Raw genomic sequence first — 140,300 nt, forward strand, 5'->3', positions numbered from 1 at the left:
CAGCCAACTGGTGCTACAAGGCCTGTGGGAGACTTTGAAGTCAACTGGAAGAAGGTTCTTTAGTTTGATGAGACCAAAACTGAGCTTTCTGACCATAAGACTAGACACTATATTTGGTGGACACAAAACACATCATCACAAATACACCATTCCCATCTTGAAGCATGGTGGTGGCAGCATCATGACTGATGTTGCTCAGCAGCAAGCCCCAGAAGGCCTTTAAAGACAGAGGGTAAAATGAATGCAGCAGAATATAGGAAAATAATTGACAGCCATGTAGTCTGTAGAAGATTGTTTTCTACTAAGACAATGACTCGAAGCTTACAGCCAAAGCTACACAGAAATGGTTCAAAGACAGCAAGGTGAATGTTGTAGAGCGGAGATTGTGGTGGTCACACAGTCTCCACTCCTTTCAGTGTGGCTGACTGCCAGGGCCAGGGTGAAAAGGTGATCTGCTGGAGCCCTGCTGTACTTATAATTATCAATCCCCTCTGGTTGTGTTTGAGCCGTATCCTCGTGGCTCACATACTCCGTCGTTGGGTATGTATTTGGTTCTCCCCACCCGATTAGGCTGGCCTTATTTAATTAATTCATTTAACTTTAGGTTTATTTCTTTTGTATTGGCAGCCTGGCGTAACAACCCACTACCACCACTCCAAGCCGCACTGCTGTTTTGGTTTTCCTTGTTTTTCTGTATTGCTTTGTTCTTTTTGTTTGCTTGCTGCTGGTTCGGCACAAACTCGTCTTGGCCCAGCATGGCTGAGTGCCGCCTGGGCCACGCTCTGCAGAGGCCGATCGTGTCACTGGTTGTTTTGGAACCTGGATGGTCTAGGCCCAGTCACGCGGATGTCATGGACAGCGGTGCTTCCCCCCCACCCGGGCAGGCTCATCGGCTTCTGTCTCTCTCCCTCTGCGTGGCTGGTGATCAGCGCACCCACCTGAGACACATCATCATCACCAGCTCGTTAAAAGAGAGCCCCACACAGGTTTGAGGTGTGGGATCGTACTGTTGGCACCAGCAGTTCAAGAGCAGCACCGCTGGCGTGGAGCAAGGGGACTGTGAGCTTGAATGACTGAGATCTATTTTGAGTCTGCCTACGGGACTGAATGCCAGAGCTGCCAGCCTCCTCTTGTGGAACCTCCCGACAGAGGTATTTGACCCGCATTGTCAACAGTAGCAGTGCCAGTATTAGCAGTAGTAGTTAGTGTACTACCACTACTACTAGTAGTAGTCACATTGCTATTACTACCGCCAATACTACCAATAGTAGTTATAAAGCCTAACTCATGTATATCCAGATTACCATCTATATTCTTCCTCCAAACCCATTTTATGATTGGGATTACAGGCAGTTCTTTAGGTCTGCTCTCAAATAATTGAAATGTTACTAAACAAGGTTATACTTAACAAATTAAATAGCTCTGGTCTCCAGTATATTGGCGAATTCGGTTCTTTGTACTTAATTTAATAGCATGATTTCTTTTTAATATGTTGTGTACAGACTTAATTACTTCTCTGTCTACTTTTCTTACTCCATGTAGTTTTCCCAGAGACTATGGGTTGAGGAGGAATTGGAAGTTTGTCGGCTTAGACCTGGTGTCATTCCATCAGTGTTAAACTTCCCGGCTCATCTTGGAAGAGTACGTGCCAGAAAGACCACGACCAAGCAGCCTTGAGATCTTAGGCAGCATCTCCCTCAGGTGGGTGTTGACGGTGTTCACAGTCAGGTCTGTGGTAATCCCGTCAAAAAACAAAACAGAAAAAAATCTAGATTATAAATCAACATGTAACCAAAGCACTCTGTGTATAACGCCATAGTATAGGATGTAGTTCAGAAAACGTCAAAGTATAGTATGCTTTACTTAAGAATAACATAGTACAGCATGTTGGCAAGAAAAAAAAACAAAACATAGATTATTATGTGGTTCAAACTGTTCGAATTCTTATATGTTGCTAAAACAAAAAAAACTAAAACAAAAAAAACGTCACAGTAAGCTCATTCTCAAGTCTTATCTGAACTGTCCTCTTTTGTTTGAACTTTCCCTAAACTTAGGAGTTAATGACAGAGCAGCACATCCAGACTCAGTCTCATTTATGTAGAGATTAAACTTCAATGTCATTCATTGATGTTAAAGTGCAGTTTTTCAAATGTTTGTTGCACATGCTCCCAACCAAACCAGTCCAGGTGGAAGACGATGTGAAGAGAAAGCTCCAGAGGATGAATATCACACATTTACGTTGGAAATAAATGTCCTTCAATTAGACATTGTCATGCAAAAGTTGGATTTCCCTTTGATGATGTTCAAATCTTTGTTGAGTGTTTTGTTGATGCTGGTTTCTAAATGTTTTCTGACACTCGGCCCCAAAGATTAAAACCTTCTACGGCTCACAAGCTGCAACAATTCACACATTATCAACTATCTTTCTGACTAAACTAAGATAAAAAGTGAAAAACTGCCTGATTCCTGCATCATGAATGTAAGTCTTTTTGGTTTTTATGACAGTAAACTGAATATATTGGGTTTGACATTTTATAAACCAAAACAAGAAATGAATTACTGCAGAAAACAATCAACAGATTAATAGACAAAGAAAATGTGTTTTCCAACATATATGGCTGAATTACTCCAACATTACAAGATACATACAATTTGAATTCAATTTTATGTATATAACGCCAAATACAGGTCAAATTGTCTCAAGACACTTTATTTTTATATTTTTTGTCATATTTAAAATTTGACAAAGTAAGAAATTTAAACCTATTGACTAATCCATTTTATTATATGGTTTTTAAGAGACTAATCGACAACTAAAATAACTTTCTCCACTAAAAGGGGGCAGTGGTGGCGCAACGGTTAAGTCTCTGGACTACTGATCAGAAGGTCAGAGGTTCAAGCCGTGATGTGGCCACTGTTGGGCCCTTGAGCAAGGCCCGTAACCCTTCCTGCTCCAGGGGCATTATACTGCGGCTGACCCGTCGCTCTGACTCCCCCAATTGGGGAGAGATGCGAAAATCAGAATTTCCCCTCGTGGGATTAATAAGGGATAATAAATAAATAAATAAATAAAACTAATAAACATGAGGTCAAATAGAAGGAACAGTTTTAAATACTGCAGTCCCACGACGACAAAAACTAAATCTGCTGGTGGATTCCATTAAAGTCCTAATAAATGATAATAAAGTGTGATACTAAAGGTTTGTGGTGCTAAAAATCTCCAAGTAAAGATATCAAGTTGAACATCTGGATGGAGGTTGATAAAATTTGACCTCCCTTCATTTCTCTGGAGCCGACTCCATGGATTTTATGGATGGTGGTTAAAGAGCTGCTCTTCTAGTGGTCTTCCTTCTCGTCGCTGTGAAAAGTCAGTCCATCCTGACTGACTTCAACACCTCTTCATGACAGCTTGTTCTGCTTCCGACCTCGTGGCAACTCCAGAAACTCGGGAAAACCCATGGAGACTCGAAGAACTCATGGAGACTCAAAGAACTCGTCGGGCGGGGGAAGGTGTGGTGGGGGGAGGTGGGGGAGTAGAGGGGGGAGGCCGCCACCCACTTCCCCGCCTACTCTCTGCCCTGACTCCACCCAGACTCCGCCTTGGCTCCACCCATGTGGTCACTTTATTAACTACGATGCCAAAGGGATGTCGCATTTACTTCTTTTCATCTGATCTGTAGCTCAGTGAGTTAAGGACTTACTTGTAGAGCTGCAGGTCGCTGGTTCAAGACCAGACCTTCCTTAAATTTTATCAAAATCCTGACAAAGACAAACCAAGAAAAATGCCAGTTGTGGGTCTTGAACCTACTACCTTCCACTTGGTAGTCTCTCTTCTTATCCCCTGAGCTATTCGCGCAGATACTAACTCTGCTTTTTTTTGCGCATTTATCATCTATTTTTTTGCCATTTTCGATTTTTTTTTAACTTGAGTCTCGACTCGACCGTTTTTCTCAGGAGGTTGGACTTCAGCCTTTGTGCTGGAGGGTTGAACCCTCAGTTCCAAGACTTTCAAAGCCTCCAGACCTCCCGAGTCCTCAGGACCTGAGCTTTCACACCTTCTGAGGGCTGAAATTTTCTAAGTCCCACAGTAGTTCTCTGTTAGACTGAACTTCCAGACAGTCCAAGGTCTGATATCTTCTAAGTTCCTGAGTACTTCTCTGTTAGTTTGAACCTTCAGACAGTCTGAGGACTGAAATTTTAAAAGTTTCTCAGTACTTCTCTGTTAGTTGGAACTTTCTGGTTAACAGAAGCCTTAAAACTTGTGACCATGAGTCTTCATTTCACATTTAGACCATCCATCTGAGTTCTTCTCAGACCTTCACCTGTGGGTTTTTTAGAAATCCTCAACAAACTTTGATTCTCTTCACTGAACAGTAAAGTTTGTGGAGATCAGAAGGTAACATTAGTTTGATAAATACCTTCAACTACTAGTAGACTTTTTCTGGAAAGCAGTTTTCTGAAATGAGTTCTTAGTAAATCTATCCACAATCAAACCAAGAACATAGAAAGAGGAAATGTTTGAAGAAACAACTTGATGTTTTCGTTTCAGACTAGAAAACACTTTAATACTTTTATCTGTTTTTGCTCTTTTTGATCGTTTTATTGTCTCTTCTGTTTAATTTGATCTTCTAAAATCTAACTGGTGTCTTTTGAAATGTTTCGTCTTTAGTTTGATTCTTCTTAAACGTTTAGTTTTGCTCTTTTCTCACCTTTTATTCTTTTCTAATGTCTGATTTGATTTCCAAATATTTTGTCTTTTTAATGTTTAATTGCTTTTTCAAATGTTTTATTGGCTTGTTTGAGTTTCTTTTTCTTTCCCAATATTTAATGTTTCGATTAAATCTTTGTTTTTCTTTTTAAATGTTTTACCACCTTTTAATGTTTAATTTTCTTTTTAAATGCTTCATTGTATTTTCTATTTAATTCCTATTTGAAGTTTTATTGTCTTTAAGATGTAATTTTCTAATTAAACATTTAATTTTTTAATTAAATGTTTAGTTTGTTTTTTTGGCCTTTTTATTGGATAGACATAGTGAGAGAGAGTCAGGGGGAAGACATGCAGCAAAGGGCCGCACGCGGGAATCGAACCCAGGCCGCTGCGTCGGGGACCCTGTACATGGGTCACCCGCTTAGCCTGTTGAGCTATACGGGTACCTATGTTTTGTCTTTTTAAAGGTTTAATAATCCAATTAAATGTTTTGCGTTTTTTAAAATGTTTGACATTCTTCTTGTTGAATTGTATTCTTTAAGTGTTTAATTCTGGGAAATATTGTATCTGTAATTTTGAATATTTGTATTTTAAAAATATTGTTTCATTTCATAACGACACGTATTGTATCTTGTTGAATGATCTCATTCAATATTTTGTCTGTTTAATATAATTTAATGTAATTTAATGTTTAACTCTATTAAACAGACAAAAATATTGAATGAGATCATTCAACAAGATACAATACATGTCATAATGAAATTAAACAAAACTTTTAAAATACAAATATTAAAAATTACAGATAAAATATTTTCCATAATTAAACATTTAAAAAATACAATTCAACAAGAAGAATATTAAACATTTTTAAAAATGCAAAACATTTAATTAGATTATTAAACCTTTAAAAAGACAAAACATTTAATAAAAAATTAAATGTTTAATTAGAAAATTACATCTTAAAGACTATAAAACTTCAAATAGGAATTAAACAGAAAATACAATGAAGCATTTAAAAAGAGAACTAAACATTAAGAGGTGGTATATGTATATATAATTTAATTGTATTTAATGTTTAACTCTATTAAACAGACAAAATATTGAATTAGATAATTCAACAAGATACAATACATGTCATAATGAAATTAAACAAAACTTTTAAAATACAAATATTAAAAATTACAGATAAAATATTTTCCATAATTAAACATTTAAAAAATACAATTCAACAAGAAGAATATTAAACATTTTTAAAAATGCAAAACATTTAATTAGATTATTAAACCTTTAAAAAGACAAAACATTTAATAAAAAATTAAATGTTTAATTAGAAAATTACATCTTAAATTTCTTAAATCTTTTTAATAATAAAACTTTTAAAAAGTTTTATTGTATTAATTTTTTTCCTTTGATTTAATTGCTTTTTGTTATGTAGTTTATTTCTTTAATCTTCTTTTTCTGTCAAGATTTTAAGCCCAACCTTAAAAATGAAATAAACCCTTAAATCACAGTGAAAATACTTCTGTTGTCACAATCATGAGTTAGTCATTTATTCAGTTTATCAATTCAACTTTATTTGTTTAGCACCTTTTACACAGATGACAAAACTAAACAAGCAAAGAGAAAAAACTATGCTAAAACTATGATTAAAACTCAACATTAAAAAAACAAACAAAAAAAAAGATTTAACATGGTAATAAAATATGTTGTGTCCAGGGGATGGAGGGAGTTTATTGAAGTCTTCTTGGGCTCACATGGTAAATCATTTAAAATATAAACTTGATATTCAGTCTAAGGAAACTGCAGAGCAACAGAAGAACCAACAATATCTCCTGTTTTCTCCTTTAATGAGTCGACTCTTCTTGTGCTTTCAGACCAAAGAACTACAGACTCTTCACAACCTGCTCAAACTCTTGGTACAGGACCTCACCACACGGGTCAAGAAGGTTTCCATCTCATTTCTCCTCAGAAGCTCACCTTCTCCTGCTCAAACTGCTGACAAATGTTTCTGCTGCTCTAAAGTCTGGTCTCCAGAACTTCCTAAAAACTCTCAAAGTCTCTTCTGCTGCAGGTTGCTTTGTAGAACTGTTGCAGAAAACCTCACTAAACCACATGGAGGGGCCTCAAGATAGTCGTCCAAATGAAATCGTACAAAAAACAAACTAGCACAACCCAAACGCTAAAGTCTCCTGCAGCCTACCAGAGAACCTCTGAGAACAGAGAATCAGGACAGGAACTCTTACCTTCTGGACAACCAACATTGGTTCTCAAACAAGAATACAGAATGTGTCTGACCAAAAACCTCTAAAGACTCACTACAGCCAAGATAAAGACACAACTCAGCTGCACCAAATCCACTAATCATTGCACACATTAGCACCATGTGCTAACTGTGGCTAAAGAACCTCATTTACCAAGACAACTATCCAATACAAAGCCCTAAAGCACACCAAGAAACACATTAAAGACAATTTTACTGCTGGAAGCTGTAAGCCAACGCCTAAAGAACAAGCTAAAGCAACGGAGCCAAACCCGGTTCAGTGGTCAAGAGAAGCAGAGGAAATGTTTGTCTGCAGCTAAATAAAGCAGGAAGACACTGAGCTGCTCAGGTGTTCCTGATAACACTGAGCAGCTGCTCAGGTGTTCCTGATAACACCAAGCAGCCACCTGGACAGCCAATAGGAACACAGCTTACTGGAAGTCCAGAGGGCTGGGTTAGTGAAGGAAATTTAATTTAAAGTTGAAGCAGAAAGTTAATAAAGAAAGTTGAAAACCAGCTTCTGATACCTGAAATCTCTGAGTTTTCACACAAAGAACACCTGAACATGTCAAACTGGTTCCATAGTAGAACACTCATTGTAAAAACGTCATAGTATGGTGTGTTGCTCAAAAAACATTACGACCCGGCTGTCAGGGGACAAACATGTAAGAAACATGAGAACAGAGAGAACCCAACCAGTAGGTCACAGTTTATCATCCCCCAATCATCTCCTGAAGTCCATATGGTGAGAGACATCAGTATCTGGTTGTTAATTTACCAGAGGATGCTTATAATCATGCTGATGTGGTCTGTACTCTACAGTATTTTAGTGACTCAATAAATGCCTAAGTCAACCCGCCCGGCCAGCAGGCAGATGGGTCCCCCCACATTAGAGCCGGGTTCTGCTCGAGGTTTTTTTTCCCTGTTAAAAGGGTGTTTTCCTTGCCCCTGTCGCCTTTTGGCTTGCTCTGGGGGTCAGGCATATGGGTTCTGTAAAGCGTCTCGAGACAATTTGACTGTAATTGGCGCTATATAAATAAAATTGAATTGAATTGAATTGTTTTTTTTAAAAATGCTTTTTAGTTTTTAATAAACATTTAATAGCCTTTATGTAATCAATAAATGGCCTTTGCCTATCTTAAGAAAAATTCACTCAGAACTCTGATATGTTAACAGTACTAAATAAATCAATAAATCAGGTCCCCCAGGAAGAGCTGGAAAGTGTTGTTAGAGGGAGGAACGTCTGGAGTGACCCGCTTCGCCTGCTGCTTCCGCGACCCGGCCCCGGATAAGCGGAAGCCAACGGATGGATGGATGGATTTAATGATGTTGATGTAAGGCAGTAACTGAAACACGCCGCTAGGTGGTGCTGTAGCACTGCATGTTGTTTGGCTGAGCCAAGGATTTCTAGCGATTTGTCCTTTCCAGGGCACCGTAGTTTACACTTGCTCTGCAGAGGGCGCCATGTTTCGTTAACTGTTCTTTTTCGCCTACTGTTGTTGAAGGTAAGCAGTGCTCCTGGCAGCCCACAATTTGTACAAATTCATAAGTTAAACTGCAGTTAAACCATTAATGTCTTTAAAATGCGTTCCTGTGACGTTATAAGCACTGTTCAGTCTGATTTTAAAGACTGTGTTGAAGATTATAGCCTGAATGCTAATGTCCGTGCTATAGGCAGGTAACTCTGTGCGCGTGCAGCCGAACATGCTAGTATTTCCTAAGGGTTAGCAGCTGCACGTGTAGCTTATTGGTTATTTTTGCACAATGAATAGAAGGGTAATGGTATTATTTTGAGTACTACAGTATGTGTGGTGTGTAGTTTTTGTTAATCTCAGCCAGTTTATTAACAGTTAACAGATACTGTTCACAGTGAATGTCAACACATACAAACAAGAGTATTCTTTTTCGTCTACTGTTGTTGAAGGTTGTATGTGCAGGAACGGTTGGCAGCAATTAAAGTCTCCATCACAACTTCGACCCCTGCTGTCTGATCCTCTTCTCTCTGCATGACACCCTGCATGCAGACACATCAAGGAACACAACGCAGAGCTACGCAGGGTTTGCGGAGAGGCGCTCCACTTGTAGCAGACACGCAAAACCTGTGGGTTATATTTAATGTTATTTTTGTACAATCATCTTCAGTTAGTGACTAATGTAGCTGTGATAAATTGAGTAATTGGAGATGGTTAGTAACTATAGACCACTGAATACTTGAATGCTTATAAGTAGCACTTTGAATGTATTTCTAGTTTCACTACTGAAAATGAACACGAACTTTATATATATTGTTGTACAACTAAACCTCAACATGATTTGAACTGAATAATACAGAATAGAGTGGTATTAATTGGTATTAATTCATGAGAATTAGAAAATGAACATGATTTATGTAGACAGTATATTAATGTAATGCACCATTTGAATCTCATCTGGCTTATCTATAGGTCAGATTTTTTGTTACCCTCTTTGATTGATGACACCATCAACATGGATTGAAGTCACATCCCACCAGAAGCTGGAGTGTTTCCTGCTGAGCTCGAGTGAGGTTTCAGATTCCACAATTCAGAGGTTTCCGGTGTGGACTGAGTGGCGAGCCAGACCCTGATTCTTCCCCCTCACGGACTGTGTGGTAGGACCAAATGAACACTGGTGCACTGACACTGATTAATAGAAGGGCCCAGACGAAATAAAGACTAGATTGGGAAAAGTTTTTTTCTGCCGGCTTTATTTTGTTTTTTTTCCCATTCATTGTTTCAGCAGATTGTCATGTTAAATTGTTATTCATTTGCTGTTACAAGTGGCCACACAAACAAGCTATTGTTGTCTGTGTCATTACTGATGTTCAAAAGACTGGCTCTTAACAACTTAGTGTCTTCTGATACTGGTCCAATTGCTCTTATAGATCAGTACTCACCTGTGCTCTATCATTACACCGTCATGAGGGCTACTCTGAGCTCAAGTCAACAAGCAGCATCCTGATGTATGTGTTCAGTCTTCTCAGATGACTGAGGGCTTTGGAGATGGCTTCATCTGTAGCCCTGATGGACCTGTAGGTGAACTGGTGTTGGTCAAGGCCAGGTGGGATGTGAGTCTTGATATGCTGCAGAACAAATCTCTCCAAGCATTTCATGATCACCAGAGTCAGGGCCATGGGTCGGTAAATCTTCAACCTTGTAATGGCAGAAGTTTTGTCCACGGGGATTATGGTGGCAGCTTTCAGGCAGGTTGTCACTGTGGCTCGCTGCAGCAAACAGTTCAAGATGTTAGTGAAAACTGCTGTGAGCTGATGAGTGCATGACTTCAGCACCCTCCCTGATATTCCATCTGGTCCTGGTGAAATGGTACTCAGTCCATCCTAGTAAGATCACTGGAGTGAGTTTTATGGAAAAGTTACTAAGCTGCTCATTCAGACATGAAGCCGACACATTCAAATTAACAGAACAGGTTTCAAATCTAAACCAACTCACTCCAAGCTGAACAAAATCCTCCAAGCAGCCACTTCCTGCAGCCAGAAAACATTCTCCTTCGTCTCTTCTTTTTGTGTCTTTTCTTTTCTTCTGTTTCTCTCTTTTCCCCTTTCCTCTACTCTTTTCTCTTTTTATCTGCTCCTTCTGGTCCTTCTTGTTGTCTTTTTCCCACTTTGGCCTCTTCCACTTCTGTTGATCTGATGTGCCTTGCAGCATTTCTTCTCCTGCAGCTTCTTAGGTTTACCCCCCAGCTTGGCCGTTTCCTGCTGCAGTTCAGTCATTCTTTCCTCCATCTTCTTCAACAGTTCATCTGCCTGTTCTTCGTCCTCTTTCATTAGCTGGACTTCAATGTCTTCCCCTCTTTGGAGTTTGAGGATGTCGTTGACGTTCTTCAGTCTTTCATCCTCAGAGCTTCGTCCAGCAGTCCATATTCTTCCTGTTAATACATCACCTGCTCGACCAGGGAGGAAATTCATAGCTTTAAGCAGCTGCAGAGGTCTTCAGCCTTCTCCTTTTCTTCCTTCAGAGTTTCAGTCCTGATGTCCAAGCTGTGGACTAACTTCTGCAGGTCTGAATTCTGCAACAGCCGTTCCTGTTGCACCAGCAGGTCCTTGTTCTCCTGCTGCTGCAGATCCTCCCTCACCTTGTGGAGTTTTTTGTTTTCAGCCTGGAGCTTTTCTGTCATGTTTCTCAGCTCTGCAGAGAGACTTTCCATCAGGCTCTTCAGTCTGAGGATTTCTTGCTCCTTGCCCTGGTTGGACTGGTCGTATTTAAGTTTCTCTGTCTTCATGGCCTCCTCCAGCTCTTCATGTTCTCTCGTACCTGCCACTGTTCTCCGATCAGGGTCAAGATTTTAGCCTTATAGGAACAGCAGAGCCTATCGACCTTTTCCTTTTCTGCAGCACCAGCTCCTGTTGCACCAGCAGGTCCTTGTCCTCCTGCTGCTGCAGATAAAAACATTGTAGAAGAAGAGTGTTTTCTAGTAAGACCATGACTCAAAGCTTACAGCCGAAGCTACACAGAAATGGTTCAAAGACAGCAAGGTGAATGTTGTAGAGTGCCCGAGTCAGAATTCAGACCTCAATCCAATTGAGAATTTGAGGCTGGACTTAAAAAGATCTGTTCACTCATAGTCCCTGTGTAACCTAACAGAGCTTGAGCAGTTTTGCAAAGAAGACTGTTGTAAAACTGCAGTGTCCAGATATGCAAGGCTGATTGAGACATATCCACATAGGCTCAATGCTCTAATTGTGGCCAAAGGCGCATCTCTTAATTAATAACTTTAAGAGGTAAAAATTCAGCTATTTTCTATCTCTATTTTAATTTATATTATTTTGTAGAAATTGGTTTTCACCTCGACATGAAAGTCTTTTTTTAATTCATTCTTTTCATAAGAGCCTAATTACATTGACCGTTATTCAGTGTGGGAAATCCTTAAAAGGGGAAACTTTCAAGAGGGGTGAATATTTTCATTCATTCTCTGCAATGTTGTCAGTCTAGAAGGATACTAGCTGACTTTATGTTAGGTTTAGTTGTTAACAACTCATGCTTAGGTCACTTTAAATTGGGAAATTCGGACGCTCTTTGCAAATTAGAAATGCTTCAGTCATACTGTTTTCATGGTGTGAGCTGAGAGTGGCTATTCACCACTACAGTCAGTGAAGACTCTACCTCACAGAAAAACATTGTTTGTTTAATTGTTAAAGCTAATTGAAAGCTATACTGTGGGAATGTAATTAAAGAGTTTTTACAGCCAACCTATGTGAAAAGGCTGTTGGTACAACACCTCTGCATGTAACTATGCCCTACAATAAAGACTTCAGAGTTTCCACCAGGTTGTAAGTGCAACACTGCAGAGGTGTTGGGTTGAGTGGTGGAAAAAATACCAACATGTGACCAAGCTTAAATGCCAATAGACTGCAAAAGTACTGATACCCAGCAAAGTCTTTGATGCAAATTAAACTTCTCACAAAAGTGTGTAATGCATAGTGACAGCATTTTAACAGGACAGCAATATAAACTTTTTGTTTGTTTAACAATAAGAACAATATGAATATTTATCAATCAGAATTTCCTTTGATTTGTATTTTGCTGTTGGAATCATTGTTTACTTTGGGGAAAAAAAATGGATTAAGTGTAGATATAAAGCAGCACCCACGTTGAAGCTTTCATCTTGAAGATGATCTTGTGGTTTGATGCTGTGTGTTGTCACAAAGAGTTTGCTGTTGACTAAGATATGAGACACAGTGAATGTGGGCAGGTTGCCAAGGAAAGCTTAGATTGTATGGTAAATTTATACCCTGGTTTAAATTGTGCTACTTTTGCTGTAGTCAGTTTGGCTGATAGTCAACTTGAACATTAACTTTTCTCAGTTTCACTGCAAGGCCCTTTGCTCCGGAAACATCACCAACAACAAGCCTCAGCAGGAAGTGGTGGGGAACAGACAGTCATTTCAGACCATTTATACCTGTAATCTACATGCTCGGTGTGTGATAATATTAATATCCAAATTTAATAAAATATTTAATAATTCAAATTTAACCTTTGGCATGATCACTGTTCAAAAAGAAAACAGTTGGTGTTCTGTTTATGTGAACGACATTTAGTGTCCCTTTAAATAACTCAGACCACACTGATGGTCTTGTGGTTTTGTCCCTTGTCAACTAAAGAAGTTAATACAGCATCACCATGTCCACTGCTGTTCACACTGTATCAGACGCTGACAATGAGTGCTGACAAGTGGATATTCCTTTTAGCCTTTTGCTTCATGCACGCGTCTTCAAATGGTAAGTCCCTTTTGAGAAATTAAATTGTAAAAATATCAATTTTTGAAATAATAGGACACCTGTTTGGCTGAATTAATGTTTTTAATGTTCCTGTGCATTATTTGATCGCTATAGGTTATCTTTGAACTCTATTGGTTGGATGTTTGAATTCAAATACTGAAAATTTCAAATCTGTTAATAATGAGTTTCTGCAAAGTATTTGGACACTTCTTTTATCTGCAAACTTCCATTAAATTCACAAGGTTATTTCCTAAATTGTCAGATACATTCATACAAACTAATTTAGCGCCAGTCTAACCGAAACATTTTCTTCTTAAACAAAAAGATGAAAATTCTCAATTCACAAGACAGAAAGCATGTTTGGACAAGTTGTGATTGTTCAACTTAGTGAAGTGTATCAGCCGTTAATGCCATGAACACTGTGCACCTGTGTGAAACTCAGGGACATAAAATGTATACATGCGCTATAACTGGAACAGAATAGTCAAAGATGATTGCAAGTCTGGCAAAGACATGCGATACGAGCTCCGTGAAAAGATTAGGAACTGTCCAAATCACAAAAAGACCAGGAAACCCAGCAACTGACTGGATAAAACAGCTACGACTAAATCAAATAAAGAACATGCACAGACTAAAAGCAGCTTTTGGAGATGTGTTATTTTGGAATTAATCCAGCTTTAACATGCATGGATTCGATAGTATGTGTAGAAAACCAGCAACACAAGTCCGGTGAAGGTGGCAAGTGTGGAGCTGTGTTTTCTTTGGTGTGGGAGAACTTGTTTTTGTTATATTTATCGGATGTTATCGTGACCTCTGAAGTGAATAGTGCATCTACGAGAGGCCAGTTTTGCCAGTTGAAACACTGAACCACTAGTTTAACAATTTCTCAGAAAGTAGTTGATTCTTTGTTCTACCAAGGATGATGGACTAAATACCAAGCAAATATATCTGGGATAATTAAGCCAAACAAATATTTTTTTTCTGTGAAATATTGTGCTTTGCAAGTGTGCTTGTGCTATTTTCTTTCAAAATAAATAATAATAGAGTCATTCCATGTCAACTCAGAGAGATTAGGGGAGGTCTGGACTATCTCAAAATCTGTCGAAGCTTTGTAGGACCAATCTTTGGCATCTGGAACTGACATCTGCCATTTTTTAAGCAGAAATTCCAATATTTTCATAATTGTTCACCCAGTGGAAATTTTAAATATATCATGCGCGACATGGAAATTTAACGAGATGCCGCTTTCAGATGTTCATATCTCCTGAAGAATTGTTCCAATGCTGAGAAAGCTTTCATATGTTAGTAGAAATGGGAATTATGGCCAGCCAAAGCTGACACAGGTAAAACAGTTTTTAATTTACAAATGGCCAGATGGAGATCTTGAATCATGGGTAGGCTGATGAAATTTGGGATAGTAAGAGATGAAAGTATCATCTACGTGTGTGCAAAGTTTCAAAATCCTTCCATGTTGTCTTCATGCTAAAATTTTTCATCTATTGAACCAAGTAATTCAATTTTGTGTATGTATGTGTGTGTGTGTGTGTGTGTGTGTGTGTGTGTGTGTGTGTGTGCGTGTGTGTGTGTGTGTGTGTGTGTGTGCAGTTCCAAGAAGTGACAGGAGCAGGGTGACTGTTTACCTTTCACATTAAAAGTTCTGCTTACGTCACACATTGAATGAATGAATCTGTGGCTCTCTCTGTTGTATCTGCATCGCCATAGACTTGAAAGACTTTTAAAAAAAGAGACTTTATTGTCATTGTTCAGAAGTACAATGAAATTTGTCTGAAGAACACGACAATTAGCAGCAGTGCAAATAATAAAAATAGTTTAAAAATACTCTCAAATAATAAAAAGAAGAATCAAAGTACTATATACAAACAAAGTTAGAGTTAAGATCCAAACATCAGAAATGACAAGACTGTGTCAAACACTAAAAAAATTCTCTTTTTTAAATCTCTGGTATTTTCATTTTTCTCCTTTAAGGTGAGCACTTATACGAAGATTATCACGAGGATAATCAGTGTGAAACACAGAAACTCAAGGCTTCTCTTGGCTCGTCTGTGTTCCTACCGTGCAGCTTATCAACAAGTAGCCAAAACTGGGTGACATGGACCCACAATAGTGAGGCAGAGCTGGCAAAGCTCTTCTTTGAAGGGCGCGTCAAGTTCCTGGACCCCAGACATGGCAGAGTGAAAGCTTTTCCAAACCAGGTCTCAGAGGGAAATTTCTCCATCCGCATCGATGAGCTGAACAACTCTGACCTGGGCAGCTATCGCTGTATACAGGGAGATTACTGTCAAAAAGTGGAGTTGCTTGCTGACAGTAAGTGGATTTCTTTTTGTATGTGTTCAGGTAAAGTTTTGTTAAAGTTCAGCTGCATCCTGTGTGTCCTTCCCATGAGCCAAACACGAGAAATTGCAAGTAAATATGCAACTGTTTCCTGTGACAAACCACATTCACTTATCATGCAGGTACACTGAGCGAAGAGATGAGGCTACTGATTGTCATCAGCGTTGCTGCTCTCAGTTTGCTGAGTGTTGGTGGATACTACTTCTGCAAGGGACGCATAGGTAAGGACCTGTTCTGTCTGCTAGTCTCAGGCCAGAGAGATGATAGATGTAACTGTGGTTTATTTGTCATTTGACGGTTTCAGTGCTCCGTCACAACAACACACAGGACAATGCAAACAATCCTGGAGGTGCAGGTATTGAGGGTTAACAATAATGTTACGCCAGTTACATTAAGATTGTTCTTTTTAATGAATGTTGGTCTTGATATGCATTTATTTTTTGTGTGCAACAGATCTATACAGTAAAATTTTCATAACAAAGCCTTGTACCTTAGTTAGCCTGTTTTAATTGTAATGCTTTTGCCAAGTATCTCTTGTCCCTAGGCTAACATATAAAGTGAATTAAAAAATAAATAACCAAACCTCAGTCTGAACTAAATGAGAAAACTCCTGCACCGTGCCTAGACGTGTCAACAAACCATTGACAAAATTACTGCAACATCTCCATTTACATCTCATGATCTATACGTTGCTGCATTTCTCTCTGTGATTAAAAAAAATTGAAAGGTCTTAAACCTCTATGTGACGTGTACAGATGTGACTTATCTTGTGAATTGGTGCTTTAAAAATACAACTAAAATGAGTTGAACTGAATTTTTAACTTGCCTACAAGCAGCTCCTGCAAAACCTGCTAATTTAGATAATGTTACTGATAGTACAAAAAGGTGTCAATGGGATAACAATGCATTTGTGCAAAAATCCACCAGAACCTCTAAAGCTAAATAAGACTAACTAGCTTCTTCTGTGTCTGCTTATTAAATCATACAAAATGTGAAATGTAACAAATCATGTCACGTATTTAACATGCTAAGCTAAGCTAGCTGCTGGCTTCATGTTTAGCAGACAAACGTGACCAGAATTAGTGCATTTCCGAATACATAAAATACAAAAAATACAAGCTTTTTTAATGTTTCCCAGCAGGTGCCAGAGCTCCACCTGAGGGAACAGGCAGGGCAGTAGTACATGAACAGCAGACAGGTAATCCATCGTATTAACAGCGCAAATGCTTCCTCGTTGTGAGCAGTATTTTTGTTTTATGTTATGCACTGCCTGGCCAAAAAATGTTGCCACCTGGATTTAACAAAGCAAATAGCTAAGAGCCTTCTATTGGATAATCACTGCAGTGATGAACATGTTTCAGCTGCAACAACTTAATTAGCTGTAGCTGATGCAGTGAGGAGCTTCTCATTTCTTAAACAACCATGTCAGAAGACATATCCTGTGGTCATTGAAAGGATGTTAATCTGTCTCAAAAGGGTCAAATTGTTGACCTGCATCAAGCAAAGAAAACAACTAAGGAGATTTCTGAAACTACTAAAATCAGGTTAAGAACTGTCCAACGCATTATTAAAACCTGGAAGGATAGTGGTGAACACTCATCTTCGAGGAACAAATATGATGTGATGAGTCCAGATTTACCCTGTTCCAAAGTGATGGGGGCATCAGGGTAAGAAGAGAGGTGGATAAAGTGATGAACTCATCATGGCTAGTTCCTGCAAGCCTGTGGGGGTTAGGGTTATGATTTCGGGTTGGTCAGGTTCAGCAACGTTATGTTCCCAAAGAATGAGGTCAGCGGACTACCTGATAATACTGAATGACCAGGTCTTTCCATCAGTGGAGTTTTTCTTCCCTGATGGCATGGTCATGTTCCAAGATGACGATGCCAGGATTCATGGGGCTCACATTGTGAATGAGTGGTTCAGGGAGCATGAGACGTCATTTTCACGCATAGATGGGCCTCCAGTGTCCAGACCTCAGCCCCATTGAGAATCTTTGGGACGTTCTGGAGAAGACTTTGCGCAGCAGTCCAACTCTCCCATCATCAATATAAGATCTTGGTGAAAAATTAATGCAACTCTGGACAGAAATAAATGCTGTGACATTGCAGAAGCTTATCAAAATGATGCCACAGCAAATGAGTGCCACACTCAAAGCTAAAGGCAGTCCAACAAAATATTAGAGCATGAGACTTTTTTTGGCCAGGCAGTGTATTTGACAAGTGATTGTGGTACTTCTTCAGTGTGTTTACCAAACAATGATAATCTTGTTTATGGTGCATTTATACTGTAGTATCAACCATCTATGCCTGACTTAAGACAAAAAAGCAGCAGATTTCCCTCCCTCTGCCCTGGGTCTGGAATTCACACATTTGTGGACCATCAAGCTGGTTCCAGGGTTTCCTTTTAATCAACAGACATCCTCCGAGGCTGACAGACTAATCAACCTGCGACACCTCTATCCAAACAGTGGGATTCATGTTTTAAAGAGGCCTAAAACTTACATTTTCAACCAATGAACAAAGAATATATATTAAAATAAGATATTCTGGAATAAAAAATACATTGAAGGAATACTATCAAAAAAAGTTTTAAAAACTACTAATATCTGTAAAGGTTTGTTTTTAGTAGGTTTATATACAGTAAAACAATGTAATTTCTCACATTACATGAGAACATATTTTCATTTGTAATAAAAAATTTTTGATGAAGCTAATGTGTAAAGTTTTGGCCAGTTTTCTGTCTGATTGGATGCTTGTTTTACAGTCAGAAATTGAACTGATTTCTTTTTCCTTCCTGTGATTTTACTGGATATTATCTGCAATTTAACAACACAAGGAAATTCTGTAAAATACAGTTCTAAAAAAAGTATTTTAGACCCTACTGTACAGCAAACATCTGTAAAATTATTACATATTTTGTTGATTTAGATACAGCAAAAATGGTGTAATTTTACAGTCAAATGTAAAAGAACAAATTACCTCATACAAAAATAAAACTTTTGATGCGGAGGTTTTTGAGTTTGGGCTTATTTTTTTTCCTTTTCACAAATAAAACATTTTTATATGTGATTTTACTAGTTGTTTTCTGTAATTTAACAAAACAGGGAAAATAACTGTTACAAACAGTCTAAAAAAATTTATTTTTTGTTTTTGTGTTTTTTTTGTTTTTTTTAACAGTTTACCTCCCTGAAACCCACAGACTCTGCAGAAATCTTCATAGCCACATTAAAAGAACTCAACTATTGCAAACTGAACCACACTGGGACAAACACACAAACAGTTTGAAACAATTACCATATTTCTCTTCGACCCAACGTTTCTTTACTTAGCTCAAGTCAATAAGTCGACCTGTGAAAGTAGGTCAGACTAACGGTATACAAGAGGGGAACTTCTCCATCTGCATCGATGAGCTTAAAACCTCTGAGATGAGGAACTGTCACTGTATACAGGGAGATTACTGGCTTCAAGTAATAATATTATTTATATAGCACCCTTAAGAACAGCGCTAACAATGTGCTTTGACAGTCAAAACATTCAACACAGACAATCAAGCAAGATATAGGAGACAAGTCAGAACAGTCAATTAAAATACAGTAAAAGTGATAATAAATGAATAATTAGCTAGATTAGCACTCATATCAAACAAGGGAAAGTGGAGCTGTTTGCCAACAGTAAGTGGGTTTCTCTCTATGTGTTCAGGTAAAGTCTTGTTAAAGCTCAGCAGCTTCCTGTGCAGCAACTTGCAGCCTTTTCCTTTCCATGGTCACAAACCTCATCAGCCAAACGTCAGAAAAGACAAGAAAATGAGCAACTGTTTCCAGTGACAAACCACATCTACTTATCGTGAAGGTACAATGGATCCAACGCTGAGGCTAATTAAGATCATTGTTGGTCTTGTGATTTTGGTGCTTAGTCTTGGATTATACTGCTGCAAGAAATTAACAGGTGAGTACCTGTTCTGTCTGCTACTCTCTGTCTATAGAGATGATAGATGTAATTGGGTGGTTTATGGGTTATTTAAGTTTAGTGCTCTGTCACAGCAACACACAGGACAGTGCAAATAATCCTGTTGGCTCAGGTATTTAGGATAAGCAATAATTTCAACGCGATGTTGCACCAGTTACATTAAGACTGTTGCTTGATAGACTTTGAAGCTCCAAATCTCCACTATTCTGGTTAAAGAATGTTTGTCTTGATATGTATTTTTTTTTAATGTGTGCAACAGATTTATATAATGGAGTTTCCATAACAACAATAGATCTTTCATATATAAGGGCTGTATATACCATATACACTAGCAGTCAGAAGTTTGAACACACCTTCTCATTCAATGCTTTTAATTTATTTGCATAATTAATACTGAAGATTAACACTTTTTTGTTTACAAGATAATTCCATATATATTCTTTTATAGTTTTGATGTCTTCAGTATTAATCTACAATGTAGAAAATAATTAAAAACCATTGAATGAGACATATCTATCTATACATATATGTATATATCTATGTATCTATCTCTCTCTCTCTCTCTCTCTATATATATATATATATATATACACACATATATACATATATATATATGTATATATATATATATGTGTGTGTCTGTATGTTTCTGTAATGCTAAATAATAATACTAATAATGATACATTTTATTTATAAGCGCTTTTCAAAACACCCAAGAACACAGTACAAAGTAAACAAGGTTAAAACAATAATATGAAACTTAAAAGTTAATCTGCTAGTATGTGGGAGTTCTTTAATCAAAATGATATTTTAATACTAAAACAATTGTTGTTATCCATGAATTTTCAAATGTACAGTTTTACAAAAAAATGAAAAAAATAGTAAAGCACAGTATTATTTTTTGATTCAGATGCCAAATTGTAGTTATTTGCTTGCATTCCGGAAGAGAAAAAATAGTTTTAATGGTTGTATTTTATTCTTGATTAATTTCTGACTTCTTCACCAGAACCTCTAAAACTAGTTAAGACTAATTAACATGTTCTGTGTCTGCTTATTAAATCGTACAAATGTGAAAATGTAACAAGTCATGTCACGTGTTTCACATGCTAAGCTAATATACCTGCTAGCTTCATGTGTAGCAGACAAATATGACCAGAATTAGTGCATTTCCAAAAAACGAGTCCTTTAGGTTGCCTTGTGTTATGTTTCATAGAAGATGAAAGTGATCCACCTGAGGGAGAAGATGGAGCACCGTTACAAAGACAGCAGATAGGTAATCCATCACATTAACAACACAAATGCTTCTTTGTGCCATTTCACTACAGTATTTGTAGATTGGGTGAGCAGTATTTTTGTTATACTTGACAAGTGACTGTTTCTTTCTCAGTCTGCTTCTTTCACCTGCAGGAGCAAACGGTAATAATTAAAAGATTTGTGATGCATTTACAGTGTAGCGGCTCTTCCTCCCTCTGCTCTGGATGTGCTGTTCACACATTTGAGGACCATCAAGCTGGTACCAGCATTTCCCTTTAATCAGCAGATGTCGACACAGCAACCAGCACTCCTCTCAAAATGCCGCCCAAACAATGGGATGTATTTTACTTCATATTATCTGCAATTTAACAAGAAAATCTGTAAAACAACAAAACTGTTATAAAAATTATGTAGCGTTTTTCTGTGCTTAATAAACAGCAATCATCTGTAAAATAAATACATCATTTCTGGATTCAGATACTGTAAAAATGGTGCTATTTTACAGTCAAATGTCAAAAAACAAATTACCGCTTGTAAAAATAAAGATTTTTGATGTGGACATCATGTTTGTGACAGTTTGGGCCTCTTATTTCTCATTATGCAGTAATAAAAACATTTTTGTTTGAGATTTTACTAGTTCCCAAATTACAAATTAGTCTACTGACCAAATTAGCAGTTGTTTTCAGTTGAAGCAATTTCATTTATTATTCTTGAAACACAATATTACACCAGTAATATTGTGCGTTTTTTTTCATCAACCCCCATCACAGTCTTGTGTTATTGCATTTTACTGTGTGTTATTGTAGTTGCTGCCTTTCTGTAGCAGTAAATGTCCATATTCTCCCATCAAGCTGACCCAGTGAGGTATGGACACAGGACCTCTGGGGACGTCCTGTAGCACCAGGATGGTGGCAGTGAATTCTGTGGATCCTGTGAGTTGCATGCTGGGACTTACCTAGATCAGTCTTATCCTGGCACAGATGCCTCTTTAAAATCTGCTCTGAATCACTGTTTGACTGTGAATCAAGAGGAGCTTCACCTCCAGTGTTTATGTAGTTGTATGTCACAAGCTGACATGTCAGTTAGGTTACATTATAATACTATACAGGCATTTTTCAGTCGATCTGAACATATATTTTCAAAACATATCTGGCAGACAACTATGTCTTACATTTAAACTGAATTGTGAACAGTACAGTTGTTATTTACTGTGCACTGTGCTGTTTTTAAGTTTCCAGTTCTGTCAAAGCAGGCAGTTTTACTCACAGAAGATCCAAAGATGTTTGACTCTCTTATGGACGTGCAAAGCAATACACAGCTTTAAGCAAAATATTTAGTAATAAAATGGCTGTAGAGAGTTTCTCGGCTCCAGTACAACTGAGGACAGATCTGAGTGATGCTCCTAGTTCTTTAAGTCCCAGAGATCTCAGTATGAAGCCAGCTTGATTGTTTCTATGACTTTCTGAACTTAGTCTCACTTTACCAGGCCAGTCTGTAGAACATAAAGGACTGCACCACATCATCATTCTGCTATAGAGGAGAACAACAGTCTGGCTTGTTTGTGTCTCTGTAAACCGATAACAGTCATTGTGGGTGGAGCGAAGCAAAGCTATGTCTCTGGGAGGTTTTTATGTCCGCGATTATAAAACAAAAGCATTGGTGGCTATTTAAATAAGGATAATAAACTGAGTAACTGTCTCAGGTGTACTTGCATAAACTGGTTTTGATTAGACAACATAACAAGGTCTTAGATGCAAATCATAATTTTTACAAAAGTATCCAATGTGACAGTCTTTAGTGACAGCATTTTCACATTGCAGGTGGTCACAGTAAATTTCAGCAGTTCAACAATATTATAAAGGCGAGAAAATAAAAGATGAAACCATATGAACATTTAATCTGAATCATCCTTAATATACATTTTGTTAAAATTGATTACTTGGAGTGAATGTATGCAGTCTAGATTGAAAGCAGTATCTGCCTTGAAGCCTTTTAAACTGATTTTGTGGTTTGGTTTTGTGTGATTGCTGTTGATCAAGTTATCACAATATAGAAACACAAAGAATGTGGGCTGTGCACAAAAAGTTTAGGTTTTATGTTAGTTAAAAATAAAATCTTGGTTTAAAATGTCCTTCTTTTGTTTTAGTGCAGCTGATAATCAGCTTTGACATTTACATTTCTCAGTTTCACTGCATGGCCCCTCGCACCGGAAACAACAGCAACAGCAAACATGAGCAGGAAGTGGTCTGCAGCACATAGTCATGTCAGGTCCTTTCAGGTCCGTTGCACCTTTCATCTACATGCTCAATGTGTAGAGTGAAGGTGTAAAGCAAGAGAATTATTTGAATGTAATCTTTGGCATGATCACCATTAGAAGAAAATAGTATTGGTAAAAGTTTGGCTGTTTTTCATATGGAAGTGAAAGACACTAAAGGATTTCCTGAATTAACTAAGCAGATTCTGGTGGTCTTGTGATTTTGTCCTGTGACACTCTGAGAAGTTGCCACATTATCACCATACAGCTGTTCACACTGTGCCAGATGCTGACGATGAGTGCTGACAGGTGGATTCTCCTCTTAGCCCTGTGCTTCACACGTGCGGATTCAAATGGTAAGTCCCTTTGTGAAGTTAAAGTATAAATATATATTACATGTATATACAGATGTTTGATTAAAGTTATCTGGGATTGTTTTTGATTTTATATAAATATAATAATATAAAAGAACTATTATTTTTCTGCACAAAATGCAACATTTCGACATTCTGATTTAAAATGTAGTGAAACACGTTAATTGTTGGTGCAGTTATGCTGTCAGGTGCAACTGTGTGAAATTCAGCAACATAAACTTTGTTTTTCCACTATGATATAGTTTGGAACAGGTTAATTAAAGACAAAACATTTACAAAGATGAGCGACACCATAGCTCAGTGAAAAGGTCAAGCATGGCTTAGAGGTAAATGTCATAGTGTGCGACAGCTTTACTGGCTGAAACACGTAGGAAACTTTGAAACTTTTACAGGAACTTGTTGATTCCATGGCCAGACATTGCTAAAGGATGGCAAACTAAATACACGGTGTCTTCTTTCCTTCATTTTTAACTGTATATCTGTTGTTCTATCTTTTAAAAACCCAACAAACTTCTTATTTTGTGAAATATGCTTGTGCCATGTTCGTTTAAAATAAATACAATCTATTTTTGATATTTTGTTATTAAATGCAATTAAACTTGTACATTTCAATTGTAGCTGAAGTGCCAAAATAATTTTTGGTGCCACTGTATTTCAGTCTATGATATTTTCAGTGTAATGATAAGATTTATTTTATGCTACATATTTATCCTTCACACATACCATCTATGAACCAATATTGTAATACAGAAAATAGTTGAAGAGCGGGGATGGGAATAAATGTGGAAAAGGCAAAAAGGGGGCTAAAGATCAGGGTGACGGCAAGGAGGCCCTCCAACCTGAAAGAGTTGGAGTTCATTACAAAAGATGAATGGGCAAAAATACCAGTGGAGACATGCACAAAGTTGGCCAGCAATTATAGGAAGTGCTTGATTGATGTAATTGCCAAGGGAGGCTTTTCTGCTGATTAGTGAGAAGGGTATGAATAATTTTGGACATGACACTTTTTGTTTAAATGTAAATTAAAGCTGAAAAATTTATTTTTCCAGGGAGACAACTGTGTCATTTACAATCAAAAAAAAAAACTTGCTGGTTGAATAAAAGTAACTTTAAGTAATCAACAATACTGTTAATTTAGTGGCAAACACCTTACACTGGGTGGTGGTGTAATAAATCTGTTAAGCTATGTGTGTGTGTATATATATATATATATATATATATATATATATGATTACCAAAAAAATTTTTTGTGTTTCTGTAATGGTCTTTCCACCAGTATGTGCAAACTCTTTCATCAAAATTATATCTTTAACGCTAAAATACAATTATTTTGGCCGTCCGTGAATTTTCGAATTTACTGTTTTACAAAAAAGCATAAAACAACAGTAAAACACATAATTTTTTTTTGATTTGAGAAGCCAAATTATAGTTATTTGCTTTCATTCCTGAACAAAAAAAAAAATAGAAGAAAACTTTCAGTGGTTGTCCAGTATTCTTGATTAACTTCTTACTTCTCAGAGAATTCCAGTGTGCTGGCTCACATCTGGGCATAAAAACGTTAATTAAATTTGAAATTCGTGAAACCTGTTCAAAATGGTGGAGCGTAGGGAACTCACTGAGAAAGAGTCTGAATTAAAGCACTTCATGATGCTGGTTGGTCTTTGAGATAAATAGGGCAAGACGTAAATCATTCTCACAGTATGGCCAAGTATTCCTTGGACTTGATTGCAGAGACTTATACTTACAAAATGCACCAAGTAAGAGGTCAAAAACGAAAACTAACTGAAGCAGATGTCAGACACCTCAATATCTGTAGTACTGTGGACAGAAGGAAGACCACTGCTGATCTTCATGCAGATTAATGCTTCTAGATCAGAATCTGAGAAAGTCTCCAGAATGACTATAAGCAGAAGACTGAAGGAACAAGGTTTAAAGGGAAGAATCGCTGCTAAGAAGTCATTATTGAGGTTTGCAAATGTACAAACACACCTAAAATTTGCTAGGGAGCGCAAACACTGGATGGTAGATGACTGGAGGAAGGTACTCTGGATGGATGAGTCCAAGTTTGAACTCTTCGGTCAGCATCATTCTGTTTATGTCTGCAGAAAAGCTGGAGAACGTTTTGATGCTAGATGGATTGCACCCATAGTGAAACACAGTGGAGATTACATTATAGTATGATGTTCTATTTGTGGAAACAGCATGGGCAAACTAGTTCAAATTGATGGTATTATGAACAAGAAGGTCTACCACAACATCTCGGTGCATTGTGGAATCCTTTCTGGATTGAACCTGATTGGTCATGGGTTCATACCAAGAAGACAGTGACCCCAAGCATACTTCAAAGCTGTGCAGAGACTATCTGACCAAGAAAAATGAATCTGGAATACTGGAACTGATGGACTGGCCAAGTCAAAGTCCAGACTTGAATCCTACTGAGCAGATCTAGGATTGATTGAATTCAAAAATAGATCGCACCAAAGTTTCATCCAAAGCAAGTCTCTGGGAACAGCTAGAAACTATTTCGAGTGCAATAACAAAAGAGATATATCTGGGATAATTAAGCCAGACAAATATTTTTTTCTGTCAAATATTGTGCTTTGCTTGTGCTATTTTCTTTCAAAATAAATAATAGTCATTCCATGTCAACTCAGAGAGATTAGGGGAGGTCTGGACTATCTCAAAATCTGTCGAAGCTTTGTAGGACCAATCTTTGGCATCTGGAACTGACATCTGCCATTTTTTAAGCAGAAATTCCAACATTTTCATAATTGTTCACCCAGTGGAAATTTTAAATATATCATGCGCGAGATGGAAATTTAACGAGATGCCGCTTTCAGATGTTCATATCTCCTGAAGAATTGTTCCAATGCTGAGAAAGCTTTCATATGTTAGTAGAAATGGGAATTATGGCCAGCCAAAGCTGACACAGGTAAAACAGTTTTTAATTTACAAATGGCCAGATGGAGATCTTGAATCATGGGTAGGCTGATGAAATTTGGGATAGTAAGAGATGAAAGTATCATCTACATGTGTGCAAAGTTTCAAAATCCTTCCATGTCTTTATGCTAAAATTTTTCATCTATTGAACCAAGTAATTCAATTGTGTGTGTGTGTGTGTGTGTGTGTGTGTGTGTGTGTGTGTGTGTGTGTGTGTGTGTGTGTGTGTGTGTGTGTGTGTGTGTGTGTGTGTGTGTGTGTGTGTGTGTGTGTGCAGTTCCAAGAAGTGACAGGAGCAGGGTGACTGTTTACCTTTCACATTAAAAGTTCTGCTTACGTCACACAATGAATGAATGAATCTTTGGCTCTCTCTGTTGTATCTGCATCACCATAGAGTTAAGATCCAAACATCAGAAATGACAAGACTGTGTCAAACACTAAAAAAATTCTCTTTTTTTAATCTCTAGTATTTTCATTTTTCTCCTTTAAGATGAGCACTTATACGAAGATTATCATGAGGATAATCAGTGTGAAACACAGAAACTCAAGGCTCCTCTTGGCTCGTCTGTGTTCCTACCGTGCAGCTTATCAACAAGTAGCCAAAACTGGGTGACATGGACCCAGGGTGGCAAGGCAGAGCTGGCAAAGCTCTCCTTTGAAGGGCGCGTCAAGTTCCTGGACCCCAGACATGGCAGAGTGAAAGCTTTTCCAAACCAGGTCTCAGAGGGAAATTTCTCCATCCGCATCGATGAGCTGAACAACTCTGACCTGGGCAGCTATCGCTGTATACAGGGAGATTACTGTCAAAAAGTGGAGTTGCTTGCTGACAGTAAGTGGATTTCTTTTTGTATGTGTTCAGGTAAAGTTTTGTTAAAGTTCAGCAGCAGCAGGTGCAGCGACATGCTGTCTTTTCCTTTCAATGGTCACAAACCTCATCGGCCAAACACATGAGAAAGGACAAGTAACTGAGCAACTGTTTCCTGTGACAAACCACATTCACTTATCTTGCAGGTACCCTGAGCACAGAGATGTTGCTACTGATTTCCATTAGTGCTGGGGTGGCTGCGCTCATCCTGCTAAGTGTTGCTGGATATTTCTGCTGCAAGAAATGTGTCGGTGAGGACCTGCTCTGTCTGTTAGTCTCAGCCCATAGAGATGTAACTGGGAGATTCATTTAACAATTTGCTTCTGTTTCAGTGCCCTGCCACAACAAAACCCAAGACAATGCAAACAATCCTGTCAATGCAGGTATTGAGGGTAAGCAATAATTTCAACATCATGTCCATTTAGGGTAGCAGTTGATGTTGCATGACACACACTGGAGCACAGGAACATACAGTATTAGGTTACTGGGGTTTTTTTTAGTACACATTCACAGAAACTAACCTCGATTGTTAAATTATTTATCCTCATTTCTCATGCTTTAAATTCTGTGATCTTGTTAATGGATGATGTCTGGATACATTTTTATTACATTAATTAGCCTAAAATAAATTGTAAATTAACTAAATTCAGAGATCATTTGTCCCTACCCTGGTATAAAAACTTATTCAATGTAAATGTAAAATGATACACAGATGACAAATAAACAAACCACAGTCTGAATCTGGCATTGGGGAAAACTTTTGCAAGCTGACCAGATTATCACTGACAAAATCCCAGCAAAATCTCCATTTACGACTTGGGACCTATATATTGCTGTTAAGGTGATTTACAGTATGCTGTGAATTGGTGTTATATAAATCAATTTGAACTGAAGGGAACAGGTACATACAGTGCTACAGCTGTTAATTTAGCAAATGCCATTGGTGCGACTCTGTGATCATGAATCTGTTTAAGTGTGTGAAAAAACACCAGATGGAAAACTAATTAATACTAATTAACATATTCTGTCTTTTTTGTTTAATCTGTACAAAATGTGAAAAATAATTAGAAAATAAGATATTTTAAAACTGTAAAGTTCTTGTCCTCTGTGTCCATTCTGTAACATGCTAAGCTAAGGCTATATTTTTTATTAGTAGTATATTTTTGTATCATTAGTATATTTTTATTCTAAGCTAAGGCTATATTTTTTATTATTAGTATATTTTTATATCAATAGTATATTTTTATTCTGAAATGTGTCCCTTCTGTTACATTAATATCTAGTGTCCATGCTATTCTGGATGATTAAGACTTCTAAAACAGACACTTTTGTTTTCTGATGGGGTCTTGATTCGTCCCACTACCAGCACATGACTTTTTTTCTGAAAGAAAACAAAGTCAAAGTCAAAAACAAAGTCTTGAATACCACTGGTTAATTCAACTTAGGACAACACTTTGGCTACAGTTGACATGTTATCTCTGCTAAGAGTTGTTGTACAGTTAAGGAATTCTCTGATTTTGTCTTTGGCCATTGCTGCTCTTGTTCTGAAGTGTTTTCTGCATCTAACTAACCACCCCCCCTGCCTCAGTGGATGTGAATTGTTATGTGATGTACCATTTCAGGAGTGTCAGTATGCACAGAGAATGAAAATAATGAAGAGTAAGTGAATTTCCAATGATGCCAAGCGTGCCATTTAGGTTGTTTTATGCCATGTTCTCCAGCAGGTGCCAGTGCTCCCCCTGCTCCTCCAGCAGCAGTACATGGACAGCAGATTGGTAATCATTCACAATAACAACACAAACACATGCTCACCTGTGTCATTTCTATACAGTGTGTGTAAACTGTTTGTTTTGTTAGATAATGTTTTGCATTTTCTCACTGTTTCCTTTACCCGCAGGACCAGACAATAACAGTCTTGTTTATGGTGGGTTCACTCCTCTTGCTTCAATCCACTCTTTCCACATTACCTATTAAATGATCTTGTTAAACGGTGTCTTGTATCCCACCTAAAACATAACAAATGGACAACACGTTTTTTTCTTTTTCAAACAACAGAAAACGATGATCAGTACTTTGCCAGCGCTGCCCCCGCCAGACACCACGGTGGTCACCCTGGAGCTATGCAGAATCAGCCCAGTCAAGCACCCAGTGGGATTTACCCAAACCTGAGCGAGTTTAAGATGGAAAGAGTGGAAAGTCAGAGAACAAGAATGAGATTTCACATAGGTGCTTAACTGTAATCACTATGAATACAGCAGCTTGTATTTAAAGTTGTAACAATACAAAGTAACTCAGTCGTCTCTCGTCTCCTTAGAACTCATCAACAGATTACGGCATGCAAGTCTTAGTCGACATTATTACGGTATATACGGTATATGAGCATCTTTGATTATTTTGTGTCATTTCAATTCTGTCACGCATTTTACTCATTCCCTTTAATATACAGTTAATCAAGGTGAACTCAGGAAGCAACAAGCCATGTCGACACAGGCCGAGAATCATCACAGAGGTAGTTTGATTTCATTGAATTTGTCTCAGATTTTTCATGGGTACTACAATCATTTAACTCTGTAGGAGAATACATTGATTCTATTATTCAAGTGTTTTCCTTTACAGCAGGTGTCGGGAAGAAGAAAGCCAAAGAAGGTGAGTGCTGACTGCATCTGTCGATGATGTTATGAAGATATTATTATGTGCTCTGGACTGCTGTCTCACTTTCCCTCTGTTCCCTTGTAGACGGTGAATACAAAAACCCGATTTACAACAGGAGCACTGACCAGCTCAACCATCTGTAGAGAATCAAGGACAAAGAACATCCTCTGACAAAGACCGCTATTGACTATTCATTTTCTATTTCTATTACTTTTGCTTCTGTATTTTTAAAAAAGTGATATGTGTTTTATTGTAGTTGTAGTATGAATTCACTGTACCTCACTGCTTTTGCTGCACATCCATGACTGCTGTTTCATAAAGTACATTAAATCAATATCTCACTTACAAATTGGCTTCATCCTAGTGGTTATTTCACAATCCAAAATGGCTTTTTCGAAGCAAACATTTTTGTCCTAGTGTCAGTAATGTAGACAGGTGTGCTGCATAAATTCATGAAAGACTGTTGACCTCCTCAATTGAGAAACTTTACAATATAACATAACGGGACATCAAAGTTTTTACATCTTGGGTTCCTTAGAAGACTTGACTTTTCATTGCAAAGGGTTTTGACTGTCTGTTCCATGCATTAGATAAATTAGGACAGTAAAGTTAATATTCTATCTTGTGCCATACTTTTACATTGCAAGCATTGTTAGTACTGTTGCCTCTTAAAAAAATATTAAAGATGATACAGTGAGGACATGTCATCCACAATATTCCAGAATTAGCTTCTACTACAGACACAAATATGGCAGAAAAGTTGAAAGAGAGTATAACCAGTAGAAGGGGGAAAGAATGGGTGCAATAGATCAATAGACGAAGTTGCTGGGGACAAGACAAAAGTGAGAATTTAGATTTTTGCAAGGGCTTTGTTATGTGCCAAAGTCAACATTTGAGAGGCAAGTGAAAGGGAAATGAGTTGATAACTGAGCAGATAAACAGATTTAACCACTTAAAAGCATAAAATGCAATAGTTCTTCAGTTAAGTTTGTTTGCTTGGTGTCCTTTTAAACCATCAGTGCTTGTTCCATTTTACTTGAACATGTCTTTAGAGGGAAGGTGGGGTTCTTGATGTGTTTGCGGGTCCAGTATACAGTGGGAACACTTTTTCTTTATAGAAATAAAACAGACACACAACAAATTCTAAAAAGTAATACTTGGAGTAATCTTTAGTATTTTAGGTGGTTTGATTGGTAATCTATCAAAAAAATGACCTTCACCACATGAAAGAACGTCAGCATTTAAAAAAAAATATTCAGAGTTTAATTCAAATTCAAGACATTTGTGTGGGTTTTTTCACATTTTTATTTTTTTGCACCTACATACTGTAGGCTCGTGGGAAAAATACCCGACTAGATACATGAAGATACAAGCAAACTCAAGAGAGGACCCAGATACGGGTTGATTTGACCACAGGATGTTCATGCTGTGAGGCGGCAGACACCACATTGAGCGTTGAGTTGCTGGGTTACTTTCACACTCCTGGTTGCCGATTAAAGTAAATGAGAAGCAGCTGCTCCACGTGTCACGATGAGTCTCAGCAACCAAAAATGAGGACGTGTGTTCCAGACCTTATTTTGGTGACATTTACTTCTCTGTCACTGCTTTTCCTGACATGTAAAGTCCAGTCTGCTTCAAAACAACCTAAAGTGACATTTTATAACACTTTCAGCAATGATATGTTGGTCTGCCATGAAGAGTTCATGTCTGTTTACATACCAAAAGTGGAATTTCCCGATCTTCCTTTCTCCATTTATGTCCAAGGTAAGTCAAACACTGTAAAAATATTCATAAATTTGAGCTTTGAGGTGTGTGTCTTTTATTATGCTCTTGTTTGTGTCCACATTTACATGCAGATGAAAGCAGCAGATATTACCAAGCCATTGCTATAGCAAAAATGTGCCATTACTACCTTGGAGAGACTGACACCTATGCTGTCTTAACAGTGTCTTTCCATGGATGTTTCGTGAGAAGAAAAGTGAGCTGAGAAGCTTCTTTATTATGTCTGCTATTTTATTTGTAATACAGACTTGTCTAAATTCTAATCTTTCTTTAACATTTCATTCAATAGAGATATACGACGAGTCTGACTGTGGTCATTGCGGCGCTTGCAGACGGGAGCAAACTTGAAATTGTCAAGTCAATACCTCTAATCTGTGAAAGGAAAATGAAAGGTTGTAATTTCACGTGTAAAGGCAAATCCTGACGTTATATTTAACAGTTCTGCTTATTAACATTTCCACATGTATTTTCCACAGAGGCAAACCAAATTTTTCTTCCACGGTTACCTGGGCAATATTTCTGCAGCAAAGATGGGTTCAACATTACAATCCCCAGGAGCACCACAATCCCACCTCTGAACCTGGATGCGGTCTGGATCCCTTCTGGCCACAACCACAACTGCAAACCTCAAAAAAGATCCAATGATACTGTCACGTTCAGCTTTCCATTCACTGACTGTGGCACCCAGGCCATGGTAAATGTAAATAAATCACATGCCAGCCTTTAGATAGGTCGGGTGGTATTTTTGTGATTAAATGGAACAGGTTTGGCTTGCAGATTTCAGATGGGAATATTACGTACCAGATCAAGATTGAGGTGAAACGAAATCCCCGGAGATCTTCCATACGTCGTGACACTCCTTTCCAGTAAGATTTAAAAAATAGACATGGATGTCTCGCCTTTTGCAGACACGGATTTCAATTTTCTTACTGATCATCTTGTGTTTTAGTCTTACTGTGCAGTGTAGCTTTGTACTGACTCGAATGACTCAACTGGGCTTCACGGTTCAACAAAAACAGTTGGAGTACCCGTCGACACTGAGGAGCAAAGGAACACTGAGGACTGAAATGAGGTTTGCCAAAGGTCAAAGCTGTCCATCATTTCAAATTTTGGCATTTATTTTCCATTCATCAGTCTATAAATGCATCAACATTTATAAATTTAATATATTAAACAGGATACCTTTAAAATCATTGACAGCACTGTTAAAACTGAATATGCATAAAGATCAATCACTTTTACACTGAAGGACAAACCCAAAAACTTCAAGTATGATGGTTCTTACTCTGTTCATGTTTTTCTTTTTTATTTCTTTGCAGATTCCTCTTACAGGTCCTTCCATTCCTCAGGTGACACTCCAACAGTAGTGGAACTTGGCCAGCCTGTATATGTGGAGGTGTTTGTGGTCAAACATGAGGACAGGGACTTGGTGCTGCAGCTGGAGGACTGCTGGGCGACGCCGACTGAGGACCCGCATGACCCGCAAAGATGGAAGCTGCTTGTTAAAGGGTAAAAACTCTTGAAATTCAATGGAAGATTGCGCCAAATGTTATATAATTCCTTAAAGAAGAAAAAAAAAAGATCTAAAGTCAATTTTTGCATCCAATCAAGGTGCCCTTACACTGGTGATAGCCAAAGAACTGTTGTGCTGCCAGTCTCCAGTAATGAGCTGCCATATCCCTCCCTTCACAAATGGTTTGAGGTGAAGATGTTCGTATTTGTGTCGCCACGGACATTTAAAAACCTGGTATGTAACAGAAATATAAATTAACAGACAGTAGTTTCATTAGTATGTTGTTTTTTAAAGTCTTGTTATCTCTCCTGTTGTACTCCAGGTGTATTTCCACTGTGATGTAGAGATCTGTAAAAGACCAGATTGCTTACATCCCTGCAGCAATCGTAAGTGAACCTTCAACCTATTTATCTTTTATGGAGTTGGTGAATCTATTGGTGATTATTTATTTCTCCTTATTCTAATTTATGGTCTATCAATGGAGTCATATGCAGCACAAACTGAGAAGCAGTGACTTTGGTCTACTGTAAAACTACCTGACATGTTTGCATGTCACACTGTCAACAATAGGTTTTGTTTTTCGGTGTCTTGCAGGAAAGCGTGCCTTAAGAGTCACACCAGGGCCAGGACGGAGGACTTTTAACAGAGTAGTTTCTGGTGGACCTCTTTGTTTTCTACTATAAATGATCACAAAAGAAAATTAAATTAATTTTAAGCACTGAAATTAGAAACAGTTCAACCAAGAACTGTACATGATATTGGAAGAGATAATAAAACTATACTTTCACCCCAAGTAGTCATCTTTTATATGATTTTTCTGCTGTAAACTTAGCTAATTCCTTGTGTTTATGACATTAACCTTGACAATGTAAGTTGTGAGTGTCCTCTTTTAAATGCATGGTCCCTTAGTTTTAATTAATTTAATTTACACTAAATTTTAATATATGAAGCAGGTTCAAAAGGGCATTGTGAGGGGGAAAAAAAGAACTGTCATTGTAGACTCTTTACGGTATTGGCAGTTTTAAAAAGCGAACATCTATTTTTTTTTTTAATATGAAATTGTATTTTAGAGTGGGAAAAGGCTTTCCATATTTACCATACAGACTGTGTTGCTAAGTGAAGATTGATGATGGAATCTATAATAGCAGCTCAGTGCAGAGATTTTTTTTTATCACCAACATATCCACAGATGAAGTCAGTCCTCAGTTTTTGACTTTTTCCTCGAGAAACCTCCCAAAAACTACAGTCGACTGTTATTTCCAATATAGTATGTGTTTAGTTATTTTAAGATGTCCAGTCTGTTGATTATTTGAATTTAGTAAAATATGACTTGTTGAAAATATAGCTTTGTTTAATCCTTGAACATTAAAGAACTGTCTAATTGACAATGTCGTGAATAGCAATAAATGTACTTGAATTTTTGTGTTCCGTTTATGTTTGGTGTTTGAAATTTTCTGTGTAAACCTTATTTTAAAAAAACAAATATATCCCGCCAGACTTTTATTGTGGTGGGGGATGCTGAGTCATGTGCCCATAATGTGACCAATAGGAATGGAGGATGAGTTAGTTTGCGGAAGTCAGCCTGCGTACCGTTTTCGTAAATGAGGGGAAATGTTAAAGAAGTTGATATTTTGTATAGTTTAACGCTGTCTGGGGGGCACAAACGCGAAGTAAACCGAGTCAGTAATTGTTTCATCTGTTCAGCTTCTCTCACTGGTATGTGCGGGTAAAGCTGAACACAAATTGTCAGTTATGTCCAAATCAGCGAGACGGAGCCCAAAAGAAAACGAGTCCAAACAGCTGCCTATCTATCAGCACAAAACCAAACTGATCCAGGCTGTCAGAGAGAGCTCTTTCCTGGTTGTCACCGGTGAAACTGGCAGCGGGAAAACCACACAACTTCCACAGTATCTGCATGAAGCAGGTAAGCAGATATCTACTGTTAGTACCGAAGTACCAAAACATATATTACACACATTTCTACATTTAAAGCCAACAATTAAACACAATATATGAATACCTTTCGTTAGTTTAAGTAACTCCTCAGCTCTGAACCATTTTGGGTTTTATCAAATTATGATACAAATGTGTGGCCTGTAACTTAAAATACGACCCATTTCTTCTATTTTTTGTAGGTTTTTGTAAAGATGGCAAAATTGGCATCACCCAGCCCCGCCGGGTGGCTGCCATCACAGTGGCCCAGAGGGTGGCCCAGGAGATGCAGTGCACTCTGGGAAGGGAAGTCGGCTACCAAGTACGCTTTGATGACTGCACATCATCGGTGAGGCACAAAAGATGATTCGCTCCTTGCAGAACATGCGACATATTTATTGTAAATATTCTATGACGTGATTGTGTTTCAACCAGGACACGATGGTGAAGTACATGACAGATGGCTGTTTGCTCAGAGAGATCCTGGCAGACCCTGGACTTTCTCAATACAGTGTTGTAATCTTGGATGAAGTTCATGAGCGCAGCCTCAACACAGTGAGTCAATATGCTTGCCCAATGTCATTAACACACTTTCTGCATTCGGGTCAGTCTGTGTCAACTGACACGGAATATGTCGCTGCGCTGTCTCAGATTTTGTGTTGTCCTCACAAATGTGTCCATTCCAGGCAAAGGCAAAAAAATAGTAATGTGGCAGAATTTTGAGAATTTCAGTTATGTGGTAAGGCACAACAAGCCTCATAAGTTGCTACATTTCAGTATGAAGGGAACATGGAAGTAACTTTTAACTTTGTATTTATAATGATAATATAGATCCCTATTCACACCAGAATTGTGGTCTTATGAAGTAGTCCACATTACAATTTTGTCAAGTCAAAATAGCAAAAAAAATGGAAGCCTTGGCTTGTCATGCAACACATTAAATTCTTCTGCTGTTAAAAACCCCAAACAGTTGGTGAAATGTTGGCCAAAAATAATACTTTTAGTTGTAAATGTGGATACATCCACATATATACGCTTAGAGGAGTTTTCTAGTGCCTTCTGGATACTTAGTTCCATTTTCAAGGGCCAATATTTAAACATTTGGTCTCTGCTGGAAGCATTTTTTTAAATGTCCTCACCTATTATAATGGGAAGTGGGAGTTACGGCTCTGGAAACATTGTATTAAAATGGCTGTCCGGATATGATGCTTTTTGAGGGTTAAAGTACAAATTTCCAAATCTGAAAAGTTCTCATAGTTCAACCAAAATAGTTTACAGAACTTAATTTTGGGGTCCAACATAAAAGAAATAAGTAAACGCTGAATAAAATTTGAAACAGTGCAGCAACACAGCTATCTGAAATGACACAATCTGATCTGTCATACTTCACATGCATAAAGCATATCAGCATCCCAAAAGCAGAAACCATTCTTTTTCCCCCACCTCCACCTCAGACATTAAGTATGTGCTTGTGCTTTTTACAGGACATTCTCTTGGGTTTGATAAAGAAAATGTTCTCCAACCCAGCTAACGCCCCCAAGAGCCGATCCATCCCTCTGAAGGTGGTGGTGATGTCCGCCACCTTGGAAACTGACAAACTTTCAGCATTTTTCAGCAACTGTGCCGTCTTTGCCATTCCTGGGAGGACGTTTCCTGTAACCTGCATGTTTGGCTCAGCTGTAGGACCGAAAGATGTGGAAAGCACCGGCTATGTGAAAGAGGTACCGGCTTTCATTTGTGAGCTAGGTGCTGTTTTCTATGTATTGCTGTATTTTCTGTAAAGTCATTTAATTTGGTTTCACAGCCTTATGATTATTACCATATGTTTGTGCTAATAATGTAATGAGTAGTGTAGCAAGTTACTTTTTACAGGGAGTATATAGGTAGTGTAATTGATGACTTTAAAAAAAAAAATCTGTGTTTGATGCCACTGTGATGTCATTTTTTTGAGTTTGATTATGAAATAAACTGATGTTGTTGCTGCTGCAGATTGATGCACTTGATTGAATTTACACCTCTGTTAACAGGTTGTTAAAGTTGCCCTGGATGTTCACACCAGTGAAATGGCTGGAGATATTCTAGTGTTTTTGACAGGCAAGCATTTATATTTTTCATTGATTACTGAGGCCTTACTGGGGAAAAAATATGACATTGATTCTTTTCGTGTTTGACAGGTCAGTCAGAGATTGAACGTGCCTGTGACTTGTTGTACGAAAAAGCTGAGTGTATAGATTATCGCTATGATGTACAGGACCAGACAGTGGAGGGTCTTCTCATTTTGCCCCTGTATGGATCCATGCCTACTGGTAAAAGCATACAACAGCTGTCAACACCTGATTTTCCACATTAAAATCAGTGTTAGCTTTATTTGCAATGTCATCTTTTTTGGTCTCGTCATAGATCAACAAAGGCAGATCTTTCAGCCGCCACCTCCAGGAATAAGAAAATGTGTAGTGGCCACTAACATTGCAGCAACATCTCTCACCATCAATGGAATAAAGTGAGCGAGGCCAATGCTGCCCACAGGTGACCGTAAAATTGTGACCCGACACTTCTGCAAAACACACCATCCTGCTGTTCTTTCCCCTGTAGGTACATCGTTGACAGCGGGTTTGTGAAGCAGCTAAACCACAACTCCAGGGTGGGCATGGATATCTTGGAGGTGGTGCCTATTTCAAAGTGAGTCTGTAAGCAATAAAATGTCATTTCATTTGAGTAATTTTCCCACTAATGCTCATGCCATGAAGAAAGCTTGCCAACAGAGATTTGGACTGGATTTCGGGGGGGGGTTTCTGTCATTAGGAGCGAGGCTCAGCAGAGAGCAGGCCGAGCTGGAAGGACCTCAGCTGGGAAATGTTTTCGAATCTATACCAAGGAGTTCTGGGAGAAGTGCATGCCTGAATATACAGTCCCAGAGATCCAGAGGACAAGTCTGACTGCAGTAGTACTCACCCTCAAGTGCCTGGGCGTTCATGATGTGATTAGGTACACAACTCTGTGTCTGTTTGTTACTCAGTGTCGTTTACCTCAGCGCACTTTCTTCTAGTTCATTCATTGTGAAGAGTTGATTTCTCTTAAGGTTTCCTTATCTGGACTGTCCGGAGGAGAGGTTTATTCTAGAAGCACTAAAACAGCTCTACCAATTTGATGCCATTGACCGGTGAGTATTTGTGTACACAGATCCTCTGGTTTCGAGGGGCAGCAGTAGCACGTTAAGTGGGTCTTGCAGAGATTTCATGAGCTCTTATCTGTCTGATGTTTTTGGCTGCAGAAGAGGAAAAGTGACCCAGCTGGGGGAGCTGATGGTGGAGTTCCCCCTGCATCCAGGCCTCACCAGGGCTTTGCTCAAAGCCGCTTCGCTTGACTGCCAGGAGCTGCTGCTCCCTGTGGCTGCCATGCTGTCTGTGGAGAACATCTTCATCAGGCCAGGTTAGCAACTTAATTTTTTATTGTTTATTTATTTATTTGGTAGGGACAGTGTGCATTAACAGATGCCTATTTATACAGCAATGGGTGTAAATATGCCGGATTATAGCAACAATGCTAATTTACATCTGCAGCCCCTGAGTAAAAAAGAAAAGACATAAGTGATGCATTAAACAATAAGTGACAATAAAAGCACGTTGCAAAAAGTACACAAAGAAAACATAACAGTGAAACATACAATAAAACGTAAGACAATAGGTCACAATAAAAGGACATTACAAAGTACACAAAGAAGTTATAGGTCAGTGGTCACAAGAGTGGTTCACCTTCAGCCACTTTGCTTTTTGACATTGAAGAACCTCAAACAGGATAAAAACAAACATGGTCTTAATTAATAAGGGAGAAAAAAACATGCATTTAAACATTCAACATTGTGAAATGTCTAATAACAAAGACACTAAGTGCATCCATCGAGTAGGTAACTGAGATACAGGACATTTATTTTTCTTTGCTTATGTGTAAAATGTGAATTTAAAAATATGAACTTTGAGTTCAGAGCTTTCCTTGTTCCCTGCAGGTCAACCTGAGGAACAGAAAGAGGCAGATGAGAAGCACAGAAAACTGGCTGCAAAGACCGGCGGTATGAATGACTTTGCCACACTCCTCAGTGTGTTTCAGTCGTGCAAATCCAGGTGAAGACAGTAATTAAGTTAGCACTGCAAGATGCATTTATATTTTTTTCCTTGCTTGTACAAAGAAGTGTCAACATTGGTTTATGACTTTATACTGCATGATGATAATATGATGACTGTTTTAATTGACAGCCTTCCTTGTGCTCTCTGTAGTGACAGACCTTCAGTGTGGTGTAAGGAGAACTGGATCCACTGGAGGGCGCTAAAGTCGGCCTTTAGTGTGGAGACTCAGCTGAGAGAGATTCTCCTCCGCCTCCAGCAGGTACAGCCTTTACATATTGCTGACCGAAGCATGCTGTGTGTTTAGTCTGCTAAACGTTTCATATTGCTGTAAAGACAGCAGTCACAATGCACAATTCCTCCTCAGTGTGGTTCTTAATTTTTGTGGATGTGCTGACTTGAATTTCAGAAAAGAGATTTCCCTGTAGAAACATTTGATGGTAATAGGAGTGAGCTCCTCAGACGGTGCCTGTGCACAGGATACTTCACCAACGTTGCCAGAAGGTACCATGAATATTATTTAAAATGATGATATTCAGTCTCCTTTAGCCTACTTCAAATACACCACAGTGTATCATTGTTATTCCATCACATATAGGTCTGTCGGAAAGGTGTTTTGCACAATGGATGGACATGGATCTATGGTTCACATTCATCCATCATCATCGGTAACTGTGTTTACGTACATATATATTTTTCAAAAATAATTCAGACTGCAACAAACGCTAACAGGCTTTTTCTATAATTTCTTCTTTGATCTCAATTTGTTGTGGCTCCAAGCTATTTGACCAGGAGGCAGAGCTGAACTGGGTCATCTTCCACGATGTGTTGGTGACATCACGGGTCTACATCAGGACTGTGTGTCCTATTCGATATGAGTGGGTGAAGGATTTGTTACCTAAACTCCATGAAGTGGACGTCTATGAACTGAGCAGTGTGGCAAGAGAAGAAGTTACTGACGAGGAAATGATCAAATGGGAGACCAGGGAGGCAGCCAAAAGACAACCAGGTTCTTGGAATAATTCATTAGATATTTAACTGGAAAGTGATGCTTTATGTTTTGTGTGTTCTGATCCCTATTCCAAGATGCAAATGGGTATTATGATTTAAAAAAAGATTCTGCCTAAATCAGATCATAGATTAAAATGCCATCTAAGTATTTCGTAATAGCTTTATAGAGTGAATGAAGTATCACTGTCTGGTGTAAATCTAATTTTATACCTTGTTAACTTGTCTAAATGTTGTGTTTTTTCATGCATACGAGCGAAATAAGCAGTTAGCACCGAGGTACTCTGAATTACCAAATGTAGATTACAGGGATAAGCCTGCCATTGGCCATGCTTTTTTTGTGGCTTTCTCCTCCTGTTCCATTGTCTACATGCTGCTGTTTTTTAAAACCCTCTTCATTACCAGAAACACCCTCCATGCTCGCAATGTACCGCACTAAAAATTTCAAGTGTTTTCGAGGATTTGGATCGCGCAGAAAGGCAACCTTCCTACATTTTAAATACATTTTTACCTCCCTGTGTGCAAATGTCCGCCAAATAAGTTCCATCATTACTTTCCTCTACAGCAGAATGATAGTGAGGTGGTAATAGAGGCTGGGAATTCTGCACATCTACACTGATATCTAAATCACTTTAAAGCAAGAAGGGATGCTTTTTTCTGGAAAAAATAAGAAATATGCAACTTTGATATGCAGAAATTATTTTTTAGGGGTAAAATCACTGACCAGAATGAGACTGTCAAATAATTAGAGCTTGCATTGTTCTCTGTGCTAAGGTAATGGATAACTTTGTTCTTTTTTCAGAGGTTTCTACAGAGGAGGTCATGAAGAAGTTGGAGAAGCGAAGCAACGAAACCACCGTCAGCGACGCTCGTGCTCGCTACCTGCAGCGAAAGCAACAGAGACAGCAAAGCAAAGCTCTATGACAGAAAGGCATTTTATTCTGATGATTTGATTTATATGCTGCATTTACAAGAGAACAGTTTTGGCAATGATATCTGAACAATAAACATACATTTATAACACTGCCTCTCATTTCTTTTGTCCCTACACTTTACACACCATGCTGCAGCAGTGCTTGGGTTTTGTGGGTTTGGGATTAAGTTCACATTTACATAAAAATAAGCAAAAGACACATTGGATACTGGATGCATATTTGAATGGTTTTGCACTGCCTATCAGTGAGACAGAGTGTGCTGCAGCTCTGTACAGTTGGGATGAGGTTAAGGTTACAGTATAGTACTTGGTGTACTTTCACACCGACCGTTCAGGTGCAGTGGACCCTCTCTGCTCTTGTTCGTCACTTCCCCTTGTGTGCGTCTGCGGGGCTGCTGTACTGTCTGGCTGGGACGGAGGGCTTCCATGCTAAGCAGGCGACTAACCACATTAAACCCACTAAACAGGCGTTTTTTCTCCCTCCTGGATACGGGAATCGCTCGTGGTCGTACTTAACGCTCGTGTCCACCGCTGTGCACCTCGGTGGACTTTATTCCGTGGTCTGCTTGCTTCAGTAAACCACTGCAGCAGCAACGGACCGAGCACGCCGCCGCCGCCGCTGTTGTTGTGAGAGAAGAAAACAAGCTCGGCGAGCAGTCCGCTAAAGCTGTGTGATCATTGACAGAGTTCAGTACACACAAGCTTCGAGTGATAACTGGTGGGAGCTTTGTACAGCGAATCTCTGAGCCTTTTCAAGAAGCGGCGGCTGGGGATATTTTTTTTTTTTAGTCTCACAAGTCGAGGTAAGAATAGACGGAGTAACGAGAACTAGCGCGAGTGGCTAACTGACATGCTAACTAGCCGTTAGCTTGAGAGGTATTTTGGCTAGCTGCCTTGTTTGGTCGTAATGCGGTCATGGTCAGTGTCCTTACTGCTGTCTGACGCGCGGCTTGGCCCAGCTGCCCATCAGCTATAATGTTAGTTCAAGTGTCGTAACCGCTTGACTGCTCTTGAGCTACGATAGAAAGGCTAGCGACCTGCGTTGGACTTGGAAGGTAACGTTTGTTGACTTTGTCTTAGCTAGCTGCCACACTGCAAAGATGTGTTATCGTTACGGTGGTGTTTACGTTAGGCAGCTTGTGGTCGTGCTTCGTACAGTACATAGTTTTTTTTCAGACAATGATCAAATATGATTAGCAAACATTGTATTCGTGTATGGATAGTTTTGGGATCTATTGCCTTTGTTGTTTCGTCAGGAGCTGCTACACGCAAGCCAAAAAACAAACCTTAACGTATGTAACTGACATTATTGCGTTTTGTTTTTAAAGACAAACTGGTGTACAATTTACAATAGTCGGCGCACTTATCTCAAAGAGCAATTAGCTATTACTCTGGCAGTTCTAGCTGTGAATAACCGTGGGTGGCCATAAAAGAGTCTGAAGTCGAGGGAAGCCTTATCTGTTTTTATCTTTGTAAACAAAGCCGTTCAAACAGTCTTTGTGACTGTATGCACTGTAATATTCCACCCCATCATTTTCACCGAAATATTGTGAGATTCTGGTAAACCTATTATCTAACATAAGCTGTTGATTCAGCACTGACCCTGGATCACCAAGGCCTCTCCACAAACATTCAACAAAGAGCTGCAGGAGGCTGTTGCGTTTGACAGTACAGAGCTTTGCAGGCATTTTTGCTAATTGTTAGATCAGTGGCATTGATCCCCCGATTATGTTTGCTTGGTATCACTAGAATAGCATGATCTACCATTTTTTAGATGGAACATGTCAGTGAAAACACCACGGGTATGTCAGAGAGATTTGCATGAGATGATGAAAGTACCCAGATTGGTCATGATAATGATGTGCAAATTTCAGCAGTTTTCTTTGTTGTGGAGTTGTGTTTCAAGGCAACAGAGTCCCTCAGACAGTGAAGAATTTATTCAAGCGCAATGCTGTGGTGACAAAACTCAGATAGGCATCAAGAGTAAGACTTTCTTGTGAAAAATCAGTTTCACATTATGTCTTCACCTCTCTCATTGACTGTAGTGTTACTTCCTTTAGGCCTTTTGTCTTTTTACATTTGTTTTCATTGTTACTCTATATATGAGTGAGTGTTAAAAAAAAAAAAAAAACATTACCCGAGGTCTAAATGTTTTTACTGAATGTGAGGAACTGAATTGTCAATAGTCAGAAGTCACATAGCTCTTTTGCTACCGCTTCTAAATGTCAGTTTTTAATTTTTGGTAATGACTAGCATTGTACTCATATGAAATGTTTATTCACCAGTATGTATTTCAGTGATATTTTCCTCATATTAATGGTTTATGTCCTTTTTTTTTGTTAAAGCTACATCAGGATACAGTAAGAAATGTTTTTTTGTACTGATTTTGACTATGTATTTGTTGTTTTCCTTCCAGGTATTACATTATATATATATATATATATATATCTTTTTTTTTATACCTGAGCCACCGTCAGGCACTTGACCAGTAAGAACAGTTTGCACAATTTCCACCAGCTTGTCTGCGGCCCCCTCCCTACCCAGACAGTCTTCTGCCCCAGCATGAATGAAGTCAGTGTTGTGAGAGAAGGATGGCTTCACAAGAGAGGTAAGTGACCCTTTGTGTTCGCCGTCGATCATCTGAGTCTATACTAAAAGTAATAGTCCATGGCAAAATCTATATTTTGAATGTAAATGCTCCTTCAAAGGCGTCTAAGGTTTGTAGTTTCCTCACTGACAAAGAACAGCTACAGCAGCTTAATTCATTCAATTACAGTCGATTTCCAATGTAAAAATATTGCAGGACAGAGTAGCATCTTTATCTATATAAAAGCCAAACACAAGCAGGAAGTCAGAAATAATAACCTGTCTGTTTCCAGGTGAATACATTAAAACATGGCGTCCTCGTTACTTCATCTTAAAGAGCGACGGCTCTTTCATCGGCTACAAAGAGAAGCCTGAGGTGTCCAGTGACCACAGCCTCCCACCGCTCAACAACTTCTCTGTCGCAGGTCAGCTTTCCCTTCTGCTGGTCAAATCTCAAATAAGTGTCATGTTTAACTCTTGAGCACAATTTGTTTTGTTGTTAGTGCCTTCACTTCTCCAGCGTTAGCTTATATGTCTATGCTATGCAGAATGCCAGCTGATGAAGACGGAGCGCCCCAAGCCCAATACATTTGTCATTCGGTGTCTGCAGTGGACCTCTGTTATCGAGCGGACCTTCCACGTAGATAGCAATGAGGAGAGGTTTGTATTTTCTGTCTGTGGTAGAAGTGGCTGTAGTAAGACAGAAAAAAACATGTGCGAGGGCAGCTTGTAGTGCATGTGAAAACAGCGTTTTACCGTACTTGAGGAAAAAGTTGTCTGTCTACATTGAAGAAATCTGTAAAACACATATACAAAAACATAGTTTTTGTCAGAAAACTGCCAGATTGAAAGTAGTGACTTGATCACAGCGTTAACACTATAGAAAGAATGTACAGGCTGACTTAGTTTGAAGGCCAACTTGGAAAAGAAAAAACATTTTTAGATTTAGCCAGCGATATGTGTTAGAATATATATGACACAAATGTTGATAGTGTCTTGGGGAAGAGTGTTTAAGACATTGTTTTACTAGAAACATTTCTGGAATAAGTTCAGTTTTAGTGTGTTGTTAGCTGAAGCGAGTTTAAATGATAATGTGCTGGACTTGCTTTAAAGAAAGGAGGGAGAGAAAGACATGAGCAGCAAACTTGAACACAGGAGGGCAAAATGAGTCATTGTTTTTTACATTCAGTGGAAGCCATTTAGTTTTTAAGAGTAGTAACAACCATCATGCCCCAGTTAGAATTCAGCCAGATTAGGCGTGATTATTCACCTCTAACCCAAGCAGTCGCCACTGAGTTTTGTTTACATCGGCTCTGCCAAGTACCAAATCCTAGCATCCTCCAGCTGAATAGTACGCAGATTATCTCTACCAGCTAAATTTAGCTTACTAAAGCACTGTCTTTCCTTCAAGATATATTTTTGGTGCAATATCTACAAATCAAAAGCAAACAAAACAGTGCAGCTGTATGTCATTGCTAACTACAATTGAAATCTTGAGGCAAAACTTATTCTATTTCATATTCTTAGAAAATATATTCAGAGTAATTTGGACATGCCTTTGGCTAAATTTGATAAAGGCAACGTGTGTTCTCTTCTGGTTCAGGGAGGAATGGATGCGATCGATCCAGGCAGTAGCAAATAGCCTGAAGAGTCAGCAGCAGGATGAGGAACCCATGGAGATCAAATTTGGCTCACCCAGTGACAGCAGCGGCACAGAGGAGATGGAGATTGCTGTGTCCAAATCCCGCACAAAAGTGGTCAGTATTTGCACAAGCAGGGCCTGGCAGCTGAGTGTTTGTCCAGCCAGACTCATCTTCACTGAACAACTTGTTTAAACTTTAAGCTTCTTTCTCAAAGCTTTTTTTTTGGCAAAGCAATCTCTAAATGAGTAAAGGGCAACAGTTGTATATGCATTTTTTTCTTGTGCACAAATGCTTAAAGTGATTTTGAAGGTTTTAGATTTTACAGTCATTCTTTGTCTACTGATGTGATGTTTTCAGTGTAAAAATCATGTTGAAATGTATCATGTGTGGCTGTTATTGGTTACTGATCAAGTAGAAGTTTATAGTTCTTCAAAGTATTTTGATTTTAATTTGTTATTCTGTGAAAAAAAAAAGTCCCCATGCTTGTCCACGACACTATTCTAATAGAGATCATCGTCTCCCAGCAAAAGTACTTTTTTGTTGAATATTAAAAACTTGACTCCTCTTGCTTGCTGTAATGTCTGAAGCGCTAATTTAAATGCTCCCTAATTTGAAATAGTTGAAATATTTATAACGACAATATGTCAGGCAATTACCTGTCATGTCTTACATGCATGAGAGATAAATATATGTTGGGATAAATTAGCTGTAGTCCACAAACATTAGCAGTAGGAACAGTAGAGTGGGGAGTCATCTAAATGCTGTACGTTTCAGAGAGGCTGTTATGATGTGTTTACGTTACATAAGAGCACATTTTTTGAAGCAGATCAAAACTCGTAGAGAAAACACTCATGATGCCTTTATGAAAAACAAGGAGTGACTTCAGTTTGGTGTGAGAGCACTAATCTATACTATATTTGTCATAGCTAATTTTTGAGTACTGTTTCAGCAGACCATGAGTGATTTCGACTACCTGAAGCTGCTGGGCAAAGGGACATTTGGCAAGGTGATCCTGGTGAAGGAAAAGGCCACAGGGATGTACTATGCCATGAAAATCCTCCGCAAAGAAGTCATCATTGCTAAAGTTAGTGTCGTCACATCACAGTAAACCTTTAAACTGTGTTGGTCTTCCTCGCATTGAATGGACTGAATGTATGTGTGTTTACTTTTAGGATGAGGTGGCACACACAGTTACAGAAAGCAGAGTTCTCCAAAATACACGGCATCCCTTTCTAACGGTGGGTTACCAGCCACAGTTTGTGCTTTTCAAAATTAAGACCATTTTTTCAGTACAGTGCAGCCACTAACTTTTGTTTTCACTCCTCTACAGACACTAAAATATGCATTTCAAACACATGACCGGCTATGCTTTGTAATGGAGTACGCAAATGGAGGAGAAGTAAGTATTCTTCTCTCTCAGCAAGCCTACGGTTGTGTTTTAACAAGCGTGGAAGAAATAAAAAACTAAAAAATCCAGATCATTGCACTTAGAGTGGGTTTGAAAAACAAAAGGTGTTCATTTCAGTAGGCTAGAGACACAAAAAAAAGTACGCCAGCGCGTGTCGGCATGTTCCCTTCTTGACAGTATTTAGACACAAAGAAACAGACCAAGTAATTATAGTTACAGTCATCACAGGTGCACAGAGTTCTGTCATCATTTTCTTTCTCTTTGGCCTCTAGGGGCATCACATAAAAAATATAAACACTATACTCAAGCAATATCAATATATAATGTCTTCACATGAAAGATCTTTTAAAGGGGAAAAATCTTTTAAGAATACAATTTTGCCTTCTGTTTTATTCTAAACCCATCTGCCAAAGTAACCCTTTGGACAATGGCTTATTGCCGTAGGGTTGAAACATTTCAATTTATAATCAGTGTATGATTTGATCTCTGTTTATGAAAGCAACCAAATCAGAACACGTTGTGGGCTGGGTTTGATGATGTGTTAAAGTGATGTTTAAAGAACGGGGCCAAATCATTCTTCATTCTTTCACTAGAATTGTAAGGACTGCTTTGGTTGCTGCATACACACGGCTGGTTGTTGACTCAGACTTTTAGAATAAAAAGCATTTTTTTCTAAAGTTGTAGATGTGCATGCAGAAAAGTTTGCATTAAGAAAAATCAAACGTAAACCTTCTGAAATGAAGTATTCCAAGGAACTTGAGGAATTGTTCTGTCTCTCATTCGTGTTTACTTTTTTAATTCCCTTGCAGCTCTTCTTTCATTTATCCCGGGACAGAGTATTCACAGAAGACAGGGCACGATTCTATGGTGCAGAAATAGTGTCAGCACTGGAGTATCTACACTCACGCAATGTAGTTTACAGGGATTTAAAGGTGAGATATTTTCTTGCTTTGACAGCATAGCAGCAATTCATTCTAAATAGGCTGGAGGGGTATTTTACCATGTAGAAAAGAATTTGATTAGGAAGTAACTACCTACAATGATAGATCGAATTTGCATGCAGTGACTCTGCTAAGAGTTTTAAGAATGATTGTATTGTAAATAAAAATGAAAAACAACTTTTTAAACCAATTTTCAGCCCTACTCTTCAAGTTTCAATTATATACTGCACCCGTGGATACATTCTATTAGATTCCTTCTTTATGTTCTTTATCCATCATAGCTGTCTGACTCTATTTTCATGCTTTCCCTCCACAGCTGGAGAACCTCATGTTAGACAAGGATGGCCACATAAAGATAACAGACTTTGGACTGTGTAAAGAGGGGATTACGGACGGTGCCACTATGAAAACCTTCTGTGGGACCCCAGAGTACTTGGCACCAGAGGTAACTCCACATCAGCTGTGGATATTAATATGTTTTCTGAGCAGGATTATGTAAATGACCACATATGTCACAGGGCTGCATGAGGCTAGTGTTGGTAGGCTGCGGGGTTCATATTTGAACATTTTGGTGCAACTTTCTTGACTTCCTTGTGGGGTACAGTGTGAAAGCCATTTAGGACAGCAGCTCTGCTGGGAGAGCTAGTTGTCAAATCAGAGTTTTGGTGTTTTTACATAAGAATAGAAATATATCAGAAAAAGTCAAATGATTTTATGCATTTTAAATGTCCTATACTAATAGATGTGTTTATATAGTAGGGACATTTTCTCCTTTAAACTGATCTGTGAAACTGTGTTTGCTTCCAGTTTAAACAAAAATAATGAAATAAGTAGCGTTTGATTGATGGATTTTTGATTAAGTCTTACTTTACATAATTCTGTATGTGTAAACAGCATTCTGAAATATGTTTTGTGATTGCAAGTTTTGGGATTTTTGTCTTATTCTTGGGAGTACGCAGTAATATAGCATTCTTTAACTTACAGGCTGCCAGGGCACCCACACCTTGAAATTTGTTCTTGATCCTGTAATTCCATGAAAAATGGCAGTATTTTACCCCTTGACCCTGATTGTTGCGAATTCGCAACATACCACTTTCATTCAGACTGCAGCTGAGATAGCATATCCATTCCCCAATGCCGGTTTGTGCAAATTCAATATGTACCTCAGAACCTTTTGCAAGCACTGGTTTCTGGTAGGACCGATTAGAGTGGGACTTAATTATTATATATCTGTTCTATGTGTAATAGATAAATTAACAATCTCCACTTATTTTAGCATCAGCTGGAAAGCAAAAACACACAAAATTTTTATTTTATTTTATTGTAAATAAATTCAGGCTTCAAGGGCTTAATGTGTCACAGAACAAAATATTTGAAGATTTCATGGCTGCTGACAGTAGTGTTTTATTCTTTTGAGACTGAAGAGACATTCATGGATATTCTTGCACTGTTATTCCTATTGTTTTGTTTCTCTCTCAACTCATTTCATTTCTACACTGTCAGGTGCTGGAGGACAATGACTATGGGCGAGCAGTGGACTGGTGGGGATTGGGCGTGGTGATGTATGAGATGATGTGTGGTCGGTTGCCCTTCTACAACCAGGACCACGAGCGTCTGTTTGAACTTATCCTCATGGAGGAGATCCGCTTCCCCAAGAACCTGGCTCCTGAGGCCAAGGCCCTGCTGGCAGGCCTGCTTAAAAAGGATCCCAAACAAAGGCAAGTGGTGTGCGGCTCATGTTTGTTTGTCTATAATAATAACCACTAATGATTAGTGAATATAATCCTTGATTGGAACAAAAGCACAAGATTATGTAATATAGGTGTCCTTAATAGTGTTTGTATTGGTAAACAGACTTATTTTTAATCAATTTTAGAAAGCTAAAACTATAAAATGTATTTTTGTTTTAAAGATAATTTCCCAAAAACAAAACATAACTTTGATTAAAACTTGAAGTATCCAACCCATTGCTTTAAATCTAATTTTCTAAACACCTGTTTACTGGAGCCATTTTGAAACAGTATTTCACTTTATAAAGCACGGTTTCAAAATCTGAATGTATTGTAAAGCTTCTGTGTTGTGTCAATGTAGTGCAAGAAGTAGTTGTTTTTTAAGACTGATATTTACCTGTGACTTATGGGAGAGAACACATAAGTGGATGTTTATTATTTTAGTGTGTGTCCATAGTATAAATAAATCTTTAAGCAGTGCAGCTTAGGACAACATGTCCCTCCTTGCACCATTACACTTAGTTTTGTGAATCTTCCACTGTGCTTAAGGGCACCACGTAGTCACCTATGAAATAAGTAACCATGTTATTGAAGCCCATGTTCCTTCTTGATTAGTTTTGGTTCAGGGTAATGGCCATAAACAGGGACATAATTGATTGTTGTTGTGGTCAAGCGCCTGTGGTTCTGGTAATAGTCGAAGAACTGCTAATATTAGCACATTGAGCCCTGCCTGCAGGCCTACTAACACATCCACCTTTAAGTAGTAAGGAAATGAAGAAGAAATGTGTCAAGAAAGTGGTAAATACAAGTCAGAGGAGAACAACACAACACAACAGTTTGTTGTATATTTCTAACGAGTATTTCCACAATTATTTGTAGCTGGTACATGAGTAGGGATGATAGTGTTTCTGTGGCGTTTACAGGCTTGGAGGTGGACCAGACGATGCCAAAGAAGTGATGACCCACAAGTTCTTCACCTCCATCAACTGGCAGGATGTTACTGACAAAAAGGTGAGGAAATGAATTAAAGACAAATGATGTGATATTTAAAACAAGATGTTCTGAACATAAAATGACTCGTTTTGTTCTTCTCCTTAGCTTATTCCTCCCTTCAAGCCCCAAGTAACATCGGAGACAGACACGCGTTACTTTGATGATGAGTTCACAGCACAAACTATTACAATAACTCCTCCAGACAAGTGTAAGTACACATGTGCAGCTTTCATTTATGCTTCGTTTGTGTTTTTAAAGGAGGTTTGAGCTTTTATATCCGTTCTCATCCTATATGTGTTTTTGTTCTCTCCCTTTGTGTTTACTGCAGATGACAGTTTAGATGCAGAGGATTCCGATCAGCGTACACACTTCCCTCAGTTCTCCTACTCTGCGAGCATACGGGAATGATCACTCAGAATCTTGAACAAGCAGGCAGGCTGACACACGATCACAATCCCACATACACACTCGCACTGCTGGGGAATTTGAACGACACAAACAAAAAAGTGGCACAAGACACATTTTCATTCTGTCTTTAACGCACACGCACACATATACTGGCAAATCAGACAAGACACGGATCATAGAGTAGGAAGTGAACACACAGACCATGAATGACTGACCTCAGCAGGTTTGTGTGGATAGACTGGCAGCTTTGTCTCTGTACGTCCTCTCAGGGTTGGCATTAGGCTTCCCTGCAGGACCTTTGCTGCACTACACTGGGCACCACATCAAAGCCTTGACACGTTGAAAACCAGGTTATGCCAGCAAGTACCACCTCTTTACCAGCTGTACCCATGCTTCAGACACGCTAACACACACACACACACACACACACACACACACACACACCCACCCACCAACCAACCCACGCATAGACTGCATAATTATACATAAACATACTTGATAGATTTTTAAAAAGTATAATCAAAATTAGGAAACAGGAAATGATTTGGAAAAGAAACAACAAATTTTGATTTCATCAGTTATTACGGTTTTAAATGTAAAGCCATATTTCTGCATTTTTTTGTGATTTTTTTTTTTTTTTTTTTAACAAGTGCTCTTTCTGGAACTTGCTGTTACAAATCAAGTGTGGGGTTTTTCCTACAGTAGGGGGAAATGAGGACGAGGGGGGAGGGCGAGGAGGGTTGCCAATACTGTGTTTGCACTGCACGGGTGTATATGCGAATGGGTGAGCGGATGTGTGAATGTGCGCGTGTGCATAGAGTGCAGGAGAATGTCTGAACAACCATTTTGATTCTCAGCCATCCATTTGTGTCCGTTTTTATGCATGTTTTCAAACCCTGAACATTTGCTGGAATATCGACATGAGAGGACACTACACAGCGCACTCAGTGGGCTTTTTCTTAAAGGGAACAGGCATTTAATTTATGATTGCTGTGACCAGCTTGCCGTAAAGTCGACTTCGTCAGGATTAGAAACTGGGATCTCATGCATGGCTAACCTTTGCTTTAAAAGCCGCATTAATTCAACTTGATGTGATGCAGCGGTCAGGCTCGTCGAGTCCAGGTTGCTGTGTCCAAGTTGACTGACCAACTAGTAGCTGGTTGGAAGTGTAAGTAAGTTTTCATCAAGGCCAGTCGCACCATGTGTTGCAGACAGTAAGAACAGAAGGAAAGAGAAGAATAGAGACTAGGCATATGACCACAGTTTTTCCCCAACCTGTCTAGAGACCAACTAAGACGCCCACAGCTACACGCGGTCCTCAGCCCAAAAACTCTTACTCCCTAGCTGAAGAGTTGGGCACCAATCTTTTGTTCATTTTCTATTTGTAATATGAGTTTAAGTTGTTGAAACATTTCTAAAATATCCTTTTGAATGTCCCCATATTTAAAGATTGAGTTCAATCGTTGGTAGGAGGCCAAAAATTGACTGACTTGTTGGACGTTTAACACTTGATATGATTCCACATTTCATGTTTTGAGTCTTTGGTTTGTGTGTTCTTTAATGCTGTGTCGAAGCATTTAAATCTATGTAGTTATATGTCTGGAGCAACAGTCTGCAGGTTTACAATCCAACTAAATGCTGCAAGAGCTGTTTGACCAACCGTCAGCCTGCAGAAAGGAGGAATCAATCAAAACATCGCCTGTATCATTAAGTTGAAATGAAAACCTGCATACTTTGAGTCATGATGGCACATGATTGAGAGAAGCCCTGGACAGCATATTGAGAAGTGCTCATATTGACACAAGCATATTATATTCCATAATGCTGGAAGAGATGCTGGTTTGCTCTTTGAGCTTCACTAAAGGAACATCAAAACCATCTTGTATGTCATTGTTTTGTTTTTGTTTGTTGATTTTTCTCCTTTTTTTGTCCATCTATTTCACAAATTTTGGAAGACACATTGTCTTGATTAAGTATACATTATATAAAATATATATATTAAAAGTTTTTTTAAACTGCTTTCTTTTAATTTCTTCATTTCAAGGGGATTCCATTAGAGGATTTCTTATTTAGCCGAGATTGCAACTAATGTGACTTTGAATAGGCCGTAAATTTCCGCTCTGCATTATCACAATATCTGTTATGCATTGAAATACTGTTATTAAAGAAAACAATCAACTATATTTGTCGCAAAACCGCATGCTTAAAATTAATTTTTAAAAACAGATTGAAGCTGAGATTATGTAAAAGTGGTTTGGCTGCTATTTTCCAGGTAATATTTCACTGAAGTGGATTAAGAGCTATTCTTAATATGTTCTGTACTGTTGAGAAAAATCAAACGGCAGTTTAATACTTTTTCCCACCATTCCCTGCAGAGCACAGATGAGTGGCATTTAAAGGGTTTTGCCATGACATTCATCAGCATTCTCTGGGGTATCCCTCATTTAACACCCTAATTTGCTTTTATTCTAAGTTTGTGTGCTTGACAGAGTGCCTGTGAGATGTTTGAGTGTGATACAGACACAGAAAAGCAGCAGGTTTTTGACTTTCAGCACTGAGAACGTGACAGCCCCACTTCCTGCAGATGATGATGTGATCAAATGGCTTTGATTTACAGTTCACAACTCCAGCACCTCTTCTCACTGGCTCAGGCACAGCCATCATACTCTAGCCTAGTGTCCTGCTTTGGAAACGGCAGGGCCGGATATCAGAACCATTGCACTGATGGACTCCACTGTGGATTTGCCTTCATTGCTATCATGGCCATAAGGGGGTGCTGCTGGACTTTTTTGATATTGGTTGTGAAGCCATACACTGAACCTTGCTGCTGGCCACGCTTTAAGCAATGCTTCACAGCTGAACATGCAAGTTAATACCCCTGACCTCTCCTGTAGGCATACATAGGCACAACAAGTGCCTCTTCATTATTGTGTAAATACCAAAAAAAAAGCTTGGTGAATGCAGCATTAGTAGAAGGGGAGGCCTGCAGCTTCGTAGTATTTGATTTGCAGCTTTACTATGGTTACCTTGCTTCTCTGTATATTTGAATGTGAACAACAGTCAGGAATGTCACACCTGAGGCTGGTGTAACAAATTTTTTTTTTGCTTGTTGCTGTTAGTTGAGGCTCAGAGGGCAATGAAAAAAGCAATCTTTAAGGGGAGGACATTGTCCTGGTAGACATTTCCAGCCCCCCTTTGCAAGACTTTACAATGTAACGGGTGATACCTGCTACAGTATGGTAGCTTATAACATTTGCAACTATAATGTGCCAGTAAACATTTTTACTGAATAAATCTCTGTGTCTTTTTTTGATGCGTTATTTACACATGTATCTGCATGCAATCCGTGTCTTTGATAAAGTTTGAGAAAGTTAGGAAATTTCACCTGAATGACAGTGAATTTAGATTCTGCAATTTCACATGCATTTTAAGTGACCTGTGTAAAAAAAAAAATTAAAGCAGAAAGCTTATATTTTTGTGTAAAATCCCGAAAGTGGACAGTTTCAGGTCAAAAATGTACATTTAAATAATATCATTTGATTCTGCAGCAAAAATATATTCTAGGATCTGTCTGAATGGCTTTGAAACAGCATTTAGGCAATTACTTAGGGAGATAATGTTTCTCAGAGATTCATGTTAGCAGTTTAATTAACATTTTTTGACTCTTGATCACAGTATTGGTACACCTTGTCGGAAAGCTGATGACTTATCTCTTATTTGAGGTTCCAGTGAGTGTTATTTACCATCATTATCTCTCATTCAAACCAAAATGGAAGTTGACAAAAGTCCACCCTTTTAAACTGGAAATCAGTTTATAATTTATTACTTTAAATTAACCGTATGAACGTTCGGAAGCCATTTATAGCCAGTCCACAGCAGCAGATAACATTTTTTGTTAGTCATTACAGTTTACAGTATCAAGTTTACTAAGTTACAGAGCAAACTGCTTCCCCCATGAGACTGAATTTCAGTGTAAAAGATCGTTTAAATACTGACCGCGTTTCTCACATTGTGCACAACTCGGTTCCTTTCTGTGTTTTTGGGTGTTCACCGGTAGTTCCACCTTGACACCGGTGTCCCCGCCCCAATCGGTGTGGCCCCAGCTGTCTTTATCAGCGGCCCTCCGGGCAGCATGGCGCCTCTCTGCTCCAGGCCTCCGCCGACCACCGTGATAAGTAGCTGCAGCGGCCCGGCACAGGAACTCTGTCTCCGGCTGTGACCATGGCCAGGACTGGGTTCTGCGACTCCAAGCCTCTGCTGGACTTACACAAGAAGGTGGGCGTTAGCTCGGTGTGTGAAACTCAATCAATTATAATAATAAAAACCCGTAAAGCAAGCGCCGCTAAAGAACACACACTATTTCTACCTTAACCCTTGATATGTTGGAGTTATTTCTAAATGATGGTGAAAGAGGGTGTTAATTGAGCTATCTGATGGGGAAATAAAGAGAAAAAGTAACCTTCTCAGCAGTCACATAGTTCTTGAGGTAGTGCTTTGATTTTTTTTCTTTCCCTCAATCCAAGTCTTGCTGGTGTTGCTTGCTGCAACATTTTTTTAGTGTTTTTTTCCTTATTTAATCACTCCACATACAGGGCTGCACCATTTTCTTAGGTATTGTCAGAACAATAATTGCATTCACCTGCCATGATCCCAGGTGTTAACTGCTTGATTGCTGTCTTTGGGGCAGGACCTTGGTCACCACCAGCACAACTACTGAAGCAAATTCATTCACGGGACTCACTGTCCACTGATTGTCATACAGATAATCACAAGTCGCCACTTGCAACACTAATGAAGGGCATTGGGTTTTTTACCTCAGCTGTGTTTGGAAATGGGGAGGCCTTTTTTCCAGCATCACGTAAGTGCAAAGATGGTCTGTTGTCCCTCCAGGCGGATGAGAGACGAGCCCCATTAAGAGCCTGGGCGAATGCCTGCGGGCCTGTAGATCGCTGGCAGGCTGTGGAAGTAGAGGAGCCCAGGATGGACCAGGTCAAAATGGAACCAGAATGCAGATGGGTATGGCTTCTGTCCTGCTTCTCAACTTCACCCGAAACCTGCCTCAGTGTGTCTCTGATCTCGGCTCTTGTATGAATTCTGTTTCCAGGCGATGACAAATTGGTTAGAGGAAGACTGTCAGAATTTGAATTACCTTACTTTTGTAGAAACGGAAACTTAATTTGGGACACCTGCCATATTTTTTTTTATGTCATTATAACAATCTTCCAAGTACATTTCACTCTGATGTTTGAGGTGTTGTCTATTTACAGGAAAGGAGACTTACAACCAGTGAAAGCATCATCATGGGGTTCCACGAAGACAGTGGGACATGCTCAGCAGGTAGTGGAATCAAAAAAAGATTTTAAATCTTTTCACATCAGTGAGTGAGTCTCAAATAAATGCAATGTAATATCACATTTGCGGTTAAGTGGCTAGCATATGGAAAATCTTGTAATTAAACCCATATTTTGATTTCAGAAGTTGAGATTTCTTCAGTGTAGAATTAAGGGTTAATGACAAATATGTTTTCAATGCTCATGTAAATCTGCGATAACTTTAGAATTTTGCTAGTGAACAGTGAAAACCAGTCTGATTTCGTGTTTTTGGAGGGTTTTTTCCATCTTGTCCTCTTTTCCTGCCCTGTGTGGCAGATGGGTGTGTGGAAGAGCCTGTGCTGCTTTACCCTCATGGGCTGCAGGGTCTTCACAGCTTACAGGCGCTAGTTCCCAGCTTGCTGCGACATGAAGTGGAGATGGCACTGGAGAAACTGGGGCTCACATTGGACCGGACATACGCCTGGGAAATGTTCTTAGACATGATGGTGAGACATCATCAACAACTAAACTGTCATTGTCCCGAAAATACACTGTATGAGAACTTCATATATCCTATATGAGAGTCGACCTAGCAAACGTATTAATTGTATAATTGCACTGTAGCTCCTGGATTATTTAGTGTGCCTGCTGTTTTCTGTGTTTTGCTCTGTAGAGAAGTCAAACTCGGAACTCTTTTCCCAACGCTGACCTCCCCCGGCATTTCACTGATGCCACTCGAGCTATCCTGGTAGACTGGATCATTCAAGTTCATGTGAGTCTCCAATTAAATAAAATGTTTCTCTTTCCTCGAAGGCATAATATGCAAGATTTGGAGCATAAATATAGCATTAAGGTGTCGACAGACAACTACCTGTGATGTAAAGCTATAGTGGAGTAATGGTATCCTCATTAGACATTGAAGTAACATTCTTTCTGTGCGTGTTGTACTCTAAGTTTCTCTGTTTTCTGGCCATGTGCATGTTGATCCCTCCCTTTGAAACACTGGCCTTTCCCACCTTCATAAACTGACCTAATTTAAGTGCACTAGTTTCATTTCAACTGAGTGTAAGAAGATATATTGCCATCTAAGGTAACATCAGGTTGTTCTCTTCTGCACAGCTATGGATCTATACATCCAAAGGTAGTGTAGGGCACTGATTAACCCTCGTAAAACTTACTAAATAACATGTAACCTGTTGTAGTTACAAAACTAACTTTGTAACTATGTAACTTTTCAAGTCTTTTGGAAGGGTTATGTACCATACTATGTTTTTGGCCAGCTGCTGTGACTGCCTAACCTGTCCAAAAAATAAGCTAAACTAACTCACTTTAACTTGCGTGTATCATACTTTTGGTAGTGTCGACCATCTTAACTAACTCTCAGGTGAATTAGCATTTTTACCAAAATTAAAAACTATTCCTTTAGATTTAATCTAAGGGTGGTGTTCTTTCCCCTCAGTCTCCGCCAGCTTTGAATATCCCATTTATTTCCTGCCAGGAGATGATGAATTTCCAAGAAGAGACTCTCTACCTGGCCGTACACCTCCTCAACTGCTCCCTGCGACAGATCAAAGTGACCACAGCCAACCTCCAGCTCATCGGCATGGTTTGCCTCTTCCTTGCAGCGAAGAAGGAAGAGACTCTCCTCCCTGAGGTACACTGGCTCAGCCCTCACATACTATATAGTTACAGTGTGCTAACATTCTTTAGTATTGCATTTTTTTTAGTCATTTTTATGGCTAGCGCTCCACAAGCAACACCAAAGCTTGTACCAGGAATAGCTGGTATCTTTAAAAAAAAAAAAAAAAAGTCAGATTTTCTACATTGTTCTTCCCTTGTGGTTCTTCTCCCAGGTGTCTGGACTCTGCTACTTGATGGACCACACCTACACTAAGCATCAGCTACTGCGGATGGAGCGAAAAGTCCTCTGTGGGCTCAAGTTTGATCTGTCCTACTGTCCTCCACTGCATTTTCTCCTTCTCTTTGCCTCCATCGCTCGTTGTAGCGCTATGGTAGATCTACACTGTTTTTATCCACTTTTTTTTTTGTTCCATCTACGTCAGTGAGGTATAGTGTGTCATCCAACCTGTTGATTGTCTCACCAGGTGGTGTGGATGGCTCGTTATCTGCTGGAGCTGTCTCTTCTGGAGGGCCAGTGTGTGGTGTTTGTGCCTGCACAGCTGGCTGGAGCTGCCCTCTGCTTGGCTCGCCAGGTCCTGCAGGAACCTCCGACACCAGAGGGGGAGGCTGCCTGGTGTCTGGCCTCCAGCATCCATGCCGGCAGGTAGGCAACAGGACCTTTTCAGAGATTTTCTGTGGCGGTATTAGCACTGTAGTGACAGAACGCTGGCTGCTCTTGGCTTATAGCTTCACAAATACAACGCTTTGCTGTTTAACCCTCGTGAGTACACATGTCAAAACCTACTTCATCCGTATACTTGGGGTCCAACTGGACCCCAGTAGTATTTCATCTGTTTCACATTTATGTACCTGTCCATATCCTCTTAATGTATATTTTCCTAAAACGTGTGTTGTCTATAAATATATTGATTACAGTATTAGTGTAAGAACTCCTGAATTGAAATGAAATGCAAAGCAGCTGAAGCAGTCATCACAAGAGCAACATGACACAAACATACATAAATAAAAGACGCACAGTTCGACTGGGGTCCCCATGGACCCCAAATGACTTTTCTATCTATACACCGCAATCCTGGTTGGAATCAAGTAAGCCTTGGTGTTTGTGTGACGGCAACTATGTAGGTGACAACTACGTAAAGGGACTGAAAAATCTTGTAAATAAAAAATATGACAACTTGTATACCCCTGGGGTCCACATGGACCCCAGGTGTACTGATGGGGGTTAAATGTTTTTTTTTTTTTTTTTTTTTAATAGATCAGCATTTGTCTTGCCTGTCAATTTGACATGTATATGCATTGTTTTTTTTTTTGTTTGTTTGTTTTTTTCCAGTGAAACCATTCTACTGAGGGTGATGCATGTTCTAGCTAGTGCTGCAGCCAAAGCCCACACTCGGGAGACCTGTGCTACTTTCATTAAATTCTCCTCCCCAGAGACCTTGCATGTCAGTAGACATCCGGGTCTGAAGAACGCCCCTGGTCTGTTGGGTGTATGCACTTTACCAAGTTGACTTGAAATTAACCTAATTATGTATCTGTGTTTTGAGATGCACACATCCTCAAACAAGACCTTAACTCCTCTAAAATCAAACTCTCTGGCCAAGGCATTGTGTTCTTGGTTGTGGATCCTGAGGCACTATAGTGTAAAAGTTTGAGGAAGAAGTATGAAAGATTTGATGCCAGGCATGAATGGCATGCACTTTGCATGCATGTGATTTAGCCAACACCTGTTTTATGATCTTATCTTGCAGCCAGTTTAGAAAATATTTGAATTATGTCCTTGTTTTGTCATTTGTCGAGAGGATGTGGGCTGTCTATCAAATGATTTGAGGAAGTTTTAATGTAAAAATAAAGTGTCTGCTGCAGAATCTTGAGATTTGGTTGTTTATTTTACACAAACATGTACAACTTCTGCTTGAAGTCCAGCAGGCTGTGAGTGCACATTATATTATTAGGGCAGAACCACCTCCTGACTACATATCTGTATCACTGGCTGTTCCTTTTCACCAGCAGAGGCATACCAACTGATTGACTCACAGGAGTCACTTTGGGACGGCATAACTTCACATCAGGCATTGCTCAAGAAATGCAGAGAAACTAATGCACACGTGCAAACAGTCATTTTTGTACATTGTGTCTCTTGTCCTACATCCGCCCCAATTAATTGAAATCTTGATTGTTTATTCAAGCTTTCATTACATTGATTGCACAACTGCTTTCTTGCACAGGGTGCACCAGCCAGCCGCTGTCCAGATCAAGTTCTTGTGCATGTCTCAGCCCCGGCTGTCATGTTTGCTAAAACCGTCGTTGGTGGAGCCTATATGAAATGTAAATCCTGAACGTGTTTTGCCTAAAACATTGTGTTCTGGACTTCTTTGTTTTCTCCACTCCACGGTGTCCCCGTATCACCGCTGTCTCGCTGCAACACGTGCACTGATATCTGATTGGCTGTCGTGGCTGCGTCATGGACCAATGGGCGCTGAGTTGTCGTTTTTATTGTGTCTGCTCGTTGTTCCAACAGGCGGCTGCGCTGGGTTCAGATAAGGTTACGGGGACAGATACTGGTGAAGCATAATCTTAATGGTGCCGCCGGTGTACTCCTCGGTTTCTGCGTCCTTCCTGCACACAGATTCGAGTACATCGGTGTGGATACCGATTATGTTTCCTCACTTTATTTAATCGACAAATCAATCGGCGGCGTCAAGCTAGCCAGAATCAGCTATCTGGGTTTCAAAACAAAAGCGTGGCAGCCGGCACTCCTTAATGTACATACAGGTAAGTACGGATCGAAGAATAGAAAATCAATGCAGTGAGTCTAAATCGCGCTACGTGTTGCTGTAACATACGTCGCTGTTTGTGAAATCGTATTTTTAAATCTATTTTCTTAGTGGCGCGTCTTATTTTGAAATCAACTGGCTTTGTTAGCTAGCTTGACGGACGCAGCCGAATCTCAACCCGTTTTCTCTGGGGTCTTATCACTCGGTGTATTTGACAAAGACACGAAATTAAATCAATTTGTGCCGAAGCTCTGACAGAAAACAATTGCGGCATGTTGCTGCTGGTTAATTTCAGCGTTTCTCGGCGGGCTAAAGCAGAGCAGCAGGAGAAAACAGCCGTCCACTGAGAATATTTAAAGGTAACTTTCCCCATTTTAGGCAGGAGCGCTGATAAATCTGCTGGCTTTAAAACAGACGTGATAAAACCAGAACTCTGTGTTTTTTTACTCTTCTCGCTGTCACTCCTTTATAACTTTTATTCACATGTTCGTCCGGCTATTAACGAGTTAAAATGCGGTGCAGATGTCGACCATTATGAACACTGTGTTGTCTTTGTGTGTGTGTTTTACTAGCAGTGTGAGAGGAAGTGTGTGTAAGAGAGGGCCCGGACTGTACTCAAAGTTGAGTGTTACATAACAGAGGGAGGAAGGGTGCTGCTGATCAGATCATAGTGAGATGTGCTGCCTTTACGGAACCTCTGGACCCGAAAGTATCACCAGCAGCTCCTCAGCTGAGCTCACTCGAGTTAGCAAAATAGTGGGTTTTAAATGCGCCCAGGATAGTATACAGATTCTCTTCAAACGATAAAAAGTCGACAACTAATGCATTTCTTCCTCACAGGCTGCTACAATGTAGATTGTTAATCTGAAGAGCAAGGCTGCTTTGTTAATTCCTGTGTTCTTATCTGCATAACTCCTCTTCTTTTATAGCAGGTTTGAGAACTCACAGAGGAGTAGGTAATGTCATTCATGGTCAACTGTATGAGTTAGTCCAGCCAATAATTTCCCCCCACGTATTAAGCCCAGCGGCTATGTGTTTTTGGATTTGTACTTTGACCAGCAGGTAAAGCAATGACCCCCATCTCTTCATAGAGGACACAAGACAGCCGTTGGATTATCAAATTTCAGCTACAGTTTGTGGAACTGGAAGTAGCGAAAGTAGAGGCCGATTATCGGATCTGATATTTAGCTTTTTCCTAATATCAGCCTCCCTTTTTTTTCTGATTGGTTCCATATCATGAGGAAGAACAAATGTTGAAAAGTTCTCTCTTTATTAAAGAGAAATATAGATGCAGCATGCAAATAGTTTTCTGCTTTGACTTGGAGAAAGTCAATTGTTTAGAAAACCCCTTAGTATTATTAGTAAGGGGTTAAATTTAGCCAATTGTGCACCAGAAGTTTTTGAGCTGTTCAACTGGTGGCAAATTCACAACCACTGAGTCAATTCACACCCTTGTCGGGTGTGGATTGAAGGACCATGATCAGATAGCGTGACCAGGACACAGTTACTCCTTTGACTACTGACAATAAAAGGCAATTTTAAAGTACAACTTTATTCAAATGACACGAGAAAGACGAGAACTTGCATATCAGGCAGGACCGCAGCCTGGCACTAGAATGTGCACAACTCCACCATTTGTCCTCTGAGAAATTCTTTCAAACAGCGTGGTACCACAGGCGATCTGCTACATGATGCGCTGGATGGATGCATGTATAAATGTGTCGTTTTATGATCCTGTTCCCCAAAATGTCCACAGAATCCCTCAGGAAGCGTGAGACAATACTCCACAAGCTAGCAGGGACTTTGTAGACCTTAAAGAAGCAATGGTGTAGAGTTACACCTTATTGTTTTAGGGTGGAAAGAGATTTTTTTTCCATGGAACAACTCTGATATGTTAAAATGAGTCTTTAGGAGTTTAATCATTGACTGGAGTGGGCGTTTAATTTGCCACTTGTCAGGACGTGGAGAGCTACTTTTGTTGCAAGACTGATTGCATGTTAAAGAGAAAATAGGAATAGATTGATGTTTAACTCCACAAGCTGTGGCAATCTCGTAAAAAAAGTTGAACATATTTCCCTGCCTGTTACCTGGAATGACAGCATTGTACTGGTGTAAACAGATTAGTAGGTTAGATATCTCTGTGGACCCAAAACAACCCATGCAGAATGACTGTTTACTTGGCTCTGTTTAAATACAGTGTGGGCACACATGCATACATGTAAACAGTAAGAAAGGTGCCTGTTGTCTTAGTTAAGGTTTTTGCTACATATTTTGCAAGACTTTCAACAAAATGTATGTGTAATAGTAGATCTTGGCGCTGTCTTAGGTTGCCCTTTGCTTTCCAAATATATAAATATGTGCAGTTCTCAAAGTATGCACACACATTTTGCTCACTACATTGTATACGTACCCCCCTAAAGTGAAGAATTAATTTCTAAAAATGTGAACCTGAACGTACTGTTGTGGAGTATGAATTGATACTATGCAAATTATGTCATAATGCATGAGTTGCCACGTTTACAACCCCAAAGGCAACTGTGGGCTTTAGTGGATTCACTGGCAATACTGCTAAAATGGTAGAAAGCTGTTGTGCAGTCAAATGCACAAAGCAGTGAGGATTGAGGCAAATGTAATTATAGACTGCTCACTATCAAGAGGAACCCTGCCCAAGAGTCATTAGGAACTGTTTCCTATCCTGGCAGGTAAAGGATGATATACGATCAAGTCATCCGTCTGTCACAGGCCTTTTCTTTTAGCTGGCATTTTTTGACATTTGGAGGCAGTCTAAATATCACGAATCTTCTTATTAGGGTCCAGTATGCCGAAGGAAGAACCTCGCTTGAGCGAGCACAGTCCTTGTGCTACGTCCAGCAAGAATGCTAAAGATAAGAGCAACAGCACAACTCTTCTGGCGCTTCGTGGGACTAAAGATGCAGACGATTCCATCAGAAGGGGCTTCCGCTGCACCTCAGAGAAAGACTCTGGTTATTCTGGTGAGTTGCGTTGATGCGGTAAACAGTCATTCCCAAGTTTCCCATACACTCCCATATTTTCTGTGCAAGTTAGTGCAGGCACTGACAATTGTGAAGTCTGAACGGGACAAAGAGTGCATACTTAGGTAATTCATTTTCTTGGATTTTAAATCTAAAATAGAGATGTAAAAAGGACATTGTGCTAACATTCAGATCTAGTTTTATTAAGTTTACATCCACCGGAGATTAAGGTTGTTGGAAGTGTAACCACTTTTGTTTGAAGCTCTCCAGCATTAGAGGCAGAAGTTATTTGAAGAAAGACAAGATAAACTCACTAATGTTAACATATTTATTATTTAGTGTCAGATTCTCTGCTGCTTTCTTAAAGGGATATTTCTGTTTGTAGAGCTGTATGTGGTACTTTTTGACAGTCAGTGTATTACCTACAATAGATGGCAACATTCCTGTAGTTTAGAGAAGCAGTCAGGTGTTTCAGCACAGAAGCTAATCATTTGACTGCTTTAGGCAGGGGCAGCAACAAAGCATATTTAAGCCACCTAAAAAAAAGCAATGTTAGTTTACGTGGATGTTACATTAACAATATTTTCACCACTTTACCTTGCCATTAGACATCTCACTGTATCTCCCTTCAGAGCCACCACAATCTATTGACACAAATACTAATTTTGCCTGCATGCAGCCTGTGTTGCTGGCCTGCCGCACCCTTGATTGGTTAGTTTGTATTGGTTATTGTATAATTAGTGTTTTGACATGTTAGTTTGGATCTGAACCAGCATGGTATGAGACCAAAGTAACACAACAACAGGCTAACAACTCTGGTGTTCTGAAAGATAAAATTACTGTTTTTGTCAAAGGAGTCTGGTATCTCTGATGTGAGCAGCTGCAGCTCCTTGTTGGAAAGAGCTGTGATGGCAAGGTAAAGCAGTCAAAACATTCTAACTACAGTATACATTTACACTGCTATTGATTTTTTCAAGTGTGCGCTTTTTAAATCTGTGACCCTTCATGGTCTATCTGCCAAGCTGGGATAAGATCTGCTGCCTGACTTTGCCAGATCAGAGCATCTCAGTATTGCACCATAAAATCACTTTCATTACTTTAAATGCTTATCCTGCAGCATTGTCTACAAATTTTGAGATACTGTGGTGAAATGATCTGAAGGCTGTACTACAAAGCAAGACTAGTGAGTTGGCAAGGTATGTTGAGCCTATAACCAGAATTTTCAGTGTCACAAAAGTGGCCGAAACTGGCTAGAGTTTATGCTCCAAGTTTCGAATTTAAATTGGCTGTTTACCACTTCTTTTCCCATTGATATTTTCTATAACACAGATTCTCAGTTCAGGGAATAGCAGCTACAATATCGTACACTGTATGCATCACCATGGAACCTGCATGTATTCATTTGGTGATGCATAAATTACATAAATAGGTTTCTATGTTTGGTTCTGATTTCAGCGCTTCAGACTAACTTTTTCACTGGTAGCACCAGTGCAACCGACTTTCTCATTTGGTCGCACCTCCCACCTTTTTACAGGCAAAACACATCACTTGCTAACCCTAACCCGTCTTTCTTCAGGAAACACCATAAGAGCTTGTCTCCATCCCAGCTAGGTGCTTCTAAGTTCAGACACATCCTTTGCTAGACAGCAACAGTGTGGAACCGTTTTCTTTTATCTTTATGTGAATTTTCTGACTTTTCTGCAGCGTCTTTGTCATGTCAAGAAACCACTTCTTAGATAAACACTTTCTGTGCCACTGGAATGGTTACAAAATAAAAGCCCGCAACGTTAAAAATACATCTTCAAAATAAAAGCATGGAGGGAACGGTTATTTTAACACCAGCAAAACAAAGGCTTGCCAAAAGTGATGAACTGATCAACAGGCCTTTATAAAAGTAATTTATATGCAAGTCAATATCCATATATAACGTACACATGCACAACATATGCCTGTGCTCAGCGCAAGGTCATTTTTTATGAAAGATTTCATCCGTCCGAAATGATACGTCAACTGAGTAGCCTTGGCGGAGTACTGCGCTCTCTGAGTGCTTTTCTAGTTTCTGCATGTGGTTTTTTCTTTGTAAATACTGCAGTACTCCAAAGTTATAAAAGTACTACTTTCCACCACTGTGGTTAACACAGTAGGTGCCTGTACTGGTTAGAGCGACACACATACAGCTTCATGATCAACATGCACTGGCACTTTAAATTTTAACTCGCACACTCAAAAAAAAGGTTGCAAACGCGACCATTTTGGTCGCAGTCTGGAGCCCTGGATTTGCTTCCCAGTCCTTTTTACACTGCTGATATTTCAGCTAATAGAACACAGATTAGAAAATGTATTATTCTGCTGGTATGTATTACAAAGAATATTCAATCAATGCCATTCCTTTTACTTAAAATTAATAATAAAGCATAATTTCACTTAAAATTATTTCCACATATCCTTCATTATGGGGTAGTGTCACAACTAAATGCACTTTTTCAATATCATCTTTAAATGTATGAAGTTTAAAGTTTAACAGTCCTAATGTGCAGCTGTCATGGTAGAAATAAACAGCTGCATTAATCGATATAATGACTATATCAGCAGAAGATTAACAGTTTCCTACCAGCCTTCCTGTCTTGCATGATTTGCAGTAGCTGCGCTTTTTACGTAATTAATTTTTATATTCCATTATAATAACCTGTTCCTCTGACTGCACATAATCGGTTCATTTCATGGGGAAGAAGAGTGACGTGATGTTAAACACCCTCTTTTATGTGAGTATGCAAAGTCCAAAGAGTCCAAAGCAGAAAGCCTGTTTAACAATAAAATAGTTGATAGCCACCGTCATGATACCCATTATCTCTGACTGTGGTTTTAGGTTTTGTCGAATGGGCTTAAATAAAGAAAGCTTAGGTATGACACACTTGCTTTGTGGTGCAGCCCTCTGGTTGTGCTACAATATCAACTCAGTTTCGATGTGAACACTGAAATTAAAGCTGAAAGTCCTTTCAGATCAAAAGAACAGAAACATGAAAAATATGTTGGAGTTCTACTGCAAGGAATTCATTTTAAAAAAAAAAAAAAATAGTGGAAATATAAACCACCGTTCAAAAGTTTAGGGTCAACCAGACAGTTTTATGTTTTCCATGAAAACACACACTTTTATTCATGTGCTAACATAATTGCACAAGGGTTTTCTAATCATCAATGAGCCTTTCAACACCATTAGCTAACACAATGTAGCATTAGAACACAGGAGTGATGGTTGCTGGAAATGTTCCTCTGTACCCCTATGGAGATATTCCATTAAAAATCAGCCTTTTCCAGCTAGAATAGTCATTTACCACATTAACAATGTCTAAACTGTATTTCTGATTCATTTAATATTATCTTCATTGGGAAAAAACAGCTTTTCTTTCAAAAACAAGGACATTTCTTAACTTTTGAACAGTTATCTAAGTACAACAAAAAAAATTTTGTTCCTCTTTTTCTTCCTTTTGTGAAATAAAATAAATATTTGCATATTTTATCACAGTGAGGTGGTTAGAAAAAAATGCTACAATGTCGCCACCTTCTTGTCTCAGTTCTTTCTGTTTCACCGTCTCTGCAGATGGTTCAGACTGGCAACAGACAGATGTGGAGGACCAGCGGAGGAACAAAAGCCCATCCAGAGTTAGTGATCATGCAGAATCTTCGCAGCCAGGCCAAAATCAAGAACTTGGGCATAGGAATACTGGGAAGCCTGCACTGACAACAAAAGGCCATGACCAGCCACCCATATACAACATCAAGGACACAGAGCTTCAGCAGGTAGAGAGGTGTCGCTGCAGACGCTAGGGAAGGGAATGGGACAAACACTTTTATTGACTTGTAGAACCAAACATAAGCACTCTACTGTGTGATCCTCCAATACTGCTTGTTGTTTTCTTATTGGTCATGAGTGCTTTTTTCTTCCTTCTTGTCCCAGCAGCCAGTTGTGATCCAGAGAAGAGATCAGCTGCTCTGGAGAAATGGTATTAGGGAAATCAACAGTTCTAGTTCTCCTCATGTGGTCCTGTTGCAGCAGCCTACCTTGTTACCAGTCGCCCTCCATCTCCACAAGCCTTTCTCCCGGAAGTCTAACATCACAGGGAAGAAAATAAATAGTACCTACCTACCTATTCTTAATTCCTATCCCCGCATTGCGCCACATTCCAGCAAGAAGACGCCTGATAAATCGTCATCGAAACATGAAAGCCAGAATCTGAGCAAGAGGGTGTGCATAGAACAAAACAGCGATGACACACCTGTGACCACGGGTTTACCTGAGCAGCACCTTCATAAACAACCAAAATTCTCCCCCTCTGGTCTGCCATGTTCCTCTTCAACCAGAGATAATCTGTCCTCCTCCAGCCCCACTAATGCTTCCACCAGTCAGGGGTCACCATCCATGTCCAGTCTGCACACCACCCCCTTCTTAATCTCAACCAGAGGACTTCATAAAAACGGTGCCACTGGCTTTCGCCACCGTCCGTTTCCTCAACACATTAGAAATCCTGAAACAGTCAGGTCTGTTGGACATTACGTTACACACAAAGGAGCTGCTGCACCAAAGCAGCACCACAGAGCGGGACATTGCTCAGCTTCGTGAGCACACAGAGCTGCTGTGCCAGGCTGCCAGCAACCCCAGCCTCAACCACAATAGCATCACGACCTGGGAACATGTATATCGAGTCATGGCCGAGTCCGGCAGCTACCCCGACCTGAAAATCCAGCAGAATTTACGAAACCCATCTTCTCCGGATTCTGTCACCGAACCAGACAGTTTTTCCACAGGTGACACCAACAAGCCACCAGCTGCTGAGAGCACAGAGGTGCCATCGTCCGGCCATCTCACCGCCGGACCAGACCAGAGCTGTGCTGTATCACTGCAGCGTCGCTCAGAAAACAGCAGGGAGCTTGAAGTCTGTGGTAAAACCTCGGACAAAGTCACCATTATGCCTCCTGACAGTTCTACTGGTTAGCACAGTCTGCAGTGCCTTTAGCAGGAGAGCTAGTAGTCACTGCTGGCCTGAAGACATCCAGTAGGTATTTTGGGAGATTATGTGTGGTTTTGACATTTTATCCTCGATTGTTTAAAGCCAGTGTTATCGAGATTGTGCAAGGTAATGAAAATCCAGCAAATTTAGTCCTGACTGCACACGTCACAGTTTTGTTTGAAAGTTTGGCTCAACATTTGAAAGATGATCCCTAATTAATGAGTGCAATTCAGTCATGAGGTGCCATCCTATACTACCACTGCACACCTTATAGCACCACACAGATGAGAGGAGGATCTCTGCCTGTGAGTCACTTCAGGGGTTATGTGAAAATAAAATGCATTTCCCCAAGAAGGTTGGGGAAATTGGCTTCCACACAGGCTGCACTTAATGCAGGGATGAAAGCTGCATTATATATTATCAGTTCACTTCAGTTGTTTTGCTGCCATATCAGGCCAACCATATTCAGGGAAAAGAAATGAATAAATCCACCCTCTGGTAAATGTTGAGGAAATGGTTTCTTATCTGTATCAACTGAGAGAGAGCCAGCCATCCAAACACACGTGCCTTAAAAAAAGAACACAGATGAAGCTAAAGGCTCCTAGACAGTGAACACTGGAAGGAAACTGGTAGCACCTGAGGCACAGCTGAGAGCTTAATGTTCCAGAGAAAGTCTCTGTGTTACATCACAAACTGCACTACACTGGACTGCTGCCAGGATCGAAATTCTTTTCAACAAAGCCTTACAAAGTATTTTCATTTGATATATTTTGCATTGCCACAGCATATCACCATCACAGGCTGCTTTACTCCCATGCCGATGTTGTTTGGTGAAACCCACGACAAAGTAAATCAGCCAAAGATTTTGAATTTAATGCAACATCTCCAAAATGATCAGTTATACTATAGTCTGTCATGCAGCTACTTTGTTGCAAATTTTCACTTTGATCATATTTTCTAACTGTTCTTATTATGTGGTTGTTTGTTTTGGTTATAGATGGCATTGAGTTTTATAAGTTTTAGAGTGCAAGTATATAAGTATGTTGATACAATGGATTTATGCATGTGGCATGTGTATGTTCTTTGTTTTTTTGTGCTTGTGCATATGACAGACAGCGCTGCCAGCAATGTACACATACCTGAAATTTAAAGTGGTTTATACTGTGTATTTTTCATAATTTTAAGCTATTTAAATAAAGCTATACATGGGGAAAAATCGACTTTTTCAATCTGGATCTTTTCAAATTCAGTCTCATGTTGTGTTTTTCTGAAATACAAAACCTTTACATAACCCTGAATTGTGGGAGCTGCTCCCATGGAAACTGTGAGTCATGAGTGGTGTGATGTGAGAAGTTACATGTATGTGCACTGAGATGTCACCTGCTCCTGAAAGCCATGAAAACAATTTCTTTCTCACTTCTTACCCACTTGAATCCATGGTGACATAAAAAAAAACTGATCTGCGCTTTGCATTTTCTTAAAATGAATAAATGAAATAACATGCTGAGGCATGAAAAGTAAGTACAGTAAATACAGTCATGGAAAACAAATATTAAACCGCCCTCCTTTTCTTCAGTTTCTTGTTCATTTCAATGCCTGGTACCACTAAAGGTGTATGACCTGAAGAATACAATGAACACAACCAAAAATGCAGCTGATTACATAATACTTGATGAAGAAAATACCAGATACTACAGATACTTTTTTTTGTTACAGATACGGTCACGTCATTCCATTTCCCACAGTTATCCACAATTCTTTTATCTTTTATTATGGGCTACATCTGCCAGACACCCCTCTTACCTTTTGCTGTCACAGCTTTGCTATTTGCGATTGTTTATTAGACTTCTTGATTACCCTTTTGTTCTGTTGTCTTACCCTCTGCCATTGATTAGCAACTAGAAGCAAATTAACCACTATTCACCTTAGTAGTTACATACAGCCCCCTCCCTGCCCTTTGATCCGTTCTCTGACCTTCCTATAAAATGTGTGCCCTGAAAACACTGTGGGTCGACTTACCTTTGCAGACTGGTACGCTGTCTCGGTAAATTCACCGTGTTACTGGAAATACCAATAAAACACACTAACACAGCAAACCTCGAAAGACCAAGAGTGAAATTTCTTTGACATACATTATGTCCTATTTGACATGCTAAAGCTTAATTGTATTCCCAGGGTATATAAGAGGCCATTTCATATCATAAGCAGCACTGCACATGCAAAGACCTAGAGTGGTTTCCTGCTGACATTCAAGCCGTAGCACAACTCAGAAGATGTCAGCTCTGACATAATGCCTAAAACAAAAGAATTATGTGAAGCCACAAAGGCAGGCATCTTGGCACTGCTGGAAATTGCCATGAGTGAGAGACAGGTAGCGATAAAACTGAATATCTCCAAGACAGTCGTTCATCACGCTAAGAAAAAACAAGCCTAACATGGTTCTACTGAACTCCCAGCTGGTCGTGGCAGGAAACATCTTTCTACCCCACGAGATGACCATGCACTCATCCGTTCCTGTGTGAGGAATCGTCATCACACCTCCAAGGACCTATATGTATACAAATATATATGGTATACATATTATTATTATTATTTTTTAAAAATCTGATTAATCACAGAGTTGCAGTGGAGTGAGTTTGATTAATATAGATTAAATATCATTAATTTTTAATCTATATTAATCGTGTTCATTTTGCGTGAGCAAACAGATTCAAGAAAGAAGAGAATATATCTGCAATTAACATTTTTATTAAACACCTGTGCTTTGGTGAAAAGAAAACTCCTTCCTGTAGAGTGTTTATAGGTGGACTGTTCCGTCTTTGGGGTTTTTTGTATTCAAAAAGAGGGCCACCATGCTGTTTAGCGCAGAGGCATTCAACTAAAACTCAGAGAGGTCCAGTCAGAGAAAATGCATTAAAGCAAAGGTCCAGAAAATCTTAATGTCTAACTTGAATTAGTGTGATATATGTTGATGTAACCTGGTAGTTTTATTAGTGTCTGCATGAAATCAATAACTGACCATTAAATCAAATAAATTCAGTACAGTTCAGAAACATTTTGACATTTGTGAATAAATAACTTTTGGTATAACTGTACATCTTAAAATGAAGTGAAAAATAATGACTGAACAACCTGAACCAACTTATATACATCTTTAACAATATTTAAATATCAATACATTTAATCAGTTGAACAGTTTTACATTTTTTTTCTGTCTTATATCGCTCCCCTTATACCCCTGCTGCTTAATGGGAGAACTGAGCTGTCAGTATTCTGAATCGTGGTGTGAACGGTGTCAGGGTAGTTTTCAGACACATTTGGAGCTCATTGGTTGGTGAGTCTGGAACCATATTTACTTTGGATTATATTCCTAGTTGAGAAGCTGGCTTACAGCTGTATGTGGAGCCAAACATAGTCAATATGTGCAGAGCGACTTTCCTCTCGGTGTCGATTTGTTTATTACTCCGCCAAGGAACGGAGTGGAGTTGTGTGAAGATCAGCGTATGTTTGTCTGTAAATCTGTCTGTCCGTCTGCAACATTACTCTAAAACAGACTAACGGATTTGGATGAAATTTTCAGGGAAGGTCAGAAATGACAAAAGGACCACCTCATTAGATTTTGGCAGTGATGCGGCTTCTAGTCTGGATCCACGGATTTGTTAAGGATTTTCCATTGCGAGATATAGCGGCTGGCACGGCGTCGCAGTAACCATGACAACAAGTGAAGGCTGTGTCAGTTACCTGCATCAATTCACTCGACCCGTTACATATTTCGGTCACGCAATTCAGTTCCTGTACTATATAACGTATGCATGCACAACACATGCCTGTGCTCACGCAAGGTAATTATTTATTTATTTAGTTTGTGGGTCGATCTATTGTTTTAAGAGTGCGTGGCTCCATTGTAAGAGAGAGAAAGCAGCGTGTGTGTGTCTGTGTGTGTGTGTGTGTGTGAGAGAGAGAGAGAGAGAGAGAGAGAGAGAGAGAGAGAGAGAGAGAGAGAGAGAGAGAGAGAGAGAGAGAGAGAGAGAGAGAGTGCGAGATATCCGAGCGGCCCTGAATGCAGCGAGAGAGCGTGAAGACGAGAGCCGGTTAACCCTTTAGAACACAGCGTAGCACCGGTGCTACGTTTTGCATACTGATTTTTGATTGGCTGTAGATTTTAAACCAGATGAGATAGATCGATAATTCTTTTTGCATATAAAGTCTGGGGATTTACACTAACATTTCACACATTCACCAGGTCTCAGGCTGCTTTTTCGTTGCAGTGATGCGTTTGTAAAAATACACAATAAAGCGCACACAACACAACTCTATAAACCAGACCACCGGTATTTGGAGGACTTCTTACGTTGAAATAAGCGTGATCACGTTGTGGCCATGATATGTCACATGATTCTTATGTGTCCATACCCGAGAGGCTCCCGTCCCCATCAACAGGAAGTGACGTTGTTGCCGGGAGTTGTAGTTTTTCAGCCGACAACTACGACTGTAGTTTTCGGCTGTAGCCTGCACAGATACAAGCGCTCACTCGTTTCAGTCCCACTTTTTTTTTTTTTTTTTTTTTTTAAATAAATTTTTTTATTTAATTTTTTTTTTTACAAAAACATTCAGACACACAGCCCACACACACACCAGACATCCACAACGGTCCGTGTACGGGTCCGTGTACGGCTCTGGTAATTGGATTTTCCGTTCTGAAACGGGTATTGAAAAACAAAAAACGAGTGGTTATTTGATTTTCGTTTTAAAATACAAAAATTTAAATTTAAATACAAGGCGTTTTTCTTTTTAATGATCAAAAAGGGATATACCATTGTTTTTAAAAATGCTTTGATTTTCGTTTTATATTTAGAATAACAAAAAAAGTAAAATCAGTAAGAGACAGAAACGAAAAAAGGTCAGTTTTTTCATTTTCTGAGACCGGAAGTGGTCATCAGCAAGTGTGGAGCCAAACGACAACAAGATTCTCAGAGGGCGGAGCCAGAGAGCAGCGATTGGTCGGACCATAGATAATATAGAAGCCAGCGCGCTAGCGTATCTAGTCTGTGTATATCTATGGTCGGCACGTCTGGTAGCATCTCTGGCTGCTGTTGACCTTGTTTTTGGAGTAAAACACGGTAAGAAGATAAATACTTCTAACCTGTAGCGTTATTTTGTTGTACGTTAAGTCAGCGACTTGTGAAGAGTTGTGTTTTGTCGTGTTTGAGCAGTTGGTCTGGACGCGTTAGCTAGCTAAGCGGCTAAGTTAGCTAGCGGGCTAATAAACACAGGTGGCTAACTTACCGCTGAACACCTGTGTTAGTAGCTGCCACAGCTATCATTATTAGAATGAACTTCTCAACCTGTATTTCTCTGCTGTGTATTTTAGCTTTTAAAAAAGTTCTTTTACTTTAAGGTTTACTGAAACCCGTTGAGCTGCACTGAAGTTTAACATTCAGCTGGTTTGAATTAAACGGCGCTTAACTTAACATTGCGCAACATTACCTCTCTGAATCTCCATAATTTCATTAAATTCCTTCTTTCTTTCACTGCTCAAGTTCAATCCAGTATATAAAATGACATTAATAGTGAATAAACTAACAACCAGCCATTGTATTTATTTATTACTGCATGTATTTGTAGTAAAACATGAGTTGAAACATCCTACTTTTGGATCTAGAACTGCACAACGTTCATTTTCAGTCACCTGACGAGTTAAACTCCCCTTTTTATGTGAGGTTGAAGCAGAAAGTGTGAGATGAAGAAAGTTGTTTATAATTTGCGATACCTGTTATCTCTGACTGAGGCTTTAGTTTTTGTTGAGCTGATTTACACGTAGAAACTTTGTTCAGGAAAATTTCTCAGTAGCTCAGAGGACAGGCTGCTTTTTACACAACCTTGTAAGAGAATGTCTGCCAATGCTTTCAGCAGAATTTAGAAACACAACACTTCCTAAACAGATAATTTGAGGCTGTGAGGTTGAACGTTTGAGAGTATATCAGTGTGTTTGTGGTCTTTCTGTTTCTAGGTGGAAGCTGAATTAGTGAGGATGACTCCTGCTCCTGTCATCTCTAAGCTCCTCACACATCTTTACCTGCACATGAGGAAAATCACTCCTGTAGAATGACTCTGACTCTGACTTTGTGGACTGGTGTGAGCGAAACCATCTGCAGCTCAACGCCAGTAAGACGAAGGAGATGATCGTGGACTTCCGCAGGAGGAGGACACCCCGGACTGCACCGGTGAACATCCAGGGTTTGGACATTGACATGGTGGACACATACAAATACCTGGGTGTTCACCTCAACAACAAACTGGACTGGACACACAATACAGAGGTCCTGTACAAGAAGGGCCAAAGTCGTCTCCACCTGCTGAGGAGACTGAGGTCCTTTGGAGTGTGCAGGACTCTGCTCAGGACATTTTATGACTCTGTGGTAGCGTCTGCTATTTTCTATGCAGTGGTCTGCTGGGGAGCAGGGAGCACTGAAAGGGACAGAAAGAGACTAAACAGACTAGTCAGGAGGGCTGGTTCTGTCCTGGACTGTTCCCTGGACTCCATAGAGGAGGTGGGTGAGAGGAGGATGTTGTCAAAGCTCACATCCATCATGGACAATCCCTCTCACCCACTGCATGACACTGTGGGGTCTTTAAGCAGCTCCTTCAGCAGCAGACTGAGACATCCACCCTGCAAGAAAGAGCGCTATCGCAGGTCCTTCATCCCATCTGCTATAAGACTTTACAACATCAGCATCACTGGCTGATGTTAACATAAACTGGACTATATCATTACCACCCCAAACCATAAAATTTGCACAGACATTCTTGCACTGCACATCTTTGCACTTTTAAACTTTATTTTTATTTTTATTTTTTTCTGTTAAAAATTTTGCCACCCTTGTATATATTGTAAATAAAACTGCTGTAACAATGTAAATTTCCCCTGGAGTGGGGAGAAATAAAGAACTTTATCTTATCTTATCTTAGAATGCAGGTATGTTTGTCATTATTATAAAAAGATGTTGCCTGGTGACCTGTCAGAAACCCATTATACAGAGTCAGCCAAAATAATGTTTACACACATCAGGAAAAGAAAAACTTGCATAAATATTTCAATACCAAATTTATTCAGGCATCAGGAGATTAATAAAAGTTATCTTTGGCCTACAATTACAAGAGGTGCTCAAAGTGGTGGCCACTGGCTTCCAGACATTTCTGTTGTGTTGTAGACGTCACTTGTTGATGCTCCATTCATGAGGGTAGCGCCATCTGTTGGGAAAACATCGTACAACAGGACACAGAGTTATTGTGATTTGATCAAACTTAGAAAGAGGAATCTATATATGTAGAAGTACTTATACAAATGAAATATTTATAAAAGTTTTTCTTTTCCTGGTGTGTGTACATTATTTTTGGCTGACTGTGAACTTAATGAAAACAAAACTGTCATTTAATTGTTGCTCTGAAAGCTTCTTTAGTGAAAACCAGCTGGTGTTCTGCTTTGAAACAAACTGCTGTTGAGGTCTGTGTTTTTAGGTTTAACCCCACAGTTTCTGAATGAACTGATAGTTTTTTATTTTTTTCCTGATCAATGTGGACGTTATAATTGATGGTAACATTTACTGATCATATAATCAGCATGACAATATAACAGTATAACATTATGACCACCTGACTAATACTGTGTTGGTCCCTTTATGCTGCTAAAACTCCTCTGACCCAGTGGTTCATCAGAACCTCTGGGGATGTCCTGTGGATCCTGTGGGTTGCAGGGTGGGTCCTACCTAGACCAGGCTGATCCTGGACCATCCCACAGATGCTCAGTCAGATCTGGATGTGGGGAGTGTGGAACCCAGGTGAACAGCTTAGCTCTGTCGTGTTCCTTGGACCAGTCCTGAGCAGTTTTAGTTTGTCCTGCTGAGGGAGGCAGCTTGCATCAAGGACTGCTGTTGCCATGGAGACTAGGAGGTTGTTTGTCCTGCAGTGTTTAGGTGGTGGTACATGTCAAACATCCACATGAATGTCAAGGTTTCCCAGCAGAACGTTACATTAGAACAAGATGATGGATGTTGTTCTCTTCAGCTGTCAGTGGTCAGAATGTTGTGGCTGATCGGTGGATCTGTCTGCCTTTACTCTGACATCCAGAGTTATACAAAAGTGTAGTATGTGTGCAGTGCAGAAGAGATTTACTTTATTGTATGCTTTTTTTTTTTAAGGGAGAGCATTTTTTTAATCCTCCTGAAGAAGACCTAATCTTTCCCTTCAAAGGATAATTAATTGTTACTACAGCTTCCATAGTGGTCCCATCAGAGAAAATCATATCCATATACAGATTTTTATTAATTCCAGGGCTGGTTCAGTAAAGATTATAATAATAACTACATCAGATAATTCTTGGTCGCAGTTGGAATTTTGCAGACTGAGAGATGGTTGAGAAGGTTTGCAGTTCTTGTTTTAGCAAAATATGTTATAATAGAAGATCTTTATTGTCATTGTACATGAAATTATCTGCAAACCAGCAAAGTGCAACAGTCTGAGGTATCTAAAAATAAATAAGTAAAGAAAAATGCTTCTAAAGCCAATAATAAAGAGAATATTTTGAGGGAATATTCTAAAAAGGAAAGAAAAGCTCCATTCTCACTCCTCTCAGGATAAACTGTCATTAAAATTTACTTTAAATTTAGCTTCAACACGAGATAAAAACATTTACTTTCATTACTGATATTGTCAAGTTTTAATAAAGTTCATGCTACTTTTATAAAATGATGAAGTGAATAAATTGTATTTCTGTGATCTGTGTTTGATTTCTGTCTTTTCTCCTGTCATCCAGATGTTCAGAGGGAGATGATGCCACATCTGGTCCAGCTGATGGAAGGTCTTGAAGTTCTCTGACTGGCCTCGACTGAAGATGGTCGTCTCACTGGATTTAAGGTTCAGATGCTCAGTAACAAACTCCACCAATGTGCCAACAGGGAAGCTTTAGGTTTATTAAATGTTGCTATGAAGGTTTCGCTGTTTTTATTTGTGAATGCAATGTGCTCCAACTGAAACTTGAATTAGAACTTAGAAGTAAATCCTTCCATCTGAAAGGATTTAGTTGCATTAATAACCTCATAACATTCTAATTTTTATTCCAGTCTTGGTTGAAAATAGAATCTCTGTATTGATTCAGGTAAAAACTGAACTTCACAGCATGTTGGAGCAAAACAACCAGATGAAAACTGTGATGGTGTTGGATTGTCAGACTGTAATGTTGCAGCTCAAAGCAGCTTTTCTAGCTCAGTTCATTCTGACATTCAGCTATGAATCAACACAGCAGATGGTGATCCATGCTGTGGAAGTCTCACATCTCCTGATTTAATGGAGCTGCTTTGCACTTTTTACACTGTTTATTCACCAAGACTTTATTTAATAAAAGTCTCATCTAGTTTTTATGAGGAATGTGATGTTTTAATTTCTCTGTGAATAACTGCAGTCTAATGCAACAGCTGGAATTGTAACATCTGTCCTGATATTGATCATGAAGTATTGATCAGAATACTTATGGTTAGCAGTCATCCCTGAAGTTTTCCATTAAAATCTTTACTTGCGTTGTGAACTTTGGTAAGAAGCAGAAACGTTAGCGTTGCCATGGATACATGAGTGTTAAATTCTGTCCATGTTTCCATTTTGGGAAATTCAGTCCAGTTCCAGAATGTGGAGGAATTTAGTCTCAATCACAGACAACAAATATTATCTGAAAGTTGGGTTATTGTTGTTTATCAGCACAATACAAAAAGATTAATGTTAGAAATATTCCAGTTAAGACTCTAGAATATCATGATTTATGTAAATTTACCTCAATAAAATGTAAATACACTGAACTGATTTGGATATATTTAAGTGAGACTCTACAATATTATTTGACACAAATCTATCTAAATCAAAATTTTAATAATTTTCACGCCAAACATTTACTGGACTGATTTAAATATTAAAATCACTCCTTTCTAATCCTCTGCTGTACGTTCAAACCTGAGGCCTTAAATAGAAACACACAAGTATCTGTTTGAAGGAACTTCTGCAGAGTCCTGGTTCCAGAACATGATGATAGAATTATAGACAAACTTTAACAAAAGTTGCCTGAGAGTTTACAGGTTTTTATGTTGGATTTCTTCAGTAATTTAATGAGCATTATCAGCAATAATCAAGTGTTCATTTGATGAACTTCATTTCCTAAAACATCCAGAATTGGAGCTCATATCTTTGGCAGCTGTAAAGTTTCTGCTCCTTCAAAGTTCACAACACAATGAATGAATTCCTAAAACACTCTCAATGCTGGAGAGCGTTTGTGATGCTGAAGCAGTGATCAGTTTTTCTGTTTCTTCTCTGGAGATGCACAATGAGGGACGTCTGCAGAGACTGAGAAAGAGTCTCACCACATCCTGACATGAGGAAAAAGACTTTATTGAAGACTACAATGAGAAAAACTATCAGACAGCAGACGGCTGCATTCAAAGTGAGCTCTGAACATTTGATCTGGAACAGGAATTCAGTAACGGCAGCATGAGCTTCATTTCAGTCTGTAGCTGCTTAATTCATGGATGAATCATCTGGCACTAGAGAGGAAGACCATCAAACATCCACGTCACCTGATGGAGGTCCAAAAGTCTCACCAAACAAACAACCTACAGAGTGAAGACCTCAAATCTGATTGGACGGCCTCCTATTCAGCCACATGTGTGAATAAATGCCTCTAAGCTGATTTGTTTTCTAAAATAAATCTAGTTTGAGTCCTAATCTATGCCTGTGTTTGCTTCTTTACACCGCTGTTAACAGTTTAGGCTGTTAGATTGTTCCAGATAAGACAAGTACAAGATTCTTCAGAGCCGTTCTACCACGAGCCTGACAGGAAGAACTCCAACAGCTACTGAATATTCCTGAGGTCCCCTCAAGGCTACAGGAGGAGTCCTACGAGGACGAGCTGGTCCACCTGATGGAGGCCAGTCACTGCGGTTCAAAGCCAACACAGACTACGTGGACTTCTACTGGACCACACAGAGGCCTTCAAACCGGACCAACAAGTTCAGCGACTCCCCGACTCGTGGGTCTGAGGACGCCGCTGAGCCTCGGTCCAGCCGGCCTCCTGTCTGTGGGTGTTTGAGTGCTGAGAGGTTTGTGGATGCATGTGAATGTGTCTGTGTTGAAACAGCAGCTTTTGACTCACTAACGCCAGGAAAAACCAAGAGCTCCTTTATTTCTTCTACTAAAACTGATGAAAATAAGTTTGCCAGGGTTCTGACTGACAACAGATTATTAAATAATGAAAACGACAGTTTAAATATTCCTTTAAACAATCCTTTTAGGTCTACATTTCCTTTACACTGACTTCTTGGTATATGTACAAGTATTTTGGGTGGAATATACCATTAAGCCCGATGTTCAAGGGTTTCTGGGAATATACCATTAAACCAACCTTTTAGGTACATGTTCCAGGATGTTGGGTAGAATATACCATCAGATCAACCTTTTAGGTCAACATTGGAAGATTTTAAAGTAGAATATTACTCCAAACCATCCTTTAGGTCTACATTTAAGGTGGAATACTCGTTTACACCAAGATTTTTTGGTCTACATTGAAAGATTTTAGGTGAAATATTCCTTTGAATGAACTTTTTAAGTTTATGTTCAAGGATGTTGGGTGGAATATACCATCAGACCAACCTCCAAGGTCTACAGTAGTGAATTTTAGTTGGAATATACCATTAAACTCACCTTTTAGGTCTACATTGGAGGATTTTAGGTGGAATTTTCTTTCAAACCATCTTTCAGTCTACATTTAAGGATGTTTAGGACGGTATATTCTTCCAAACCAACTTCTCAGGTCTACATTTCAGGTGGAATATTCCTCCATACTAACTTTTTTGGTCTACACTGAAGGATTTTTTCTAAACCACCCTTTCAGGTCTATATTTGGGGTTTTAGGTGGAATATTCCTTTTAACCAGCCCCTCAGGTCTCTTTGAGGATTTTGGATGGAATACTTGGTTAAAGCAACATTTTAGGTGCATGTCCAAGGATTTTTGGTGGAATGTTCCTTTAAGGTGGATGTTTGAGGACCTTGTAGGTGGAATACTTCCTGAAACCAACCTTTTAGGTCAACATTCAAAGATTTAAGGTGGAATATTCCTTTAAACCAACCTAAATTTCATGTTTTGATCATTATCAAGTGAGAAACCTCAATCCAGACTCCTCATAATTACGTTTGAGATTTATGCTGCTGTTATTTGTTTATTCCAGACTAAATGACAGAAATCCACGTGTAATTTTATTTCAGGACTCGGTTATTAAATGTCAAAACAATCCATGTGACTTTAAAAACTCAACAGCTGTACAAACTCTAAGATTAAACTGTCCACAAGGATTCAAAATAAGTTGGACTTCTACATGAGAGCTTTAATTATTCATCTACTTCCTGAAAAGTTTGGTCAATAAAAAAGACAAAAACTAATATTTTCAGCTGAACTAAAGAGAGACTTTGCGATTTTTCTGCTCACATGTTGTGTTGTTGTAAATGTACTCTTTCAAATAAATATCCTCCTAACCCCCTGGAAACCAGCGTTTGTCCTGTTTTTGTGTTGCTCCTCAGCAACCCTAGACAGCCGGGTCGTAATGTTTTTTGAGCAACACACCATACTATGACGTTTTTACAATGATGGTTCTACTATGATGCCAGTTTGACATGTTCAGGTGTTCTTTGTCTGAAAACTCAGAGATTTCAGGTATCAGAAGGTGGTTTTCAACTTTCTTTGTTAACTTTCTGCTTCAACTTTAAACTAAATTTACTTCAGTAACCCAGCCCTCTGGACTTCCAGTAAGCTGTGTTCCTATTGGCTGTCCAGGTGGCTGCTTGGTGTTATCAGGAACACCTGAGCAGCTCAGTGTCTTCCTGCTTTATTTGGCTGCAAACATTTCCTCTGTTTCTCTTCACCACTGAACCGGGTTTGGCTCCATTGCTTTAGCTTGTTCTTTAGGCGTTGGCTTGCAGCTTTCAGCAGTAAAATCATCTTTAATGTGTTTCTTGTGTTTTAGGGCTTTGTACTGGATAGTTGTCTTGGTAAATGTGGTTCTTTAGCCACAGTTAGCACATGGTGCTAATGTGTGCAGTGATTAGTGGATTTGGTACAGCTGAGTTGTGTCTTTATCTTGGCTGTAGTGAGTCTGTATTCTTGTTTGAGAACCAACGTTGGTTGTCCAGAAGGTAAGAGTTCCTGTCCTGATTCTCTGTTCTCAGAGGTTCTCTGGTAGGCTGCAGGAGACTTTAGTGTTTGGGTTGTACTAGCTTGGTTTTTGTATGGTTTCATTTGGACGACTATCTTGAGGCCCCTCCATGTGGTTTAATGAGGTTTTCTGCAACAGTTCTACATAGCAACCTGCAGCAGAAGAGACTTTGAGAGTTTTAGGAAGTTCTGGAGACCAGACTTTACAGCAGCAGAAACATTTGTCAGCAGTTTGAGCAGGAGAAGGTGAGCTTCAGAGTAGAAATGAGACAGAAACCTTCTTGACCCGTGTGGTGAGGTCCTGTACCAAGAGTTTGAGCAGGTTGTGAAGAGTCTGTAGTTCTTTGGTCTGAAAGCACAAGAAGTCGACTCATTAAAGGAGAAAACAGGAGATATTGTTGATTCTTCTGTCGCTCTGCAGTTTCCTTAGACTGAATATCAAGTTTATATTTTAAGTGATTTACCATGTGAGCCCAAGAAGACTTCAATAAACTCCCTCCATCCCCTGGACACAACATATGTTAAATCATGTTAAATCTTTTTTTTTTTTTTTTTTTTTTAAATGTTTTTGAGTTTTAATCATAGTTTTAGCATAGTTTTTTTCTCTTTGCTTGTTTAGTTTTGTCATCTGTGTAAAAGATGCTAAATAAATAAAGTTGAATTGATAAACTGAATAATTGACTAACTCATGATTGTGACAACAGAAGTATTTTCATTGTGATTTAAGGGTTTATTTCATTTTTAAGGTTGGGGTTAAAATCTTGACAGAAAAAAGATTAAAGAAATAAACTACATAACAAAAAGCAATTAAATCAAAGGGAAAAAAAATGTAATACAATTGAAACTATTGCCTACAACTATTGAAAAGTATTTTTTAAATGTTTAATATTTTTCTTGTTTAATTGTATTTTTTAAATGTTTAATATTCTTCTTGTTTAATTGTAATTTTTAAATGTAATTATGGAAAATATTTTATCTGTAATTTTGAATATTTGTATTTTAAAAATTTTGTTTAATTTCATAATGATGTATCTTGTTGAATTATCTAATGCAATGTTTTGTCTGTTTAATATAGTGGAATTGTATTTAATGTTTAACTATATTAAACAGACAAAATATTGCATTAGATAATTCAACAACATACAATACATGTCATTATGAAATTAAACAAAATGTTTAAAATACAAATATTCAAAATTACAGATAAAATATTTTTCATAATTACACATTTAAAAATTACAATTAAACAAGAAGATTAAACATTTAAAAAATACAATTAAATAAGAATATTAAACATTTAAAAAATACAAAACATTTAATTAGATTATTAAACCTTTAAAAAGACAAAACATTCAATTAAAAAGTTAAATGTTTAATTAGAAAATTACATCTTAAAGACAATAAAACTTCAAATAGGAATTAAACAGAAAATACAATGAAGCATTTAAAAAGAAAATTAAACATTAAAAGGTGGTAAAACATTTAAAAAGAAAAACCTTAAAGATTTAATCAAAAAATTAAATATTGGGAAAGAAAAAAATTCAAACAAGCCGATAAAACATTTGAAAAAACAATTAAACATTAAAAAGACAAAACATTTCAAAATCAAATCAGACATTAGAAAAGAATAAAAGGTGAGAAAAGAGCAAAACTAAATGTTTAAGAAGAAGCAAACTAAAGAAAAAACATTTGAAAAGACACCAGTTAGACTTTAGAAGATCAAATTAAACAGAAGAGACAAAACGATCAAAAAGAGCAAAAACAGATAAAGGTCTAAAAGCGTTTTCTAGTCTGAAACGAAAACATCAAGTTGTTTCTTCAAACATTTCCTCTTTCTATGTTCTTGGTTTGATTGTGGACAGAATTACTAAGAACTCATTTCAGAAAACTGCTTTCCAGATAAAGTCTACTAGTAGTTGAAGGCATTGATCAAACTAATGTTACCTTTTGATCTCCACAAACTTTACTGTTCAGTGAAGAGAATCAAAGTTTGTTCAGGATTTCTAAAAAACCCACAGGTGAAGGTCTGAGAAGAACTCAGATGGATGGTCTAAATGTGAAATGAAGACTCATGGTCACAAGTTTTAAGGCTTCTGTTAACCAGAAAGTTCAAACTAACAGAGAAGTACTGAGAAACTTTGATAATTTCAGTCCTCAGACTGTCTGAAGGTTCAAACTAACAGAGAAGTACTGAGAAACTTTTAAGATTTCAGTCCTCAGACTGTCTGAAGGTTCAAACTAACAGAGAACTACTCAGGAACTTAGAGGATTTCAGTCCTTGGACTGTCTGAAGGTTCAAACTAACAGAGAACTACTCAGGAACTTAGAGGATTTCAGTCCTTGGACTGTCTGAAGGTTCAAACTAACAGATCTACTGTGGGACTTAGAAAATTTCAGCCCTCAGACTGTGTGAAAGCTCAGGTCCTGAGGACTGGGGAGGTGTGGAGGCTTTGGAAAGTCTTGGAACTGAGGGTTCAACCCTCCAGCACAAAGGCTGAAGTCCAACCTCCTGAGAAAAACGGTCGAGTCGAGACTCGTGTTAAAAAAAAAAACCGAAAGAGACAAAAAATAGATGATAAATGCGCAAAAAAAAGAAGAATTAGTATCTGAGCAAGTAGCTCAGGGGGTTAAGAGGATAGACTACAAAGTGGAAGGTCGCAGGTTCAAGTCCCACCACTGGCACTTTTCTTTCTTTGTCTTTGTCAGGATTTTGATAAAACTTAAGAAGTGTCTGGTCTTGAACCAGCGACCTGCAGCTCCATAGGCAAATCCTTAACTCACTGAGCTACAGATCAGATGAAAAGAAATAAATTCGTCGTCCCTTTGGCATCGTAGTTCCTGAAGTGACCACATGGGCTGGGCCTAGGCGGAGTCTGGGTGGAGTCAGGGCGGAGAGTAGGCGGGGAGGTGGGTGGTGGCCTCCCCCCTCTACTCCCCCACCGCCCACCACCACCCACCACACCTTCCCCCGCCCGACGAGTTTTTCGAGTCTCCACGAGTTCTTCGAGTCTCCATGGGTTTTCCCGAGTTTCTGGAGTTTCCACGAGGTCGGAGGCAGAACAAGCTGTCATGAAGAGGTGTTGAAGTCGGCCAGGATGGACTGACTTTTCACAGCGACTAGAAGGAAGACCACTAGAAGAGCAGGGCTTTAACCACCATCCATAAAATCCATGGAGTCGGTTCCAGAGAAATGAAGGGAGGTCAACTTTTATCAACCTCCATCCAAATGCTCAACTTGATATCTTTACTTGGAGATTTTTAGCACCACAAATCTTTAGTATCACACTTTATTATCATTTATTAGGACTTTAATGGAATCCACCAGCAGATTTACTTTTTGTTGACAAACTTTATTCTTGTCATCGTGGGAATGCAGTATTTAAAACTGTTCCTTCTATTCGACCTCATATTTATTAGTTTTTGTGGAGAAACTTATTTTAGTTGTCGATTTGTCTCTTAAAAACCAAATAATAAATTGGATTAGTCAAGAGGTTTAAATTTCTTACTTTGTCATATTTTAAATATGACAAAAAAAAATATAAAAATAAAGCGTCTTGAGACAATTTGACCTGTAATTGGCGTTATATAAATAAAACTAAATTTAAATTGTATGTATCTTGTAATGTTGGAGTAATTCAGCCATATATGTTGGAAAACACATTTTCTTTGTCCATTAATCTGTTGATTGTTTTCTGCAGTAATTCATTTCTTGTTTTGGTTTATAAAATGTCAAACCCAAATATATTCAGTTTACCATCATAAAAACCAAAAAGATTTACATTCATGATGCAGGAATCAGGCAGTTTTTCACTTTTTATCTTAGTTTAGTCAGAAAGATAGTTGATAATGTGTGAATTGTTGCAGCTTGTGCGCCGGAAAAGGTTTTAATCTTTGGGGCCGAGTGTCAAAAAACATTTAGAAGCCAACATCAACAAAACACTCAACAAAGATTTGAACATCATTAAAGGGAAATCCAACTTTTGCATGACAATGTCTAATTAAAGGACATTTATTTCCAACGTAAATGTGTGATATTCATCCTCTGGAGCTTTCTCTTCACATCGTCTTCCACCTGGACTGGTTTGGTCGGGAGCATGTGCAACCAACATTTGAAAAACTGCACTTTAACATCAATGAATGACACTGAAGTTTAATCGCTACATAAATGAGACTGAGCCTGAATGTGCTGCTCTGTCATTAACTCCTAAGTTTAGGGCAAGTTCAAACAAAAGAGGACAGTTCAGATAAGACTTGAGAATGAGCTCATTCTGAACAAACATCTCAGACTTTCTGAGCTTCAGCACCTCTAGCAAGATATTTTAACAACAAGCAACTCAAGAGATCCAGAAGTTGGAGAGAGTTAGCTTTAGCTGAGCCAGAGAACATGTGGGACACTAACCTAGCAAACATTTCAGACCTTTCTCTGTGAATTCTGGGAAATAATTTACTATTTAATGACAGAGCTACACATCTTAACTCAGTCTCATTAAAACAGACTCTAATTCAGTATCATCCATTTATATTAAAGTGCAGTTACCCAAAATGCTTGTTGCATGAGCTCCAACAAAACCTGTCCAGGTAGAAGGCCACTTTGACAAACAGGAAGTGGAAGATTCCAAGCAGATTTATAGAAGGGGGAACCGGACTGTACTAAGTGTGGTCGAGTATAGAGGGGTGTTTTGTGGGTTTTTAAGGCTGATAATGATTATTAGTGTGACATTTGGAGTCAATATTAATTTGCAGTAAATGAAAGTATTTAAAATCTTGGATTTAAACTTACAAGAACACAAACTCTAACAGAAAACTTTGTTGATACGTTTTTGTTTTGTTTACAGATGTTAAGTTAACCCTTAAACATCCTCACCAAGAAAAAGGCAATGAAAAATTATTTCTTTGTATTTCTTATCTCTTTGGGGCACTAATAACAACAATCAATGGTTTTTTTTAATGAAGAGACCCACCAATTTTTAAAATATTGACCTCTACCAAACGGTTGAGAAAAATTATTTTACCCTTTTAAATCTTTTTTTTTTTACATTTCAAATGACACATTTGTGTTCAGCAACTCCTTAGGCACCATAATATGTCAAAAGTATTACTTCACCTTTGAAAATCACAGCAAACAGAGTCCTGATGCGAGGAGTGATTTTGCTCGTGCTAACTTCCTGTGAGCAGACTAACTTGCTCTGCATGCTATTTCAAAACACTGACATCTACTGGATTTTTTTTGTATAATGTACCTTAGAGTGGTATCTAATGAGGGGTAGAGATGGCTGAAAGAGGTGGACTTCAGTAAAACATATTTTTCAATAAGATTTAGTGTTGAAAAATGACATTTTTCGACATAGTATATACTATGGCGTTTTTTTGCGCCAAAATTCATGATGATTTTTTTTCAAAGAAAACCTTTCTGGAGTGTTTTTCACGGCCTCCTTGACATTATTTCATCATATGGCACGTTTTTACAACATGTTGAAAAATCGCATTTTTTTTTCGACATAGTATACTATGGCGTTTTTTTGCGCCAAAATTCATGATAATTTTTTTGTCAACGGGAACCTTACCATAGTGTTTTTCATGGTCTCCTTTACATTATTTCATCATATGGCACGTTTTTACAATATCTTGAAAAATCGCATTTTTTTTCGACATAGTATACTATGGCGTTTTTTTTTTGCGCCAAAATTCATGTTGATTTTTTTTCAAAGAAAACCTTTCTGGAGTGTGTTTCACGGCCTCTTTTACATTATTTCATCATATGGCATGTTTTCACAACATGTTGAAAAACGACATTTTTCGACATAGTATACTATGGAGTTTTTTTTTGCGCCAAAATTCATGATTTTTTTTTTCAAAGAAAACCTTTCTGAAGTGTTTTTCACAGCCTGCTTTACATTATTTCATCATATGGCATGTTTTCAGAATATGTTGAAAAGTGACATTTTTCGACATAGTATACTATGGCGTTTTTTTGTGCCAAAATTCATGATGATTTTTTTTTCAAAGCAAACCTTTCTGGAGTGTTTTTCACGGCCTCCTTTACATTATTTCATCATATGGCATGTTTTCACAACATGTTGAAAAATGACATTTTTCGACAGTATACTGTGGCGTTTTTTTGCACCAAAATTCATGTTTTTTTTTCAAAGAAAACCTTTCTGAAGTGTTTTTCATGGCCTCCTTTACATTATTTCATCATACGGCATGTTTTCACAACATGTTGAAAAGTGACATTTTTCGACATGTTGAAAAATTACATTTTTCGACATAGTATAGTAAGGCGTTTTTTTGCGCCAAAATTCATGATATTTTTTTCAAAGAAAACCTTTCTGCAGTGTTTTCACGGCCTAATTTATATTATTTCATCATATGGCACGTTTTTACCACATGTTGAAAAATCGCATTTGTTTTTCAACATAGTATACTATGGCGTTTTTTTGCGCCACAATTCATGATGATTTTTTTTTCAAAGAAAACCTTTCTGGAGTGTTTTTCACAGCCTGCTTTACATTATTTCATCATACGGCATGTTTTCACAACATGTTGAAAAATCAAATTTTTCAACATAGTATATACTATGGCGTTTTTTTGCGCCAAAATTCATGATGATTTTTTTTTTCAAAGAAAATCTCTCTGGAGTGTTTTTCACAGCCTCCTTTACATTATTTCATCATATGACACGTTTTTACAACATGTTAAAAATCACATTTTTTTTCGACTCAGCTGCATGCCTCCGTCCACCTGGCCTCCGTTGACTTGTCCCGCCTGCCGTCTCTGGAGCTGAAGCTGGATTGGAACAGACCAAAGTACAGTCCAATCACGATGCCAGCTGCCTCTCAAAAGGCTCCTTCATCTGGCAGGTGGCAGCACTTCTTCTGAGGGGAAGTTGAGCTGGCCCAGCAGAACTTTGGAGATGTGTTCCAGTGGTTGGTGGCTGTGTGGGGAGATAGAGAGGGACCTTTGAATTGTTCAGAAAGGAAAACAGGGAACCCATTGGTAGTTTTAGTTTAGGATGCCACTGCGGTGTGTTTTTGGGTTTTAAGATGTGAACAGGAAGAGTTGTTTTTCCTATTGATTATCTTTTACTTTGTTCATGGTTGGAATGTCCATCAGTGTCAACGTGAAGTTCACTTTTAGTTCTGTTTATTTCTTCTTATTTTACTAACACCCATTTGCTTTTAACCCCCTCACATGTTGTGCTGTTGTAAACTTACTCTTTAAAATAAATACTCGTCTAACCGTCTGGAAATCAGCGTTTGGACTGTTTTTGTGTTGCTCCTCACCTACTTCAGAAAGCCAGGACATAATGTTTTGTGGACTTAAGGCTAAACTATGACATTTTCAGAGCGACATGCTACACTCTGACGTTTTTAGACCAAAGGCTATACTCTGACATGCTCTACTATGATGTTTTTTGGACGACATGTTATACTGTGACATTTTTAGAGCAAAGGCTATACTATGACGTTTTTAGAGTGGCATGCTATACTAGGACGTTTTTTGAGCGACATGCTATACTATGACGTTTTTAGAGGGACATGCTATACTATGACGTTTTCAGAGCGACATGTTATACTATGACGTTTTAAGAGCGACATGCTATACAATGACGTTTTTAGATCGACATGCTATAGTATGACGGTTTAAGAGCGACATGCTATGCTATGACGTTTTTAGAGCGACATGCTATACTGTGACGTTTTTTGAGCCACATGCTATACTATGACGTTTTTTGAGCGACATGCTATACTATGACGTTTTTAGAGGGACATGCTATACTATGACGTTTTAAGAGCGACATGCTATACAATGACGTTTTTAGATCGACATGCTATAGTATGACGGTTTAAGAGCGACATGCTATGCTATGACGTTTTTAGAGCGACATGCTATACTGTGACGTTTTTTGAGCCACATGCTATACCATGATGTTTTTTGGGTGACATGCTATACTATGACGTTTTTTGAGCAACATGCTATACTATGACGTTTTAGGAGCGACATGCTATACTATGACGTTGTAAGAGCGACATGCTATACTATGACGTTTTAGGAGCGACATGCTATACTATGACATTGTAAGAGCGACATGCTATACTATGATGTTCTTTGGACGACATGCTATACTTGGACGTTTTAGGGACCAAAGGCTATACTATGACATTTTTAAGAGTGACATGTTATACGATGATGTTTTTAGAGCGACATGCTACGCTATGACGTTTTTAGAGCAACATGCTATACTGTGACGTTTCAAGAGTGACATGCTATACTATGACGTTTTTTGGACGACATGCTATACTATGACGTTTTTTGGGCGACATGCTATACTATGACGTTTTTTGAGCGACATGCTGTACTAGGACGTTTTTAGAGCGACATGTTATACTATGTTTTAAGAGCGACATGCTATACTATGATATTCTTTGGACGACATGGTAAACTATGACGTTGTTTGAGCGACATGCTATACTATGACGTTTGTTGGGCGACACTCTATACTATAGGCTTTTTAAATTGACATATTACTATGACGTTTTTTTTTGTTTTAGTTTTTTTTGTTTTTAAGCAACATTCAAGAATTTGAACAGTTTTAAAAATTACTATACTTTTACTTGTGCAATGAAATATTATTCTATGGCATTTTTTAGATGACATATACTCTGATGTTTTCTTGAAAAACATACTATTTTGACAATATACTGCACTATGACATTTTTTGAACCACATATCATACATGACAATTTTAGGCAACATCCTATCATTTTGCACTTTTTGAACCACATAATAATCAGTTGAGTTTTTTTGCCGACATGCTATACTATGAACTACAGGCCATACTATGTTATTCTTGAAAAGTATACTATATTTTGACATTTTCTGAACTACATCCTATACATAGTATAGTTATACACAGAGTGCTTTGGTTACATGTTGATTTATAATCTAGATTTTTTTTCTGTTTTGTTTTTTGACGGGATTACCACAGACCTGACCGTGAACACCGTTGACACCCACCCGAGAGAGACGCTGCCTAAGATCTCAAGGCTGCTTGGTTGTGGTCTTTCTGGTCCTGCTCCAGAATGCCTTCATCAACTACGTCTTCTTTTGAAGAGGCCCTCAGATGCTGCAATCTCTGACCTTAAGGAGGAACTGCTGCTTTCACTCTGTAACGAGACGGCGGTTATTTTAAAGACCCAGCTCCTGTTGACTTTGAAAGAAAGTTTAATACCCATCAAAACAGAACTACAGACAGTTAAATCTGAGCTGTCGGTCAGTATTTCAAACATCAAGTCCGACCTGGCTGCCCTAAAGCATGCTGTGGGTGAAACAGAAACTTCACTCTCCCCACCGCCGACGACATCGTCACACTCCAAAGCAGAGGACCTGTCTGCTGAACTTTTAAAAGTGGACTATAAATGTGAAGAATGTGAGCAGCAGCAGACTGTGAGCAGCGGAACAGATGTGATCAGAAAGAAGTCATTTCCTTTTTTCTTTTCTTTCTGGTTGACTTGATGCTGTCAGATGCAGATGTTGGAGCTGATTCTGATCTTTCAGGATAAAAAGCTGCTTTTCCTTCACAGACTTTTCAGGAAATTATTCTCTCAGGTTTTCTCTGCTATTTATATTTTTATTATCTGTGATTATTTCATTATTTCTTTATTGTAAAAATAAAGTTTGAGGTATAAAGACTCATTTAGTTATTTTAATCCTGAAATCTTTGATGTAGCAGAACTAAACTTCCATTTTTCTTCTTGTACTTCTGATACTAGAACTAAACGTATCTTCAACATGGATCATCTGCTTTTAATGAATCAGCAGCAACATCACAACAACAAATGAGACAATTTTCAACAAATTAATGAAACTGATGTAATTTAAAACTATTAGTCTGTTTTAGTGTCATATTAAAGCTGATTACTGACAACTAGAACATTAATGTTACTGTTTTAATCACATTTAAGTTTCCTGAATGTTACATTAATGTCAACCAGCCACAGTTTTATGAACTTAATGAAGCACATTACAGGAACACAACACACTTCAACTGTTTACATGAAACTCAACACATTAGCTTGATGCTACGTTAGCTTTAATCAGGCTATACGACTGAGCAGCTAGCTCGGTTAGCATTGCTAACATTAAAGCTAATATTTACTATGCTAACTTTCTTCTCTGGTCAACACACACTGAAACAAACTCTACCAACATCTGGAGTGCATGACACACATTACATCTGACACTAAAGCTGCATATAAAGTGCATTAAAAGCGGCACCGATACGAAAATAAACATTTACTTACCGAACTATCAGAGTCCTTTCTGTGTCTGCTGGTAGAATCAGCCGAAGGTAGAAAACTGGTTAAAACAAGCCAACGGGCAGGAAAACTGTCTGTGGAAAAGGTTCTGCTGCTGCACCGATAAATAAACCAACAGTTATTATATCAGAATTAATCCAAACGAGGAGAACAGAGTCTCTGCTGCCTCCTCCATAGGACCTGTCACTCATTCCAGACCGGACTGTCAATCAAGTAGTCCCGCCCCCTGGATTCGCAAAACTTTAACGCTCTATACCATGACCATGACAACTCACGAAAAAAAATGTATGTACAGTCTATGCACCGTACTCTGTTTGGCTCCACACTTGCTGATGACCACTTCCGGTCCCAGAAAATGGAAAAAAACGGACCTTTTTTCGTTTCTGTCTCTTACTGATTTTACTTTCTTGTTATTCTAAATATAAAACGAAAATCAAAGCATTTTTTAAAAAAAAAATCGTATACCCCTTTTTGATCATGAAAAGGAAAAACGCCTTGTATTTCAATTTTAATTTTTGTATTTTAAAACGAAAATCAATAACCACTCGTTTTTTGTTTTTCAATACCCGTTTCAGAACGGAAAATCCAATTACCAGATCCGTACACGGACCCACCACACAAACCTTTGACACACTTCCACACATTAGTTGAGGAGCTGCGAAAACCTGGTCGTGCCAAACTATTTTACATCTGGCGCGAAGCTCTCCAGCAAACTACAGCGTTGGATGAAGAGTCCAGCCACTCGTCTGGCCCGGATTCTGCCACCAGCGCGGATGAAGCCGATCTTATCGAAGGAATTGATCATTCCAGTGATATGTAAGTCTGTATTCATGAGAAGTTGTTTGTTTTGAGTTGGAGAAAAGTAAAGAAAGTAATGGACAGCCCTTCTCCATCAGACCTGTCCAAGTACTTGGACCAGGAGACCATCAAAATACTGTTTCTGATTCAACTCAGTAAAAACGATTTTCTTTTATTTTCAAATGCACTTTTTATGGTCTGACCATGGTTTTGTACATAAAATATGTGTTCATAAGTATCTGGCACACAGAAATTTGATTGCACTATTGTAAATAATTTGTTTTGATGTTGATGTTGTCTCTTTGCAAATTTTGCAGTTTTGTTTATTTTCGTTTTTTTTTTTACAGGTTACAAAATTGATCATATCTCAAAAAGCAAATTATTTACAGACTCCAAAAAAATTTCCTGTGGTTCCAAAGGATATTGTGCAACTTTTTTACATTTACAAATTTGAGGGATACAGCTATGCAATTTCTGTATTTAGAAATATATGTGAAAAAAACAAAAACGATTTTCATTTTTTTAAGGTTTATTGCACTTTTAAGCAATTTATTGTAGTAGTTAAGACATAAGTCAATACATATTATTAAAATTTGGGATATCAGGGTTATTTTGATGTAAAGCAAATAAAAACACTCCAAAAAATGGCACTACAACATGTAAAAATGTAAAAATATGTCCAGGCGGACTTGCACAATGGTGGGTCTTAAAGGGTTAAGAGAAGAAGAGTTAAGAAGTGTAGCTTCTGTGTTAGTGCAACTGTACGGTATTCCACAGTCAGTTTACAATTAAAGGCTGCAGCATTCTCAGACAAGGCTGGGCTCCTGTGTTTTGCCTTCCATAACCGCTGGTGAAGTGAAGGGGGTTAACCCCGAAGTGAACTAAGGTAACTTCGGCCCTGGAGAACCGACCTCCCCTGTGCTTTCTGACCACAGTCGGGCAGCTGAGCAGGAACGGTTAACACTATATTAAATAACCTGATTTTATGTTGCTGTGATTTCTGAATACACAAATTGAGGAATGAACAGTCTTGGAGGAAAAACTAATACAGAAATTTAAAAAAAAAACTCAACAATACAAGATATACATAAGTACTGATTATAGAACATTATTGCACATGCCAGTGGTATTAAACAGATTCTTTCACAAATGGAAATGTTGACATAAGTATTAATATTGCACAAATTATTATCTATATTGCACAGATTTTATTTAAGCAGAAAAATACCTATGTAGCATAAATCCTCCTCATATGTATACAGAATAATATTGCACAGGATATTATAAAAGTACAGAATACTCATATTTTCCAGAATAAAACAGCAGGACTAATCACAGCATAAAACACTCCAAAATAAATCCAACATTATTAAAAGTAAAAATTCTGATTATTTGTGAAGACTCATAAAAACAATGAACTGTCAGAAATTCCTCTTCAAACTAAAACTTGATTATTTAAGATAGTCTCCTCTGAAAATAATCCTTGGAATATTTAGAAGCAGCACCATCTGAAAATAATTCAAACTCAGCTCATTTTCAGAATCTTCAAAAACCTGAAAACTCTGAAATGAGACATGAAGTCTTCAGATCTGATACACACATATACAGAAATATTATATGATTTTTTTTGTTTTATTTTTAGTTTATTTTTTGTTTTTTTAGGGGGGTGAAGGAAAGTGGGAATAGAAAGAGTGTGGGGGTAGTGGGGGTGATAGAAATAGGGACTAACCAATATAGGTTTTTTAGGGCTGATGTCGACAACATATATATATTTTTTTGGTAATTGAGAAACTCAATAACTACTATGTTGAACGAACATCATGAGAAGCTATTTGCTAACAGTATGTGTGATAGCACATACCGGCCACTCATAACTGGACTATCAGAAGCACAGATAATGCAACTAATAGCAAATAATCATTAATAAGGATTACCATTTTAGAAATTGTACATATAAACATGAAGCACTATGTATTATCAACATGTGATAACCGGAAACCTGCCATTTTTTTTGCCCAGTAAGGTTAATGTCTTTTAAACTAATTAGTCAATAGACAATACCAATAATCAAAAAAGTTCCAAATATTGGAGCCATAATTGGCCGGACTGATAGTAAGTGGATAGGTAGTAGTGGTAGGGGAGTAGGGGCGGGGGGGTTAGGGAAAAGAAAAGATGGAAAGAAAGGGAAGAAACAGAGAGGATGAGGGTGAGAGACGTTGAAGAGGTGAAGAGGAAGAAGGTAGAGGGGGTGAGGAGATGGAGGAAAGAGGAGGCTACGCTGAACTACCAGCAGCCTCCTCCACCTTCCTGTCGCTCTTGAACCAACTCCAGAAGCTCATCTTCTTAATCTTCGCCTTCTTCTCCTGCTCCTGTTGTTCTTCTCTCTCCTCGATCACCTCTTCAGTCTGTTTTTTGTTATTCTTTCTACCTTTGGTCCTCCTGAAAAACTTAAAGAGAGTCTTTTTGTTTTTCTTTTGGATCCAAAGTTCCTGCAGTTCCTGATTGTTTTGTTCCAATCGTCTGATTCTTTCCTGCAGGTCGTCTGTCTCTGTTTGTTTCCTAAGCAGTTCCTGATTTTCTTGTTCTTTCAGAGCAACATCATTCCTGAGCTGCTCTAAACATTGATGCTCAGTCTTCCAGGTCTGTTCTTTCTCTTCGATTTCATTGCCGGCTTCCAGCAGCAGCTCCTTTGTTTTGAAGAGCGCTGCTGAGAGGCTGTCATTGATGCCAGTGATTCGATGGAGTTCCTGGTCTCTGATGGCGATCTGCTTTTCCATGAGCTCAACGCTCTTCACCATCTCTTGACTTCTGCGAGATTCTTGGAAAAGCAGTTTCTCCAGATTCTTGATCTGAAGGAATCTGCGATTATAATGGCCTTCAAGCTCTGTCTTTTCTGTCTGGAGTGTTTTAATATTTTCCTTCATCTCGCTATTGAGCTCTATGTGAGAGATGTTGTTGTGCTCAATCAGCCAGATCTTACCCTCCAGTTCTTTAGTCTTTTCTATCACTGATTGTTTGTCCTCCTGCAGTTTGTTGTTTTCTTCCTGCACTTTTATTCTTGTTCTCCAAGAATATCACTTGGTTTTTCAGGGCCCCCATTTCTTCGTGTTTTGAGCTTCCTGCAGCATTGCTAAGAGGCCCTCGTTCTCCCGCTTGAGTTGGAGAACCTCAGCTTCTCTGAGCCGAAGCTGCTCCCTGACCTCATCCTCTGCTTCCATGACATCGGCCCAATTCATGGTTGTAGTCTGGGTCTGGGAAGAGGCCTGGTCTTCGCTCTGGATGACCGGTTGTTAGACCTCTTCTTCAGCCTTAACGACATTGGCCGATGTCATGGTTGGAGCTGGTGTCTCTGAAGAGGCCTGGTCCTCTCTCAGGATGACTGGTTGTTTGGCCTTACCCAGACCTTTGACCACGTTGGCTCATGTCATGGTGGGAGCTGGTGTCTCTGAGGAGGCCTGGTCTTGCTGGGTGCTGTTGTGGCTCTCAGGCCCCAGCTTTTCTTGCAGCTGCCTTATCTGCCTGCTCTGGTCAATCAGCAGGTCCTTTAGTTTGCAGGTTCTGACCTTGCTGGCCTCTGCCCACTTGAAGAACTGCTCCTTTTCAATGAGGAGCTGTTGAAGACGGCGACCCGTATTATTCATTCGCTCCTTGAGATGTCCATTTTCTACCAGGGGGTTTCCTGAATTTTTGGATTTTTTTTAGACAAGGAAACACAATTTTTTGATGCCCATAAATGAGGACAACAGGAGGGTTAATTACAAGTAAAACAATAGTGATTCTACATGATAGAGATATTTTACTGCTTACATTTTCAGTTTATTTCCCTACGTGTCTTCTATTTCCACCTATTTGTTTGGTGTAAAACACACACAGTGGCTCAGGCAAATAGTTGCTGCATTTTTGTCACATGAATGTTGGTCACTGCTGAGTCAACAAGGATCCCAGAATTTTATTTTTTTTTTACAGAATTTATTTAGTTCAAACTATTTATTTGTTGCCAAATTCTTAAATGAGACATGCAAAATAAATTACTTTTCATCAAATATTACAAAATTTATTTACATTTTTCTGATGGAACTTACTTCTGTTTTTACAGTCTCTTGTTCTGATAAATGGTGGAATTTTGCCTGTTTTTTAAATAAAACATTGCTTGAAATCTTTCAGCAAATTTTGGGATTCATAGGGTTAAATTGTAATAATATAAAAGTCTAGTGAGCTCATGACGGACATAAGTTTCATCTGAATGGCATATGATATAATACAAAGAAAAAAAACCTTTCCTTTTCAGGGACAAAGAATGTTTTTGTAGCTACTGGTTGTGTAAAACCACTATAGAACACTTTTTTGTCAATTAATTGTACAAATTAACTGTTCCTTGGCGGAATAATAAACAAATCGACACGGAAAGTCGCCCTGCACATGTTGACTATGTTCGGCTCAACATACAGCTGTAAGCCAGCTTCTCAGCTATGAATATAATCCAAACTAAATATGGTTCCAGACTCACCAATGAGCTCCAAACATGTTTGAAAACTACCCTGACACCTTTCAGACCACGATTCAGAATACTGGCAGCTCAGTTCTCCCATTAAGCAGCAGGGGTATAAGGGGAGTAATATAAGACAGAAAAAAATTTAAAAGTGTTCAACTGTTTAAATGTATTGATATTTATTTATTAATAAATGCTGTCAAAATGTTTCTGAACTGTACTGAATTTATTTGATTTGACGGTCAGTTATTGATTACATGCAGACACTGATAAAACTACCAGGTTACATCAACATATGTCACACTAATTCAAGTTAGACATTAAGATATTCTGGACCTTTGCTTTAATGCATTTTCTCTGACTGGACCTCTTTGAATTTTAGTTGAATACCCCTGCACTAAACAGCATGTTGGGTCGTCTTTTTGAATACAAAAAAACCCCAAAGACGGAACAGTCGACCAACTTACAGTAATATAAACACTCTGCAGGAAAGAGTTTTTTTTCACCGAAGCACAGGTGTTTAATAAACATGTTAAGTGCATATATATTCCCTTCTTTCTTGAATTTGTTTCCTCATGCAAAATGAAACGTGATTAGTGATTAATATAGATTAAAAATGAATATTTAATCGTAATAATCGAAATGAATCCACAGCAACCATGTGATTAATCTGATAAAAAATTTTAATCGTTTCACAGCACTAATATATATATATGGGGTGCTGTTTAGGAAATTATATATATATACGATCTAGAATTCTGAATATATGGAATGAAAGCCTGAATATATATAATGGAAGTCTGAATATATGGAATGAAAGTCTGAATATATATAATGAAAGCTGCTATGTAATGAAAGCTAAGTAGCTAAGCTAATGCTAACATGTTCAGGGTTAAGAATCAAAACATCTCTGACAATTTCCTGTCTTCTCAAACATAGCCGCTGCTGCCTGTGACTATGATGAAGGTAGATAGCTAATCACAGCAAAGCTAATCTGAAGAGCAAACGTCCAATAAGATTCCTGTTTTTTTTTTCCTCCATGTCCCTTCTGGGGCTCCATAGGAAAAAAGGTCTGAATATATGGAATGAAAGTCTGAATATATATAATGTTCAGAATTTCATTATATATATTCAGACTTGGGCTGCACAGTGGCGTAGTGGTTAGCACTTTCGCCTTGCAGCGAGAAGGTCCCTGGTTCGCGTCCCGGCTTTCCCGGGATCTTTCTGCATGGAGTTTGCATGTTCTCCCTGTGCATGCGTGGGTTTTCTCCGGGTACTCCGGCTTCCTCCCACAGTCCAAAAATATGCTGAGGTTAATTGATTATTCTAAATTGCCCGTAGGTGTGAATGTGAGAGTGCTTGTTTGTCTCTGTATGTGGCCCTGCGACGGACTGGCGACCTGTCTAGGGTGTCCCCTGCCTTCGCCCGAGTCAGCTGGGATAGGCTCCAGCCCCCCCCGCGACCCTAATGAGGATTAAGCGGTGTATAGATAATGGATGGATGGATATTCAGACTTTCATTCCATAAGTTATCCCTTCCATAAGTTAACCCTTAAGTTATCCTCATAGGTTCCAGGTTTACATCACTCAAATATACCAATCCATTAAAGAAGTTTGGACATACTGATAAACCTTAACACTTAGACTATTGTGAATACATAGAATTTACAGGATTTGTTGCTCTAAACAGTAAGTGAACAGCACAGAATAGTCAAAGCGGGACACCGAAGCATTTCATTTATGATGCTGCCTGCTAATTTATCTCCTCTAATATAAAGAATTTTAGCATCAACAACACTATCTTTCATCTCATATGTGACTGATGTATAAAATAACGTGTATAGACCCCAAAACTGAACCTTGTGGAACCCCACAACTAATTGTCACACACAAAGATTTATTATCAGCAATTTGCATATTGCCTGTGAACACTGTATGCGTTTAATTTAGAAAGTAAGATGACCGTCTTTACTATCAAAAAATTAATAATGCCCTTATCGCTCATACACTGAAAACCTTCTCAGGAATGTAGCACAACAAATAGCCAAAGTGTTGACACAGCCGGCAAACCTCCCAGATTCCAATCCAATCAGGGGTCTGGATGCACCACAATAAACCGAGGCCCTCAACTCACCAGACCCACAGAGGCATTGGACTATACTTTGTACAAATGCATTCATTTCCTGTCTTAGAAACTGGAATTTCTATTTTAAGTCTGTAAGGGAAAGGAGAGATGACATATATAGCTTTGAGGTTTTACTATCAGCAAATCAGTTTCATTCAGGGACATTGAAAGGTAAAACCTCAATAGCTATTTTCTCTTGCAGTGATACTTTTTCTTGACAAGTTTAGTTTCCATAATCAGTGTGATGCAGTTAAAATAGACAAGACTTTGGATTTCAAGGAATGTTTTAAAAAAGCAGAGAAAGTTATTTTATAGTCTGTAGCTCGCTCAGTGCCAGATCTAAGGTGTTGGACACAATCAGGTGATCGTTCTGTTCTTTCATATCAGCTGGTAGGAAACTGTCATTCCCCTCCTGCTTTTGGGTCGGTAAGTTTCCCACTCCAGGTTGACACAGGTGATGAAAACGCTACGAAATTGAGAAAAATATCTTAAATTGCTTTGCTGTATTGCTAAGAATGTAAATACTAAGGAACGTATTCGCCCCCCTTGTAAGTGTTCCCTTTTTATTGCTTTTCAACATGGTCATGACATGAGTCATGGTCAATATGGTTTTTTGACAAGAAAAAACTTTCAAAGTGATATAAAATGTAAAACAATGCTTGCTCAAGTAATAGATTCACCTTTAGCACATTTACAGCATTGAGCCTGTGTGACACGTCTATAAAAGGGGGCAAACTTCCACTTCGATATTTTTTTTTTAATTTTTTTTAATTTTTTTTTTTTCACTTCGATATTTTTAATAGGCACTGAAGTTTCTACTCTGGAAATTAACATACTCAAATCCCATGTATTAGTTTGTTTTTTAAAAGAAAAAAGTGACTGTGAAGCAAATAAGTTGAGCTTTGATTTTCATTTTGTGAACTGACTGTGGACGTGGAAGTCCATACATCATGTCATGTCCACAATTTTAGTGGAATTGTTGCATATTATCTGATTATATTAAAATTGCCCAGTATCTAAGAAAGCTGTAAATTAATCAAAATTACAAACTGACTTTTCATTATATAAGACATGCACACCATGTGTTGTTTAAATTTGTTACCATAATAAACAATTACCTGTCTGAGGGTCCCAGTCCCAGTGATTAGCTTAAACAGCGCACATCCAGGCACAAGCACAACGGATGAGAGAGTCATCATCCATCCCAACACATATGCCCAGTCTGGGTACACGTACCAGCGATTAAATGTCAGAGGCTGGTACTCAACTAAAGAATATATAAAAGCGCCCTGAAAAAACAAAAGATGGTTTAGTAGTTGGATTGTGACTGAAGCATAAGTGTGGATATGTTGTCTACTACAGGAAATGTCTTTATCTGTTTGGGATTCTGATCTAAAGATTCCATCCTGACACTGAAACACTGAAAGTCCAGCTCACCAGTGAGACCAGCGGTGTGAGGTAGAGCCAGCAGATTTTGAAAAAAGGGTTGGCCTTCACCCCAGTCATGTCCTTAATGATGCCATACAACCGATCTGCCCCTTGATAGGAGATAGATTAGTTAAACAGAATGAAATAATCATAATCAGATCATGTTTGTGAATTACTATGTACAAATTAAAGGATTTTGTATAATTTTACACAATATCATGACAGTAAAATACACTGCCTGGCCAAAAAAAAGTCGCCACCTGGATTTAACTAAGCAAATAGGTAAGAGCCTTCCATTGGATAACTACTGCAGTGATGAATAAGTTTCAGCTGCAACAACTTATTTAACTCTAGCTGATGCAGTGAGGAGCTTCTCATTTCTTAAATAACCATGTTGGAAAACATATCCTGTAGTCATGGAAAGGATGTTAATCTGTCTCAGAAGGATCAAATTATTGACCTGCATCAAGCAAAGAAAACATCGAAGGAGATTTCTGAGACTACTAAAATCAGGTTAAGAACTGTCTGACGTACTATTAAAACCTGAAGGATAGTGGTGAACCATCATCTTTGAGGAACAAATGTGGTCTGATGAGTCCAGATTTACCCTGTTCCAAAGTGATGGGAGCATCAGGGTAAGAAGAGAGGCAGATGAAGTGATGCACTCATCATGGCTAGTGCCTACAAGCCTGTGGGGGTTAGGGTTATGATCTGGGGTTGATCAGGTTCAGCAACGTTCTGTTCCCAAAGAATGAGGTCAGCTGACTACCTGAATATACTGAATGATCAGGTCTTTCCATCAACGGAATTTTATTTCCCTGATAGTACGGGCATGTTCCAAGATGACAATGCCAGGATTCATGGGGCTCACATTGTGAATGAGTGGATCAGGGAGAATCAGATGTCATTTTCACACATGGATTGTCCTCCACAGAGTCCAGACCTCAGCCCCATTGAGAATCTTTGGGATGTGCTGGAGAAGACTTTGTGTAGCGGTCCGACTCTCCCATCATCAATATAAGATCTTTGAAGAAAATTAATGCAACTCTGGACAGAAATAAATTCTGTGACATTGCAGAAGCTTCTTGAAATAATGCCACAGCGAATAAGAGCCATACTCAAAGCCAAAGGCAGTCAAACAAAAGAATGTGCAACTTTTTTTTTTTTTAACCAGGCAGTGTATATAATGAAATGTAGAAAGTAGACAAACGACTTCTTTAAAAATAGCATATTTACCAAATAATCGTCCCAGTGCCAGTGTTTCAAATACACCAATAAAGAGGATGCAGACTCCGTTACAAGCATAGTAGTCCATCATCTGGAACACATACATCCCTCCCTAGGGACAACAGCAGGGACATTTATTTAATATACATTTATTTTCTGTTGTCAATTGGACAGAAACCGATAAGGCAAAATGTACTTCCATAGGTTGCAAAATGAGAGTTCTTTAAAACTATTTTTGGATGCAATACAGTCCCATAGTGGAGAAAAAATAGTAAACATTAATATAATGTTAAATACTGACTTGAGTGATCATGACAAGTTGACATAAAAAGCATATTAGGCAGAAGAGGACGAGTAACTTCTCCCGTCGGCCTGCCCTGCGCATAACATTTGGAAACAAATCTGTGAAGGACGTCATGACCACCTCCATGGTGATAAACTGTACAGCAAATGGACAGAACAGAAAAAGAAGTGAATTTCCAAATATTAATTACATTTTCCAAAAAAGACTGCATCTAAATGTGCATCTTACTTCTGTGTCCAGACCCAAGAGAATGAGCATGACAAAGAAACAGATGGACCACAGTTGAGGCAGAGGCATCATGGCTACAGCCTGAGGATAAGCAATGAACGCCAAGCCTGGACCTGGAAAACAACATTAGAATGATGCTAGACTGCATGGTCTCCTACTATCTGCTTTTGTTAATCAGACAGTTTAGCAACAAGACCATTACTACAGAGTAAAGATAAATATTCCCATTAAATCCCGTTAACCAAGTAACACGTACCCAGACAATCTCCTTATCCACTTGACTAAAAGAACCTTCAGGGTCAATATAATAAGAAGAGGGGAAACATAAAGTACAAGATCATACAAAAAATCTCTTTCTAAATTTTGGCATTTTTTTCACACTACATGCAAACTGAAAGTGCAAATAACCTTTGGTTCTGAAAACAAGAGGACTTGTTAGGTGATATCTTTCTTTCTGAGATAACTTACAACAGCTATCTATGGTTTCTGGTAAGAAAGTCACTTTGAGATCAAAGGGTATGTGATATGTCTTTTAAGCAGAGAGAATACCATTTACCAGTACATTCAAGTCACAAAAACAAAATCAAACACAGAAAGACCATTGTAATGTCTAAACTAAACTATCTGATCATAAATCATGTTGATAATGATGTCAGAGCACATTACGGATGTGTGTGAAGCAATACTTGTGAACAAAAGTTTACATATGCTTATAAAGACCATGGCAGTCTTGAATTTTCCATGACTCCTGTAACTCAGAATTTTCTGTGCTGGAAACATTGAAATCCATGTGCATTAGTCACAAGCAACAACATGCTTTTTTTTTATTCTTCCATATATTCATTGTAGCTCTTTGGGAGATATGACACAATCTAATGGGTCAAATATTCATATAGTAATTTGAATTATCAGCTTTAGTGGTGTAGAAAGTTTTCTAAGTGCCATGACCTCTTAACTCCTCGTGAGTGATTGCAGTTGTTTACAACAGCAAACTTCTCTGAGCCAAATTAAATAGGACCCATTTGATACACTGCCACAAATACTACAGCGGAAAAGTCTGAAGAGCTCAGCATAGATTTGAAAAAGCAAATCGTTGACTTAAAAAAGTCAGGAAAGCCATTTGGAGACATTTCAATGCAGCAGCAGATTCCAAAATCATCTGTGCAAACAACTGTTTGTATATATAATGTGCACGGCACAGTTGTGCAACTGCCACAATCTTTCTAAAACTATCACCTGCTGCTTAGAGACAATTGGTCAGGATGATTAAGAGTCAATCAAGAGTCACACCAAAGCAGGTCTGCACTGAATTAGAAGCTGTCGGAACACAGGTGTCAGTGCCCACAGTCAAGCATGTTTTACATCACCATGGGCTGGGAGGCTGCCATGTAAGAGGGAAGTCCTTCCTCTAGAAGTGGCACCTTAAGGCTTGACTGAAGTTTGCTGTCGATCACTTGGACAAAGAAAAGGCCTTCTGGAAGAAAGTTCTGTGGTCAACAAAAATTGCGCTATTTGGCCACAATGACCAGAAATATGTTTCAAGGAGCAAAAGGTGAGGTCTTTAACCCTAAGAACACCATAACTACTGTCAAGCATGGTGGTGGCAGTATTACAGGCACGGGGACTATTCTGTTGCCAGTTTAAACTGGTGCTTTACACAAAGTAAAGGGAGTAATGAAGAAGGAACCTCTATATTTTATAGGAAAAGTCATGAAAATCATCAGCCAAAATGTTCAGTCTTGGATGCAGTTGGATGTTCCAGCAAGACAGTGATCCCCAATACACATATAAAGTGCTAAAGAAAGGGCTAAATCAGGCTAGAATTATTATTTTTTGGCAGGCCTTCCCTTAAATCCTGACTTAAATCCCATTAAGAACATGTGGACTACAATGAATAAACAGGCCTGCGTCAGAAAGCCAACAATTTAGACACAATTAGTTCAACTGTACCAATTCTGTCAAGAGAATGGGGTTTGTGATCCAACCAGAAGCTTTTGAACAGCTACCAAAAGTGCCTAGTTGAAGTGAAAACGGCCAAGAGACGCGTAAATAAATATTATCATTGATATATGTTGATTTTTTACCCAAGAGCTATGATAAATCTGTGAAAGAACCAAAAAATATGATTGTTTTTTATGACAAAGACACATGGGTTCCAGTGATTCCATCATAGAAAATTCAGAGTTATAGGATTCATTGGAAACTCAAGACTGCCATGATACACTGTGCATGGTCTTTATAAGTGTATGTAAATTGTGTAAAATGTGTGGCTATTAAATAACGACACTAATGTTGAATGAATGAAACTTTGCGAGAGAGAAACATAAGACAGAGGTCAGTGACAGAGCACAGTAAATTCTCTCAGTGATTTTTGTGGCCCATAAAGTGCTCTCAGTACCTGCCCAGACTCCCTGTTCAGTTCATATAGAACCATGCAACTTATTCTCTCTTTCTTAAAATCAAGTCTACATTCAGTAGAGCCTGATTTGAGTTAATTCCAGAAGTTGGGAAAAAAATTACAGAGCTAACTAATGGAGGAAGACCTACTGTTCTCGTTAGTAGTCACATCATTAGTTTCATCCCTGAACCATTACCAAAGCCTTGTAAAATGCAAATTCCTTAACTTAAACCACAAATCCATTGTCTCAACATCACCCCAGTGGACATTCATAACATACCAGTCTGAGTCAGCAGGGAGTGTTGTCAGGTACATAATGTTCAGAACAAGTGTGTTACACGTACAACAGCAGGAATGCATGCAATGTAAACAGTTGTGCCTGCTCCAATTGGCTTATCGTAAAGGTAACTGTTCTCGCCATGCCATTGGTTTTCCACAAGACAGCAGCAAAGGTTTTAGATGTTATGATTTATCCAACTTTCCATGCTGATTTGTTGCCATAAAGTTTATGGTGGTATTTTTTATGCAAAAGAAACAACGTCACAAATTATAAACACTTGTTCAAAGTGCTGCTTTACAAACCTTGAATAAACATTCCTAAGTATTATCAGCAAAATATACTTAACAAGTAAAAGTGTAGGTACACACCGTCATGGTATCAGTGTTCAGTTTTTCTATGTAATGTTATTGGAATTACAATAAATCTAATTGTTTTTTATTATTAGTGATGTATTAACATGCAAGCAGCATTTAAGTATTGCAACAGACTGAGGCAGAGCAGATTTTCCTCATTTCATATACTGTTAAAGGGCTTAATTTACTGCATAACAACTTATTATGTTTTATATCGTTAATTATATTATGATTGGTTTTTATAGTCCTAATCTGATGTAAGAAAACTCGTAACTACAGCTGTTAGGTAAATATTAGTAAAATGAGAAAAAATTATATTTCCCCCTGAAATATTGTTGAGTCAAAAAAAAGAAGCACAGAATTAAAATGTTCAAGCAGAGCAGAAGTGTCACAAATCTTTTCTTAAGTACTGGGTATAATGCCCCACTCCCACAAATGAAGCATCTGTGGGCAAAAAGTCACAATCACCCAACACTGAATTTTTTCGGAAATCCATATTTTTACACAGTTCTCCACAAAATTCTCTTAATCACAGCAACCCAATGAACGTTTACCTTGAACCATCTAACTGTTTTCATCTGAAAATGGAGAAACCTTCCCCTTCCTTTACCACTGTATTAGTGACAAAATGTAACAAGTTGCCAGAAAAGTGCCAGAAGTTCTGTGACATTAGATTCAGGAAAAAGACTTTGTATGTTTCTGCATATATACCTGACTCTGCCACCTCTGCAATGGGAACGCCCTGCTCATGAGCCATGAATCCAAGCACTGAGAAAACTGCAAACCCAGCTACAACACTGGTACCACTGTTCAGCAGACACAGCCACAGACAGTCCCTGCAAAACATGAAAACACAGAGAATACTCTTTGATTTTATGGCACGTGATTAATACAAATTTAATATGCCGTTGCTGAACTCTCATTTACTGGCACTTATGTCAGAAAAATTGATAAGAACTCATTCTGTTATGATATCAGGTTGTAATTACCGATTATTACAGCCAAAATAATTCATAATAACATTATTGCAATACTTGTGTAAAACCTGGAAGAAAGTCCCAATGCCATCAGTCATACTTATCTTTAACTTTGTGTATTGTGTGGTTAATTACACTAACAATACAAGTGTAGGAAGCTGAAATTAGAGTATGTAACCATAAATCCATGACATGTTGTTCCCATGTTGGTGTGAGATAAAACTACTACGCTACAAAGCCCCTTTTCCCTTCCAAAATGTTGAACTAGAACTAGAACTAGAACTACTGTAAATTAAAGATTGGATTTTATAATCTGTGTTTTTTTTTTACTTGGTTAACATTTAACAAAAATTAGTGATTCATGGTTGTTTAAGATGCCTTATTTGTATTATACTGAATTAGATTCCTATTTTTATTACCTTGAAGACAATGGGAATGCCAAGATGGATACATTAATGAAGTAAGTTCAAGTAACTTTACTTTATCCATCATCATCCACTGTTTTGCTTATCTTGGGTTGCGTCTCACTTGCAGCAGGCTCAGCAGGGCTTTTTAGATCTATCCCCCCAGCAACAGCAGTTCCTCCTTTGGGAATCCCAAGGCATTCCCAGGCCAAATGATACATGTAAATTCTCCGGCGAATTATGGGTCTACCCTGGGGTTTCCCTCCCAGTGCGATGCGTACCAAAACCCTCCAAAGAAAGGAGCCCATACTAATCAGATACCCAAATCTCTTCAACTGCCTCCTTTTGACGCCAAGGAGCGTCAAGTCTGCTTCAAGGTCCTCATCCTATATGCAAGGCTGAGCCCAGCCACTCTATGGAGGAAATTCAATTCTTCAGTTTAATTCTGCAACCTCACTGTTTCGGTCAATACCCTGGGCTAGTGACCATAAGTGAGGGTTGGAACATAAATGAAATGGTAAGTTGGGAGCTGAGTGCTGAAGCAGTGAAGAGGTGGCTCTCTCGAGTTGACCTCTTTGCCAAGATAGTCTGGCACAACACCTGCATTACTGCTGACATTGCATCAAGACATCTGTCCCTTGCAATTGTCCTGTCACTCTTGAACAATATCCCAAGATAATTGAACTTCAAACCCAGAGAGAGCAATTCATCGGTTTCTGACAGAAGACCATGGCCTCAAATGCAGAGGTGCTGACCATCATCCTGGTCACTTCACACTCAGCTGCAAACTGCTCCAGTGTGTGCTGAAGGTCACAGTCTGATGAAGCAAACAGAACCACGTCATCCACAAAAAGCAGAGACAGAATTTTGAGGTTTCCAAACATCATCCTGGCTGTGTCTTGAGATACTGTCCATGAATATTACCGTACTCAGAGACAGTAAGGAACCCTGCGAGAGTCCAACACTCACCGGAAATGTGTTTGAGGGAACAAACACAACTTGTACTTTGGTTGTATAAGGACCAAACCCTCCATTCTTTTTGTGGCATCATGGAATGGTTGGCCAGAACCTTCAAGGGCCAATCAAAGCTCCTTCTCCATTGCCTGCCCGAACTCCCAGAGTTTTTGCTGCTCCAGCTGCAGTGCTTCTAGGCCCCCAGTATATGTTTGTTGCTTCAGGAGACCCCCAACCCAACCAAACTTGAAAGGCCTCCTTCTTCAGCCTGATGACCTCTTTCACCGCCTGTGTCCATGGACAGGTTTCTTGGTTGCCACCACAAATGACCTTCTGACCATAGCTCCTCACAGACGCTTCTGTAATGGAGACTTTGAATGTGGCCCATTCAGATTCAATGCCCCCATTCTAGGAGGCGGCAAGGTGCACGAGAACCTCCTCTAGAGGGGGGAGTTGAAAACATAATGGGACCTCTGCCAGACATTCTCAGTTACCCTTGCCTTGTCATCCCCAGCTCTTGTCAAAACTCTAAAGTCCATCTGAAAAATCGTAACTGATTTTATGGGAATAATAATACAAAAAAAAACCCACCCTATAAGTCAACAGGACTGCTTCCTGAGGTTTGTTAGATATGACACCATAGAAGTCTAAATCAGTTTTTCTTAAAACTGTCATCCGTGCACTGAAGTTTGAAAGTGGAAATACTCAGCTATTGTGTTGACTGCTCAGTTTAGTCATGACATGTTTTCCAACATAAAAAAAACACCGTAGGGAAATATTAACAAGATATAAAATAAGGTTTTCATCAGAAGTGGTCTGTAATCGTACCAGAATGCGCTGAAACTAAACATCAAGCACAGGCACAGACTGAAAAGTACTTACCTGTAGCAGTTGTTGTTGTACTTGTTGTAGCTGCCTAATACGATTATAGAGCCCACACCAATACTGTATGAGAAGAAGATCTGAGTCCCAGCCTCCATCCACACCTGTTTCAACAGCAGCAGTAAATATATTTGTCTACCTGCACTCTGCACTGTTACTATACGTCATTAAGTTCCTACCTGAGGATCTGTGAGCCGTGAGAGTTCAGGCAGAAGATAAAACTTCACTCCTTGTAGTGCACCAGGAAGAGTGAGTCCACGAATCAGGAGAATGAACAGCATCACATAGGGAAAGGTAGCAGTGAAATATACTACCTGGAGAAGGTGAAATCATTTAAGGCATTTATGTATATATATATATATATATATATACTAGGTGATCATTTAAAACAGATTTGCAGTCTATGTAAATACCTTGCCTGTAGACTTAACACCTTTCCAGATACAAAAGTAGCAGATGATCCAGATAGTAATTAGGCACAACAGCACCTCCCACCTGATGCTGCCTAAGTCCTCAATGCCCCCTGAGATAGCCAGCACACGTCGTCTGGAAGTAAAGAGGAAAATTTGTTTTGTCTTGCATTAAATGTTAATTGAACAGTAACTTGGAATGCGACGAATAGTCTGGAGACTTTGTGTATTCATCTGTGCAGACATACTCCCAGAATTCTGTGGCTGCAGAGGTCGAGTTCGTCAGGTTGGTCCACGGTACACTGTCATTGTTTGTTGAAAAGTCTACACAGTCATCTATAAGGATGAAGGGAAGAAATCGGAAATAATTCCACACTTTTAAGTGTTTAAACAGTAATTTCACCATTTTGATTACAGTAATAACTGGAAAACCTGTCAAGTTTTATGTAGGTTTCAAGCACAAAACAGCTATTGATCAAAGTGCATAATGTTCTGTGATCAGTTAAATTGTTTCATGCATATGTTTCTCACATGAGTTACAAACAAAACGAAGACAATTCTTTGTAAAATGGCACTTAAAAAGGTTGTTGACCTTACCTGGAAACAAGAAGCGTAACCTCCCCTTGGGGGCATAACTGTAAGCCTTATGTTGCTGTCCTCGAAAATTTTTTTACGCAATCAAAGAAAAAAAGAAGAGGAAGGCTTCGAGCTGGCATTTTTCCAGAACTATGCACCTGTCCACACAGTACAGATGACAGAGCAGCCTAATGTGGCTCTGAACTGTTGCACCATGAACCTTATTCACCTGACACGGGCCATCTGAATTCTGTTTCACAAAACAAAATCCCACTTGTGTGGTCACCATTTTCAGAGTGATAAAGTCATCCATACTACTTTCTTTTACAAAGGGATAGCAAGCTTTAACATCGGTGGACCAAGTGCATGGATGTTAAAAGAGATGATGTTGGAAAATAATGCAAGAACAATCTTTCTCCTGTAATGTTTGCTGGTGAGGTCGAGAACATTTTGAAGTACCCTCATATATGTTTGACATCTTTCATCATTCAAATATCGGTACATTCTCTGTCACACAAATCGATCTTAATGTTTTAGACAGTGAAATAATCTTTGAATTGTACCTGTGTTCCAGTAGTTGTTGCAGCTGGCCCAGGGAAGCTGGGGGCTGAAGGAGAACACGAGGTAGAGCAACGCCCAGGACAGAATAATAAGGTAAGTTGGACAGCTGTAGAGGAGGATCAGCTGCCCTGCATAGCCAATACCTGCAGGGCCAGATTTGACATTTTCTGTTTCAGACAAACCTTCATTTATTCACAATTGAAATTTTTTGTTGTTCAGTGCCACAGAAACCTAGTTGACCAGATCTGCTATTAGAACTTACTCATTCTTTGGAACAGATATTTTCATGCCTGCTTAAAGATAAATAAGCATGAAAATAAATACAAAATGAAAAATATGGTGGTATGGTATAAAATAATGATAACACGAAGATATAAAATTAGATCTTAATTTCAGGCCTGCACAGTGGCTTCTAGCCTTGCAGCTAGAAGATGCCCTGTTCACATCCTGGCCTGAGCCTTGGATCTTTCTGCATGGAGTTTGCATGTTCTCCCTGTGCATGTGTGGGTTTTTTTCAAGTTCTCCAGCTTCCTCCCACAGTCCAAAAACATGCTGAGGCTAATTAGCAATTCTAAATTGTCCGTAGGTGTGAATGTAATTGTGATTGTTTGTCTCTATGTGTTTCCCTGTGATAGACTGACGACCTGTCCAGGTGTCCCGTCTTCACCCTAACCCAGCTGGGATAGACTCCAGTCCCCCGCGACCCTAAGCGGTGTATAGACAATGAATGGATGGATCTTAATTTCACAAAGAAATATTTTTTTTTGCAAATGACTGACAATACTTCTTCATATATTTTGTTTTAAAGAAATGTTCCTACAGCTTTGTGTGGCGTGAACAGCGTATGATACTGTTTTCCATTTCATGTACCTTCTGCCAGTGGACATAACTTCCTCCAACAGGTGATGCCGCCCTCCTGAGTGTACTGGCCTATGGTCGTCTCCAGCAGGAACAGGGGTATGCCACAGGTCACCACAAATACCAGATATGGCACCAAGAATGCACCTGGATTTACAAAATACACAATAATACATGTGTGTACAGAGTAGCATGTACACTGTAAGTAATGAAACTTGTTTTTTACTGGCATTTTTGACATTAAAAGCAGTTTCGTTGCAATAACACAATACAATAAGTATATAATTTCACTTTTACTGCTACTGCTGCTGCATTAGTTGACCTGAGTTAAGGTTGTCCCAACATATGTCCTGTATTTTTCTTGCATGTGCACAGCAGACAGCACAAGCTTGAGGGGCCGTTTTCTGTTTGGGAAGTCCTAATAAGTTTCTTTTGCTCCCTGATCTGATCCAAGTAATTTAATATTTAGTGGCAGTCAAAACTGAGTCATAATCCTATGCCATTTTCCAAGATAAAACACACTTGACGTACATTAAAGTTGTTAAAATCAATCCAACGGAGTAGCTCTGCAATGCATTAAGACAAATTTGCGTTTCTGCATCCAGGCTTTTTCCCTCAGCTTAGATTGGTGATCACAAACTGCTATGTCTCAACTGCTACAGTGAAAACACATAACTCGTACTACGCCGTCACATTAACTTTTTATTCTGCAGCGGAGAACACGCTCAGCTTGCATAGCCAACTAACAACAATCGACGAGACAGAAGATTACCCACAACCCCTTTCGGGTTTCTTCTACGGAGGCCACGCAGGATCAAAATACATAACACAAACCCTGTCGTAAAGGTCCGGTAGGGTGCTATGTAAGCTGTAGTGCTGAGCGGGTTAATTGCACCTTTGTTCCAAATGTGCCAAAAGATGCCAAAATTCTGTGTTCTTTCTTTTATCGTCTGGCTGACCCTCATTAGTTTCTCATGTGTTTTGTTTCCTTCTCAGTTGTATGTACTGCCAATCACCATTTTGTCTTTTTGTCTAAGCTGTTCTTCTGTCAGTCCATTTGTTCACGGGGTCTGTTAAGCCTTGTGTCTTCATGTTTTTTTCTAGATATAGTTTCTCTGGATTACTTTCATAGCCGTAGATGTGAGTACATGTTTGTCTGTCTCTTTGTGTTAGCTCTGTGATGAACTCATGACCTGTCCACGATCTAGCCTGCCTTTGCCCATAAGTCAGATAGGTCAATTGGGACAGACTTCAGCCACCTCTGTGATCCTCCACGGGATAAAGTGATATCTAAAACATGGATGGAAGGAATGCTTTATTTGCTTTGGACTTATTTATCCCAGTATCACCAGCCACCTTTTGTTAATTTACATGTTCACTTTCCAATACATTTCTTTTGTAAAGTTTGTCTTTTTTGCTTCAACCTGCTTGCATTGTGTGATTCTGCACTTGGGTTCTTAATGATCTCCCTGATATAGACGACAACAGGATTTATACAAAGGTCTGTGTTCTTAAGAACTGATTAATCCCACCTGTGAGACTGTGAACCTTGCGATAGATTTTGTGAATGATTATAAACTGATGGGTCATGTAGAAGGTTTTGATGATCGTCTCAACCAGCAGTGCATCCCTCTGAATTGAGCAGCTTTGGACTTTGGGCTGTTGCCCGGACAACAAATAAATCTGAACAGAAACAATCTCTGCTAGTTGCTGATGTTTCTGTTTACCTGTTACTAAATATCTTTGAGTGGTTTGATAAGAACATGCAACTTTGCCTCATGTAATAGAACAAGTCTAGTTACTGAGTAACTTGTCACCTTTTTTTAAATTAAAGTCTAAATAATTCAGACATGGTACTAGTGCGAATAGGTTTCAGCTTAGTCAGTGTTAGAGGTGGAGTCAGTGATTCTGGAGAAAGATTGCTGATATTTAGCTAGTTAGCATATTTAGATATTTGCACCAGATTTCCCATCCTTCTCACTCCCACTGCTCCCTCTCCCCCAATTTTACCTCTCCCTCTTTTTTGCCAGTTATGTGCACAAGCATGAATGTGCACAGGACACACTGGCATTATATGGATTAGTCCAAGCCACTTAGCTTGTTGCCCAGTCACAGAGCCAGGCCTGTGTATAAACACTGAATTTTTGTTCAATACATACTCAGAACAGAAATCTAGTTCTTCTTTCTCACATATACTTTGGGGAGATATCCACTTATTCTGACAAGAAGTAGTTGCATTGGATTTACGTACTCCAAATTTAATGTTATTTTTTTTTTCTCTTTTACATAGAACATCGGATAGTCTTTTTTTTGCAGTTCAGGTCTTAAAGCTACTTATTGAGTTATTTTTTAATAAGTTTTCATTACTTATTGTACAGTGACAGTTACCTCGGTTCCATAATGAGACACAACAAATATAAAGCTTTACTTGTTGGTGCCTGGAAGGTTTTGGCTCAAATATTGCTGGATGCCATGTTTATCGGACTAATACATTTGTCACTACTTCTGACCTAAATTTGTCTAAAGTCAGGCCACTTAAACTGCATCAATTTGACTCATTCATACTGAAAGCGTTTGTAGGATTCAGTCATGTTACCTGTCAACAAAACCCTGCAACATGGATATATTTAGTAGTAAATTGAAAAGAACTGATTTAAGTAAACTCACCAATACTTGAATTAATTCAACATAAGCGTGTAGTGAGCATCATGTTTGCTTACCCCCTCCATTTTTGTAGCAGAGGTAAGGAAACCTCCACACATTGCCCACGCCGACGACATTCCCTGCAACAGCCAGGAGAAACTCCACCTTACTTCCCCAGTGTCCTCTCTCCTCCACCTCACCTTGCATGTCTTTTTGAGCTCACTTTCTGTTCAATATACCCAAACGTTTAGACTGAGACCGATGTTACTTTTGCCGAGTCATGCTTAGTGAACAAGGTTCTATGTCTTTATATTCACGACTAACTCTGTGTCATGTAATGAGCAACTGCCAAAGCAGTTAATAAGTTTAGTGGAAATGTAAATTATCTCCAGACTGAGCATGAATTTGAAACAAAAAAAATCTTTTAATATTTTAATGTTTTCTAATGTGTTTCTCATGATGTATCAGAGTTATCAAAATTATCAGCATTTCTATGTTTTGGTATCAAATCTCACCAGGCCATTCACTGAACTACGTCAGTCTATGATTTTATTGCCCCTCTTGTTTTAATCATTGTTGCAGTTGCGGTTTATGCACAACTTACTGTTTAATATAAACACCTACCATTGCACTGCATTAAAGCTGCCATAAATGTGCATCAAATTCAATATGAATGCAGAAATGGTAATAATATCATGTTTGTGGCCTCTCACATGTGTCAGGTAGTTAAATTATTGACAAGTCATACAGAACACGGCATTACCTTGGATACGTGAAAGCCATTCATGTTATGATTATACAGTCTCACAGTGCAACATAGAACTACTATGCCAGACTGCAGTAACCATATCCACAACCTCAGCGGTATCATGATCTGGGAACATAAACATCAAGTCATTGGTGAGCCTGGCAGCTACCCCAACCTGAAAATCCTGCACAATTTACAAACCCCATCTCTCAGTTGTCTATAGTTTGTAACAGTGTATTATTTTCCTGCTTTAGAAAATAGCATACTATTTTCAATGCATATGGACAAAAAAAAGATAATGAATGGAAAGATAACAAGTAGAGCTTTGAGGTTTAATTATACAATCAACAGTCAAGTGGATCAGTTACATTCAGGGACCATAAAAGGAAAAAGCTGTTTGAATTTTTCTTTACAAGTTTAGTATCCATGATCAGTATGAAACAAAAATAAACAGACATGTCTTTGGATTTTAAAGGATGTTTAAAAAGCAGAGAAAATTATTTTACAGTCAGTAGTTGTTGGAAACAAAAATGCAGTTGTTCAAGAGGTGAGTGTCAGGTGATCGTTCTGTTCATTCATATCAGCTGGTAGTAAACTGTTGTCCCCCTGCTGCTTTTGGGTTGGTACGTATTTCAGGTCAGGCTGGCACAGGTGATGAAAACGCTAGAAGAGACGAGAAAATATTCACTAATAGTTGCCAGCAAAAGTTAAAAAGCAACTAAAAATGCTGTAGATTGTACTCTGAAAAAAACACACTCAGGTGACGTTGAGACTTCCAGTTGTCTCAAGGACCTCTCTCCTACATAATTAGAATATTATTCCTTAAAGCTACAACTCATCTAGATGGTCACTGGTCCAAATTTCTTTTAATGTCGAAAGAATATACAGGTTTGGTGATAAAATTTACAGATGGACACTCCTCTTGCTTGTAACTGGCACATACTCATATCCCATGTATTTTAAGAGGAAGGTGACTGTGAAGTATATAAGCTGATTTTTTTAAACTTCGATTTTCTAACTTCATAAGCTTACTGTGGACCATGGAGTGGAAGTCCACTCATGTCCAGTTATATTGGAAATGTTGCATATATTCTGATCATGTCTAAATGACCAAGTAGTTATGAAACCTGTCCCTTAGAAAGCTGTGATTAAGATTACACCTCGTTTACGTGTCATTATATAAGACACACACACAATGTAATTTCTGTAGTTTGTTACCATAATAATCTGTCAAATAGTTGTCCCACCTGTTTGAGAGTCCCAGTCCCAGTGATCAGCTTATACAGTGCACATGCAGGCACAAGCTGAATGGAGGAGAGAGTCATCATCCATCCCAACACATATGCCCAGTCTGGGTACACGTACCAGCGATTAAACGTCAGAGGCTGGTACTTAATTAAAGAACATATAAAAACCCCCTGAAAAAAGGAGGTTGGTTTCTTAGTTAGATTGTGACTGCAACTTGATGTGTTGATATGTTGTCTACTACAGGTAATGTCTTTAGCTGTTTGGGATTCTGATTATGAAGGCATCATAACACTGAGACACAGAAAGCCTGTCTCACCAGTGAGACTATCGGTGTGAGGTAGAGCCAGCAGATTTTGAAAAAAGGGTTGGCGTTTACCCCTGTCATGTCCTTAATGATGCCGTACAACCAATCTGCCCCTTGATAGGAGATACAAGATTTGATAAACAGTTTAAAATAATCAGATAAACCCACATGCCTGTGGAAACATTTACAAGAAAATATAGAATAAACACTAATGGTATATAAAAATAGATGAAATACTCCTTTAAAAACACCATATTTACCAAATATCCATCCCAGTGCCAGTGTTTCAAATACACCGATAAACAGGATGCAGACTCCATTACAAGCATAGTAGTCCATCACCTGGAACACATACATCCCTCCCTAGGGACAACAGCAGGGATATTTATTTAACCCTTTGATGTGCAACATTGGTCAAAAGTGACCCAAATCCAATGGAAAATGGGTATCTCCAGACCCAGACTGTGCATCAAAGGGTTAATAAGTTTATTTTCATTCTTCAAATATAGAAGCCTATTTGAGGTCAAATGTTGTGTCTATGTTACAGTAATTTAAAAAAAATTCATATTAAAACTATTTTTTGCAGCAATACACTCCCATTTTGGACTAATAAAAATTGAATGTTAAAATGACATTCATAAAATTAAATACTGACTTGGGTAATCATGACAAACTGACAGAAGAAGCATATTAGGCAGAAGAGGACGAGTGACTTCTCCCATCGGCCTGCCCTGCGCATAACTTTGGGAAACATATCAGTGATAGACGTCATCACCACCTCCATGGTGACAAACTGTACAGTGAATGGACAAAACAAAAGATGAAGAAGTGCATTTTCCAAATATAAATTCCATCTTTCAAAAAAGAATCCTTTGACAAATGTATCTTACTTGTGTGTCCAAACCCAAGAGAATGAGCATGACAAAGAAACAGATGGACCACAGTTGAGGCAGAGGCATCATGGCTACAGCCTGAGGATAAGCAATGAACGCCAAGCCTGGACCTGGAAAACAACATTAGAATGATTGCAGTATAAAGACACCTGTATCTGGAAGGTCCAACCAGTGGTGAAACAGTACTCCCGACTATAGCAAAATGATGTAGACAAAAGAACATTCCAAGCAACTCAGTGTTAAATGTTATTGAAAAGCACAAGTCAGGTGAAATACAAAAAAAAGAATCCCAAGTCACTGAATATGCCTGGAGTACAGTTAACTCCATCAATATGAAATGGAAGGAATATGGCACATGCATAAATCAGTCTAGAGCAGGCCATCTTCAAAAACTGAATGAGTGTGCAAGAAAGAGACTCATGAGAAAAGTCACTAAGACACCCATCACTCCTCTGAAGTTGTTAGAAGCATCAGCAACTGAGGTGGGAGGGATAGTAATCGTAATTTTACACACAGCAGCAGGAATGCATACAATGTAAACAGCTATATATGCTCACATTGGCTCAGGGCAGAATGATCTGTGCTTATTATGTCTTTGAGTGTTCACAAGATGACAGCAGATTAAAAAAATGTTTTTGATTTTTGCATCTCGTTATTTACAATTACAGATGATTGAAGTAGTTAGACCTTTTGTTAAGTAAAAGCAGCCCCCTAAAATTTCCCCTAAAATTCTTAAAGCATTGGAAATGTACACCTTAACTTGAAAGATCAGTTTTTGTCTGAAATTTGAAAACCTTCCCCTTCCTTTACTTCTGTAATTGTGACCATCTATAACACGTTGCCAGAAGTTCTGTAACATTGGATCCAGGAAGACCACTTCCCATGTTTCTGAATATCTCTGAATCTATACCTGACTCTGCCACCTCAGCAATGGGAACGCCCTGCTCATGAGCCATGAATCCAAGCACCGAGAAGACTGCAAACCCAGCTACGAAACTGGTAGAGCTGTTGAGCAAACACACCAACAGACAGTCTCTGCAAAACATGAAAACACAGAAAACAGTCTTTGATTTAGTAATGCGAGCAATACAAGTTTAATATGACATTGTGTCATTCAGATTTTCTGGTACATCTATCAGAAAAAGTGCATGAGAACTAGGGCTGTCACAATATCAGGACATTATTCATTGTTAACTTTAAAAAAAAATATCTGTGTGTTTTGTCTCTCCTGTTCCAAATGAATTACACAAGCTGTCATGGAGCATCAAAGACCCAAGCACAGACAGGAAACACTACAGACCAGTGTGAAAGTTTAAAGAGTTTATTTTACAAAAACTACAATTACCACATAATAGTGCAGGGAACTGGGAGAGCGGGATGAGAGAAGGAAGGAGGGATAGAGCGGTTGAGATACAAGGGGATGACTAAATGGAAGTGGAGAATAACTATAGGAAGAGACACAAGTAAAACAATAGTGACCTCTGGAGGGGAAACTGAGAACTACGCAAGTAACACTAGACTGGGAGAGGAACCAGAAATAACCGCAGCAACTGAAGTGGACAAACAAATAGGACTGACATGGAGCTTTCAGGAAACTACAACTCAATTTTAGCAGTACAGATAAAAGCACGATAAAGTCTACAGGAGAAGACAGTGCAGCTCAGCTCTTGAAAGACCAGCAAGGCCTTAAACCCTTTCGTTGGACTCTTGGGGTCTATTGAAAGGGTTTGGAGGCGGAGGTCAGGGCAGTCAACAGTGCGGCAATCTCACTATAGTCCTGGATGAACCATTGGTCAAAGTTTGCAAACCCAAGGAAATTTTGCAAATGCTTGCAATTATCTGGTTGAGACTTGACCAGATCTATCCTCATTTCACCTCTGGCAATGATGTGGCCCAGGAAGGAGACTGTTGGAGTGTGAAATCCACATTTATATGCTTTGACAAGCAATTCAGAAGCCTCTCCAATAGCTGAGAGACATGTTCTTTGGGTTTGCAAAAGAAAATCAGGATGTCATCCAGGTACATGTGACGAAACGATTGATCATATCATGGAGGATGTCATTTATCAGGTTCTGGAAGACAGCAAGGGCGATAGTGAGTCCGGAAGGCCTCACTAGATATTCAAAATGTCCCAGTGGGTTATGGAAGGCCATTCATCTACTTCTTTGATCCAAATCAGGTGGTGTGCATTACAGAGGTCCATTTTGGAAAAGATGGTGGTGCCATGCAAGTGGGTGAAAGCAGAGCTGATTAGTTAGAGATGATATTTGTTCTTTACCATGATGTTATTAAGGCCTCTGAAGTCGATGCAGGTATGAAGTGAACCATCCGTCTTGTCAATGAAAAAGTATCCTCCTTCCACCAGGGATGACGAGGGACAGATGACACCAGTTGCAAGGGACTCCTGGTTGTGGGTCTCCAGGGCAGCACTCTCAGGCTTTGGACAGGTTGTAGAGTCAGCTGCTAGGCAGAGGGACTCCAGGAAGGAATTCAATTGCCCAGTCGAAGGGACAGTGCAGAAGGGTCAGGGCATGGTCTTTGCTGAACACTGCAGCCAGGCTGTGATAAACTTTGGGAGCTCCATACACATCCATGGACAATAGGCATGACAGCGGGGACTCAGGTGAGGATATTTTCCAGGGACCAGTTGATGTGGGGATTGTGTCTTTTAGTCCAGAGATGGCCAAGTACTTGTGGCTAGGACAAGGGTAAACGATTTTGTGACTGACTTGAGCTTGACTGAGCCTGTTTAAAGCTCTGGCGTCCAGAGATAATGACAGTGGCTCCGTGGAGATCTGAAGCTGAGTGGCTAAACTGTTGTTCATGAAACTTTCCCCTGCTCTAGAAGGGAGTGAGTGATCCGACCAGCAGAGGGAGGCAGTGAGTTGCAGACACTAGGGAGAGTGAACAGCTGTTGGGCTTACCAGTGTTCCCCTTGTTATTCTGGGCCCCTTCTTTTGCTGGACAAGTAGGGTGGGAGGCAATGTAACGGCCCAGTTTTCCACGGCAGAGTTATTCTTTAGAACTGCGACAGATGGATCTCTCTTGTGGGGTCAGCTGTGCCATATTAATATTATTAATGATATTTCAATTTGATCTGTCATTATTTATTTTGTCTTTATGTATTTTGAAGTTATGTACTTTAAAAATCATCTATCTACCCAACACCACCATTTGTAACAAAATAATTTATAGGATTCTGTTATACATCAGATGTCTTGTGAACCACCATCACAACATCGCTGTATCTTTTTTCCAGTTAGTGTCAAACAGAGAGTTATAGATTTTTCCATCCATCCATCCATTATCTATACACCGCTTAATCCTCACTACGGTCGGGGGGGGGGGCTGGAGTCTATCCCAGCTGACTCGGGCGAAGGCAGGGGACACCCTAGACAGGTCGCCAGTCTGTCGCAGGGCTACATACAGAGACAAACAAGCACTCTCAAAGCCTTTGACAAAGTTAATTGGTCCTTTCTCTTTGCTGTGCTCCACAAATTTGGTTTCGGAGAATCATTTATCCAGTGGGTATCAGCTCTGTACAACTCACCCAAGGCTACAGTCACCACTAATGGGATCACTTCACAAAGCTTCAGTCTGCAAAGGGGAACAAGACAGGGATGCCCACTCTCTCCCTTATTGTTTGCGATCTTTATCGAACCATTAGCAACAGCTGTACGTCAGAACACCGATATCAAAGGTATCTGCGCTCTGGAGTCTGAACATAAAATTAACCTATACGCAGATGACATTTTACTTTATCTACAAGAACCCAAAACTTCAGTAAAGGAAGTATTTAACCTCATCACAACCTTCTCACGTCTTTCAGACTACTCCGTCAACTGGTCAAAATCAATTATATTACCTTTAACAGAAAACTCGTGGAAGCCCGCAGCCCAAAACTCGCATTATTCTTTTCCTACTGGCAACATCAGATATCTGGGCATAAATATTTCCTCCAAACTCTCAGAATTAGTTCACCTGAACTTCACTCCACTTTTGGACAAAGTCTGTGATGATCTGAGGCGTTGGAACAACCTCCCCATCTCCCTTTTGGGACGAATAGCTACAGTCAAAATGAAAATATTACCTAAAATCAACTATCTTTTCTCCATGATTCCATTTAAACCCACATCAAAGTGGTTCCAATCGTTAGACTCCGCTATTGGTAAATTCTACTCAAAGAATAAAAAGGCTAAAATCAGTTTGACTACCCTCCAGAAGAATAAATCCGAAGGGGGACTGGAGGCTCCCAACTTCATGTATTATTATTTATCCAACCAAATACAATATCTCACCAAATGGATACATCCACATGAAGAATATAACTCCTGGCTAGAACTAGAACAGTTAGATTGTAACCAGATCAAAATCTCTGACCTTCCCTTTATCTCTTCTGCTCTTAAACATCACTCCTGCTTCAAGAACCCTATGATTGCTTCCACCTTGTCTGCTTGGTGGAAAGCACTGGAAATCACAGGCTCTCAATTAAAACCCAGTATACTCTCCCCAATCTGGCACAACCCTGATTTTGCAAACAACAAAATAGCTCTTTATTTCAGCACATGGGCAGAGAGAGGAGTCACTCACCTCCATCACCTTCTGGATGATAACACATTTAGGACATATATAAACTTATTCCAAACATTTGAAATAAGAAATGGAAATTTTCTTCAGTACCTACAGGTAAAGAAGACGATTACAAGTAGAATTCCATCCCTTCAGACTACTTTACAGCCAACGGATTTACAGCCACCTGAATTTGTCGACTACATTGTGAAACTCTCTCCAAGAAATAAGAAGAATCTCTCAAAAATTTATAGTTTACTCTCAAAGACACACTCTATACACCTACCAACTCAAAAATGGGAAAAAGACGTATCCAAATCTTTTGACTCTGATTTTTGGACCCAAATCTGTGAAAACACATTTAAAATGACTAAAAACACCAACTTACAATTGATCCAATTTAAGGTGCTTCACAGAACACATATAACACAATATAAACTGTATAAAATGGGCTTCTCACGCTCAGACACATGTACGCAATGCACCCAAAACATGACGGACACTTACTTTCACGCTCTGTGGCTTTGTACACCCGTCTATCAATTCTGGGTAACAATCACACAGAAACTCTCCAATATTTTGGACTGCGGGATTCCACATTCCCCGACCGTTTGCCTAATTGGTGATCTAACGCAAACAGCCCTTCCAGACATTCATATCCAACCCACACTTGCAGCTATCGCCATTGCCAAAAAAACTATTTTAGTTAACTGGAAAGATAAGAAAGCCCTCAACATCATCCATTGGCTGAACCTCCTCACAGAACACATTTCACTTGAGAGAATATCTGCTATCAGAAAAAACCAATTGGATTCCTTCAAAGAAAAATGGTCTCCATTTATTAAATCAATAAATATTAATCTATAGCCTCCGCTTGTATGTGGGCGTATGCCACTTCCCTCATAAAATTGTAATTATTATTCTGTCTGTGTGTATGATCTGACTTCTGTCTGCTTTATTTCAGTTTATTAACCCTCTACCTTTTTAAGTAGGATGGCACCGTGGACTTCAAGGCCGTGTGCATGCACTAGTGGTGTCCTTTTCCTATTGCTCTTGGGGTCGCTCTCTGGCTCTGCGGGGCCAGCGTGGCTCGGGCCCCTCTGCCTGGGGGTGGGTGTCCCCGGTGTCTCTCCCTTTGAGCCCTGGGTCTGCTGGGTCTGTGCGCTCTCCCGGGGCCTTGGGGGTGGCGGCGGCTGGTCTCTTCTGGGGCGCCCTGGCTGGCCCTGGGGTTTGGGGTGGGTCGGCCCTCCGGTCGCTCCCCTGTCCCTTCCTGCTCTGCTTCCCTCCTCCTCCCTCCTCTCCTGCCTGGCCGCTCGTCCTCGTCCCTCTCCCTCCCCTGGGGGGGCCTGGGGCCCTCCGCTGCCTGGGGGTCTGGCATGGGGGCCGGGTGGTCTCTCTGGGGGGGTGGCTCTGGCTCATCCGGGCACAGGCCTTGGTACTTGCCTGTGTGCCGCCACTGGAGATAAGTTTCTGCTGGCTGGGGGCTTCTGTCCGGGCCCGGTGCTGTCCTTGGGTGTGGTGGGGTGGGTGGGGTCTCGGTGGTGCTGCGGGGTGGGTGCCCTGCATCCTGAACGTGCCGGCTCCGGGGCGGGCGTGGGGGCTCATGGCCCTTGCTTCCTAGTGGTGCGGCCTGGTCCTCCCTCCGGGGCAGGGTGCTGCATGCGGCTGGCCCGTGGTGGGGCTACGGCGTCTGCCGGGGCGCTGCTCCAGCGCTGCGACTTCTGGGGGTTTCGGTGCTGGCCGGGCCAGTCGGGTTCGTGTGGGCCCACCTCGGCCTCTTGCCTCTGGGCTCTGGGGGCCCTCTGCATCAGTACCGGGGGTCTTACTACCTGTCTCCCCCGCTGCTCTCTCCTCATGGGCCGGATCCACACCAGACTGCCTCTTACTGTGCACTTCACATACTTCACACATCACTGTATATAGTTACTCTTAGGCACATATAGGGACACAACAGCTAGGGCCCCGAGAGCAGGTGGGGGCAGGAACGATGGGCTCTGTGGTGGGGCGGATGGCAGGGCTCTACGGCCTTGTCTCTTCCCCATCACCCTCTTGCTTGCCTCCCCTGCTCTCTAATTTCTTTTTAATGCACCACACACACTCACACCTTGGGGGTAGGTCTGGGACGGCTCAGGGAACTTGGGCCAGGGTAGGCTGCAGAGTAGCCATCCTCTGTGGTCCTCTGGCCCGCCCCCTGGACGCCTCGCCCAGCCTCCCCACTTTTAATGCACCACATGACACTCAGGGTTACACTATCACGGTGCAGGGATAATGTCTCCAGTCTGGGATCGGGAGACATATTAATAGGGAGTAATGGAGGAGATTTCACTAATATGGCCTCACTGGTGGGACCCGGCCCCCTTATAGCTATGGGGTGGCGGGGGTGGACCATCATCCGTGTTGCTGTGGCTGGGGGGTCCCCGGGACCTGGGGGCTGTGGTCGGGGGGGGTTCTCCTGCGTGCCCGACGGGTCCGGGCAGGTGCGATGGCTCTTGGTGGGCTGCGGGGGCTGGATTGGCCGTCTTGGTGGGCGCTGTGGCTGTACTGCGGGCTGGTGGCGTGTGGTGGCTCTGTCCCGGTGGGTTGTCAGGGCGCATTGCGGGGGGTGGGGGCCCTGGGTGTACTGCGCTCGCCTGGGGCCTGGTGCGGGGGGTATGCGGGGTGCCTCCCTGTCGGCATCGCCGGGCCCCACCACACTGTCCATTTTTACTCTCTGGACTCGCATCGGGTCCCGGCTCCGATTTCCTCTGGCCGGCTCCCGGTGGTGGCCTGCCTTGTGATGGGCTGGTTGCCGCCCCTTCGGTGGGCCGCTCGGCCCCTGTGTCTGGCTTCCTGGCTGTGTGGGGCCGTTGGCCCCCTCGGGGGAGGGAGAGGGGATGGGGGTGGGCGGGTCGGGTGGTGGGGTGGGGGGTTCGGTGGGGGCTGGGGTGGGCGGGGTTGGGGTTTGGGTGGCGGGTGGGTCCTCGTGCCCCGGGCCGCCTGGGTCGGTCTGGGCGCGCTGGGGGTGTCGGTAGCTGCTCCCTCTTGTTCTCTGGGTCCTCGTCGTTCACGGTGGCCCCGGTGGCTCTCTGGGGGTGCCGCCCTGTGGCTCCTACTGCCTGGGGGGAGGGGTGCCCTGTTGGCTTGGCCCTGCCTTGCCGTGATTGCTGTTCTGGGCTTCGGGGTTCTTCACACTTGCATGTTTGATCAGGTCTCGCCAGCTACTGCCGAGTCCCATTTCAGCAAATGATGGGTCCCGCCAGAATGTGCTGAGAATCTCTCCAGTCTCTACCCTAAACTCATTCTCTCTTGCACTAGCATCCTCTTCTGGCCTATTCTATTCTATTCTATACTATCAAGACACACACAATTATGGTGCTCAGTACCGTTTGTTCATTTATTATTGAATCTCTTTTTCTTTTGTGTTGGTTTGGTTTTCTTTTCTTTTTTCAAATTTTTATTTTTTTTTCTATTGATGGACAGTTAGTAGTTGGGCATAACACACCACCTTACAATCTTTAATTGCAATAGCAACGCCTGTTATTTTCTATCCCTGTTCATCCTGTTCATCCTGTTCGTCCTGTCCAGTCTTTGTTTCCCCCACACATCACTGAGGTGTAGCACTGCCCTCCCTGGCTCATAATAGGGAATTCTAATAAAGAAGGTCTGCTTAGCTTTCAGGGAGGGCCGGTGATGGTCACACACATGCACTAAATATTAAAATATTTGGTTGCAAGACTAAAATATGCATCAATCTCATATAATGTTGACTCCCCTTTTGTGGAGTTAAACAATGAGAACAAATGCAGACAAAAAAAAAAAAAAAACAAGCACTCTCACATTCACACCTACGGGCAATTTAGAATAATCAATTAACCTCAGCATATTTTTGGACTGTGGGAGGAAGCCGGAGTACCTGGAGAAAACCCACGCATGCACAGGGAGAACATGCAAACTCCATGCAGAAAGATCCCGGGAAAGCCGGGACGCGAACCAGGGACCTTCTTGCTGCAAGGCGAAAGTGCTAACCACTACGTCACTGTGCAGCCCCCAGTTATAGATTTTTCTCACTGAAAAATTAATTTCCTTTGATGTGAGTCTACACTCCTGTTGCATCTAGAATGTACAAATCTATAAAGTTTTAATCTCTATTACCATCCACCCACCCTCACTCATGGCAGCTGAAGCACAACCACCTCATCTTTAACTCTGTTCAAAGACTGGAAAACTATCCTATGCTACGCAATGGCAAGTTGTAATATTGGAGTAACATTGTAGTATTGGACCACTGAAGGACAAATGATACAGAAAGTCTCACCTTGGACTGGTTCCTGAGGTTTGTTATGCGTGAAACCAGGGAAACTGGGGAAGTCTGAAGTTTCTGAGACTGTCATTACTACTCTGCAGTTTAAAGGTGGAAAGAATCAACTATATTATTGACTGCTTATGTTTGTTTAGTTGATGTGTTTTCCAGCACATAAAAAAAAACGTATGGACATTTTAACGAGATATAAAATAAGGTTTTCATCAGAAATGGTCTGCAATCATATCAGAATGCCCTGAATCTAAATATTAAGCCCAGACACAGACAGAAAAGTACTTACCTATAGCAGTTGTTATTGTACTTGTTGTAGCTTCCTAGCACAGTTAAGACGCCCATACCAACACCATATGAGAAGAAGATCTGAGTCCCAGCCTCCATCCACACCTGTTCCAACAGCAACAGTGAGTACATTTGTCCACCTGCTCTCTGCACTGTTAAAACGCATCATTAAGCGCCTACCTGAGGGTCTGTGAGTCGTGAGGGTTCAGGCAGAAGATAAAACTTCACTCCTTGTAGTGCACCAGGAAGAGTGAGTCCACGAATCAGAAGAATTAGCAGCATCACATAGGGGAAGGTAGCAGTGAAATACACCACCTTGAAAAAGAAAAACCTCTAAAGCACTTCTGATTATACTGTGCAATCATTTAAAACAGTTTTGGCATCTATTTAAATACCTTCCCTGTGGATTTGACACCTTTCCAGATACAAAAGTAGCAGATGAGCCACATAGCAATTAGGCACAACAGCACTTCCCACCTGATGCTGCCTAAGTCCTCAATGCCCCCTGAGATAGCCAGAACACGTCGTCTAAATTGAAAAGGAAAATTTGCTTTGACTTGCATTAAATGTAAATTATATAGCAACTCAGAATGCGAAATATAATTTGGAGGCTTTGTTTTTTCATCTGTGCAGACCTACTCCCAGAATTCTGTAGCTGCAGAGGTTGAGTTGGTCTGGTTGGTCCATGGCATACTGGCATTTTTTGTTGAAAAGTCTACACAATCATCTAGAAGGATTGAAGGAAGATTCAGACACTTTTTTAAACATTTGCAATGGTTTCTGTTGGTAATTTTGCCATGTTGGTGACAGTTACAGCTGTTAAATCTGTCAAATTTTATGCAAGACTCAGCTATTGAACTGAGGGCATAATGTTCTGTAGCTAAGTTCTACATTTATTTTAACCTGAGTTTAACCTTAATGCATCAGACAGTGAAATAATCTTTGAATTGTACCTGTGTTCCAGTAGTTGTTGCAAGTGGCCCAGGGGAGCTGGGAGCTGAAGGAGAACACGAGGTAGAGCAACGCCCAGGCCAGAATAATAATGTAGGTTGTACAGATGAAGAGGAGGATCAGCTGCCCTGCATAGCCAATACCTGCAAGGCAGATTTGACAGTTTCTGTTAGAAACAAATATTTATCTACCCAGGACCCAATTTGCCTGTTGTTCAGAGCCACAGGAGTCCGACTGACCTGCTGTACTACTAGAACTGCTTAGTCACTCTCAGGATCCGAAAAATAAAAATACATGCAAAATTAACAGTATAAAAAGTCAGACAATATAAAACTAGATTTAGATTTTACATCTGAATGTATTTGTTGCAAATAGCTGGCAATGCAGTGTTTGTTCATGTATTAAATTTTTTTTTGTAAAGAAATGTTCCTACAGCTTTCCATTGTGTGTACAATATGTGACATTACTTTCTATACTCTGCTGGACAGTGTACTATACCCTCGGCCAGTGGACATAGCTTCCTCCAGCAGGTGATGGCGCCCTCCTGAGTGTACTGGCCCATGGTTGTCTCTAACAGGGATAGCGGTATACCACAGGTTACCACAAACACCAGATATGGCACCAAGAATGCACCTAAATTTTCAAAATACACAAAATTGCATACTTGAACAATTCTGAGTAAAGAAACATGGATGTTATTTGCATTATATGGATGTTTGTTGCATTTCTGACAAGTCAATAGAAGCTTCACTGCATGAACACAAAAGTTTAAGGTTATGGTGCAGCAAAACTACTTTGAATGATGATTTTACTGTAGCCCAGCTCGTCTACCTCACCAGCCCCTACCATCATGGAAGTCAAGGCCCTGGTGTCCTGCCTCCTGCCCTATGTCTCCCCAGCACCGCACCTGAGCCAAGATCTCACCCGTTCCTGAGCTTGTTCACGTGTCAGGTGATGACCAACGTCTTGTCTATTCCCTCATCTGTTCTGGATGATGCCTCCTCTGTTCCTGAGTCTGTTCTGGCAGCCATTTCTTTTGTTCACAAGTCTCGAACACCACCATCTGTCCTGTTTTGGGGTGCGCACCTGAGTCAACCAACATCAAGCCCAGGCCCTGACAGCTGACAAAGAGAGTGTTCCTCAGTCCATTTCTAAGTCGTCAGATAAAAAAAACTGTTTCTGAGACACCTGACATCCATTCTCTTTGGTCAGAGTCACCTGCTCTTCTGCTCCTTGGTCTGAGTTACTTGAAGTCTGCCCTGTGTCTGAGTTCTACCTGCACACACCAAGCCTGAGGAGCCTGTGGGCCCTGCCTGTTGGGACCCATCAGTATCTGGCTCACCCATCTCTGAAGTCTTTCACTGCTGGCCTCCAGCCCAGCCTCCAGAAGGGTCCCTTCCATCTTCTTTGCCTACTGCCTGTTATCCAGAGGGGTTCTGTCTTTTCCCCACCTTTCTGGGGGGCTCCACCTTTGCTTTCAGTCCCATCCTCAGCCTACATAGAGGTTTTTTTCTCCACTGCTGGACTCCTACCCATCTAACTGCCTGCTTTTTGATCTTCAAGTGGTCCACGTCTTTGTGCCATTTGTCTGCCTGCACTTCTGATGGAAAACTTGGGCTATTTAGTTTAATTTTAACCCTGTGCAATGTGATTTGCTAGGTCGTCTGTTTGTTTACTTTGTTGGTTGTGTATACTGCATCTGTTCATCCCAGTGTGTCTTCATGATTTCTGGATTTTATTTCGTTGGATTACTTGAATTGTTGTATTATGTATTCTTGCATCAGCAGCTGCCTTTTGTTTGTTCACATATTAAACTTTAATCAGTGTCTTTATCAAAGCTTGTGTGTTTTTGCCTGCTTGCCATGTGTCTGTGCACTTGGGTTCTTCCCTGATCTCCCTGAAACAGACGACAACCAGATTTGCACAAAGGCGCATGTTTTAAAAACTGATTAATCCCACTGAGGAGACTGTGGACCTTGAGATATATTTTGTGAATGATTATAAACTGATGAGTCATTTAGAAGGTTTTGATGATTGTCTCAACCAGAAGTGCATCTCTCTGAATTGAGAAGCTTTGGACTTTGGACTGTTGCCCGGACAACAAAATAATCTGAACCAAAAATGTAGCTGCTAATCGTTGAAGCTATTCTTGATAAGAACAAAAAAATTGAGAACATCACCTCCAGTTATATAAAAGGTCGATTCTTTTTTTGAAATGTTAAAATAAAATAAAAAAAACTAAATAAAGACATGTTTCTAGTGTGCATGGGTTTCAGCTTTGTCATTTTAAAATGTGGAGTCCGTGATTCTGGAGAAAAACTGATGATATATAACTTATTTGCATAGCCAGACTGCATATTTAGATTATGCCAGATTCACTGCCCCTTTTCTCCAGACAATCATGACTGTAAACTAACATTCAGTGACAAATGAACAATTATCTTGACACATTGCTCGCCTGCTGTGGTTCCTTGGTTTCTTAGGGAGCCACAGTCAACATCAAGCTGTACTTCTTGGTAACTTTTTACACAAATGTCATTTTTTTACAGTCAGGTGAAGCGAAAAGATTTAAGTTGCATCTGTTTAATTCATTCACAATGATCAAGTTTGTAGGATTCAGTCATGTGAACTATAAACAAAGTCCTGTAGCACAGGACTTTAAAAATAACTGAATTAAAAAAACTCACCAAAACTGCAAATTCAACATAAGCATGTAGTGAGCATCATGTTTGCTTACCCCCTCCATTTTTGTAGCAGAGGTAAGGAAACCTCCACACGTTACCCAGGCCGACGATATTCCCAGCAACAGCCAGGAGAAACTCCACCTTACTTCCCCAGTGTCCTCTCTCCTCCACCTCGGCCTGCATGTCTTTTTGAGCACACTTTCTGTTCAATATACCCAAAAGTTCAGACTGAAACTGTTATTTTTATCGTGTCATGCTTAGCAGACTGGTTTTCGGTGCCTTTATATTCACTACTAATTCTGTGTCATGTAATGAGCAACTGTCACAGCAGTTAATCAGTTTAGCAGAAATGTAAATTATCTCCAGACTGACAATGAATTCAAATTTGAAATGAGCAACTGATAAGGAAAGGCATTCACTGTTTCCAGAGTTGGGTTTGATTCAATATAAGTATTGGAGTCACCCTTTTAGTCAAAAGTCTAAAGCATTTCTTTTCATGTTGATGAGCTCCTTAAGATGCATCAGAGTTATCTAAAGAAATAATATTTAAGTGTGCTCCAGCACTAAATCACAACTGGCCTATCTTCTCTGAACTACGTCTATCAGTCTGTGATTTTATGGCCTTGATCATTTTTGCACTGAAGGTCTGTGGACACATGAATGTACATCATTTCCTACAAGCAGTAAACATTAGACTACATTGTTGTTGTATCTGTTATTAACCAACTTCTGTGTTGTCTCTTTTGTCTCGATAAATGGACGTGTGTGGTGGTAAGCAGTAACTCTCAAGGCAGGGGGCTGATATGTCACAGAATGTAGTATCACCTCCCATTCATGGTCAACAGCAACAGTCCAACCACAACCTGAATGTTATCATGACCTAATACGTACATAATACGTGTATATATATATATATATATATATATATATATATATATATATATATATATATATATATATATATATATATATATATATATATATATATATATATATATATATATATATAAAAATAAAATATATATATCAATAAAAAAATATATCAATAAATAAATTTTTAAAAAATTTTTTTTAGATTACAAACACAGTTATACAATCAGTAGTCCAATGATTCTGTATCTTTCAGGGAACATGGGAAGGTCAAAGCTGCTTGGATCACCATTGCCACATGCAGTGATATTTTTTCTTTACAAGTTTAGTATTAATCCTCAGTATAATACAGCAAAAATAAACAGAAAAAGCCTTTGAATTTCAAGTAATGTTTAAAACGCAGAGAAAGAGATTTTATAGTCAGTAGCTGAATCAGTGTCAAATCTAAGCTGTTGGACACATAAATGCAGTTGTTCAACAACTGAGTATCCGGGGATCCTTCCGTTCCTTCATATCAGCTAGTAAACTAGCATTCCTTTTTTGCTGTTAGGTCGATAAGTTATCAGGTTCAGGCTGGCACAGGTGATGACAACGCTGTGAAATAGAGAGAAATATTCAGTGAAAGTTTCCAACAAACGGATAGAACAGTCGTTGCAATATAGGTGTTTATTCCATTGCTCCAGCTTGACAACAGCATGAATGCCGCTAATTAACACCAGATGAAGAATGTAGTTGGTACTCTGGAAACAAGCTCGTGCAACTTTCAAATAAATGAAGGACCTCTCTCCTACATAATCACAATAGTAATTCTAAAAGCTACAACCAGATTGGAGAGTTAACTTGCTGGTAAAATCTTTTGACATTTCATACAAAGCTTCACTCACTGTTCAAGTTGTGAAGCACCTCAATTGAGCTTTGATTTTCATTTTATTAAAACACTGTGAACATGAGGCTCCACTCATCTCCACAGTTTTGGTTGAAATATTGCACATTTTCTGAAAATGTTAAAATGGTTGCGTCATTATGCTCTTGTTAATTAGACAGTTTTGAGTTTAAAATTACAAATTAATAATCTAAAATTATATTTGACACACACACCTTGTCTTCCGCTTTCATTTGTTACCATAATAATCAGTTACACAGTTGTCCCACCTGTTTGAGGGTCCCAGTCCCAGTGATCAACTTATACAGTGCACATCCAGGCACAAGCAGGATTGAGGAGAGGGCCAGTAGCCAGCCCAACACATATGCCCAGTCTGGGTACACGTACCAGCGATTAAAGGTCAGAGGCTGGTACTCAATTAAAGAACATAAAAAAGATCCCTAAGAAAACAGAAACAGATGGTTTAGTCTCTGGAGTCTGATTCTGATCTAATGACTGCATCATAGCACTGAGACACAGAAAGCCTGTCTCACCAGTGAGACCAGTGGTGTGAGGTAGAGCCAGCAGATTTTGAAAAATGGGTTGGCGTTCATCCCTGTCATGTCCTTAATGATGTCATACAACCGATCTGCCCCTTGATAAGAGAAACGAGATTAGTTAAACAGGATTAGTTGATCAGATCCGACCACATTTGTAAATCACTTGGTATGAGGACTTTGCATATTCTTTCCACCTAAAGGTGGAAGTAACCTGTTACTTTTCATGACAAGTACTACTCAGCCTGCAAAACAGTAACAGGGAGGGGTTGGTTTTCAGGTAATCATTACAGATTTAGCTCTCAGCAAAACATAAAATGGTATAAAAGTAACTACTGTTTCACAAACAAAATACCTACCAAATATCCATCCCAGTGCCAGCGTTTCAAACACAGAGATAAAGAGGATGCAGGCTCCATTACAAGCATAATAGTCCATCATCTGGAACACATACATCCCTCCCTAGGGACAATAGCCAAGATATTAATTTGATATGCATTTATTTCCTTCCTCAAATGTTTGAAGGCCTTTTTGAGTCAAATATTCCTTCATATGTTGCAATGACAAAAAAAGTGTTATGAAAACTATTTTTGGCAGGAATACACACCAATATTGGAGCAATAAAAAAGAAGTGTAAAAGAACATTAAATACTGACTTCAGTGATCATGACAAGCTGACAGAAGAAGCATATTAGACAGAAGAGGATGAGGAACTTCTCCCGTCGGCCTGCCCTGCGCATAACTTTAGGAAACATATCAGTGATAGACGTCATCACCACCTCCATGGTGACAAACTGTACAGTGAATGGACAAATGAGAAGAAATCAGTTTTCCAAAAATAAAATGAAATCGTTCAAAAAAAAGAATTTTGTGACAGTTTGATGTATCTTACTTGTGTGTCCAAACCCAAGAGAATGAGCATGACAAAGAAACAGATGGACCACAGTTGAGGCAGAGGCATCATGGCTACAGCCTGAGGATAAGCAATGAACGCCAAGCCTGGACCTGGAAAACAACATTAGAATAATTCTAGACTGAATGGTTGTCATTTAGACAATTTAGCAACAATAACCTTTACATGTAAGAGCAAAGAACCACACTACAACAATGGAACAATGGGAGTTTGCCAGTTCAATGAGGAAAGGTGATATTGGACGACGGGAATGAGTATTGGATGTAAGGATGAGGATGGATCAGGAGGTTGTCTGAGTGGCAGATCTGGTGAGATGTGATGGGATGTCATCAGCTTGGGAGACAAACACTAATGGATAAAGATGGAGTGAATTCAGAACACCTTCAGAAACTAAAAAAGGCCAGCAAGAACATACATTTTAAAGTAAGACTGACTGAGAGGGAACAGGTGCATGAGCATCGTTTAACGATGCAGTGATTGAGAAGATCTAATGTGAGGGCCAAATGCTTTTTCCATGTGGGCAGGTCCTTGTTTTTGAAAACCTTTAAGAAGCATTGGCACTTTGGAATGAGAGATGGATGCTTAGTTGTTTGTCTCTCTGTGTTGCCCTGTGATGGACTGGTGACTTGTTCAGGGTGTGACCTGCCTTTGCCCTCACTCAGCAGACACCCCCCAAAAGCCCCCTCCGTCCCTATAGAGGATAAAGCGATGTATAGATAATGGGTGGGAAACTGTTTAGATTGTAAAAAGACATTTCTACTGAGGGCATGTCTACTGATGTGGTTGTGATGCATGGGGATGTAAGCTGTTAGGTGGAGGAACTGGTGGTGAGATTAATGTAAGCCTGCACAGGATGAGCTTGTGCTTGTGATTTGTTTATGATTTCCTTATGATGTCTGAGTAGATGAGTATGGATTTCCTGAACCATTCATGCCCACAGAGAATGGAAGTTAGGATAATGAGGTACAGCTCAAGGAATGTAGACAAGGGGAAACTGGACTGAAAGTTGAGGGAAACTAAACTCTGTGGGACACTTGGAAGTGAACAATCATATCTGCGGCAGATAGAAGTATAGAAGCAGAAGAAGGAAAGGCTTCGCCGGGAAGACAATTTTCATGTATTATCTAATGAGACCTTGTTAGGGAGATAATGGATGGCTGCTGCTTTTTGGTTTCCCTTGGGGGATAATGTGTATGGCATAGTTAAGGTGGTCGAGACGAGCTAGTAGATGTTGTTTTGTGTATTTGTCTGTGGGCAGATAATTTGAGAATAGGAGGATGATGCACTGTATTGTTTTCGGGGGCAGGAGTCCAGGGTGATGCCTAAGAGCTCTATGGAGATGCATCGGTCTGTGGTTTTCTGCTTTGTAGAGCCAAGGAACACGTTATGCCAAGTGGATCCAAAATTCAATCCAAACAAAATATAATTTTGTAAAATGTGTAAATTCTGCAACACTGTCTGCAGGAAGATGAGATTTTCTGTTTCTGAATATCTCAGAATCTGTACCTGACTCTGCCACCTCTGCAATGGGAACGCCCTGCTCATGAGCCATGAATCCAAGCACTGAGAAGACTGCAAAGCCAGCTACAACACTGGTACCACTGTTCAGCAAACACAGCCACAGACAGTCCCTGCAAAACATGAAAACACAGAGAATACTCTTTCATTTCATAGCACGAAGCTGGAATAATTTTAATTTGATGTTGCTTGACTCTTATCTTGCACCTGTCAGAAATGTTGATGGTTTTTTAGAGAGTCCTGAAATTAAACATTAAGCCCAATCACTCATAGACAACTACTTACTTGTAACAATTGTTTTTGAGTTTGTTGTAGCTTCCCAGCACAGTTAGGGATCCCACACCGATACTGTAGGAGAAGAAGATCTGAGACCCAGCCTCCATCCACACCTGTTCCACAGCAACAGTGAGTACATTTGTCCACCTGCTCTCTGCACTGTTAAAATCATCAGACATCTACCTGAGGATCCGTGAGTCGTGAGGCTTCAGGCAGAAGATAAAACTTCACTCCTTGTAGTGCACCAGGAAGAGAGAGTCCACGAATCAGAAGAATTAGCAGCATCACATAGGGGAAGGTAGCAGTGAAATACACCACCTTGAAAAAGAAAAAACATTTCTGATTATACTGTGTCATCATTCAAATCAGTTTTTTATTGTCTCTATAAATACCTTTCCTGTAGACTTGACACCTTTCCAGATACAAAAGTAGCAGATGATCCACATAGCAATTACACACAACAGCACCTCCCACCTGATGCTGCCGATCTCCTCAATGCCTCCTGAGATAGCCAGCACACGTCGTCTGGAAGTAAAAAAGATGAACAGCTTTGGTTAGCATTACATATCAATTAAATGTTAACTTTGAATGTTATTATAGTCTTGAAGTTTCATTTGTTCGTCTCCACAGACATACTCCCAGAATTCTGTGGCTGCAGATGTTGAGTTGGTCTGATTGTTCCATGGTACGCTGGCATTTTTTGTTGAATAGTCTACACAGTCATCTAAGAAAGAGGGAGGAAAGACAGGAATTTAAAATTCATCAAGTTTGATGCAGGTTTTATACACAACGCAGCTACTGGCCTGAGGGCATGTTGTTCTATGTTTTAGTTTCATTTTTTCACATGTTGGAGATGTTTCTCAGCCGAGTGAAAATAGAGAAGCCAATACTTTGTCTTCGTTTAATATCATGCATCATGCAAATATGAACGTATATGCTGTCACACAACCCTTAATGCATCAGACAATGAAACAATCTTTGAATTGTACCTGTGTTCCAGTAGTTGTTGCAACTGGCCCAGGGAAGCTGGGAGCTGAAGGAGAACACGAGGTAGAGCAACGCCCAGGCCAGAATAATAATGTAAGTCATACAACTGTAGAGGATGATCAGCTGCCCTGCATAGCCAATACCTACAAGGTCAGATTTGATACTTTCGGTTATCGACAAACCTCCGTTATCCAAACAGTTTTTCAGTGTCACAGCAACCTGACATCTATGGAGACGTCCCTCTATAAGGATGAAATCTTAAATATTACTAAACATGAAAACTAATGTAAAATTAAACAATTAAAATAACATATATATTAATCTGGGGCTGCACAGTGGCGTAGTGGTTAGCACTTTCGCCTTGCAGCAAGAAGGTCCCTGGTTCGCGTCCCGGCTTTCCCGGGATCTTTCTGCATGGAGTTTGCATGTTCTCCCTGTGCATGCATGGGTTTTCTCCGGGTACTCCGGCTTCCTCCCACAGTCCAAAAATGTGCTGAGGTTAATTGATTATTCTAAATTGCCCGCAGGTGTGAATGTGTGAGTGCTTGTTTGTCTATATATGTAGCCCTGCGACAGACTGGTGACCTGTCTAGGGTGTCCCCTGCCTTCGCCCGAGTCAGCTGGGATAGGCTCCAGCCCCCCCCCACGACCCTAGTGAGGATTAAGCGGTGTATAGATAATGGATGGATGGACATATTAATCTGGGCAATACAGCTCCCTACCTGTCCTCTCTTCTTCACTCCAACACTTCGATTCATATCGCACTAGGTCTAGTGAATACATCAAGCTCATCATCCCCAATACTTCTGCTATTCTACTAACTCGTTGTTAGCTGCTGCAAAGCGTAACTCCTTTCACTTTGCAGCCAGTTTGTGCTAAATGACACCCAATTAGTGAAATGAAGATCATCTGAATGCAGTGAATGTGTCTCAAATGATTGTAATATGAAAGCAGATGTATCTGGAAGGTCCAGCCACTGGGGAATCAGTTCTCTTAGTTGTAAGTACATAATGAGGACAACTTCATGAAAAGGTTATTATAAAGCATATGTCTGGTGATGGATACAAGAAAATTTCCAAGTCACTGAATATCCCTTGGAGTACAGTTAAATCTGACTTCCCCTCTTGATGTCCCTTTAGTCTGGCCCTAGTTCTGCTGCTATAGGCCTAGACTGCTGGGGGACCTCTCTTGATGCACTGAGCCCTTCTCTAACTACCTATGTATTTACTATATATACCATTATTGCATTACACTCACTCTGTTTCTTTCTGTGTCCTTTCTCCGAGTGTCCCTGGTCCCAGAGCTGGATGCTTCAGATGTGTGGTTGTTCTCCCACCGCCAGCTGCCCATTTCCACTGATCTACTCTGCATTGCCCTTACTATACTTGATTTGCTCATCTACATATTTTTGAATTTACCACCAGCTATATATGTAGTACATTTAATGCCAGAGCTGTACACCATAGCAGTAAACTATAATTAGTTTCCATGTTAGTTGTACTTTGCATGTATCATCTGTCTTATCATGCATGTATTATACTGTGTGTTTTATGGTCCTTGTGTCCCCCCCCTACCTCTCTATCTCTATCCCTCTACCTCTATCCCTCTACCTCTATCCCTCTACCTGTAACCCTCTACCTGTAACCCTCTACCTGTAACCCTCTACCTGCAACCCTCTACCTCTATCCCTCTACCTGTAACCCTCTACCTGTAACCCTCTACCTGTAACCCTCTACCTGCAACCCTCTACCTCTATCCCTCTACCTGTAACCCTCTACCTGTAACCCTCTACCTCTATCCCTCTACCTGTAACCCTCTACCTCTTCTGTCCCTCTACCTGTAACCCTCTACCTCTATCCCTCTACCTCCACCTCTATCCCTCTACCTCTATCCCTCCACCTCTATCCCTCTACCTCTATCCCTCTACCTCCACCTCTATCCCTCTACCTCTATCCCTCTACCTCCACCTCTAACCCTCTACCTCTAACCCTCTACCTCTAACCCTCTACCTCCATCCCTCTATCTCTACCTCTCTACCTCTTCTGTCCCTCTCAACCCGCCCGGCCAGCAGGCAGATGGGTCCCCCCACATTAGAGCCGGGTTCTGCTCGAGGTTTTTTTCCCTGTTAAAAGGGTGTTTTCCTTGCCACTGTCGCCTTTTGGCTTGCTCTGGGGGTCAGGCATATGGGTTCTGTAAAGCGTCTCGAGACAATTTGACTGTAATTTGCTCTATATAAATAAAATTGAATTGAAAATTCAAGAAACTGAAGAAATATGGCACATGCATAAATCTGCTTAGGACAGGCCATCCTCAAAAACTGAGTGACTGTGCAAAAAAAAAAGAGAAGTGAGAGAGGCCACAAAGATGCCTAATACTGTACTAGAGGAGTTACAAGCTTCAGCAACTGAGATGGGACAGATTGCATCAACAACAACTGTTGCCTGTCTTCACCAGTCAAAGTTTTATGGGAGAGTGGAGAAGAGCAAGCCACTGCTGAAAAATTCTCACATCAAATTGTGATTAGAGTTTGAGAAAAAGGCGTGTAAGCGCCTCTGAAGTCAAGTAGAAGAAGAAGGATCTTTGGTGGAGTTAGGCCCAAATTGGTCTTTTTTGCCTTCAGACGAGACACCAAACACTGTACATCATCACAAACACGCCACCCTCCACTTGAAGCACAGTGGTGGCAACATCATGATGTGAGGATGCTTCTCAGGCCCCAAAAGGCTTTTTAAATTTATTTATCTAACCTTTATTCACACAGATAAAAAACCCATTGAGATCGAGACCTCTTTCACAATGGTTAAAGAGGTCATTTTACCCTCTACCTTTATAAGGTAGAGGGTAAAATGAATGCAACAAAGTATAGAGAAATCCTGGATGACAACCTAATGAGGTCTGCAGGAGAACTGTTACTTGTCCATGCAACCTAAAAGAGCTTGAACAGCTTTACAGTGGTCAACTGGGTAATATAGCAATGTCCAGATGTGCAAGCCTGATTAAGACTAAATTCTGACTTGAAGGGGGTAAATACCTTTGCATTAACTAATTTTACACTGCATGATTTCAATTATTTGACATTACTTTGTAGAAATTTGTTTTCACTTTGACATGAAAAATACTTTTGTCCCTGTAAATTCTTCTCTAAAAGCCTTCTTATACTGACCGTGACTAAATGCTTAAAAGCAATCAAACTTTCAAGGTGAGGGTAGTATAATTTAAAGGCACTACATGATACTGTTTTTCATGCTCTGCTACAATAAAGTCTTGAACAGTGTACTGTACCTGCTGCCAGTGGACATAACTTCTTCCAGCAGGTGATGCTGCCCTCCTGAGTATACTGGCCTATGGTCGTCTCCAGCAGGAACAAGGGAACGCCACAGGTCACCACAAATACCAGATATGGCACCAAGAATGCACCTGGATTTACAAAATAGACAATATTGTATACTTGTACTGCACTTTCTTGGTAACAAGTAAATTGTAAATAATGAAATATTGGCTGCATTTTTGACAAATCAGCAAATTCATTGCATTGAGACCAAATGATTTGGTTTCAGTCCTGCAAGATTGCTCTAATCTGAATCCACGTAATCAAGTTCATTAAGTTCCTCGACCTGAATGAACATTGTCTGGGTATCATGGAATACTCCAGATTCATTTGTAATTCAAAAGTGAAAACAACAACAACAAAAACATATTACTGCTTTTTGCTTCAAAACCAAAGGCAGAAGAACCATTTCATGTGTCACAGTCATGAAAGAAAAGACTGATCAAAAAATTAATGTTGGACTGGTGCCTGAACAACAAATAATCATGAACACAGAATGTTTTTGTAAATTGTTAAAGCTGTCTGTTTCCACTGCTCTTTCAAGTCTCTGATCTTATTTGAGGATGTTGTCACAGAGCAGGTCAGACGCGCACACGCAGGATAACAAAGGCACAGCAAACCAATACTTTTACTACAAAAAGAATTTACTTATACCAAAAAATCTAAATACATTATATATGTATAGAACTGGTACAAGAAACAGACAGTGATGACTGTTTTGAGTAGCGACTAGACAGGCAACGCTCTTGGGAGACAGCTATCGGCCAGAGGCTGAATTACTAACAAACTAAAAGTATGCAGAAAAGTTATACAGGCACGATACACTGTATCATCAGACAGACAGACTAAGGCTGCCAACTAGCTGGTGCTGGAGGTGGAAGACAAGATTTGCCTCAAGATCAACAGATCTAGTTACTCAGTAGCTTAATAATTATTTTTTTGAAATGTTAAAGTCTGAACA

The 140,300-nt window shown here is 39.5% G+C and overlaps 10 protein-coding genes and 1 long non-coding RNA gene across 26 annotated transcripts in view; 8 read left to right on the forward strand and 3 right to left on the reverse strand.

Annotated features, from left to right (window-relative positions):
• The first annotated feature begins 8,411 nt into the window (after nucleotides 1-8,411).
• Nucleotides 8,412-9,988, forward strand: LOC129349387 (uncharacterized). The gene is made up of 3 exons (XR_008602372.1): nucleotides 8,412-8,473; nucleotides 8,893-9,069; nucleotides 9,413-9,988. It is a non-coding gene; the product is annotated as an uncharacterized LOC129349387 (long non-coding RNA).
• Nucleotides 9,989-10,087: 99 nt separating this feature from the next.
• Nucleotides 10,088-21,356, forward strand: LOC111566102 (uncharacterized). 4 transcript variants are annotated; one of them, XM_035946533.2, is made up of 7 exons: nucleotides 10,088-13,221; nucleotides 15,208-15,546; nucleotides 15,696-15,794; nucleotides 16,715-16,771; nucleotides 17,864-19,517; nucleotides 20,752-20,811; nucleotides 20,988-21,356. In XM_035946533.2, exons 1-5 carry the CDS (start codon nucleotides 13,071-13,073, stop codon nucleotides 17,881-17,883), a joined length of 666 nt encoding a protein of 221 aa, XP_035802426.2. In that variant the 5' UTR covers nucleotides 10,088-13,070; the 3' UTR covers nucleotides 17,884-19,517; nucleotides 20,752-20,811; nucleotides 20,988-21,356. The 4 variants fall into 4 exon arrangements, 3 of the variants coding, with proteins under 3 accessions (XP_035802426.2, XP_035802423.2, XP_023122274.3); XM_035946530.2 differs by having other exon boundaries at nucleotides 10,108-13,221; nucleotides 16,712-16,771; nucleotides 19,272-19,517; XM_023266506.3 differs by having other exon boundaries at nucleotides 10,108-13,221; nucleotides 19,272-19,517.
• A 1,446-nt stretch (nucleotides 21,357-22,802) lies between these two features.
• On the forward strand, nucleotides 22,803-30,226 carry LOC111566100 (uncharacterized). 3 transcript variants are annotated; one of them, XM_023266504.3, is made up of 11 exons: nucleotides 22,803-23,402; nucleotides 26,851-27,189; nucleotides 27,372-27,476; nucleotides 27,558-27,617; nucleotides 28,950-29,000; nucleotides 29,123-29,149; nucleotides 29,281-29,451; nucleotides 29,540-29,587; nucleotides 29,672-29,734; nucleotides 29,842-29,871; nucleotides 29,962-30,226. In XM_023266504.3, exons 1-11 carry the CDS (start codon nucleotides 23,333-23,335, stop codon nucleotides 30,018-30,020), a joined length of 1,023 nt encoding a protein of 340 aa, XP_023122272.2. In that variant the 5' UTR covers nucleotides 22,803-23,332; the 3' UTR covers nucleotides 30,021-30,226. The 3 variants fall into 3 exon arrangements, with proteins under 3 accessions (XP_023122272.2, XP_023122273.2, XP_023122271.2); XM_023266505.3 differs by having other exon boundaries at nucleotides 22,806-23,402; nucleotides 28,947-29,000; nucleotides 29,845-29,871; XM_023266503.3 differs by having other exon boundaries at nucleotides 22,861-23,402; nucleotides 28,947-29,000.
• A 1,074-nt stretch (nucleotides 30,227-31,300) lies between these two features.
• On the forward strand, nucleotides 31,301-34,933 carry LOC111566099 (zona pellucida sperm-binding protein 4-like). Its single transcript, XM_023266501.2, has 10 exons — nucleotides 31,301-31,641; nucleotides 31,734-31,855; nucleotides 31,949-32,051; nucleotides 32,136-32,353; nucleotides 32,437-32,525; nucleotides 32,609-32,742; nucleotides 32,979-33,168; nucleotides 33,271-33,406; nucleotides 33,495-33,558; nucleotides 33,767-34,933. Exons 1-10 carry the CDS (start codon nucleotides 31,380-31,382, stop codon nucleotides 33,853-33,855), a joined length of 1,407 nt encoding a protein of 468 aa, XP_023122269.2. The 5' UTR covers nucleotides 31,301-31,379; the 3' UTR covers nucleotides 33,856-34,933.
• dhx40 (DEAH (Asp-Glu-Ala-His) box polypeptide 40) lies at nucleotides 34,769-41,253 on the forward strand. Its single transcript, XM_023266493.3, has 17 exons — nucleotides 34,769-35,096; nucleotides 35,308-35,453; nucleotides 35,540-35,659; nucleotides 36,589-36,825; nucleotides 37,132-37,198; nucleotides 37,279-37,410; nucleotides 37,505-37,604; nucleotides 37,697-37,783; nucleotides 37,907-38,089; nucleotides 38,184-38,264; nucleotides 38,376-38,533; nucleotides 39,108-39,222; nucleotides 39,376-39,484; nucleotides 39,632-39,726; nucleotides 39,821-39,890; nucleotides 40,003-40,231; nucleotides 41,033-41,253. Exons 1-17 carry the CDS (start codon nucleotides 34,925-34,927, stop codon nucleotides 41,152-41,154), a joined length of 2,223 nt encoding a protein of 740 aa, XP_023122261.1. The 5' UTR covers nucleotides 34,769-34,924; the 3' UTR covers nucleotides 41,155-41,253.
• Nucleotides 41,254-41,541: 288 nt separating this feature from the next.
• Nucleotides 41,542-52,892, forward strand: akt2 (v-akt murine thymoma viral oncogene homolog 2). 3 transcript variants are annotated; one of them, XM_023266488.3, is made up of 14 exons: nucleotides 41,542-41,967; nucleotides 43,581-43,772; nucleotides 44,044-44,175; nucleotides 44,299-44,410; nucleotides 45,354-45,507; nucleotides 46,343-46,477; nucleotides 46,566-46,631; nucleotides 46,724-46,792; nucleotides 47,611-47,733; nucleotides 48,059-48,187; nucleotides 49,246-49,460; nucleotides 50,396-50,483; nucleotides 50,571-50,673; nucleotides 50,794-52,892. In XM_023266488.3, the coding sequence occupies exons 2-14, from the start codon at nucleotides 43,727-43,729 to the stop codon at nucleotides 50,871-50,873; spliced, it is 1,452 nt and encodes a 483-aa protein (XP_023122256.1). In that variant the 5' UTR covers nucleotides 41,542-41,967; nucleotides 43,581-43,726; the 3' UTR covers nucleotides 50,874-52,892. The 3 variants fall into 3 exon arrangements, with proteins under 3 accessions (XP_023122256.1, XP_023122260.1, XP_054868158.1); XM_023266492.3 differs by having other exon boundaries at nucleotides 46,346-46,477; XM_055012183.1 differs by having other exon boundaries at nucleotides 43,682-43,772.
• Nucleotides 52,893-54,597: 1,705 nt separating this feature from the next.
• On the forward strand, nucleotides 54,598-59,697 carry ccnp (cyclin P). 2 transcript variants are annotated; one of them, XM_023266499.3, is made up of 9 exons: nucleotides 54,598-55,163; nucleotides 55,764-55,889; nucleotides 56,141-56,210; nucleotides 56,522-56,691; nucleotides 56,859-56,957; nucleotides 57,684-57,839; nucleotides 58,039-58,197; nucleotides 58,291-58,469; nucleotides 59,157-59,697. In XM_023266499.3, exons 1-9 carry the CDS (start codon nucleotides 55,095-55,097, stop codon nucleotides 59,332-59,334), a joined length of 1,206 nt encoding a protein of 401 aa, XP_023122267.1. In that variant the 5' UTR covers nucleotides 54,598-55,094; the 3' UTR covers nucleotides 59,335-59,697. The 2 variants fall into 2 exon arrangements, with proteins under 2 accessions (XP_023122267.1, XP_023122268.1); XM_023266500.3 differs by having other exon boundaries at nucleotides 54,847-55,148.
• A 622-nt stretch (nucleotides 59,698-60,319) lies between these two features.
• si:ch211-132b12.7 (uncharacterized protein LOC564531 homolog) lies at nucleotides 60,320-69,819 on the forward strand. The gene is given in 5 exon segments (XM_023266494.3): nucleotides 60,320-60,598; nucleotides 63,411-63,593; nucleotides 67,192-67,391; nucleotides 67,549-68,091; nucleotides 68,093-69,819. Coding segments are annotated over 4 exon segments (1,410 nt in total). The 5' UTR covers nucleotides 60,320-60,598; nucleotides 63,411-63,418; the 3' UTR covers nucleotides 68,585-69,819.
• Nucleotides 69,820-79,451: 9,632 nt separating this feature from the next.
• On the reverse strand, nucleotides 79,452-114,335 carry LOC111586735 (sodium- and chloride-dependent GABA transporter 2-like). 3 transcript variants are annotated; one of them, XR_008602223.1, is made up of 15 exons: nucleotides 114,130-114,335; nucleotides 111,422-111,556; nucleotides 110,554-110,694; nucleotides 109,663-109,750; nucleotides 109,418-109,550; nucleotides 109,184-109,318; nucleotides 109,005-109,108; nucleotides 106,499-106,623; nucleotides 102,757-102,869; nucleotides 102,526-102,663; nucleotides 102,234-102,336; nucleotides 101,007-101,107; nucleotides 100,688-100,858; nucleotides 90,858-96,635; nucleotides 83,196-88,773 (listed from the first exon to the last, which is right to left on the reverse strand). XR_008602223.1 is itself a non-coding variant. In XM_055012014.1 (14 exons), exons 1-14 carry the CDS (start codon nucleotides 114,257-114,259, stop codon nucleotides 82,093-82,095), a joined length of 1,713 nt encoding a protein of 570 aa, XP_054867989.1. In that variant the 5' UTR covers nucleotides 114,260-114,335; the 3' UTR covers nucleotides 79,452-82,092. The 3 variants fall into 3 exon arrangements, 2 of the variants coding, with proteins under 2 accessions (XP_054867989.1, XP_035798032.2); XM_055012014.1 differs by lacking the exons at nucleotides 83,196-88,773; nucleotides 90,858-96,635 and adding an exon at nucleotides 79,452-82,188; XM_035942139.2 differs by lacking the exon at nucleotides 83,196-88,773 and having other exon boundaries at nucleotides 93,468-100,035; nucleotides 114,130-114,334.
• A 783-nt stretch (nucleotides 114,336-115,118) lies between these two features.
• LOC111589118 (sodium- and chloride-dependent GABA transporter 2-like) lies at nucleotides 115,119-130,896 on the reverse strand. Of its 6 annotated transcripts, XM_055012012.1 has the most exons (14): nucleotides 130,082-130,896; nucleotides 127,843-127,977; nucleotides 127,347-127,487; nucleotides 127,033-127,120; nucleotides 126,789-126,921; nucleotides 126,574-126,708; nucleotides 126,395-126,498; nucleotides 118,156-118,280; nucleotides 117,243-117,355; nucleotides 117,008-117,145; nucleotides 116,613-116,715; nucleotides 116,365-116,465; nucleotides 116,048-116,218; nucleotides 115,119-115,463 (listed from the first exon to the last, which is right to left on the reverse strand). In XM_055012012.1, the coding sequence occupies exons 1-14, from the start codon at nucleotides 130,209-130,211 to the stop codon at nucleotides 115,341-115,343; spliced, it is 1,740 nt and encodes a 579-aa protein (XP_054867987.1). In that variant the 5' UTR covers nucleotides 130,212-130,896; the 3' UTR covers nucleotides 115,119-115,340. The 6 variants fall into 6 exon arrangements, with proteins under 6 accessions (XP_054867987.1, XP_054867985.1, XP_054867984.1 ...); XM_055012010.1 differs by having other exon boundaries at nucleotides 116,365-116,715; nucleotides 127,843-127,914; XM_055012009.1 differs by having other exon boundaries at nucleotides 116,365-116,715; nucleotides 127,033-127,108.
• A 182-nt stretch (nucleotides 130,897-131,078) lies between these two features.
• The window catches only part of LOC111589119 (sodium- and chloride-dependent GABA transporter 2-like), a 10,150-nt gene continuing 928 nt past the window's right edge, over nucleotides 131,079-140,300 (reverse strand). Inside the window, exons 2-14 of the mRNA XM_023299838.3 lie at nucleotides 139,294-139,428; nucleotides 136,014-136,154; nucleotides 135,661-135,748; nucleotides 135,417-135,549; nucleotides 135,208-135,342; nucleotides 135,034-135,137; nucleotides 134,737-134,861; nucleotides 133,210-133,322; nucleotides 132,974-133,111; nucleotides 132,677-132,779; nucleotides 132,315-132,415; nucleotides 132,051-132,221; nucleotides 131,079-131,492 (exon numbers count right to left, since the gene is read on the reverse strand). Of these exons, the coding sequence (XP_023155606.1) occupies nucleotides 131,445-131,492; nucleotides 132,051-132,221; nucleotides 132,315-132,415; nucleotides 132,677-132,779; nucleotides 132,974-133,111; nucleotides 133,210-133,322; nucleotides 134,737-134,861; nucleotides 135,034-135,137; nucleotides 135,208-135,342; nucleotides 135,417-135,549; nucleotides 135,661-135,748; nucleotides 136,014-136,154; nucleotides 139,294-139,428 (1,535 nt within the window). The 3' untranslated portion in view covers nucleotides 131,079-131,444. The remainder of the gene's footprint in view (nucleotides 131,493-132,050; nucleotides 132,222-132,314; nucleotides 132,416-132,676; nucleotides 132,780-132,973; nucleotides 133,112-133,209; nucleotides 133,323-134,736; nucleotides 134,862-135,033; nucleotides 135,138-135,207; nucleotides 135,343-135,416; nucleotides 135,550-135,660; nucleotides 135,749-136,013; nucleotides 136,155-139,293; nucleotides 139,429-140,300) is intronic.

Source organism: Amphiprion ocellaris, chromosome 7, assembly GCF_022539595.1.
Source record: "Amphiprion ocellaris isolate individual 3 ecotype Okinawa chromosome 7, ASM2253959v1, whole genome shotgun sequence".
Lineage (NCBI taxonomy): Eukaryota > Metazoa > Chordata > Actinopteri > Pomacentridae > Amphiprion > Amphiprion ocellaris.

What these genes read in the sequence shown, in the direction of transcription:
- LOC111586735 (XM_035942139.2), bottom strand. Translation starts at nt 114,259, where the DNA reads ATGCAAGGTGAGGTGGAGGAGAGAGGACACTGGGGAAGTAAGGTGGAG. An exon ending in CACGGCTCACAGATCCTCAG is followed by an intron (nt 109,109 to 109,183) that starts GTAGGAACTTAA and finishes CTGTTGAAACAG; the next exon opens with GTGTGGATGGAGGCTGGGAC. An exon ending in TACAACAACAACTGCTACAG is followed by an intron (nt 106,624 to 109,004) that starts GTAAGTACTTTT and finishes CATGTTTTGCAG; the next exon opens with GGACTGTCTGTGGCTGTGTC.
- LOC111566100 (XM_023266503.3), top strand. Translation starts at nt 23,333, where the DNA reads ATGCTGACGATGAGTGCTGACAGGTGGATTCTCCTCTTAGCCCTGTGC. An exon ending in AGTGGAGTTGCTTGCTGACA is followed by an intron (nt 27,190 to 27,371) that starts GTAAGTGGATTT and finishes CTTATCTTGCAG; the next exon opens with GTACCCTGAGCACAGAGATG. An exon ending in TGTCAATGCAGGTATTGAGG is followed by an intron (nt 27,618 to 28,946) that starts GTAAGCAATAAT and finishes CATGTTCTCCAG; the next exon opens with CAGGTGCCAGTGCTCCCCCT.
- ccnp (XM_023266499.3), top strand. Translation starts at nt 55,095, where the DNA reads ATGGCCAGGACTGGGTTCTGCGACTCCAAGCCTCTGCTGGACTTACAC. An exon ending in ACTGGATCATTCAAGTTCAT is followed by an intron (nt 56,958 to 57,683) that starts GTGAGTCTCCAA and finishes ATTTCCTGCCAG; the next exon opens with GAGATGATGAATTTCCAAGA. An exon ending in TCCAGCATCCATGCCGGCAG is followed by an intron (nt 58,470 to 59,156) that starts GTAGGCAACAGG and finishes GTTTTTTTCCAG; the next exon opens with TGAAACCATTCTACTGAGGG.
- LOC111566099 (XM_023266501.2), top strand. Translation starts at nt 31,380, where the DNA reads ATGAGAAGCAGCTGCTCCACGTGTCACGATGAGTCTCAGCAACCAAAA. An exon ending in ACTGTGGCACCCAGGCCATG is followed by an intron (nt 32,354 to 32,436) that starts GTAAATGTAAAT and finishes TTTGGCTTGCAG; the next exon opens with ATTTCAGATGGGAATATTAC. An exon ending in CACGGACATTTAAAAACCTG is followed by an intron (nt 33,407 to 33,494) that starts GTATGTAACAGA and finishes GTTGTACTCCAG; the next exon opens with GTGTATTTCCACTGTGATGT.
- akt2 (XM_023266488.3), top strand. Translation starts at nt 43,727, where the DNA reads ATGAATGAAGTCAGTGTTGTGAGAGAAGGATGGCTTCACAAGAGAG. An exon ending in CCAAATCCCGCACAAAAGTG is followed by an intron (nt 45,508 to 46,342) that starts GTCAGTATTTGC and finishes GTACTGTTTCAG; the next exon opens with CAGACCATGAGTGATTTCGA. An exon ending in CAGAGTACTTGGCACCAGAG is followed by an intron (nt 48,188 to 49,245) that starts GTAACTCCACAT and finishes CTACACTGTCAG; the next exon opens with GTGCTGGAGGACAATGACTA.
- LOC111589118 (XM_055012008.1), bottom strand. Translation starts at nt 130,211, where the DNA reads ATGCAGGCCGAGGTGGAGGAGAGAGGACACTGGGGAAGTAAGGTGGAG. An exon ending in TCTTGGGTTTGGACACACAA is followed by an intron (nt 117,146 to 117,242) that starts GTAAGATACATT and finishes TTCACTGTACAG; the next exon opens with TTTGTCACCATGGAGGTGGT. An exon ending in AGTTTGTCATGATTACCCAA is followed by an intron (nt 116,716 to 117,007) that starts GTCAGTATTTAA and finishes TGTTGTCCCTAG; the next exon opens with GGAGGGATGTATGTGTTCCA.
- dhx40 (XM_023266493.3), top strand. Translation starts at nt 34,925, where the DNA reads ATGTCCAAATCAGCGAGACGGAGCCCAAAAGAAAACGAGTCCAAACAG. An exon ending in GAACATCTTCATCAGGCCAG is followed by an intron (nt 38,534 to 39,107) that starts GTTAGCAACTTA and finishes TGTTCCCTGCAG; the next exon opens with GTCAACCTGAGGAACAGAAA. An exon ending in ACATTCATCCATCATCATCG is followed by an intron (nt 39,891 to 40,002) that starts GTAACTGTGTTT and finishes TGTGGCTCCAAG; the next exon opens with CTATTTGACCAGGAGGCAGA.
- LOC111566102 (XM_035946530.2), top strand. Translation starts at nt 13,071, where the DNA reads ATGGTCTTGTGGTTTTGTCCCTTGTCAACTAAAGAAGTTAATACAGCA. An exon ending in CTTCTGCAAGGGACGCATAG is followed by an intron (nt 15,795 to 16,711) that starts GTAAGGACCTGT and finishes AATGTTTCCCAG; the next exon opens with CAGGTGCCAGAGCTCCACCT. An exon ending in AGTACATGAACAGCAGACAG is followed by an intron (nt 16,772 to 19,271) that starts GTAATCCATCGT and finishes CTATGTGTTCAG; the next exon opens with GTAAAGTCTTGTTAAAGCTC.